This window comes from Hyperoodon ampullatus (genome assembly GCF_949752795.1).
Source record: "Hyperoodon ampullatus genome assembly, chromosome: 3".
In the NCBI taxonomy this organism is placed as follows: domain Eukaryota; kingdom Metazoa; phylum Chordata; class Mammalia; order Artiodactyla; family Ziphiidae; genus Hyperoodon; species Hyperoodon ampullatus.
In genome coordinates this window covers 132348662-132492840 of record NC_136916.1, presented here as the reverse complement: position 1 = coordinate 132492840, position 144179 = coordinate 132348662, and the positions used below count along the sequence as shown (strand labels likewise).

At 39.2% G+C, this 144179-nt stretch overlaps 1 protein-coding gene across 1 annotated transcript; it reads left to right on the top strand.

The window, feature by feature from the left end:
- Positions 1 to 31459: 31459 nt before the first annotated feature.
- Positions 31460 to 99821, top strand: FERMT2 (FERM domain containing kindlin 2; the record flags this gene model as incomplete). The annotated part of the gene is made up of 17 exons (XM_079700818.1): positions 31460 to 31571; positions 31984 to 32149; positions 52658 to 52891; positions 69772 to 69906; positions 78733 to 78765; positions 79099 to 79324; positions 79863 to 79965; positions 81328 to 81435; positions 85450 to 85584; positions 86298 to 86347; positions 87528 to 87652; positions 94293 to 94399; positions 94536 to 94757; positions 97372 to 97392; positions 98046 to 98170; positions 98500 to 98641; positions 99648 to 99821. The coding sequence occupies exons 2-17, from the start codon at positions 31993 to 31995 to the stop codon at positions 99819 to 99821; spliced, it is 2097 nt and encodes a 698-aa protein (XP_079556944.1). The 5' UTR covers positions 31460 to 31571; positions 31984 to 31992.
- Positions 99822 to 144179: the final 44358 nt, after the last annotated feature.

Here is a 144179-nt window from a genome sequence, read left to right as displayed (position 1 = left end):
GTACTGAAGTCCGCACACCTAGAGCCCGTGCTCTGCAACAAGAGAAGCCACCGCAATGAGAAGCCCACGCACCGCAACGAAGAGTAGACCCCGCTCACTGCAACTAGAGAAAGCCCGTGCACAGCAAAGAAGACCCAACGCAGCCAAAAATAAAAATAAATAAATAGATAAGTTTATTAAAAAAAAAGAACTAGGCATTTCCCCAAACTTGGGTAGCTGGGAAAGGGTAGCTTTTACAGGTTTCCAGGAAGTGAGAGGGATGGGACTCCATTTGCACAGTGTCTCAGGTAAGGGATTGAGGGAATGCCTGTGTCTCTGGGAGTGAGTTTACCCATCAGCAGAGTGGACAACTCTGAAGAGCTATCAGGTTGGCTCAGATAAAATTGTCTTAATGAGTGACCCTGGAGGCCCAACACTCAACAGCTGCCTCAGTGAGCAGAAAGGACAACCTCAACAATATCAAGAAAATCTTGTTTCCACTCATGGTTTGTGCATTTAAGAAGTCCTTTCCCACACATAGGTCACAAGTATATATATATTTTTTTCTATTAGCTTCATGATAGCTTTGAAAATAAGTCTTTAACCCTTTTGGAGCCAACATTTGTTTATGTAATTGATAGGGATTTGGTTTAATTTTTCTCAATATAGTGAGCCAGTTTTCCTATCTAGTAAACAGTCCATCCTTTCCCAGACTTATATGTGGGGACCAAGTTCCAATATAAACACAGTTCTATCTTGGAGTTCTGTCATTCTGCTCCAGTTGTCCATTTTGTCTCTTCTTGAACCAGTACCATAATGTTTGAATCATATAGCTTAGTAGTATTCTTAAATACTCTTTGCCTTTCTTTCTCAAGGTAGACTTAGATAAATCATGGACTTGTGTTTCCAAATAAATTTTAGGATAAATTTTCAGTGTTTCTCAAAAAACAAACAAGCCAACCCTGCCATTTTGACAGAGATTGAATTTAATTTATAGATTAATTTGGAGAGAATCTGCATTTTCATATTATGCCATTCTGTTCATGAGTGTGGAATACCTCTTCATTTATTCAGATCTTCTTTTATGTCCTTTAATAGAGTTTAAAATTTTTTCTTATAGAGCTCTAGTGTATTCTTTGTTAATTCCTAGATATTCTAATAGTCTGTTGCTACTGTGAAATATGTCTTATTTTTCTACTATATATTTTCTAGTTTATTATTGCTAGTGTAAAGGAGTGCTATTGATTTTTGTCTCGTCAATTATTTATACCTTACTGGGGACAGGTTCCATAGATTTTTCCCTGGGAGAGATTTTAGTAGGTAAAAGGGGAAAGGAAAAAGAACATGAAGATACATGTGAGGACAAGAGGCTCTGCAAGAAGCCAAAAGGACAGGCTGCCAGATGCTTTGGAAACCAATTGTATTACTTCATCTTTTTCCCTAAACTTTCATAAAATTACCCTAATTCTAGCAAAGAGAGCAGCCTCTTCAGAAATGTTTCCGCCATTCTTTTCTCCATGACTGGTTCCACCATCAGAATCTATCTGGAGTCCAGTCCCCCTCAGCACTGTCACCACTACCTCTATAACCCAGGTCCTCTCCTCTAATCCAAGCTGTCACCTATGACAGTAGCCTTCCAGTTGGTCTCCCACATTCTACACTCCCCCGTACAATCTGTCCCGTCAAGCCTGTCCTTTCCTCATGTCACTCAGCTACTCAAAACTCTGCACTCTGGATACTTACCTCATTCGGCTTAGAAGCCAGAGTGTTACTGTTGCTCTCCATGGCTCCCCGTTTGCTCTCTGACCTCATCACCTACCATGCTCCCTCCTGTTCACTTTGTTCCAGCCACATTCCAACTTGGCAAGCAAGCTGCAGCTTTGAGGCCTTAATGAATTATACTTTTCTGCATAACAAATTATCCCAACACTTAGCATCTTGAAATAACAAAGCTTTATTATTTCTCAGTTCTTGAGGGTCAGAAAGCCGGGGGGTGGGGGCGGTTCTGAATCAAGGTCTCTGATAAGGTTGCTGTCAAGCTTTTGTCTGTGACTACAGTGTCATCTGAAGGCTCAACTGGGGGAGGGGCTACTTCTAAGCTCATTCACGAGGTTGTTGGCAAGCCTCAGGTCCTCGTGGATTTGGGGACTGAAGGCTTCCTTTCCTCCCTGACTGCTGGCCAGACACAGCCCTCAATTTCTTGCTGCGTGAGCCTCTCTGTAGAGCAGAGGGCAGCTCTCCTGGCAGCTTGCTTCCCAAGGCAGAGTGATCTGAGAGTAAATGAGCACCCAGAGTGGAAGCTGTAATCTTTTTAAAACCTAATCTCAGAAGTAACATATCATCAGTTTTGCCATATTCTATTTATTTCAAATTCAGCATACACTCCAGGAGAGGGGAGTCAAGCTCCACCTCTTAAAGAGCACCAAGCATTCATGGACATATTTTTTGTAACCATCACAAGAACTTTGCAGCCATTACATCTGCTGGGGGTGGGCAGTCACTGAAATGCTGACTCCTTCTCTTATACAGGTCTCTGCTCATCATAGAGGCTTCCTGTGACCTTCCTGTCTAAAACAGCATCATTCCCTGTTCCCTTCCTCTGTTTTTTTTTTTCATAGCCCTTATCATCTGACACGTTAGGTTTTATTTGTTTATAATTTGTCTTCCCACTAGAATATTAGCTTGATAAGTGTAGGAACTTTGCTTTGCTTGCTGTTAAATCCCCAGTACCCTAGAATTATGACTGGCATATGGTAAGCATTCAGTAAATACTTGTAGGGAGAGAGGAGAAAGGGGAGAAGGGAATCCCAGAAAGGGGGTCCGTGTCTTTAGTGTCTTCCAGATGGAGACCTTGTTCATGTCTTGAGTCAACTATCCATCCAACCCAGCCCCTTGGGTCTGGGATCCCAGAGGAATCCCAGGTGCTGGATGGCAGGTCAGAAAGGAACCGGTGGCTTATCTACACATGGGAATTTGTAATAGGTTAAATTATGTCACCAAATAAGATATGTCCAAGTCCTAATCCCTACTACCTGTGAATGTGACCTTATTTGAAAAGAAGGTCTCTCCAGATGCAATTAAGTTAAAGATCTCAAGATGAAATCATCCTGGAGTTAGGGTGGGCCCTAAATTCAATGGCTGGTGTCCTTATAAGAGGAATGGGAGATCTGAAGCACAAAGACACAGGGAGAAGAAGGCCAAGTGAAGACGGAGGCAGAGATTGTATTTATGCTGCTGTAAGCCAAGGAACGCCTGAAGCCACCAGAAGCCAGAAGGAGAAAGGCAGGATTTTCCCTTTGGTCCTTCAGATGGAGCGCAGCCCTGCCAACACCTTGACTGCAGACTTCTCGAGCCTCCACAACCATGGGAGAATACATTTCTATTGGTTAATGCCACCCAGTTTGTGGTCATTTGTTAGGGCAGCCCTAGGAAACCAATACAGGATTTAAGCACTTCTCTGAGACCCTCTTCCTTGGGCCTCTGATTATAAGTGATTAAGAAGAATCATCTCCAAGACTTACATAAAAATGTATGACTCAGATCATTTTTCATAACTTACATGCCAAATAAAAACCCTTTAAAATCATATTGCTAACTACATATATAACTTTTTAAAAACAACTCGCTTATTATATATGCTTAGGATTCTAACTTCAGGATATATAAGATATGGTATCATTTGATGCCTCTACTGAAGGGGGAAAGGGCAGGAGGGAGACATTTTGAAGTATATACCCCTTTGTGCTACTTGAGGTTTTATCTTGCACCTTCCTTTCCTTAACATACAAACGCACAGTTAAGAAAAAAATAGCATAGTATTCCTATTGCTTCTATAAACTAGGATGTAGTTTTCACAGAGTTATGTAAGAGGACCTTTTAGCCAACAATTGCTTAATCAAAAACAAACAACTATCAAACTATTCATTTGTTTACATAAAAAACAGCGATAGAAGCAGGGTGGTTATGGGGGGCGGTGGAGAGGAGGGAGAATCGGGAGGTGTTGGCCGAAGGGTACATAGTTTCAGTTATGCAAGATGAGTAAGTTCTAGAAAATCTGCTCTACACTATAGTGCATATAGTTAATAATACTGTTCTGCATATTCCAAAACTTGTTAAGAATGTAGATCTTATATTAAATGTTCTTATCACAAAAAAGAGGGGAGGAGGAGATGTTTAGAGGTGATAGTTCTGTTTATGGCAGTGTTTATTGTGGTGACAGTTTCATGGCTGTATACTTACTTTCAAACTCCTCCAGGTAAATATGTACAGCTTTTTTGTATATCAAGCATACTCAATTTAAAAATATTTTTTAAAAGGACACTGATACTACTAATAACAGTTTGGCACACAGTTGTGAGATTTTGGGGCTTTGTTACATTGCTGCTGCCTGAAATCTGTTGGCAAATCAAATGTCTTCCTCCACTTATTTAATTTCTTTGTTGTAGCTTTGGACTGTTCGGGTATGTTTACACCTTCCACAATATGGTTAGATAAAAGTGAGGGCACGCTGGATGATTGTTACCACTGGATTCTCTTTAAAAAAAAAAGTAACCCCAGAACATAGGCCATTTTTTGTTTTTGGGTTTTTTTTTTTTCCATACAGAGAGCTGAGACAAGCTTACATGTGAATGTTAAATTTAAGGACAATGATCATTGTGTCTGTCAGTAAGTAAGCATTTTGGGAGATCCAAAATAAAACTGCACTCATTGATACTCATTTCTTCTTTCTTTCATTCAAATGTGTTGCCTTCATGTGCCTTGTAATGTGTTAGAGGCTAAGGACAAAAGCAATGAGGCAGGGAATCTGCTCTCAAGATGGTGACAGACTTGTAGCTGAGTATGCATGATTCACTACGATGGGTACAGTAATAGCACACAGCAGCCCACATGAAAGGAGTGAATTGCCATGCCAGGGACCAGCGAGGAGCTTAAAGAGGAGACCTCAGACAGTAAAAGTCATAGAGATGATTAATTTTGTTAATGGCTCCAGGATGGACTATATTACTATACTATAACTGTAATACCAGGCCATCTGAACAGAATTGTTTATTTGTCTTATATTATGAATGTCTGTGATTCTTTTTTTTTTTTTTAATGCTTCACAAATTTGTGTGTCATCCTTGCGCAGGGGCCATGCTAATCTTCTCTGTATCGTTTCAATTCTAGTATATGTGCTGCCGAAGTGAGCACTGAATGTCTGTGATTCTTGGCAGTGTATATTCCTGATGTGCTCTTAGCGAATTTCAAAGACTTCACTGGGCTCAATCACATATGTCATGGGAGGATGATGACCATCAAACAAGAGGTATAAATTGGAAGCAGAGAGAGATTTCTCTGTAAGGAAAGTAAAATGAAGGAGCTATACATTTTGCAATTAAAATTTGACATTATTGGCTAATTCAGAGCTGTAGTGATTTGGTCCATGCACTGCACTACACTTTACAATTCTCACTGTTAGGAGCTAGACAGAAACTTTATAAAACTGTTTTGAATAGTGTGGTTCTATCAAAAGTTTACTCGATTTTAGAATTTAAAAAATTGTTTTAACTTTTTTCAATTAAAAAATATTTTAGTGCAAACCTAGTACAAACCAGTTTTGCAAAAGGACATCATTTCCATTCTATGGCAGAGAAGCTAACTGCTTCTCCTCTTCTTCTTGGGTACGTGGCTAGACCACATGGCCCAGCTCCCCTCTTGCTGACAGGAGTAGCCCTGTGACTGAGTCCCAGCAAGTGGGAAGAGTTAAACTGGTGTGTGCCACTGCCAGGCCTGACCCATGAAAACCCCGTGCTGACCCTTCTTGCTCTTTGCCCCTTGCAGCTGGCTGGAAGGCAGATGACCCCCAGGACCACCTTGGAAGCCACCAGTTAAAGACAGCAGAGCCTCTATCAGTTCGGCTGCCCAAATGATACACAAGGAGGAGCCTCACTGACCCATGCAGTTTACCCAGTCCTGTTCTGTGAACAAGAAATAACTCTATAGTATTTCAGCCATGATATATTTTAGGGTCAGTCTGTTGCAGTAGTTAGCCTTTTCTAAGTCATACACTTGCCTAGTAAAATTCTTCCCTCTTACTTTTTTGGGGGAGGGAGGAGACACACAAGAAGGGACAAGTTGAGGGAAATTTAATTATAGTGTTTGTGCTGAGCCTCTGTCATTTGCCCCTTTAAACCCATGCTCCATCCTTCTGTACCCTGCTTTCAGTGCCTGAAGACTGACTTCAATCTCTGGGCCTCTCTGCCCTCTGAGTGCCTGGGAGATGAGTGGGAGGGAGGGTAGGGAGGTCAGGATATTTCTGGCCCTGGTTTGCTCCCTGTGAGGTCCTAACCGAAGTTCACTACTCCTCTCAATCTGGCTGTTTCACATGGCTGTCTCACTGCTTCCGGATTCAAGTAGCAGTTCCCTGCCCTTGTCCACGTGGGCTTTGTGTTGGTCATCCCAGCTTAGTCAGCTTCGGCTGCCGTAACAACGTACCATAGACTGGGTGGCTTCAACAACAGACATTTATTTCTCATAGTCTAGAAGCTGGGAAGTCTGAGATCAGGGTGCCAGCATGGTGAGCTTCTGGTGAAAGCCAACTTCCTGGCTTGCAGACAGCTGCCTCCTTGCCTTGTCCTCACATGGTTGGGAAAGAGAGAGAGAGAGAGAGAGAGAGAGAGAAACTCTGGTCCCTTCTCATAAAAGCAGTAATCCCACCACGGGGACCCCACCTGCATAACCTCCTCTAAACCTAATTACCTCCCAAAGGCCTAATTACCTCTTTGATGCCATCACACTGGGAGGTTGGGGCTGCAGAAGGGTAGGGGGGTCACAAACATTTAGTCCATGACAGGCCTAGGCATGTGTTGTCAGTCAGGCTGCTATGAGACCCGGGTCACCATAGCATCCCTTGCCCACACCTAGCCTACGCCCACACCTGTGTGTTGTCCCTCTGTAAATAAACCCTCCTAGAATCATTCTCCTTTGAATGTGCCATCTGTTTCCTGTTAGCACTCTGACTGAGACCATATTGCTTTGTTTTAACTCTCAAAAATGATAGTAGCATATACTGTGCGTATTACCAGAACCTAGTAAGGCAATTGTACATTTTAGGACAATAACCATCACAAGCAGTAATTCACAGGCAAAGTATTCCATCTCCGTCTTTAGTGGCAGCGGAACTCTCTCCACAACCCAAAAGTAATATGTCAGTCCCCTTAGCCTTTACGCCAGAATCTGAACCTTAGCCCAGCATTCAAAGCCCTTCATAATCTGGTCTCTGTCTCCTCTCCAGCATTATCATCACCATTTCCTTCCCTCTCACCCGCTGCCCCCATACCATGAGCTGGGAGAATGGTTACTCTATGATTCTGCACATCACAAGCCCTCTCTCTGAATCCCCTCCCATCTTCCTCTTCACTTAACTCCTGGTAGTCTTTTAGAACTCAGCTCACCTCTCTCCTGCTGGGGCAATCCTGACACCTACACCCACACCTTTCCCCATCTGCACACGTGCGTGCCTTCCTAGGCTGGAGGACGCGCCTCTCACGCTGTTTCACACCACTTTACTTTCCTGCCCCCTGACTCCTGGATCATGATTCTTTTTTTTTTTTTTTTTTTGCGGTACGCGGGCCTCTCACTGCTGTGGCCTCTCCCGTCGCGGAGCACAGGCTCCGGACGCGCAGGCCCAGCGGCCACGGCTCACGGGCCCAGCCGCTCCGCGGCACGTGGGATCCTCCCGGACCAGGGCACGACCCCGCGCCCCCTGCATCGGCAGGCGGACTCTCAAGCACTGCGCCACCAGGGAAGCCCCTGGATCATGATTCTTTTAAGGACTAGAGTTGACTGTTATTAATGGCTATATGCCCATAGTAGGTACTTCACATTTGTTGAATGCATGTCTCCAATGGTTTTAGGCTTTTGTTAAAAACTTGCATGTGCACTGGACTTCCCATAGGGAACTTGGATAAAGCTAGGACCAAGATAGAGGCATGTTCCTCTTCTCTCCCCATTCATCCACTACAAGAGCTGGAGACTTGGGAGAAAAGTCTGTTTCTCTTCCAGCATCTCTGAACTTCCCTCCTCCCCATGGAATGAAGACAAAACTCACCACCCCCCCTGCCTTTAACATGTTCAACTCACCGCAAATTCCCTATGAGTAGGACCTGAGTTACTCAAGTTTTGCTGTTACATACTTTTAGGGTTTCTTTTTTTTTTAAATTTAACTTTCTGAATAGGTAATACGTCCTCATGAGTCAAAACCAAAACGTATAAAAAGTTATATAGTGAAATGTCTCCCCTCATCCAACCAATGTTTCCATTAACCCAGTTCCTACCCTCCATATGTAACCACTTTTCTTAATTTCTTACATATACTTAGTTCCAGAATTGTTTAGTGCAAATACAAGCAAATTTCAAATATACATTCTTATATTTCTCACTTCTTTAACCAAAGCATGCCATACTTTTTTGAACTGTGTTTTGTTTTGTTTTGTTTTGTTTTTTACTTAACAGGTTTTGGAAACCTTTCCTTACCTGTTCATAACTTGTTTCCTCATTCTTTTGTACAGCTGAACAATATTCCAGTATGTGAATGCATCATAATTTACTTAACTAAACCTTTATTGATAGACGTTTGAGTTGCTTCTAGTCTTTTTTTGTAACACCTATAATGATGCACATTACAAATTTTTTTAATTTATTTTTTTGTATTGAAGTATAGTTGATTTATAATCCTGTATTTGTTTCAGGTGTACAGCAAAGTGATTCGGTTATACATATATCTATCTATATATATATATATATATATACTCTTTTTCATTTTTTTCCATTATAGTTTATTATAAGATAATGAATATAGTTCCCTGTGCTATACAGTAAATCCTTGTTTATCTGTTTTATTTATAGTAGTATGCACCTGTTAATCCCATACTCCCAATTTATCCCTCCCCTGCTTTCCCTTTGGTAAACATAAGTTTGTTTTCTACAATAATGATGCACATTTAATCTAGATGTGATGCTATACTATTCAATGTATAATTCTTTTAACATTTTGACTTTGTACTTTATTTCAAGAAACTTTTTATCTGTGGGCCCATCAATACATGACATTTGCTAAAGAATACATTAAGGTTAAACCACAAATCAATGACCTGAAAAAGTTATTTAACTTTATGAGTTCATTTCTGGGCATTTATCCATAAGAATGTTGGATGACATAGCAGAGTATGAGTTCATTTCAATGGAGCAGGCAGTGCGTGTGTAAGCTTTGCAGTTTCTGCCAAGGTCATTTGGACAAAGGAGCATTCCGGGATTCCCCTTGGGAAAAATCTTAATCATTCTTGTACTTTTGATGATCAGTAATATTTTAATATTACTTGGGATGCTAATGTGTTGTATTCAGCAGAAGTTACAAAAAGAGGAAGGACTCAGTGTGTCCATCCAGAGCACCATAAGCCTTTGAAGGAAGGCATAATGCATCAGTGTCAAACTATGCTCATTCCAAAGGCTGAGAGGTCAGTTGTGGGTTCCCTGTCTACTGCCCAGTACAGAATAGACATGTGTGGGATTCTGTATGTTTATCCTGTACATACCTGCTGCTGTACAGACTGGTGTCCCACTTGGCCACAGGGCATTCCATCCAGCGGCTCCCTCTTATATGGCTGGTTGGCAGGATTGATTAATGAGGCGAGCCCTCAGGCATGGCACATGCTACATCTGCTGGAGGGCAGTGATGGGCTGGAAAGGGCCAATTGAGTATTACTAGAATTTACCAAAGGCTTGTAGCCGCTCATTTCCTCAAAGAGAAGGACCGTGGGTCTTATGAAGCTACTCAGCCTAAACAATGTCTGAGCTTTAGACCCAACCTCAATACGAGACGCATCTCCCTTCAAGAAGGCTGGACCTCCAGGACCTCTGAGACAGAACCAACTGAGGACACTCAGTGGGGCCACACCACCCTCTGCCAAACCTTGCTTTGGGGCCTAGAGACCTAAACTCATCTAAAGCAGTGAGGTGCTCCATCTCCTTTATCTCTGTACATGTATATTTTATACTTTCCAAAGTGAAGGTCTTTTTCTGATTTAAGAAAATGAAACAAAAGAAAAAGATGAAGGTAAAATCAGAGGTCTAAATTAGAGAGAACTACTGCTGAAAAATATAGGTTTAAAGACTTTTTATGAATAGTTTTCACAAACCTTGGCTTTATTTTGACTGTGACCCTTCTGAACTCTTCTGAGCCTCTGGTAATGGAATTATATCTCTTTTATAGGTTTCTGGAACTCTCTCCAAGTAACTCATTCCGCCTCTTCCCACCTCACCAGTCATCAGGTTGGAAACCCTAAATTGGATGAACTACTCTATTCCATTTCTGATATTTATTAGGTAAGAATTTTTAATTATATTATGGTTTCCATGTGTGTTTATTTCCTGCCACAAGTCCTCAGTGAGCACTTATGAGTTCCCCTTCCAGTCACCTGGGGATGCATCAGTGAGCAAAACCAGTGAAATCATGTCTCTACCAATCTCTCCACTGAAGGGTGGGGTGGTACATAAATGGTTTTTTATGATCAATAGTTGAACACAAGTCAGTTTAATAAACTGGTTTCCAGTGCTTCTCAAGTTAAAATATGGTCCTGAAAGGTGAGCCCTTCTGTTAACTGCTTTCCCTTTTCTTCTTCCTCCTCCTTCAATTTTCCTAGACATCTCCTTGACCTTCCCCCAACACACACACACACACACACACACACACACACACACACCTGTCTTTGTAAACTTCCTGACTGAACCCTCATGCAATTGATTAATTAAAATTTTGTATTGTGACAATATTTGTATGTTTCAGTTATCTATTGCTGTGTAACAAACAGCCCCATGATGAAGAGGCTTAACATAACAGCCATTTTATTTGCTCAGGAGTCTGTGGATCAGGAATTTGGGCTGGAGTCAGCTGGTGGTACTGCTTTATATAACTTTGGCTGGGCTCACTCATGGGACTGTGTTCAGCTGGGAGTTTGGTTGGTGCTGGAGTGTTCAAGGTGTCTTCAGGCCTCTCTCCACTGGTCTCCAGCAGAGCAAGGAAACTTCTTACATGACAGCTGACTTCCAAGATGGAAGACCAGCCTTGGGAATTGCACATCACTTCTGTCACATTTCATTGGTCAAAATAGCTCACAGAACCAGCACAGATTCAAAGACAGAGGTAACATACACCACTTCTTGTTGAGGGAATGGCAAGGTCACGATGCAGAAGAGCATGTGGGAGGGGTGATAGCATTGCAGCCATCTTTGGAACCATGAGCTACTGTACAGACCTGTTTTATGTTAGCTGTTAATCCACTATAAACCATAGTTGTGGGCAGTAGTAATGAATCTAGTATTAGTTTATTTGTTTTCTCTCTGTGTCTGTCTGCTTTTTACTAATCAGTACCTCAGCTCTAAGGAGGTTTTGAACTATAATCCTGAATTTCATGAGTGTCCATCAGTATTTTCAGCTCCAAGGCACAGGAGGTGATTCTGGCTAGCTTTAGCAGAAGGGAATTTTTGTTGGTTTACCAGTTAGTTCATAGAAGATAGGAAGGTTGGAGAACTAGACTTAGAACATGGACAGAACCTAAGGAAGACTGGGTGGAAGGCATATCCACGGTGACTCCACCATGACACTCTGGGCGGGGCACTGCTGCTGGCACTGCACACACTGCACAGTGGACACAGCTGCCATGGGGCTCTTACTGCCACTATGCCTGTGCCAAAGGCTTTGATTCTTTCTCTTATGGCTCCAAGTCCTAAGAACAATCAATTGCCCAGTCTATTTGCTCCCTCATTGACCGGGAAGTGGGGAGAGGGTCCTTTCCACTTCAAACGTTGGGGCTGAGGGTCAATAAATTGTCCTGATCTGACCTCTGCTACCTCTCTGACCTCAACCCCTATTCACTCTGCTGTAGCCTCAATGCAAAACACCAAGCATGCTCCTGCCTCAGGGCATTTGTACATGCTATTTTCACATCTAAAGTGCTCTTTCCCAAATGTCTGCATGACTATCTCTCACCTTATTCAAATCTTTATACAAACATCATTTTCTCATAAGGCCTTCCAATAGCTATTCTATCTAAAATTGTAAGGCTTTACTCCACACTTCCTATCCCCTATCCCTGCTTTTTTTTTTCTTTTTAACTCTTAACTTTATCTAACATAGAGTCTGTATATATTTTCTTTCCCCCTAGGATATAAGCTCCACGGGGGCAATAATTTTAGTCTGCTTTGTTCAATATTGTGTCCCCAGCATCTAGAACAGAGGCTGGAAAATAGTAAGTGTTCAATAAATATGTCTTCCTTAAAATGAATGTAGAGCCAGTATCTACATGATCCCTTTGAAATCCCTTTGGAACACATTTGTTGTAAGGTTGACAATGATTCTTCTTAGAGTTTAATCCTCTTACCAGTATATCTGCCTAGAATATATTTTTCTCATTTTAATTTGTTATACAAGACAAAATGAAATTTTTTGATAGGTTAAAAATTGTTTAATTTATTGTTTCTTTTCCTTCAACCAGGCTTATCCCTCTGCCTAGAAGGAAATTAAATGAGTTAGACAAGGATCATTTATTATAAAACCATACCTTATGCTTTGTTCTCTTCTCAGCATTTCTAAATTGATATTTGGCTGATTTATTGCACTACTTTTCAGGGATTGCCACAAGCTTAATAGTTTTCAAGGTCATCCCTTTCATCCCTCATTCAGAAAGACATGAAGTTGGCCTTTTTCCAGTTTTCAGGAATGTATTAGTCCTCAGGAGCGGCTGCAAGCAAAGCAGCACCACTGTGACCTTAACTAATTCATGATGTGTCCCAGGAGGCAAACCATCAGGCCCTTCCCAGAGACTCAAATACATTGATAGTGTCCAAATAGTCATCAGTGAGTCAAAAACACGTACTGAGTATCTACTGAGTGCAAAGCTGTGCTAGCTGTTCCCTTTCTGTGGTTTGATGTCCGGCCTTCTCATCAGTGGAGGAGTTCATCAAGCTCTGCCATGTGCACACTGGGCAAACAGGAAGCAGAAGGGAGAGGATCCAGCCGGCTTTAACAAGCGCTTCATGACATTTCACATTTGTGTCACTGGCAGGGCGCCCAATTTCAGTGGCCCTGTATCTGATGATAGGGTATTTCCCTCTTTGGATAATAATTGATGAACTCTCATTCATTCATTCATTCATTCACCGAATACATTCAAATAAATGAAATGTTTCAGTAAGTAGGATGATCTCTATATCCACAAGAAGAAATCACTTTAAACAGATGAGTTTTGGTGTTAGAAATTTTAATTTTTAAAACTACAGAAAATTACAACCGCTACAACAAAACCCATATTCCTACCAACCAGAATTAGTAACCATTACTATTTTGTCTTATTTTGTTTCCAGCCTTAAAAAAAAAAGTCATACAGTGCATGACAGAAATTGGAATAATATCAAAGGGCTTACAGTAAAAAGTAAGTCACCTGCCCCCAGACCCCTGATCTTCTCCTCCGAGGCAACCTCTATTACAGGTTTCTTGTATTTTCTTACAAAGATATTCTATGCACATATAAGCCTATATGTAAATGTATTCTCCCTTTTTTGTATTCTCTCTTTTGTTCACAAATGGAAGCTCATAACATACAACACTCTGTATCTTAATTTTTTTCAATTAGTATATCTTGGAGACTGTTGAAACAGGAGAGTTTTAAGTCTAACATGAGAAAGTACTTTTTAGCTGCCATAATGATAAAATTCTGGAATGAGTCACTAAAACTGATAATATTAGTTTCAGCTCTCTCAAGCCACTTCCAGCACCACTCTGGTTGACATTCCTGAGAAGCTGACTCTGAAACAGAGACTAATGTGCAGGAATTTCACTGGGAAGTGCTCTTGGAATCAACACCTATGGAAGAGAAAGGAAGAGGGAAAAAAGCAGAAATGAACAAAGAGAAAGTTTGGGTTGCAATGCAGTCTCAGCTAAGGCCTCATGTCCCCTTGGGGGGCTGAAGCTGGAATGGCCTTTCCAAGTTGTCCTAATTCAGGAAGGAGTCCAGGCCTTTATAATTCACATCAATCATTCATGGAATTCAGATGGCCCTGGGCAGGGTGTGACCATGGTTTACATGGTCTCCCCAGCTAAGACAATTTCCAGGGAAGGTCGACAGCTAAGGGCTATCTGCCAGTGGCACTCCCAAAATAGGGAGGAATAATTTCTTCATCCCTGAAGGGGCATCTGGGGAAAGCATCATAATATCTACTATTTAAAAAAAGCAGTTCTTATTTCTAAGACTATATGCCACAGTATTTAGGAGTGAAATTTCATAATATGTAGAGTTAGCTTTCAAATGGTTCCAGAAAATATATTTGTGGGAGTGTGAGAAAGAGAAAGAGATAAAGCAAATTTACAAGATGCTAACAATTAGTGAATCTAAGCAAAAGATATATGCGTATTCATAGTACTGTTCTTGCAATTTTTCTATGGCATAAGTGACATAGTATAAGAGCTTGTACCTGGAACCCAAATGCTAGAACTAGGTGACATGACTTGTTAAAGGCAGATTTTATAACTATCTAAGGTAATTATGCTAGAGTTTCATGGTGACATGACTGGGGAGTACGAAAAACTTGGTGAGCGCCCCCTCAGGTCTTCTCCCAACTTTCAGACCTCATTCTGGATAGGAAGGATTTTCCACCAACACAGACATGCCTTTAGTAAAAGGATAGTGGGGAAATTTGAGAAGACTTGCTCTCTGCACATCATTGTAAAGAAAAATACCCAAAACTTAACAAGTAAAACAGAAAGTACTGGGTGCCCTTTCAATATTCTACTAGAGCGTTATCTCTAACAAGACTGCCTAACAAGGCTGATTGTGTAGGAAATGTAATTTTGTTTGGTTGACCATTTACTGTTGATCAGAGCCTAGGCTCTGTAAAGTTAGATATTAACATAGAAAATTGATAATGATTTTTGCCCAGTCAATAAGATAACCTCAAAGATTATGGTTTTACTGCCCTTAGGACATCTACCAGTTTTGTATCTAATTTTGCCATCTTATTCCAGCATTCTTTTTTTCACCAATCCTATATATCAGCTTCCTAGATCCCCTCTGGATCAATTTCACCATCGTACTGTTTCCTTCATTAATAAGTTAAATAAATTTTTAACATATGCTTATTATACATTTATATAAAAGTCAAGTTTTTGAAAATTATACTGTGACCTCCCACAGACTGCCATCTCCTAGTATCCTTTGTAAAAAATGCATTCCTTTTGCTTATCACCATAAATTCTCTTATTAGAATTTATAGATCAGAATGCTCTTTTACACCAAGGCTTCAACCCTGTCCTCCATGGGATGACTCTGAGGGAGTTTTCTGTGCCTTACCACTGACAGCATTCTCCTTGAGACATGTAGTTTATTCCTCTCCCCCAAGTACTTTAGGGGACCTAAAACTCCACTAGGCCTGCAAAACAAAAACAAAAACAAAAACAAAAAACAAAAAAAACTCTAGACAGTCAATAAAATCAGCTGCACAACTATATTACATAAAAATAAAATAATACAATACAAACAGCAACATTAGCATGAGTTATATGAGAGAAAAAGAGTTACTGTGCAGGTGTAGGAACTGGCCAGGCTGTGCTGTTCTTTACATCCGTCATCCACTCTGCCTGGGCTGAGCTTTGTTCTCATTGCCCAGGGCCCCTCCCATGCCAGTTGTTAAATATTTTGAATGTCACTCTTGAATTAATACAGCTGTAATAAGGTTATTGTTATTTTTGTCATCACTTAAAAGCATAGTTGTTAGAGTTTAGAGGTGTTACTTCCTTTAAAAAATAAGAATAATCTTATATGAAGTGCCTACAGTAGTCAAATTCATAGAGTCAGAAAGCAAAACAGTTACTAGGGACTGGGGTTGGGGGGAATGGCAAGTTAATGCTTAATAGTACAGAGTTTCACTTTGGGAAGATGAAAAAGTTCTGGAGACAGATGTGGTGATAGTTGCACAACAATGTGTATGTACTTAATGCTACTAAACTGTATGCTGGAAATTGGCTAAAATGGTAAATTTTATCTTATGTATATTTTACCACCAAGAAGTCACTACTAAAAAGAGTTAATTTTAAAAAAAGAATGAGACTACCAGTAGAAAATAAGTTCATATAGATAAGGATAGAAAAAATGATAGGTGTTCATAAAATAAATGGTTAGAGGTATTAATTTCATTGAAGAGACTAAAGGAATAGATTGCCTACTGGGAAATTGTTGGTATACTTACACCATATTTGAAAATTTTATCTTCTCACAGAGGGGAAATAATCTCCATGAGAACAAGATGAAATTTTAAAATTTGGGTTGATTACTGGAAACACTCCCTGTCTAGGAGATAAATATTGAATTATGAAATGGTCTCCTCAGGGAAATTGTGAAAGTCATCATCCAAAATATTAAAAATTAAATCAGATAAAACATTAGATAGGCCTAATGTAGGAAATGATCCTGTTCTGGTTTTGGGGAGACAGACTGGAAGACTTGTTGGGGCTTTTCTATTATTTATTTGAAAGGTTCTGCCAAGAAGCAAACCCCACGTGCTCAGTTTCAGGCATAAGCTCTGAAATTGCTCTTCAGAGTTCCTGAAAAAAACAAGTATTTTCATAGAGGTTGGAGGTAGGGTTTGAGTCCTTTTTTGAGTGTATTTGTCTAGAGACCTAGGCATGCCCAGATCCTGCACTGCCAAGCATCCTTCATGCTCAGTTGGCTCGACCACATGAAAACAAAGAACCAAGTGCAAAGTGAAGTTCTCCTTCATTAATATCTGAGCAAGCACTTCATACTCCCACAGAGAGGGAGGGAGTCTCTGGCTGGATTGGAGAATGTAGCTTCTGCTTAAGGTCTAAGTGAGGTCTCATTTCTTTCTCCCAAATAGGAGGAGCCTGAGTCTCTGGAAGCCATATAGAATGGAAGAGAGGAGGCACGGAGCCTGCCCCAGGAGGAGGATACCTACCGTGCAAAAGATGCTGGATAGAGGTTCCAACTTTAACATACAGTAAACTTGCCTGTTAACAAAACTGCCCCAACTCATAATCTAAACTACAAATTAACAACTCCTCCCTTGGGGCATGCAGGCAACAGAGATGGGCAAAGACCTAAAGCTGTGGGGAGAAGGGGGATGTGTCCTTTCCCATTTTTCTCACACACAAATGTAAATTATTTATGAAGGCTGATTCTCAGGAATGCAAAATTATTTAATATGTATTCATATGTTCACCTCCTGTAGAAGTGTGAAAGCCAATGGAAGCCTTCAATGAAAAGCCTTTATAGGCTTTGAGGATGGATGCCTGGGAATATTGTGATTTGAAATTGAAAGTCTTATTACAGAAGGAGTCGTTTCTATAGTTAGAATAGGAGGACAAATGTTTTGGTTGGAAAGGAAATACTTTAAAAGATAAACTTGGACCAAACTAAGGGAGAGTCATAGTATTATGTGGAGAACGTCATTGTCCTAAACATGAAATGAAAAATATTGAATTTTATGAAAGGAGAGAGAAGGAGACTAGAAGGAATGTAAATGAAAAATATGTTGAAATGTAGGTGACAGAAAACCTGAGAATTTCTCAGCTAGCCCTTCAGCAAGTTATGAATGAAAGGGTACTATCCATTCATTATCATTCATTCGACAGACATTTACTGGGTGTCTATTTTTGTGCCTGGCACTGGCAGGTGTTGAGGATAAAACAGGGTGGGATAGACAGTGTTCCTTCAAGGTGGGGATGCATACATTAACCAAAGAATCACACAAATATCTAATTATAAACTGTGGAAAGTGCTATGATGCAAAAGAAGAGGGCTTAAAAAGAGCATGTGGCAGAGTGAACTGATTTAGTTTGGGAGTAAAGGAAAGCTTCCCTTACATGGGGTATCTGCACTGTGTATCCTAGTTTGCATTTCCCCAAAAGCAGCCCCTAAGACAAAGATTTGGGCACAGGTGACTTATTTAAGAGTTGATTCTGGAAAGCTCTGTGAATGAGTAAGGAAAGGAAGGAAAACCATTAATGAGCAAGTTGCCACTATGAGTAACCAGGGTTCAGTTCTCCCAGGGACCCTCTGGGAGACTTTGTGGAACATCCTTAAGAACGCCTCATGAAGGGGTATGAGGCTGGGATAGTTATCCACCCACTCCCGTTCCTCACTAGTTAAGGGTCACTCCAGGGGTGTTCAATTCTCAGCGCTCACAGCCACCCCCTTAAGCAGAGGGACATAGGAAGCTTATACAGACACTACAAGCCAGTGGTTCTCAAATCATCCGAATCACCTCGAGGACTGAATAAAACACAGATTGCAGGGCCATACCGCAGAGCTTCTGATTCAGTAGGTGTGGGGTGGGGCTGGAGAACGTGCATTTCTAACAAATTCCCAGACGATGCTGATGCTGCTTGTTCAGGGATTACACGTTGAGAACCACTGCTCCAGACCAGCTATAGGGCAGAGCATCAGCAGTATCCGCCACATACTAAGAACTAAGGGATCATAGGCGCTAAGTAGACAAAGGGTGAGAGGGAAGCTAGGGTTATTCAGGTAGAGAAAACCCTCTACAAAGACCCTGAGGCTGGAGGGAGTCTGTGTGGCTAGACCACTGGAAGGTAGTGCCAAAAGGGAGAGAGCAGAATGAAATGAGGCTGGCAAAGTGTGTGGGGGTCAGATGAGTCAGGGCCTGGGGCGTGGGAAGGATGTTGTTCTTCCTAAGAGAAAGGCAAATGCTTCAAGTGGTTTTAAACAGGGGAGGGAGCCCATCAGATTTGCATTCTGGCTACAGCGCTGAGAACATTAGAAGGAGCAAAGGCGGGTGTGAGGACCCCTGTAAGCTTCTATTGCAAATCCAGATGGGACACGATGGTGGCTTGGATTAATGTGGTGGCAGTGAAGATGGAGAGAGGTAGGTGCATCTAATAAATACATAGGAGAAAAAAGTCAACAGGACTTGGTGATGGATTAAGAAGAGGAAAGAGAAAAGGAATGAAACTGGGTCATTTGTAGAGACGTGGATGGACTTAGAGACTGTTGTACAGAGTGAAGTAAATCAGAAAGAGAAAAACAAATATCGTATATTAACGCATATATGTGGAATCTAGAAAGATGGTACAGATGAACTTATTTACAAAGCAGAAATAGAGACACAGGCTTAGAGAACAAATGTATGGACACCAACGGGGGAAGGTCGGGGGTGGGATGAATTGGGATACTGGGATTGACATATATACACTACTGATACTATGTATAAAATAGATAACTAATGAGAAACTACTATATAGCTCAGGGAACTCTACTCAATGCTCTGGGGTGACCTAAATGTGAAGGAAATCCAAAAAAAGAGGGGATATACATATATGTATAGCTGATTCACTTTGCTGTACAGTAGAAACTAACACAACATTGTAAAGCAACTATACTCCAATGAAAATTAATTTTAAAAATTAAAAAAAAAAGAAGAGGAAAGAGGGGAAGAAGGCATAAAAGATGATTCCAAAGTGTCTGGTCTGTACAGTTGAATTGATGAATCTCACTGGCAAGAGAAGACCCAGGTTTCACTTGTGTGCATGTTCAGTTTGAGGTCCTTGTGGCACATCCAAGTAGAGATCTGGAATGAGCAATTAGGTATAGAACACTGGTGCTCAGAGAGTACTCTGGGCTGGTGATTTAATTTGGGAGTTATTAACATGGAGCTGGTGTTTGAAGCCATGGGTCAGGGTGAGACCCCAGAAAGAGATCCTTGCATGAGAAGAGAAAGGGGTTCAGAAAGAACCTCAAGGACTCCAACAAATCATGAACATGATGAGGAACGTAAGCCAGCCAAGGGGTCTGAGAAGAAGCAAGGAAGGGCCAGGAAAACATGGTGTGACAGGAGGCAAAGGAAGTGTTGCAAGGCAGAGGTGATTGCCAGTGTTAAGAGTGGCCAAGAGGGCTTCCCTGGTGGCACAGTGGTTAAGAATCTGCCTGCCAATGCAGGGGACATGGGTTCGAGCCCTGGTCCAGGAAGATCCCACATGCTGTGGAGCAACTAAGCCCGTGTGCCACAACCACCAAGCCTGAGCTCTAGAGCCCGTGAGCCACAACTACTGAGCCTGCGTGCCACAACTACTGAAGCCCACGCGCCTAGATCCCGTGCTCCACAACAAGAGAAGCCACTGCAATGAGAAGCCCGCACACCACCACGAAGACCCAATGCAGCCAAAATAAATAAATAAATAAGATAAAATAAATAAATTTATTTAAAAAAAAAAGAATGGCCAAGAAATCAAGTAAGATGAGGGTTAAGAATGCCTTTGAGGGCTTCCCTGGTGGTGCAGTGGTTGGGAGTCTGCCTGCCAGTTCAGGGGACATGGGTTCAAGCCCTGGTCTGGGAGGATCCCACATGCCGCGGAGCAACTGGGCCCGTGAGCCACAACTGCTGAGCCTGCACTTCTGCAGCCTGTGCTCCACAAGAGAGGCCGCGATAGTGAGAGGCCCATGCACCGCGATGAAGAGTGGCCCCCGCTCACCGCAACTAGAGAAAGCCCTCACACAGAAACGAAGACCCAACACAGCCATAAATAAATAAATAAATAAATAAATAAATTTATTTTTAAAAACTGCCTTTGAGTTTAATGACCTGGAGGTAATTGTGCCCCCAACATGAGCCACTTCATTGGAGGTAGAAACAAGGATGAAGTGGGTTCCATAGTAAGAGAGTAGTAAGGAAAGGAAGACAGTGAGTATATAGACAATGTTCAACATGCTTTTGAGAAGTTTTGCTCTCTGTGAAGGGGAGGAGAGCAGCTAGGGAGACTGTGAGGTCCAGGAAGGCTTCCTGACCTGTTCTCTACCGGCCTTTCAAATGTTGGGAAAGACTTGAGTGTATTAAAATGCTGATGAGAAGTCTCTGGTTTAAGGAGAGAGTTTGAAGACCCTGGAGAGGCATAATTGAGAATTGATGAATTAAGAATAGGAGGAAGTGGGATGTGGGACACAGGTGGATTAGCTTTTGATAAGAACATGGATGTCTCTTCTGCCTAATGGCAACAAAAGAGGAGAGGGCACCTTGTGCTGCTGCAGGCAGGAGGGAAGATTTGTAATGTAAGTCAAGGCAGTTCTACCCTGATGGCTTCAACATTCACTCTGAGATAGGAGATGAAGACGTGGGAGAGTGAGGAGGGAGGCTGGGATGGAAGGGGCCAGTGTTGACTCTTCAAGGACAGTGGAGAAGATTGGAGAATGACTTTTTTTAAACACTGGATACAAAAATTATTGCTTGAATTCAAACTGATTTTCTCAAGTGGACTCTCCTTGTGTGAGGATGAGGACAGCATCTATCTACATTGATACACTTGTTTATAGCTCAAAGACCAGAGGCACCATGCTACTAAATATTCATGTGGCTCCAAGAAACCCATCAGTATTTATATGTGATGTTTATACTTTTGGTTCTAATGGTCTTCTAGAGTGTACGTTTCTTAGAGGCTTGGATCTGAGATGTACATCTGGGATCGTCTGGTTCACTACATTTCACTCTTTCATTGTTTCCACAACCTTTTATTGAGCACTTGCCATGTGCCAGGCACTGTGCTAGATGCTGGGGGGCTATGGCAGTACACAAGGCAGAGGAGGGCAGGTGGCCACAGGGACCTCTATTCCCATGGACTACAACACGAATGGTGCCCACGTGCATCGCGATGCAGTTGGAAGTTTCCTCCCTTCAAGGAGGTTACATTCTAATGGCAGAGGGGAAGGCTGGGTGGGAAGGAGACAAATAAGCAAACAAACAAGATAATTTCAAATTTTTGATAAATTTTATTGAAGAAAAAAAGCAGATGAGGAATTAGAAAGTAACTGGGCAGTAGAGGGCGGGGGCAAAGGCTACTTTAATTGTGTGTCCAGGGAAAGCTTTTCTGAGTTGATGACATTGAGGCTGAGAAAGACAGAGTCCTGGAAAGAGCCAGGGAAAAGCCTGGGGGCAGGGGAGTGGCAAACGCTAAGACAGAAGAGCCAGGAGGCCTGTCTGACTGGAGACAGTGAGTGGAAGGTCAGCAAGGTAGGTTGGTCTTGGCCTGGTGAAGCCTTTTAAGACACCGTAAGGAGTTTCGATTTTATTCTAAGCACAGTGGAAAGCTGTTGATATTTCTAAGAGAAGAGTAGGGGCTTCCCTGGTGGCGCAGTGGTTAAGAATCTGCCTGCCAATGCAGGGGACGCGGGTTGGAGCCCTTGTCCAGGAATGCCGCAGAGCAACTAAGCCCATGCGCCACAACTACTGAGCCTGCACTCCAGAGCCCGCGAGCCACAACTACTGAAGCCTGCGTGCCGCAACTACTGAAGCCCGGGCGCCTAGAGCCGGTGCTCCGCAACAAGAGAAGCCACTGCAATGAGAAGCCCACGCACCGCAACGAAGAGTAGCCCCCGCTCGCCACAACTAGAGAAAGCCCGCACACAGCAACAAAGACCCAATGCAGCCAAAAATAAATTAATTTTTAAAAAAAAGTAAATGTTGTGATTTACATATTTAAAGGATCACTGTAGGTACTGTGTAGGAAATGGACTGGAGAGGGGAAGAGCAGAGAGACAATTTAGGACGCTATTGAATAAATAATACAAGTGAGAAGACAGTGGCCAGGACCAGGTGGGTGATGATGGAGATGTAAAGAAGTGGGTGAATTTGGGATATATTGTAGAGACAGACTTAGCATGAACTGAGTCACTGGAGGAGGGGTGGTGAAGGAATGTGGGAAACCAAGGCTGACTCCGAGTTTTTTAGGCTGAGCCAGTGGATGCATGATGGTGTCATTTACTGAGATGGTGAACACTGGAGTGGGAATAGATACTGTAGGAAAGTCAGTCTCATGTTGCACAGGTTAGTTTGAAATATCTATTACACATGGATCTCCAGGTCTAGAGCTCCAAGAACAGGTCTGGGCTAGAGACTTGGAATCGTCAGCAGAGACAGTATTTAAAGTCTCGAGGCAGAAGGAGGCAGGCTAGAGAGAGAATGCATATAGAGGAGGAAAGAGGTCCCAAGCTGGGTCCCCTACCTACCATGCTGAATTTAGAGATTGGCTAGGGGCAAAGGATCCAGCAAGGGAGACTGGAAAAAGAAGACAGAGAGGTAGAAGAAAGAGTCCAAGAGGAGCGAGCATTCAGAAAGAGCAGACGAGCATTTAGGAAGAGCAGACAGCATCAAATGCTGCTGAGAGGTCGAGTGAGAAGAGGCTGGAAAAAGCACTGTGAGTTTTGCAACAGAGAGGCCATTAGTTTCAGTGGAGTGGTGGAAACAGAGACCAATTTGGGGGTGAGTTAAAAAGTAATTTAGACTTGAGGAAGTAGAGATGTTGCATATAGGTATTTCATTTGAGTGGTTTTAAGTTCAAAGGGACCATAGCAGTAACGGGTAGTGCAGGGATGTATGTCATCAAGAAAGACATTTTTCTTTCTTTCTTTAAATGGGAGATGGTAGAGTCTGTTTATATGGTGATGGCAATGATCTAGAAAGCAAGGCGAGAATTATATGAAGCAGGAAAAACTGCTGATGCAGGAATAGGTGGATACCTCCAAGAGTGCTGTCCTAAAGAAAGGATGGGATCCCAAGATGAAGAGTTTAGCTTTTAATAGATGCATTTTTTTCCATTTGCTCCTTAAGTTCACATTGAAATTTATGTTGAATTTGGTTCAAGGGAGAGAAAAGATTTGCAGTGACACCTCCCAGGCACCAGGTGGTGATGTTCAGCTGAGGTCAATCCTCTGTCACCTGAGTACCTGCCTAGGAGCAAGCTGATAAAAGGCACTTTTGTCCTTCCAGGTTGAACTGAGTTGGCCTTAGGGCAACTGGAATTGTAGGTGACTTTCTGGTTTGGCTCTTTTAGTGGAATTGCAACTCCTGGTCTGGGAAGAATAGAGGGTTTATGCATTTGAAGAGGACATTGTGATACAAGCACAAAGGATAGGGAGCCTTTCTCAGAATGAGGGCTGGGAGTAAGCAGTTTACCTGCCAGGAAAAACAGGGAGGAACTTGCTAGACTGTAAACAACACTGAATATCTGGGAGGAGTCTAGTGTGTTCATTAACAAGGAAACACTAATCTAGTGGGAGTTTCTGCTGTGTTGCAGGAATTGACTGCATGAAGGCAGCTCTGGGGGTTGGCCTCGTTGGCCTGTGGCCTTCCAGTGACTTACACGTGATGACTGTACTGTCCCCAGGCCAGCTGATCCCCAGCAGCACCTATGGGCCAGGCAAGTTGGCATCTGTGCTGTTAACACTGGTTTTCCCTTGTGAGCCTCTGAATCTCTGTCTTCGTTGTACTGAAATAATCTCTTAATCACATCCTTCCTTTCTTACATCCTGGCCCTAATCTGACCTCCTGGGAGGGTGTCCATCCGAGCAGCACAATAACTCAGCCAGCCCCACCCTCTTACTGCCTAAGATAAACATTATTTATTTAAATATGTTTATGCGCTGATTTGTTGTATCCTGTGGTGTGTTTCCACACTTATAAGATGGTTCCAGGGCTTCCCTGGTGGCGCAGTGGTTGAGAGTCCGCCTGCCGATGCAGGGGTCACGGGTTCATGCCCCGGTCCGGGAGGATCCCACATGCCGCGGAGCGGCTGGGCCCGTGAGCCATGGCCGCTGAGTCTGCGCGTCCGGAGGCTGTGCTCCGCGACGGGAGAGGCCACAGCGGTGAGAGGCCTGCGTACCGCAAAAAGCCTTCCAATAACCCAATTCTATCCTTGCAACCTGGTGTGTCTTTCTTCTGTCTTGGCAAGGGCTGCTCCTCTTCCCCCTGAATCTTTGGCATGATCCCAGATAATCCTGGAGGGAATCCTGGTTTCAATGTTAAGCAACAATTTCCCCCTTATATCTTCCATAGTCTTTACGAATGCTTAAGTCTCCTTTGTTTCAAAAAAGCATCTTTGCTCCTGTGGCACCTCCAAGTCACCATCCTATTTCTTGCTTTCCTTTCATTGATAAACTTCCCTTTTCTTTAGCTCTTTGAACTCTGTCTTTGGTCGGTCAGCTATAAAGTGGTCTCTGCAAGGTGAACAATGATTTTCACCAGCCTCGTGTTCTTAAGCACGTCTATTCTCCTGGACTTCTCGGCATCATTTGATACTACTGACCACCTTTCCTTCTTGAAATGGTTTCTTTCTTTCTTTGTTTTGGCTTGTCTGACACTGTACTTACCTGATTGTTTTCCCGCCCCTGATCCTTTCTTCTCTGTTGCCTTAGATGCCTCTTCTTCCAGCTTCTGCCTTTGGGGAGCAGTTCCCCAAGGGTCAGTCTCATTTTGGGGGGTTGAGCCATCCATGAAGGCTCACCTCTTTGTTAATGATTTTTCTCTGTGTGATCTGATCCTCTCACAAGATTGCCAGGCTTATTTATCTAAAATGTTTCCACTGCGATATACAGCTTTCACCGCAAGTTCAATATTTCTTTTTTTAAAAGCCTCATCTTTCCCTTGGTCCCTGAAATCAGCTCCTCCCAATTTCCCTTTCCCAGTTCAGTAACTCCACTGTTTTTCCTGGTCACCCAAACGTGAAAACCTTGAAGGATTTATGACCTTCTGTTTTCAGACCTCGGTTTTAATTCCACTTCTTCCATGTACCAACTGTGTGGCTTAGAACAAGTTATACAACCAGATAATCACTCTGGCTATCAGTTAACTCACATTAAATAAAGATAATAATAAAAACTCAAGGTTGTTGTGAGGAACAAGTAAAGTGTCCTGCATAGCACTTAGAATGTCAAAAATGCACAAAAGCTTTTGATAATAGTAACTTTTTTGAAATTTCCTCCATCTCCCACACCCTATTACTTACCTCATCAGCCAAAGGCTTTTTCTTACATCTAAGTTATGAACAGATTCCAAGCCTACCTTCTGAATTCTAGTCCCTTGCTCTTCCAATCCATCATGCATATTTTTCTTGGATTAATCTTATTTGAACATTGCTTTCATGATGCTTCTACTATGTGCCAACTTTTTAATGGCTCCCCATTTTCTATCTCAGACTCTAAATTCTTGTCCTCCCTAGTCAGCCTCACTCCCTGCTCACTCTTCCTCAGAGCACCTCCTTGACATGTCTTCCTTTCTTCTCCCTGGCTGGTGATCATGCCATGCTCACTTCTGCCTCATGATTTCACATATCACTCCCCTGGAAAGGCCAAACTCCATCAACTCCTTCATATCTGCTTAGATTTATCTTCTTCATAAAACGTTCCATGACTGCATTGATGACTTTCTTTCAGAGGCTAGGTTATCACAATCTTCAAAGTGGGTCTGTACTTCACAATTTAGTCCTTAGAGTAATAGAGTTTTTCTCCCTTCTGATTTTTTAATGAATCGCTAAAAAATACCTCTATATGAATATTAATAATAGTCAAAAGATGGAAATAACCCAAATGTCTTTCATTCATCACTTGAAATACACTTGGGTTGTTTCCACCTTTTGGCTATTATTAATATTTGCATATAAGTATTTGTGTGGACATATGTTTCCAATTCTCCTGGGTATATACCTAGGAGTAGGATTGCTAGGTTACATGGTAACTCTATGTTTAATGTTCTAAGGAACTGCCAAATTGTTTTTTGAAAACAGCTGACCATTTTGCATTCCCATCAGCAATGTATGAGGGTTGTAATTTCTCTACATCCTAGCCAATTTGTTACTGTCATCTTTTTTTTTTTTATCATATCATTTTAGTGGGTGTGAAGTGTTAGCTCATTGCAGTGTTGATTTGCATTCCCCGATGCCTAATGATGTTGAGCATCTTATTATGTGCTTATTGGCCATTTGCACATCTTCTTTAGAGAACTGCCTATTCAGATCATTTGCCCATTTTTAATCGGCTTGTTTTTCTTCTTATTGTTGAGTTGTAATAGCTCTTTATATAGTCTAGATATAAGTCCCTTAAAAGATAAATGATTTGCAAATATTTTTTCCTATTCTGTGGGTCTTTTCACTTTTTTTGGCTGCACTACTTGGCTTATGGGATCTTAGTTCCCCGACCAGGGAATCAAACCTGGGGCCCCCTGAAGTGGAAGTGTGGAGTCCTAATCACTGGACTGCTAGGGAATTCCCTCCTTTTCACATTTTTGATGCTGTCCTTTGAAATACAGGCATTTTTGACTTTGATAAAATCCAACTTAGTTTTTCTTTCATCATTTTGGCTTTGATGTCCTATCTAAGAAGCCATTGTTGAATCCAAGGTCACAAAGATTTACTTTTATGTTTTCTTCTAAGAATTTTATAGTTTAGATCTTACATTTAGGTCTACAATCCGTTTTGAGTTGATTTTTGTGTATGGTGTAAGGCAGCGGTCTAATTTAACTCTTTTTGCATATGGACACCCTTTCTGGTGTTTTAAATATGTCTCCTGTATTAGATACATGTATTCCTTAAGCGCTTGTGGCGTGTGCTATACATCGACACATGTGTCTCAGCGCCCTGCACTGTGCTACGCACACAGTGAGCTGCCTTGTTTGTGTGTTTGTGTGAATCGTTCATATTTTTGTCAGAGGCAGAACATTTCACAAGATGACGTGGTGCTCAAAAATTGTTTTCTAAGTATCACCCAGCATGGTTTTCTACGAAAAGCTTTCTATAATCTAGACCAGTAAATGCAAGCAGTGCATTTCTTTCCCCTTGAAGTAGAGATTTCATTGTTATCTGAGAGGCTTTCTTTAGATCTGTGTCAAAACAGCCCCACTCCGAAGCAAGTCTTCCTTGCTGCTCAGTTTGCCAGGCCTTTTCTTTTTGTTTACCGTGAGTATCCACTTCTATCAAAAAAGTGGCCCCTGCAACCTTCCTTCCTATTCTTAGTTCACACTCCATGCTCCTTGATTTCTACCTCCTTAGTAGCTTTACCAGTGGGCTCCATTTTTGGTAATCCCTGAGACAAACAGGAATTCTGCTCACCTGGTATTTGACAGGAATAATTCATTACATTTCATCTTGCTGGCCTCATATGGCATTTTAACGTGCATTTTAAACTACCCTTACACATTCACACTCACACAAACCTTCCCTTATGTTCTCCTCTCCCCCAACCTCTCTTTCTTTCAAACTCAGTGGTTATATTTTGTATTAACCTTTTAAGAATATAAAGCACAGTTTAAGTAGGCTCAGAGAAAAAGCTGAAGTCAACCTGCGGATAACCAAGCCGGAGGGAGGGCTGCATTAGACGGCTGATCTGTGAGGTATCATTTGGTCTAAACCTAAGCCCAGTGCTTGGTACCTTATTTGGATATTGCTGCTTTCAATGCTTGAGCTGTTCTTCCAAACACTGGAGTTCTCGGCTACTTTTCAGTATGATGTAAGTACCAGAAGTATTGCATTGTCTTAGAGGTTCTAGTGGGGGATTTCAGATAAGATTCCACATCTGAACACACTGGGAAACGTTAGGTGGAAGTAAACATCTAAGAAATGCACTTGAAGGTCTCACTCGATAATCTACAAAAAAATCCCGTTTCAGAGATTCAAGTCTGACTCTTCTTTAATCTTCAAAGCAATCAACAGCTTGAAATACTCAAAAAGAAGGCCTAAAGGGACCAGCTGCACCCATCTCAGCCTAACTATTCCTCCAGTGGTTCCTTCAGAGGGTCACTGCCTTCCTGTGCTTTATACTGCTCAAACACAAACTGCTGACTTTCTAAAGCTAGTAAAGTCTCTTATAAAGATATAATTAAGCTGTTTCCAATGCTAAGAAATGGGGCTGGTATTTGCAATATTAACATCTCCCCTTCCCGCTCCCCGTCCCTTATGTAGGGATCATTCACAGAAGTGGGCAGCAGTCAGAGTAGTGGGCACTGTGGAGGGAGGTTGTAGAAAGTAACTCACTGGAGAGTCAGAAAACAAGAACTAGAATGTGGAAACTGAGCATTAAAAGGGTTTCTGAGACACGACAGTTGGCTTCGATAAATTTGTCTGAAGAAAAGGGAATATTCAGAAAGGACATGGATATTTTAGGTCCTATAAAGGCATGTTTGAGAAGCCATAGTCATTCAGAGCTTACTGGAGCACTTGTAAAGGTTGTTAAGGTACAGTTCTTAGGCTCATTCCTGGCTCTATTTGAAATTTCTAACCCTCCACTTCCCACCTTTTTTTCCTGTTGTTTTTTGCCTTTTATAATGTATGCTATCTCACAGTTTATGCATCTTATACATTGCCATAAGTCTTTGGGGGATAAGGTGTGGAAATAAACCGCACAGATTTAAAAGCCAGGATTTTCCCCAAAGTAAAATCTCTCTCTGGGGCAGACCTAGTGTTTCCTTGACATTTGTGTTGATTTGGTACCAGCATGTTTTCCGTTTTCTTTGTGCCAAGCTATTTGTGAATCTGTGGGCAACGCAAAGAATTTGAAGTCCCTGCTCTCAAAGTACTCACGTTTTATTTGGGGATATTAAAAAACACAAAAGGAAACCTCTGAAAGTCCTGTCCAGGTGTCCAGCAGCTGCTCTATCAGTTGTGTCTATCATTGTGAAGGTAATGGCATGCCCAGAGAAATCGAGATGCTGGATGCAATTAAAGCCGGCGACAGACAAGTCCTGAATGCAAAGCTTTGGAGTTTTCAGAAAATAAAGAATAGAGGAAAAAAAAAAATCTCCTGATCTCAACACCCAGAGAGCTTCTTAACATTTTGGTGTATTTCCTTTCAGTATTTTTTCTCTGAATATTTAGGACTAGATATGCTTGTGATTTTACAGCTGCATGTACAGTTCTGTACAGTTTTTTTTACCCGAACAAGCTATTCTCTATTTTATTAAAAACATTTTCCTATATATTTCCAACACCATAATTTACATAAACATTCCCTCCTCTCAGGAAGTTCATACTGCTTCCAAGTGCACTATTTAGACCCTCTATGAGTAGAAATGATTGGAGAGTGGAGAGACTACAGACTCGAGGCATCAATTTCTCCATGATGACGAGCTGAAAATACTGTAGTGGTTTTCCCTATTTTTGGTGCCAAACCTCTGGCATCTGACTAAATTTCGTTGCTTTTCTTTCACTCCTTTATGGGTCCCACCCCTTACTTGAGGCCTCTAACCTCGTTTCCCAACTGTGTTGCTTGAACACAGGGTTATTTGCGGGGGGGGGGGGAGGTCCGTCTTTTTGACACAGTTCAAGAAGACTTCGAGACTTTTAAAACTGGGGTCTTTTGTGGGATCTGGGATATCTTATCTGCATCTTCCTGACCTAAATTCGTCGAGCCATGCATTTGCCAGCGAGGCAATTTCCCCGGCTGGCTGTTTCTGACCGGAGCCCTCGCCACAGAGTGCGCCAGTAAAAGGGGGAAGTGGAAGTAAAGTGGGAAGCAGGAGGACCGTTCTCCATCACTGGTCAGTCTCCACAGGTAACATTCTTTAGTTCTTCCCGTACCTGCTGGCACCGGTCCAGAGCTATTAAAATTCCTTCAAGGTGTGGCCCAGGGTGCGGGTGAGGATGTATATCCATCTAAATGCCTTAGTAGGCTGTTAGTGCTAAATTGCATATAAAAATACACAAATACGTACGACGAGTTGAAAAGGCTGGAAAAAACAGTTTCCGAGTAAAACTCACTGCCCTGATTTTTTTCCCCCTCTAACAAGCGCATCGTAGGACCTAAATGACTCACTTCTGGTTGGAGCTTCCGAATGGGTTAAGAGCGCAAGCAAACTCTTGGGAGTCCAGTAGGAGTTGCTGATTGTGCCGGACATTGCTTGCAAAGCAATTTTTGTGGTTCATCTCCCTCCGGGTTTTCTCATTCTTTTATTGGAGGTTCACGGAGCTGGCCTGGGCATTTACTTTTTAAAGTTTTTACGTCCCCAACCCTCTGTCTCCAGCTCCCAGAGTGCGGCCCCTCTCACCGCCCTGAGACTTTTGGGCTCGCTCCAGGCAAGGGAAGGGGGCGGGGAGACTTTGTTCCCTGCAAACGACATTGCCCTGGGAATTTCCTGTGGCCGTTTCTCACGGACGAGCCCCCTCCGCCGGCTGGAAGTGCCGACACCCACCGTCGCGAGCCCTCGCTGAGCCAGAGACGCGAGCGCGGAACCCAGCGCCCGGCGCCCATCCGCGCCCCGGTGCAAGGCAGCTGCGCTCCCGTGGCTCCCCCTCCTCAGGTCCCGCCGCCGAGAGCCCGGATGTTGGATTCAATCCCTACGCCGGGTCCTTCATTTCCATAAAAGGGCAGCCGCACGGCGGGGCAGAGATTGCTGCCGCCGAGGGCGCCCCCGCCTCCCCCGCACTGCTCGCTCCCCCGCCGCGCGCCGCCCCGCCCCCAGCCCGGGAGTCCGCGCGGCCTCGGCCCCGAGTGCGGCCGCAGGGGACGCGGGGGGAGGGGCGAGGCGGCTGGACCCGCTGCGTGCGCCTTGGCGGGGCGAGGGGGAGGGAGCCGGACTCGGACTGAGGGGGCGGGGAGAGGGGTGGAGCGCGGAGGGAGAGGCGAGGGGCCGCGACGACCGGACTCCATTAGTCTCTCCGGCTGGGACGCAGCGTTTCGCCCGCAGAGAAGGGGACCCACCGCCGCCGCCGCCGCCGGGCGAGCCTTCGCCCCGCGCCTGTTGCCGCGCGAGCCCCGGGCCGGGAGCGCGAGGAGCGCGCGGTGAGGGGCCGGGCTCGGCGGGGACTGAGGGGGAGCGCGGGCGGGGAGGAGGACTGTGGAGCCCGCAGGCGGCGTCTCCCGAGCCTGGGTGCGGCCAGCAGGCGGGCAGGTGAAGCCCGCCGCGGTCCGCTAGGCGAGGGCCGCTAGGCTGGGGCCGCGCGGGGCGGGCGGCGCCGTGTCCGCCGAGGGCCACCGTGGGGCGGGAGCGCGGGGCAGTCGCTGGGAAGGGGCGCGGGGCGCAGGATCCTGCCTGCAGCTGGTCTCGCCGCCTTCTCTCCCGAACTTGGGTTCGTGCGGAAACCCTCGCGTTCTCCGCCTTCTCTCACCTCGCGGCCGACTCTGCGAGTTCGGTGGGATTTGCCTGCCTTTGGGGGAGTGACGCTGACGAGAGCCATTTCCTCCGTGCTTGCAGGAAGGAGCCATGGCTCTAGACGGGATAAGGATGCCAGATGGCTGCTATGCGGATGGGACGTGGGAACTTAGCGTTCATGTGACGGACCTGAACCGCGATGTCACCCTAAGAGTGACCGGGGAGGTGCACATTGGAGGGGTGATGCTCAAGTTGGTGGAAAAACTCGGTGAGTAGCATCCCGGCCGCGTCAAAGTAACGACTACCCAGACTGGGCGCGGGGTTGGGGGGGTGACTTAAGGCGGGAGGACGGGTGGATTTTGGAAATCTTGCTTGGCATCCCGTAAATACTTTTTAAAAAAATGTAAGCTCTTTCAGTATTTAAGCAAATAGACCTTTTTCCCTTTGAATCTTGTTTTGTATCGTTACTCTGAAATTTTCGTAATGTGGTGATTCCAGCCTCCCGATTAATACGCTCAACTGCGTAGTAAAGGGAGAAGATTCCTTAATTCTTTACACTTGCGATTTCACATTAAAAGAAATGAGAAGAGTGCGCAAGTGAATGTTGAGAGGGTTATATTACAGGGTTTGTGGTTATCAATTACTTATCTTCAGTGTACCTGGATGTTGGTGACGTTTGGTATTGAGGATGATGCAAAATCTATTTAAGAATAAATTCTACTGGAAATTGTTCAACTTTGGCGCTGATATGAAGGTCTTGTAGCTGTACTACTACGTGATGGAGTATATTAAAATGTTGCAGTCATCCACTCTTACAAGGGGTAGGGCAGTGTTTGACTACCTATAGTAGTCCGTGCTTTAAGTTATTTCCCGCGTTCGATTTTATATAAATAACAAGCTGGTGCAAGAAATTTGTTTTAAAAAGCAGACATTATTGAACTTATTCGAGATTGACATATTTGCTTAGGTACAAATATATTGATTTAAAGCTGTTGGTTGACTTAAAACTGACTCAGTCTTAAATAATAGGGTATCCAACAATGTGAAGTGTAAGAAAATTTTTCAGTACACATTTGTGATGGATGAAACCATTTTCAGCTGGAAGAATCAACTAAAATGATTCAATAGATGCTTTTATCACAAGAGAAATGCTTGGAGGACTGTTCCTGAGCTTTAATGGGCCATTTGTTTGTAATACAGGTTCTGAAAAGTGGAAATGCATGGCATTATCTTTTTAGGCTTTGTGTGTTTGTCTCTTTAAAACACAGCATTCCTTCTTCTGGCCATTCTGGAAAAGTAGAGAAGTAGTTAGTTATCAGGAAATGTATTTCTTACCAAGGGATTAGTGTATACCTACCACATAAACTTACCGAAATAGTGCTCCAATGTAATTTGCAGTGTAAGACAGCATTCATTTAGGTGGGCCTTCTTTGGATTCCTGCAGGAAGTTTAATTATTGAAGGACCATAAAGAAGCTCCTTGCAGGGTAGCGTCCTCCTTAGGACTGTGCATTGTTTGGTTCTCTGAGACATAACCCAGGACAGAGCCCCCCTGGGTGGCCCTTTGAAAACGAGATTTTGCTGTGTGTTTATCCACTTAACTGTTGGTTAGCATTGTTCTTATCTGATTAATCAATCACTGTGCAGAATATTTCTGAACCTTTTTTGTTCAGCACTAGTGAGGGATTATGTTTAAGGAAGAAAATTTCAAATATAATTGTTTGTATTTCCTTTGTTTTCAACGGAAGCAAGCATTTTCTTCAGAGATTGCTTTATATATGATAAATGGACCTTATTAATACTCCGGTTTCAATAAGAGATATTTCTTATTGTGAAAAAGGACCTGTTGAAGGTGACTGAGATAACTTGTAGTTCTTGAAAGCCAGGCTTTATCTAATGAATAAATAATGACTTCTATATTTATATTGCATTGATTAGAGCTGTTTATTACAGAATCACAGGCATAAATAGAAATACAGAGAAGAAACTTTTTAGACAGAACTGATGTTAATTTGCAGTGACTATAATTTTAATCTTTTAATGTTGATGCATTTTAAATATTTTATGCAGTGAAAAGAAGCCCAACAAGGTAGGAGATGTTGTATACGTGAAAGCCTTACATCTTTCTTGAACTGAGCCAATACTTATCCTCTTAGATTTTGACTTTCAAATAGAAAGTGTTTTTCAGCATAATTCTAACTCTCCTGTTTGGTAAAAAGTAAGGCTAAATGATTTTTTGCTCCTGGTTTTAGGATTAGATACTTTGAATGGCAAGCTGTTTTGTTACCTATTGGCAAATAAATAGAGGAGAAATTCAGGACAGCATTTAAAATTTACAAACCAGGCTACTCAGATTAGAAGAGAACTTTATAATGCTTCAGAGCTGCCTAAAACTGGAATGGCCTGCCTTGTGAAGCCCTAAGTTGTGTTACTGAAGGTACTAAAGGGCAGACTGGATGGTTACTTGTCAAGGAAGTAGATCAGAGCAGCTTGCCGAGTGTAGATAAGAGGTGGAGGTCATGGTAGGGATGAGACAGGGTGTCATGTTGGAGGGGATTGCAGAGCAGGGATGGACAGTTAGCAGGACCAGGGTGCTCTGGCCTCAGAACACTTACGGTGCCGCAAGAACAGCCTTCACCTACGTTTTCAAACTCTGGATGCGTGTTTGATACCCTTCTCATTCTCATCAGAGTGTGTATGAATACCAAAGCATTATGTTTTAAGGCTGTCTTCCATATAATCAGCGGTAGCAATTACTTCTCTGGGATGGATAGAGTCCACGATGACTCCTTCCCTCAACATTGTGTTAAAATTTTGTGTGTATGTGCACATGTGAAATTTTCTGGTTAGAGGCTTCTTAGCTTTCATTAGATTCACAAAGAGGTCTGTGATCAAAAAAAGGGTTATGATACAACACTAAGGTTTGGCCCTTGAAGGTCAGCCTTATTTTGAAAGTACAGTGTTCATCCCAGACTTAGGCACTTTAATTAAGCAAGCTGTAAAAGTAAATAATTGTTCCTTAGAATGTCAACAACATCTTTGTATTTAGTTAGAATTTTATAAAGAACTTGTGTGCTTCTTCAGCTAAGATCATTCAACCATGATTCTTAGATTTATGACTTTCATTCAAAGATCTGAACGATCCCTTTTAAATTTTAGTACACAACACATTTGTCATTCTGCACTAACCTTTTACAAGAAAATAAAGAGTGTATACCATGAAAAGGTGGGCTTTAGGGAATTATATCCTGATGTCACAGAAACTTTTTGCATCTGTGACTTTAGGTTGCTACTAGACAAATAATTTCGACCTCATTCTGAAAATGAAAAGTTACTTCACTTTATTTTGTAAAAAAATCCAGATTAGAAGCTTTAAATAGAATTTTTAAAACTTATTGTACTTTTTGTTAAAAACAGTTTTGAAAGCTTATAGTTGTTTTTTTTCTTTGGGCCGCACCAGGCAGCATGTGGGATCTAGTTCCCTGACCAGGGATGGAACCCACGCCCCCTACAGTGGAAGCACGGCATCTTAACCACTGGATCTCCAGGAAAGTCCTTAGTTTTTTTTGTTTGTTTTTTTTAAGAAAAGAGTTAAAATATAAGACACCAGCGTTAAGGATTATAAAAATAAGACATCAGAGGAAAAAATGATAAAATAATTGTATTCAAAAGTAAATGTTGTAAGGAAGAGGCCCAATTTTATGGGATTCCCTGACGTTCCTCTGGAGATCATTGAGAATTATTAAAACTGTTCTACTCAATAGGATTCAGAGGTTAATAAGTGTTGAGGATTCCAAATGCCAGAGAGATACTTTGTTTCACTGCATTTTATTAGTATCACTTTATAAAAATTGTCTTTTTAGGACTGTGTACAATTAGATCTTTAATTTTCTGGAAAAATTTGTGGTAGTTAGAGAGTAAGGAATTTATTATAACATGGAACTTAGTGAATGGAAATCTCCAGCCAACAGCTCTATGAGGTTGGAGGGAATAGGCTGTGTGATTTCTAAGTTTCTTCTAACTCTGATTCTATGAGTAGGAAGAATGTAGAAGTTGGGTTAAATCAGATTAAATGATAATCCAGAGGAAAAAATGTAAATTGGCAGACTCAGGAGCACCTAAAAAAATATATGGAGTTGACTTAGAAAATTTGAGGAGTATGTTTCTGGATGTAGCCTTTGGAAAGAAGTCATCCTTGCTTTAAAGTGTGTCATGTTCTTGCTATAATAATGAAATAGAGTACATTTGCGTTGGAGTTGCATGTTAGGATTGAGTTAAACTGTGAATTTAGCACACGTGATGACCCTCCCCCCCCAAAAAAGATTTTGGTTCAAATTACCTTAAAAATTCCTTAAAGTCATCATGAAGTATGGTTTCCATACATTCATTCCATCTCACAGAAGTGCAAAATAGCTAGTTTTTCCTTCAGAAACTCCAAAAATAAATTTCTTTAGTTGAGCACCAGATGAAGAAATTGGCTTGCATTAGGGGCTTTGTTACACAAAAATACTTTGAATACTAGGATCAGAGCTTGGCAAGATGCACACAGGGAGAGACACATATGTTACTGGACAGCTCCCTTATACTCCTGCTTAGTGCTCCTTGGGGAAGGTATGCTTATTTCGTGGAATGGTGCTGTGCTGTTGAAATCCTCAGTTTTTCCCCCTGAGAGCTTATGGTTGAATTCACGGAAGTGAAATGTCTACATGATGCAGCTTCACTGCATTCGTAGTGAAATATATTAAGATAAAAATAAATTTGAAAATCTTTTGAAGTGGGGTGGGAGAAACACCTAATGGTGAAATCATATATATTAGAGTGAGTAAAATTTTAGTTAAATATGTACTGTCTTATAAGTGTTTAGAGTACTGTTAATGATCCACAGGAGCTGGACATTGAATTTTATGTTTCTCAGCACATCTTAAGCTCCTTAAAATAAAGGGCAGTATGTAAATTTTACTGAAATTCTCATAGCACCTAATAAAGTATAAGCTATTCCTTGGATACATTATGTGTGGTTTGCTCCCGTGTTTTATACCCAGTTTTTAAAAGATCAACAAATACTGTTTGATTCCAACTAGAGTTAACTTATTTATAGAGGCACTAGAAAGAATATATCTTTTTTATTCAATTTCTTAGAAAAGATCTTGTCAGAAATGTCTATTAGCTATTGAAGAAGATTGAAAGAAAATTTAAAGTTTTGTTTTTTACCTTCAACTACTTATTTTTTGAAATTTCAAACTTACAAGTTCAAGAATAATAACTGTGAACACTATAATCTTCATCTAGACCATCAGTTAACATTTTGTCATTTGGTTTCTCTGTACACGTAAACACATACACATTTTTTGGGAACCATTTGAGGTAGTTGCACACATCATAACCCTTCATCCATAAATACTTAAAATATGTATCACCTAAGAACAAGGACTTTCTCTTAGGTATTACGTTACAGTTATCAAATTCAGGAAATGTAATATTGATTCAGTACTAACAGGTCTAACATGTTCAATACTAATTGTCTGGCATGCATCCGTATTTCAGATTTGCCAGTTGTTCCAGTACTGGCCTTTGTCTTTTCCATCCAGGATTTCATTCTACATTTAACTGTCACTAAATTGACCTCTTTACTTAGTTTCCTTTAATATACACAATGGCTACCAAGTTCGGAACCATAGGAGAGTATGTAATATGTGGCCTATTAATATTACATTAAGATACGTGTAAAGCAATTGTACCTGTTTTCAGACTTCATAGCCATCCTGTGGAACAGTTCCTTAGCCTTTGTCTTTTCAAGACATTGTTTTACCTTTTTTCAATGATAAGATTCTTTATCAGTGTGAATTTCACTTAGAATGATATTTTTATAGGTTCTTTTTCATACACTTTTATCTTTAAAGTTCAGTTTTCTTCTTAGCTTTCTATTGGATAAGGTACAGATAATAGTTTTAGACATCATTGGGTATAGATTTCCCATAGTGTTGGTTGTCTTTAGACTGTAGTAAATGTTAATGCATCCATAGAATAATAAATGATATTCTGGCTCTGCCACATATTGGTTTGTGTGATCACTGGACAACTAATCCAATCTGCTGAGTGGGTTTTGACATCTGTAAAATGCAAATTTAAGAAAACTTTCTCATAGGTCTTGGTGGGAAAAGAGATACTACATGTGAAGATGCATTACATGGACTCTTTGTGCTATACAAATGAGAGTGGCATTGAAAGTCCCTGAATACCCTGAACTGGGGGTGGGGGTCCGGGAGGGACTCCTTTTGAAAGGAGTTAAGATATAATCTAGACTGTTTAATAGTGGAGAATTGTACTCCTCAGAAGGAGTCTAGTTCGGGACTGCTTTGTGCTCTCACCGCCTAAACAGCAAGGAAAATAGCTATCATTCCGCTCTTTCGTTCACTTCCAAACACACCTGCCCCTGTAATGTAGCAAAGAGCTATTTAACTACTGTTTTCATGAGATTTCTGAAATGGAATGGACCAACAAGTGGACGATGGTATTCCAGAGATTTGAAAAATTTATAACCACGAAGGCCTCAGTAGTATGTTTTTTATTCACTTAAAACAAAGGAATGATATAAAATTGTGTCTTGGCATATGAAAACATTAAGCCCATTTAGAAACTAATGAAAGTGGTTTAAGAAAAAAGCTAACATATTCAGTATTTTTTTTTTTTTTTTTTTTTTTTTGCGGTACGCGGGCCTCTCACTGTTGTGGCCTCTCCCGTTGCGGAGCACAGGCTCCAGATGCGCAGGCTCAGCGGCCAATGGCTCACGGGCCCAGCCGCTCCGTGGCATGTGGGATCTTCCCGGACCGGGGCACGAACCTGTGTCCCTTGCATTGGCAAGTGGACTCTCAACCACTGCACCACCAGGGAAGCCCCATATTCAGTATTTTTATTTGAATAATTATATTACTGAAATAAAAATTAATAATGCTGATGCCACTGTACATTACAAAATGGTATATATGCCCAGTGTGAGGTAAACAGATATTCTAAAAGAATATTATAAAATAATTTTTTAAATGAGATGTGACATTCTATACTGGGGTTTGTGGTTACAAATTCATATCCAGTATAATTCATTTGTAACAAATTTTTGCATAATTGCATTTTTTGCTTGTTAATTTTTTCTTAATGTCAAGCTTACTGAGGTATAATTTACATATAGTAAAATTCATACTTTTTAGTATAATGTGCTGAGTTTTGACAAACCCATGCAGTCATGTAAAACAATCACAATCAAGATATAGAGCTTTTCCAGCACTACAAAAAATGTCTTTGTGTTGCTTTTTAATCAGCCCATCCCCTCAACCCCAGCTTCTGAAAACCACTGAATGCCTTTTCTAGAATGTCATATAAATGGAACCATGTAGCTTTGAGGGTGGTTTCTTTTGCTTAGTATAATACATTTTATTTTATTTAAAAAATATTTTTAGCATAATACATTTTAGATTTGTGTGTATCAGTATTTTGTTGTTGTTGTTGTTGAGTTATAGTTCATTGTATGGATGTGTACCACAGTTTATCCATCTACCACTTGTTTCCAGTGTTTCCAGTCTACCAGTGTTGTTTCCAGTTTGGGGAGATTATGAATTGGACTGTTGTAAACATTTCCATGAATGTGTATTTTCATTTCTCTTGAATAACTACCAAGGAGAGGGATTGCTGGGTAGTATCCTAAGTATATGCTTAAATTTATTTTTTGAATTTTATTTTATTTTATTTTTTATGCAGCAGGTTCTCATTAGTTGTCTATTTTATGCATGTTAGTGTATACATGTCAATCCCAATCTCCCAGTTCATCCCACCACCACCACCACCCCCACCCCCACCCCCACCGTCCCCCTATGCTTAGATTTTTTAGGAAACTGCCAAGCTTTTCCGAAGTGACCACATCATTTTGCATGCCTATCAGCATGGTATAAGAATTGGAAAAAAATTTTGTGAGAGTTCCAATTGCTGTCAGTCCTCCCTTAGCACTTGGTATTGTCAGGTGTTTTTGTTTTTGTTTAGTCTAATAAAGTATGTAGTGGTATCTCATTATGATTTTAATTCACATTTCCCTAATGACTAATGATGGGAAGCTTTTCACATGCTTATATGTCATCTGTATATCTTAGTGAACAGTCTTCATATCTTTTGCCTATTTTTTTAAATTGTGTTGTTTGTTTTCTTACTGAGTTTTAAGAGTTCTTTATTCTAGATACAAGTACTTTATCAGATACGTGTTTTGCAGTATTTCCTCCCAGTCTATGGCTTGTCTTTTTATTTTAACAGTATCTTTCAGAGAGCAAAATTTAAAAATTTTGAGGAAGTCCATTTTATCAAGTTTTTTCTTTCCTGGATTGAACTTTTAAAAAATTGTCTCATGCAAGGAAATTGGCCTAGTCAAGGCCTCAAAGATTTTGTCCTGTAAGTTGCATAGCTTCTGTCTATTTGTATGTTAATAAGGAGGAATATGTGAGGTACAGTAGTGAAAATGTATTAGAAATAATTGCATCATATCAATTTAAAATAATTACAACTTTAATTTGGTAGAATCTGGGGTGTAAAATAATAGTCCAATGAAAACTGGTTTATCATCAATCTACTAGAAAAGTTAGATTTTTTAGAACTTTAGTCATAAAAATAAATCTATAGTAAAGCATCATTGAATAATAAACGTTTTAGGGTTTAATATTATAGAAAGAATTAAGTCTGGATTCCAATCCTGACCATCCCACTTAATAGCTATGTGATTTTTTTAAAGTTTTTAAGTCAGGGTTTTCACATTAAGGATCTCAGTTTCCTTATTTATACAATATAGATAAACACAGAATAAGCCTTCATTTATGTTTGTTCCCTTACCTTTGTAATGTTATTAGAGTTCTTTGAAAATTATTTTTCAAGTATGATCTTTCTCTAAACTGGAAGATAAACTAAAACAGTACTGTTGTGTATAAAAGGTCATTATTTGAATCCTGGTCTACCTTCCTTCATTGAGAATACTACACTGTTTATTCATAGTGACTCAGAGTTACGTGGTAAAATGTTTTGAACATTTTATTTTCTGATATTTTCTCTCAGTTTCAATAATTTTGCTTCTAAGTGAATCAGTGTTCTTAAGAGAAGAAGATAAGCAATAAATCATTGAAATGTGGAGTTTACATTTCAATTTCCTTTCCTTTCACGATTCAGTTTTCAGACTTGATTATCTACTATTTAGTTGTATAAGGACGATCCAGTTTCAGTGTATCCTTGGGCAACCCTTATACAGTTTTCAAGGTTATGGAGCTGATAACTTTCGGCCCAGAGGAGGTGACATTTGCTTTGGAATCTGTAGTGAATCTTTTCTGAGATATTTACCTATCTTATATTATGCTGTAACTAAAAACTACATTAAGTATTTTAAAGATCAATTGTGATGTTAAAGCATCAGTGTATTGATGGTTTTGATATCTTTTCTTAATGGAACACTCAAGGTTATGAATAAAACACCAATAAAGTGCCAGCATTATTTATTGTAGATGAAGATGTCTGTTGGATAAGTGCCTCCCAGCTTATTGTTCCTTAATGCAGTTCCTGAATTTCATAACCTTTGAAATTAAAAATAACTTGAAGAAAGCAAACAATTGCTGTATCATTTTGAGGTTTTATGCAAGGTGTTGATGAAATCTGTTGCTGTGATAGAATGCCCTTGTTGTGGACCACAGACTGTGGGAGGGCCTCCTGACTGTGTCACAGTCCTGACTTTACCATATTCTAGCTGTGCAGCTCTGTGACCTACCTGTCTGTGCCTCTGCTTGCTCATCTGTAAAATGGGAATAATAATAGTATCTTTATCCTAGGATTATTATAAGGATTCAGTTAGTTAATATATATGAAGTGTTTTAGAATAGCCTTTGTAAATGTAGCTATGTTGATGATGAAATGTAGCTGTGTAAAATGTTCCCTTTTACTGAGCTAGAGAAATAATATTTTATAAAAGATTGAGAAAGTGTCATTTATAAAGGTAAGCCAAATAGTACTGATTTATCCTCTACCATATTAGGAATGCATTTTAACTTTATTATGCTAACTTGCATCACTATGGGTAATATTTTTAAAAAGTATAACATGTTTTAAACACAGTAGATTTTATGCTTCAATATGTACAAAATTATAGATGAACTATGCTTAAATGGAGGGTATTTCCAATAAATTTAATATTCTGGTTTAGGCAAGTGCCTTCTTTAAAAGGTGAACTTTGTTAGTGTTTAAGAACTTAAGTCTAAGACATGCCACTTAGAGTTATATATGACCTTGGCATGTTATTTTAACCTCTCCTGATTATTAGTCTCATTTAACCTTAACCTTAGTTTACTTCCCTGTTTCTTGGAGTTACTCAGTTAACCAGCTGAGTATGGTGTTAAAAGTATTAACAGAATCCCTGGTAATAAGTAGACTGCCTATATTAAGAGCTCAAAAAATGTTATCCTCAGTTGTCCTTCAAATACTGTGTAAACCTAAAACATAAATTTGAACTGTGGATTGAGGTAGGCTAATTCATTTTCATTGTATTTATGTAGTACTTAACCAGAAACCCCTTCTTATTTTCTTGCTTTTGTAAGTTTTGTTTAATGGTTCTGAACTCCGAATGTATTCCCCGAAGCCACACTGCCTTGGGTTTAAATACTGGCTTCACTCCCTATAAGCTTCGTGACCTCATGTCAAGTTATTTAGCATTGCTGTGACTTAGTTTCCTTACAAGTAAAATGGAGATAGTGGTATACTTACCTCATAGGGTTGTTGTGAGGATTAAATGAATACATATGTGTAAAGCACACAGTGGCACATAGTAAGTTCTGTTAGAGTAACTGGTGTTATTTTATTGAGGGTCCTAATGGACCTCTGGGATATCTCACTATTAAATATCTTACCTTATGAGTTTGGGGAATAAATGCCTTAAAGAACTTAGACTAGGAAAGAGGGGCTTTAGAGCAAGAGGAGACATTCGCATGTAAATATTCCTACCTAAAGTCTGTACACTCATATTCTGTTTTCAATAGGTTAGAGAAGTTTATAACATGAGACTTTTTTGGGGATTAAAGAGGTACATGAACTTGACCTCATCAGTAGTAGCAGCAAGCAAAACGTTTATGGAGGGCCAACCATTATATTAGGTAATGGGACATAGTCCCCACTCAAAATGTGAGCAGCTTTCTAGTACCAAAATGAAAACAGAAGATTGCTTTGAGTTGACAGTCTGGTTGTGAAGTGCCAAATAAGTGGTACAGGAAGGTGGTGGAGATTTAGAAGCATGAACAGAGACTGACTTTATTTAAAGAGGGCCAGGGTGAAAAGTTAGGAAGAAAGGCATTCTGGATTGAGGATTGCGGTGTTTATGGTGTTCTGGAGACCAGCTTAGAGAAGTAGAAGATAATAATTATAGAGAGGAAAGATATAGTTAAGTAAGTGAGGAAATGATATTCTGTTCTATTATTCCTTCACTCACCCACTTAATGTTTTAAATGAGAACCTGCTGAATGCTGGATACCATACTATGAATGGGAGAGACAAGAAGTGAACAAAATTAGCTTATTCCTTACACTCATTCAACTTATAGTCTTAGGGGCAAGGCAGTCTTTAAATAAGTAATTGCTATAATGTGATGAGTGTTAGGATAATTGAAATAGTTATGAGAGTATGTACTGGGGAACCTGACCTAGTCAATGGGGAAGGGTTTCTGGAGGAAATTACTTTTAAAACGAGGGCTGACGGTAGAGTAGGAATTAGCCAGAAGAGTGACAGAGGATCTTCGCATGGGGGCATGGGATAAAAGAACAACAGGTTGGGAGAAGATGAGAAGTCCCAGCATGAGAGCATGGGAACAAGGGAAGGCTGCCATTTGAGGAACTGAAAGAAGTCTAATGATGATATAGGCATGGTCCTGGGGAGCCCATGACTTGACAGGCTTAAGAAATAAGCAAGTGCTTGAAGTGCATTGTAAACCAGGTTTAAAAGACTTAGTGTTGTACTAAGAGCTGTGAGATACCAACAATAGATTTTAAATTGGAAGAGACATTGGATCTTTACAATTTGGAGTTCATCATGTACATATGTGTCAGTAACATAAGATACAAGCAGTAATAAACCTCTTGGATTCCAAGAAATATTTTTTCAGTAGTCTGCACTCCAGTCCTGTATTAGAATTTGTTTCTGAGATAAATTTTAAATGTCAAAGCCAATAAAATATTCTTAAGTTACTTCTTTTTTGAACTATAGAATAGCTAGTGCCTTTGACCAACTTGAAAAGACAAATCCAGTTATTACCTCTGTGAGTCAAATACTAACTGATACATTCAGCCTTGATGTTAACTCCCTTAAAATTTGTTACATGTTGACATTGCATGGACTCTGAGTCCAGTCTTCTAGGAACTAAGTCAAGTTGAACCAAATTAGTAGTAAGCCATTGGATTGGATAGAAAGCTACCCACCCTCTGGAAATGAATAAGTGACATGACTTCTATTTGTGCGCACTCTGTAATTGCATGCATGTATGTCATCTGGTAAAGCTTCTTAACTACTTTGAGTTAGTATATTTTGTAATAGGAAATAATTGATATTGAAATTGATAAACATTATTTTGGGTTTGTGAGTAACTTCAGAAGGCCATTTGTAAACTTAGTTGATTTTGTTTTGTTTTGATGAGTGAATTCCTACTTTTCAATCAAGTTAGCTATGTCAAAGAAACATCAGTTAGTCACTTTTTAATCAGGAGTTTAGTTTCTAAATGTTTTTGAAAACTGGGTGATGCATCTGCTTTAGTCAGTCATTGAAGTCTTAATGTAAACCAATAATTTTCTTAAGCTAAAATTGAATGGGGTACTTTAATTGAAATAATTTGGCAATTTGAATGATATGTAAAGTTTGAAGCAGTTTACTGCTTATGCTAACAGATGAAAAACATCTTTTTTAAGAAAAGGACATATCAGATTTTTGGAAACCATCAGTATTTTGCACAGTTTCAGTATGCACATATTTCAGTTATCATGGTTTAGTTAACATCAGTTATCCAACAACATGGTTCACATTTTAGTTACCACCATACTTTGAGTAATTGCATAAAGTACCAGCTTTGCTTCTAGCTCTTCAGTCTACAATTCACTGTGTCAATAACATGTGTATCATGATCAGTGACCAGTCATACCACATATTTCAGTCTGTCCATGATTGGTTACTGTATATTTGTGTTCATGCATAGACAGCATATGTAGTTGTGTTGCTTCTTTTTCTCCCACTGATAAACTCATGAGATTTTTTTTTAATGGATAACTGAAAGAGGGAGTTGGTCAACAAAGATAAATGTGCAGCAGAAAAATCCAAAAAGTGGTGATGCCAGAACTGAAATTTGAATCAAGCATAAATGGAGTTATAGAAGAAACAGCTCACCATGGGAATGTGGGTGCTGTTGCCATTTGAGAGACTCTAGATATACAGCCAGAGGAATTTAGTGAAGGCAAACTTATTGACATAAATGAGATAAGTGGTATGACAAAAAAGACAAAGATGTCTCAGAGGAAGTGACACCAGCAAAAAATTGCATATTAAAGGAACTCTCGGAGATATAGCATGGCATTGAAAGTATGCAGGATAAAATGTTGGAAATTGCTCCAAACCTAGAAAGGAGTGTGATAATTTGCCAGGGCATAGACAAGTAGTATTTAAACTATTCTTGGGGACTTCCCTGGTGGTCCAGTGGGTAAGACTCCACGCTCCCAATGCAGGGGGCCCGGGTTTGGTCCCTGGTCGGGGAACTAGATCCCACATGCATGCCTCAACTAAGAGTCCACATGCTGCAACTAAGAAGTCTGCATGCTGCAGCTAGAGATCCCTCATGCAGCAAGACCTGGTGCAGTGAAAATAAATAAATAAATGAATAAAACTACTCTTGGTAAGTTTTTACAAAGAAGTGTAACACTTCTCAGTATTTCTAATGTTTTAAATTACAGTACAGTAAATAACCAGTTTTATTATTTTTTCATTTGCCTGTATACACTTAAGAGTTTACATGTTGCCTGCATATTACAAATATTTATTGGTTTAATTCTATGTGCCAGGCCCTGGGCTCTGCCTTTTTAAAAATTTATTTATTATTTATTTTCAGCTATTTTGGGTCTTCATTGCTGCACGCGGGCTTTCTCTAGTTGCGGCGAACGGGGGCTACTCTTCCTTGCGGTGCACGTGTTTCTCATTGTGGTGGCTTCTCTTGTTGTGGAGCACGGGCTCTCGGCACACGTGGGCTTCAGTAGTTGTGGCATGAGGGCTCAGTAGTTGTGGCTTGCGAGCTCTAGAGTGCAGGCTCAGTAGTTGTGACGCATGGGCTTAGTTGCTCTGCGGCATGTGGGATCTTCCTGGACCAGGGATCGAACCCGTGTCTCCTGCATTGGCAGGTGGATTCTTAACCGCTGCACCACCAGGAAAGTCCCTGGGCTCTGCCTTTGAGGTACAAGATAAATAAGATCAAAGACCCTTAATCGAGTGGAAGAAGGTAGTTACATAAAATCAATTATAATGAAGTGTGGTATATTATTCAGAGTGCTAAGATGTACGTAACTGCTTTAACAGGAGGGTCAGTGAAGGCTTGGAGATGGTAATATTTGGTTTTTGTGTAGGATTTTGTCAGCTTGATGAGGGGGGAAGAGAAAGGTATCCAATCAAGGACGCACAAAACATCAAGTTGTTTCACAAACTGGGCCAGAGCATGAGCTGTACCTGGGGATAGCCAAGCAGTGTGGGGCACAGATAGTTAAGGTTTGTGTAGCCTGCTAAGAGGTGATAAAACACTTCAGCAACAGAAGGACCTGTAAAGTTACGTAGAGAAGTAAAATGATCAAATTTGCATTTTAAAAGATAACTCAGATAGTTTTGTAAAAAATGGGATTATAGTAGTTCAGACAAGAGATGCTGAGGGCTTAAGCTAAAGCAGTGTAATAAAAAGAAAGGAAGGGACAAATTTAACAGCTGTTTGAGAGGTAAATTCCATAGTACTTGGATAGAAAGAAGAGCTGAGGAAGAAACTAGACCTTGGAGAGAGAGATTCAATTTTAAAGATTTAAAGATTAGGTTAATATAATTACTATATGTATGATCTTGGTGTAGTCTCCCTTAATTTGTTGAATGGACGGGGTGAGTGGGGGACAGTTACTGAATTATGGAATATTTACATGCTTCATTGCTAGTGTTTCCTTTTTTCATTTTATTGATTAACAAACAAAAGTATATGTCAGCTGAGTTAGCTCTGGGACTTTTTTTAAAGCAGTCTGTTTCTGCTTTTCATAGCTGTGGAAAATCAGGAATATACTTCTTTCTAGTATACTAATAATCCTATTATAGTAACTGATTCAGTCATAGATAACGTTGTAGTAATGTAGTATAGAATACACTGCTGAGAGTCTGTTGGGGATTATTCCTCTAGAATGAAGCGTAGTCTGGAAGGGAGGGTTACTCTTCTAGAATAAGATTAAAAATAATTGAGGAATTTACTTCTGGTCTCTGTAGAACAGTCTTAAAGAAGAGAGGAATGACTTGGAAGTTATTTCAATTATTTTTAGATGATAGAGTATTCATTTTATATAATTCTAGTTTCTAATGTAAAATCAAAAGTGGTTAATTACATTATTTTTCTAAATTGCGTCTTTGCAGTTGATACCTGTTTGTGTTCTTCACTTATTTTGAACTCAGTTTAATTTTGCATAGTACTATACGCATTCTTCAAATAGTAAAATAGCTACTAACCATAACCTTTTTGAGTTTTATGGTCTGTAGCTGCCATTGTTAAATCAGTTAAAGACATGCATAATATAAATATTCCTTCACACTTGGTGTTTCGAGAGTGAACCGATGAGTGACTTTGTAGTGTTGGCCGGTTCTAGGAAGGACCTCCTGAAACCAACCCTCACTTGAATCACAGTTTCCATGGTGTAGTCCTTAATTATCTGGTGTAATCCTTATCTTTCTTAGGATATATCTTGAATTGATTAGCTTCTTGGTGTATGGTGGGGACTGGAGTCCATTATATATAAATAAATTGACATTCCAAAGTATGGATAGTATTGGAACAGAGAAATGGAGTGGTTTGAGTGACTATTTCCCCGTAGTTCTTTGAGACCCTAATGAACTAGCAGTCTTATAGGAAATAGGTATTTAGGAGTGAGGAAGAGGGTAGATTGGACATCTGTAGGGAGGTAAAGAAATTATTAAATAAAGTGGAAATACCAGGTCTCTGTGTGCCTGGGAGACAGAGTTTGTTTACCTTGGGCAGAGCTGAGTGAACATAAATTTAGTCTGTGAGCCCATTTTTTCATGCTGACTCTTCAGTTGAGATATCAGTTAGATACCTATTAGAACTGGATTCTGATCTTTCTGCCACTGTCTGCGTCCCTCACTTGGACTGTAAGTGACTCTTTGATGGGAATTCTTACGTAACTAATTATATATTCCCATGGCCTAGTTTAGTGTCTGGCATATGGTAGGTCCTTGGAAAATGTTTATTGATTCATTTATTGGTTGTGTACCTGAAGAGCAACACTTCGTCCATTTTGCCTGTTTCCTTTTTTGAAGGTCTGAGTGATTAAAAACAAGAACAAGAGGGCACATCCTAAAAACAAGGGAGCAGTATCCTCAGCTGCCTCACCTCTGAAATTAAAAGGAGTTTGGGAGGAGAGAGACCTAAAAGAGTGAGAGTGAGGAGTTCTTAAGAACAAAAGATTATGTGATCGAAAAGCAAAATTAATATATAATGTCCTTTACATTTCAATAAACATTAGGGATAACATTATAGAGATAATTTTTTAAACTTACTTAAGCATTAATTTTACTTGTAGACCTTGTCTTTACACATTATTGGCAATAACATTTCATTAGAAACATCAGAATAGTTGTATGTTTCAGGAATTAGAGAGGAAAGCAGAAGGTAAAGCTCTTCTGTTTTTAGGAGCTTTAGTAGAGGAAAGAAACCTTGGCCTAAGACAACAAATTGTAGCTGGGAATGAGGAAGGAGGCCAGTTAATTCTTGGAGTTTATGGAAGGATGAGGAGGGAGTAGCCAAGTGCCCTACTTTAGCCGGAAGCCCTTGTCTCCCTCACAGCTTACCAGCAACATTGTCTTTCTTCCTCTCCATCCAACCCACAGTCTGCAGGTGCCACTTAGCAGTTTTCCTTACATCTCTAGTTGAACATCAACCATATATTCTGCAAAAGCCTTATATCAGTTTAGTGTAATATTGCTAGTAGTATACTTTGGGCTATTTTAGATTTGAGTAACAGTCTGGAACCTATTTATAATGTTTCTTTGTGGCAAATCTAAATTCTAAGACTTAAAAGAACTTTTGGAACATAATCATTTCATATAGGAGGGATTGTCTTGAGCGAAAGAAGAGGAAAAATTCACTCCCCTGCTTAAAATCAATTTCTAGACCCACACCCAGAGTGGTTTGGGCTGAGTCCAGGCATTACTCTATTTGAAAAGTTGCTCAGATAATTCTAATGCCAAACAAGCTGAAAAACACTGCTCTAGTGGCTTCTCTCACACACATAATAAAAGCTAAACAACTTTATGATATACAAGGCTTCTGCCGAGCTCTCTGATGCTTCACCTCCTCAATTCTAGTCATATTGACCTTGGAAAGATGCTGGAACTTTGTTCTTCTCATCACTGTATCTCTAGCCTAGAATAGTGCCTTCTGGCACATAGTAAATGTTCAGTAGATATTTGTGGAATTAATGAATATTTTATAGATGCTGTTTGTTCTTCTTCTGTAGTAGTGATTATCTTATAATTAATGCTGATTAGGTTGCTGGTATTTTGAGTCTTCAAGAATGCTACCAAAAATTATACAATTTGAACATATGTTACAGGCTCCCATAGTCCAACCATTCTATCTTCTAACACTGACTACTTCTTTTGCTGTCAGAATGCCTGCTTTTCTCTGTTTTTGTCTCTTGGCATGTGCCCTATCGACACTTAAGATCTTTTCTGGTGTCCTGTTTCTGCTTTTATTTGGGGTAATTTTTCTTACCTATATTGTTACTTATCTACTATTTTCTGTGGGTAAAAAAGACTGATTTTACCAGTGTTGCCAGTCAGTAAAAGATTTTCTCTCTTTCTGTGGGTAAACAAACTATTCATAGGTTTCTAGTACACAATCTTTGGATTATATGTCCTTCTTGTCAATGTTTATTCTTATTGGATGCAGGGGTGCTGTTCCTTTGGTGTAAAAAACCAAGGTGGAATTGACGGGGAGGGTTAAATTTTTAAAGAGGAAGATCACGGGAAGTACCTGTTTCTGAAGTCAGCGTTTGAAGCCTAATTGATGCAAAGTTGAGATTTTATTGCATCTGGGCCTACAAAGTCTTTCTGTAAAAGTCCATGTAGTAAATATTTCAGCCTTGGTGAGTTAACTGCTTGAGTGTAGGGTGGCCAGCCCGTGCGTGGCAGCTGGGGAAATGCTGGGAATTTAATGGCCCTAGGAGCAACCCTCAACCAAGGAATTGGATAGATGCCCCAGCTTTCTCCTTCCTTAGGGGGATAATTCTAAGTCATAGTCTATGTAATTCCCCGGAGGGTATCTCACAGGACTGAACTCCAGTTATCCACAGAAGTTAATGAATCCTTCATAGACTTTTCTCCCTCTGTTTCTCTTTTCCTAATCCCCCAGGTATGCTTCCTGGGGTTCCCCCCCACCCCCCCCGACCCCAAATAAGCTACTTGTGCCAAAGTTCTTATTTCAGGATTGTCTTTTGATTTAAGTCAAAGGGAACCCAAATGACTTAAGTCAGTATTTACAAAACTATTATTATTATTAGCGGTGTACAGCTTTTTCCTCTCTTCTCCCCCCACTGGGAATATATGTTGTAGCTTCCTTAATGGTTGATATTGGCAGCAGAAGTGAATGGATTGAGACATGGGGAAGAAAGTACAATCAATTAATTCAGCTCAGCTCAGCCTTGCTCTGCTTGGTTACTATCATTCTTTACAAATCATCTTTTTCTGCCTTGGGTTCTTTATTCCTGAAGAAAAAAGTAAACCATCTGTAACGTGTGTGACATTTACCTCATAGTATATGAAAAGGTCCCAACCTTGGTTGTGTTCTTGTGAGCTAGATCAGATTTGCTGTTTCTAAAATTTAGTTGATAAATTCTGTGCTGGATGGGACTTCCCTGGTGGTCCAGTGGTTAAGACTCCATGCTCCCAAGGCAGGGGGCCTGGGTTCGATACCTGGTCAGGGAGCTGGATCCCACATGCCACAACTAAGACCCGGCACAACCAAATAAATAAATAAATATTTTAAAAAAATTCTGTGCTGGAAAATAATTTAAGATGCAGGGTACTATATACATTGTGTCACAACTAAGTAAGTAGTAGTAAAATATGTGTTTCTGCAGCCAAACTTCAAGTAACATAATTGACTGGGCTTTCCCAAAACAAATATTGAAATTTCAAAATGGCAGTATAATCACAAGTAATTACAGTTATCCCATTAAAGTACTTACTAATTAAAATATTTTTTTAAAATGTCTGGGGGAATTGAAAGTCTTTTTCCCACCTGTGATGTGTTTCTTCCATAATGAGGAGAAGTTAATTATATCAAGTAAATTTCACCATTATAGAAAGTGTTTCTAGGCTCATAATCAGTGTGGTGGTTTGATTTTTTACTCTGAAGCTTTCTGGTAGACAGGTGTTAAAAAACCATTTCAGGTTAGTGTATACTTTTAAATTTATCTTCTTAAAATTGACCAATTCTTTTTAAAACTGTATTAAAATGAACATGATAATCATGATAATACTTCTCATTTTTTTTTTCTTCCCCTGCAAAGCTTTGTTTGGCTAATACTGTTTTTTTTTTTTTTAATATCCTCTCCCCCTTTTTTGGTTCTTAGTTTATCATATAATTGATCCAAAAAGTCTTTACTTTTATTGCTACTTTAAGAACTAGCTAAAGTTGGCTTTTATTTGCAAGTTTATTGTTATGATCTGCTGTATCTGGGGGTAGCCAAGTCTTGTGTAAATTATACTCTTTATTTGTTATAAATTTATTTTCATTTAATTTAATTGCATGAGGATGTTAAAGAGTATAACAGATACTAATGTTTTCTCTTGTACCAAAATATATTGGACAGTGTGACTTATAAGTTACTTTTCTTGGAATGTATTTGGGTGTGTGGTTGGGAGTGTAGTTTTTTTGTTTTTGTTTTCTCTTAATAAGTTATTAAGTGTTACTCGTGGATGTTTTCTTTTCCAGTCTCTTCTTTACCTAGGATATTGGGTTTTTGTTCACTTTGGTTCCATCTTACTTTTCACCACTCATTAACCTCAGCATGCCTCTGCAGCCTCATATACCTCACACCTATTTTATCATCAGAATATTGTCCATTCCTCGAGGCTGGGCTCAGAATCCACCAACTCCACCTCATCATGAATCCTTCTGATTCTAGTCCCCAGGGTTCTCTTTGTTCTCGGAATGCCTACAGAGAGTACTTACTCTCTTCGTCATTTGTGTGTCCCCCTTAAGCATTACTAGTTACCCTGTGTATTCTGCCTCAGCTCCCTTCTATACTAGCTTTCAAGGGCAGAATGTTTTCTCAGCTATTTAGTATTTCTTTTGTACCTATCACAAAACAGGCACTTAGTATTTAATTAGTTGATCATATTAAATACCCAGTTATTTAGTTTTCTGCTTATGATTTCTCTCAAGGTGATCTTGATGATTTTTAGAAGTGTTTTGTTTGTTTGTTTAACAGATGTAAAAAAAGATTGGTCTGACCATGCTCTGTGGTGGGAAAAGAAGAGAACTTGGCTCCTCAAGACACATTGGACCTTGGACAAGTATGGCGTTCAGGCAGATGCTAAGCTTCAGTTCACCCCCCAGCACAAGCTGCTCCGTCTGCAACTTCCCAACATGAAGTATGTGAAGGTGAAAGTGAATTTCTCTGACAGAGTCTTCAAAGCTGTTTCTGACATCTGTAAGACTTTTAGTAAGTATTAGATAAATTCATGAAATTATGAGTTGCATGATATGTATATGACTGATGACTGACATTGAGTTTATCTCAAGGAGTAGGGATTGGGGTGAGCTACCTGTGTTTGTGTATTTGTGAAATTATTACTTTATTCTTTAAAGTTTTTATATTACTTTAAGGTAAAGAAATGTTGAGTTATGGTAGAACAGGAGGTGTCTAGTATTTCCTTATTAGAAATACATATTATTTAATGCCTCATTCTGATGACTTTATTTTTATGGGAAGGAGAAGGGAACAGGCAATTATTTTCAGAGTGATGTAGCTTTTGTAGTATTTCCGTTAACGTAAGTCAGTATTCGATTTTAGTGATTCAGGCAGATTGTGTTCTTTCATTGAAGGCCTGACATAGCTCCTAAGGAAATGACCATGAGTGTTGTCGTCCTTAACCAGTCTACAATTTGAAAACTCTTGTAGCAGTTCTGTTTATGTTTTCTGAAATGAGATGTAGATTACTTTTGGCTGACCCAGTTCTGTCATATGACAGGAAATATTCAACCATCAGAGAAAATGTGAACCATTGTCATTATCATTAGTACGTAACTCCATTGTACCATAGATTTGGGGGAGATACAGGACGTTACTGTTTTGTTCTAATGACTCAAATTATAAGGTTTTTTTTAATGTTTAATGGAATTTCTAAGACAAAAATTAAAATACAGAAAAATACAAAGAATTATGTAACATTTACCTAAATCCTATTATCTAGAATTAATAGCTGATATTTTATCATTTTGCTAAACTATTTTTTAAGTCAAAATAATATAGGTAAAGTTCTTGATTCATATTCTCCTCTAATCTCTTCACAAAGCAACTACTGCATAAGGTTAATATGTATCTTCCAGTACTTTTGGAAATACGTAAACATACATACATGTATCCACATCTGTGAGTGTATATATCCAAAAACAAAACTTTCCTGCAGTTGCTGTGCAGGTATCTTCTTAATGCCGTTTTGCACGAGTGTGGAGGAATTTCTCTTTTGTGTTTGTGTGGAAGTAGAAAGTAGAATTGCTGTGTTTTAAGTGTACACATAATTCATTTCAGATACCGTCAAATTGCTCTCCCAAGTGGTTATACCAGTTTACATTCCAACCGTCAATGTGTGAAAACCCATTGCCTCAAGTTGTCACTAACACTTGAATGTTGTCAGTTTTTAGTGTTTGCTTCTCTGAGTGAAAAAATACAGTATTTCATTTTAGTTTATAAAGATAACTATTTTTTTATGTCTTTACTGGCCATTTCAGTTTCTTTTTTGAATTGCCTGTTTATATCATTTATCAGTTTTTTTAATAAACTTTTTTTACAGCAGTTTTAGGTTCACAGCAAAATTAAGCAGAAAGTACAGAGTGTTCCCATTTACCCTCATTCCCACACATACAACCTCCCCACTATCAAGACCCCACACCAGACTGGGACATTTGTTGTAATGATAAACCTTCATTGATACATCATTATCATCCAGACTCCATGGTTTACATTAGCATTTACTCTTGGTGTTGTACAGTCTACGGCTTTGGACAAATGTATAATGACATATCCATCATTGTAATATCATACAGAATAGTTTCACTGCCCTGAAAATCTGTACTCTGCCTTTTCATCCCTCCCCTAACAGCCCCGGGCAATGGTTAATCTGTTTACTGTCTCCATAGTTTTGCCTTTTACGGAATGTCATACAATTGGAATCATACAATATGTAGCTTTTCAGATTGGTGTCTTTTGCTTAGTAATGTACATTTAAGTTTCCTTCATGTCTTTTCGTAGCTTGGTAACTCATTTTTTTAAGCGCTGAATAATATCCCATTGTCTGGATGTGCCACAGTTTATTTTCCACACCTACTGACAGATATCTTAGTTATTTCCAAGTTTTGCAATTATAAATAAAGCTGCTGTAAACATTCATGTACAGGTTTTTTGTGTGTGTGTGAACATGTGTTTTTTACTCCTTTGGGTAAATACTAAGGAGTATGATTGTTGGATCATATGGTAAGAATATGCTTAGTTTTGTAGGAAACCTCTAAATTGTCTTCCAAAGTAGCTATACCATTTTGCATTCACATTCAGCAGTGAATGAGAATTCCTGTTGCTCTTGAATTCTCACCAGCATTTGGTGTTGTCAGTGTTCTGGATTGTGGCCATTCTTATAGATGTATAGTGGTATATCATTGTTTTAATTTTGCATTTCCGTGATGACATGTGTTGTGGAACATCTTTTCATATGCTTATTTGCCATCTGTACATCTTCTTTGGTGAGGTATCTGTTAAAGTCTGTGGCCTATTTTTCAGGCAAGTTTTTTGTTTTTTGTTGAGTTTTAATAGTTCTTTGTATATTTTGGGTAACAGTCCTTTATCAGATATGTCTTGCAAATGTTTTATCCCAGTCAGTGGCTTATCTTTTCATTATCTTTGGCAGTTTCTTTCACAGAGCAGAAATTTTTAATTTTTATAAAGTCTGGCTTATCAGTTATTTCTTTCATGGATCATGCCTTTGTTATCATATCTAAAAAGTCATCACGAAACCCAGGGTCATTAGATTTTTTTTTATGTCATCTTTTAAGGCTTTCACAGTTTACATTTAGGTCTGTGATCCATTTTGGGTTCATTTTTGTGAAGGGTGTGTGGTTTGGGTCTAGATTCATTTTTTTTTGCATGTGGATGTCCATTTGTTATAGCACTGTTTATTGAAAAATTATCTTTTCTCCATTGTGTTGCCTTTGCTGCTTTGTCAAAGACCAGTTGACTGTATTTATGTAGGTCTCTTGCTGGGCTCTATATTCTTTTCCGTTGATCTGTTTGCTGTTCTTTTGCCAATACCACCTTGTCTTGATTACTGTAGCTTTTTACAGTAAGAATTGAAGTCAGGTAGCATCAATCCTCCAAATTTGCTCTTCTCCTTCAATATTGTGTTGGGTATCCTGGGTCTTTTGCCTTTCCATATAAACTTTAGAATTAGTTTGTCAGTATCCATAAAATAACTTGCTGAGATTTTGTTTGGGATTGCATTGAATCTATAGATCAAGATGAGAAGAACTGACATCTTGACAGATCAAGTCTTCCTAACCATGAACATGGAATGTCTCTCCCCTTATTTCTTACTTTAATTTCTTTCATCACAGTTTTGTAGTTCTCCTTATATAGATCCTGTGCATATTTTGTCATATTTATATCTAAATATTTTATTTTTTGGTGCTAATGTAAATAGTATTAGGTTTTACATTTCAAATTCCACATGCTCACTGCTGGAAAGCAATTTACTTTTTTTTTTGCAATTTACTTCTGTATATTAACCTTGTGTCCTTTACCTTGCTATAATTGTTTGTTTCTGGAGTTTTTGTCAGTTCTTTTAGATTTTCTGTAGAGATGATCATGTTATCTGTGAACAAAGACAGATTTCTTCCTTCCCAATCTGTACACTTTTTATTTCCTTTTCTTGTCTTATTGCATAAGCTAGGGCTTCCAGTACAATATTGAAAAGCAGTGATAAGAGAGGACATCCTTGCCTTGTTCCTGATTTTAGTGGGAAAGCTTCTAGTTTCTCATCATTACGTATGCTGTTAGCTGAAGGGTTTTTGTAGATACTCTTTCAAGTATCTCTATCAAGTTGAGGAAATGTTCCCCAACCACGGATTGAACTCGGACTGCAGCAGTGAAAGTGCTGAATCCTAACCACTAGACCACCAGGGAGATCATACAAGCCACACAGCACAGCCAAAAAAAAAAAAAGTTGAGGAAGTGTTCCCCTCTATTTTAGTTTACTGTGTTTTATCATGAATAAGTGTTGGATTTTGTCATGCTTTTTTCTTTTTAACGTCTATTGATATGGTCATGTGATTTTTCCTCTTCAGCCTTGTGATGTGATGGGTTATATTGATTTTTGGATGTTGAACCAGCCTTGCATACTTGGCATAAATCCCACTTGGTCATGGTGTATAATTCTATTTATACATTGTTGGATTTGATTTGCTAATAGTTTAGTAAAGATTTTTGCATTTATGTTCATTAGAGATATTGGTCTGTAGTTTTCTTTTCTTGCAGTGTCTTTGTTTGATTTTAGTATTAGAGTAATGCTGGCTTCATAGAATGAATTAGGAAGTATTTCCTCTGCTTCTGTCTTCTGAAAGAGATTATAGAGAATTAGTATAATTTCTTCCTCAGATGTCAAGAAAAAAGCTCCTTGACATGGGTTTTGGCAATGACTTTTTGGATATAACACCTAAAGTACAAGCAAAAATAAACAAGTAGAATTACATCAAACAAAAAAATTTTCTGCATGGCCAAAGAAATGACCAACAAAATGAAAAACAACCTGTGGAATGGGAAAAATTATCTGCAATCCATATATCTGATGAGTTAATACCCAAAATATATAAAGAGCTCATACAGCTTAATAGCAAAAAACCCCCAAATAATCCACTTTTAAAAATAGGCAAAGGGCCTGAATGGACCTTTTTCCAAACAAGTTATACACATGGTCAACAGGCATATGGAAATGTGCTCAACATCACTAAATCATTAGGGAAATACAAATTGAAACCACAATGAGATATATCTCACACTTGTTAGAATGGTTATCAAAAAGACAAGTGATAAATGCTGGCAAGGATGTAGAGAAAAGGGAACCCTTATGCACTGTTGGTGGGACTGTAAATTGATGTAGCCACTATGGAAAACTGTATGGAGGTTCCTCAAAAAGCTAAAAGTAGAACTACCATATGATCCAGCAGTTCTAGTTCTGGGAATATATCCGAAGGAAAGCACTGTGTCGGAGAGATAGCTGCACCCCCATGTTTATAGCAGCATTATTTATAACAGCCAAGATATGGAAACAACCTAAGGGGAGGAATTGGATTAAGGTAGTCAAAAGGTACAAACCCCCAGTTACAAGATAAGTAAGTACTGGGGATGTGGTATATAGCACAATGACTAGAGTTAACACTACTCTATGGTTTATTTGGAAGTTGTTAAGAGAGTAGATCATAAGAGTTCTTACCATAAGGAAAATAAACTTTTTTTTCGGTATCTGTATGAGATAATGGATGTTAACTAAACTTACTGTGGTAATATTATGTAAATCAAGTCATTATGCTGTGCACCTTAAACTTACACAGTGTTGTATGTCAGTTATACCTCAGTAAAACTAGAAAAAATGTTTGGTAGAATTCACCAGTGAACCTGTCTGGCCCTAGTGCTTTCTGTTTTGGAAGGTTATTAATTATTGATTCAGTTTCTTTAATAGGTGTAGACTTATTCAGATTGTCTATTGTGTGAGTCTTGGCAGACTGCTCTTCTAAGCTTTCTATTTGGTAAAAATTATCTTGATTTTTTTATAACATAACTCTTAAGAAGATGCTTCTGTGTAATGATTAAGTGAGGATTTTAGTTACATTTTCCTTTCCTTTTTGAAAGAAACACTGCTGGCAAAGCATGCTAAGTTCTTTTATGTAAGGTGGGTTCTGACATGCAGGCTTTACAAATGACGAGCCTTTTTAAGAGTAAATGGAAAGTTCATTTGTATCATTTTTTTAGATTCCACATATAAATGATATCATATGATATTTATCTTTCTCTGTCTACTTCATTTCCTATGATAATCTCTAGGTCCATCTGTTACTGCTAGTGGCATTATTTCATTCTTTTTTATGGCTGAGTAATATTCCATTACATGCACACATGTACACTCACACACCTCACATCTTCTTTATCCATTCATCTGTCAATGGACATTTAGGTTGCTTCCATTAGATTGTTTATTTTTTTCCAGTGGTTTAGATGTAGGAATAGAAATTCACTATTTTTATTACATTTCAAAACAAAATTGAATATGTTGAAGCCATAGGACTTCATAGACATTGCCTTTTAAAGGAAACTTCATCCAGGACAGTTAATTTAAATACTTCAGAGAGGAAATGCTAGGAAGTTGGAAAAAAGATATCAGAGAATTCAGTGATTATGGGAAAACAGGTTTCTAAGTGTAATATTGCTTTATAGTGATAATATCAAATTGGCATGCAACACAGTTGATAGACCATTTACTTTTAATGTGATTATCAGTGTCGTTGAGTTTAAATCTATCACCTTGGTATTTGTTTTTTATGTGGTATTTATTTTAAGGTTTCTGTGTGCTCTATTTTTTTTCTTTTCCCTCTTTTCTTTCTTTTTTTTTTTGCGGTACGTGGGCCTCTCACCGTTGTGGCCTCTCCTGCCGCGGAGCACAGGCTCCGGACGCGCAGGCTCAGCGGCCATGGCTCACAGGCCCAGTCGCTCCGCGGCATGTGGGATCTTCCCGGACCGGGGCACGAACCCGTGTACCCTGCATCGGCAGGCGAACTCTCAACCACTGCGCAACCAGGGAAGCCCCAAAGTCATGTTTTTTAGTGTTTATGATCCTTGGCACTTTCTATCATATACCAGAATAATTTATAACTCTACAAATGAGAGTCAGTGTTTCTGAAACTTATATGATAGTGAAATTTTCAGAATACTTTGGAAAACTCTGTGCTAGATCCTCTCTTTTACATAAAGGGAGGGTATTCTACATTAAAAATAGTTCATATGTTAAATTCCATAGTTGTGAGAACCTCCCTTTAAAGCAATTTGCTTTTTCCTTTAGGGCGGATTTTATATCTGTATTTTAAAAAATTAATTAATTTTAAAAAGTAGCATTGGCTTTTTTTCTGTCAAATTTTTCAGTCAAATTACTTGAAATCAGTTGGATCCTTTTGACACTTGCTTTTAAGCTCTGTTAGGGCAGGTCCAGAGCCACCATTAGTCCAGGGCTAATTTCCTTCTGGGGATTCTTCTCAATATCCTGTGTATTAGGAAGACTTTCCCCTCACAACTGCACAGATCAGTATTCACCCAGATCCCAGCGGATAACTACAGATCTCCAGATCTCTCTGTGGAGCTCTCTTCTCTCTGGTACTCTGACCCACAAATTTTAGCCATCTTGGCCTCCCTGGATTCAGATCTCTGAGAGATCTCAGATCTCAACTCAGCAAGACCTGACTCTGTTTGCCCCCTCCTCACCCCGAACTACTTCTAGGCAGTGAGCTGGTACAGTCAAAGAGCTCATTCTGGTTTTTTTCTCTTCTCTCCTGTGCTCCTTGTTGTCTAATACCTGAAAAAGTTTCTTTTCCTTTCTTATTGTTTAACTAAAGCAGGAGGGTAAATCAAATTCTTGCTACTCCGTCTTAGCTGAGACCATTCTTAACTCATCCTTGATTTTCTTCTAGCCATGTACCTTTTTTAGGAAGCCATCATTTGCTCATTGAAGCATTATTTATAATAACAAAACCGTTTCTTTCACAGAAGTTTCAAATTGAACATGTTCAAAACTGAGCTCGTGGTATTCCTTTCCAAATCTCTGTGTTCCGCCCTTCCCACTCTGCCCCTCAGAAGTCCCCATAGCAGTAAAAGCACCATCCCAGATATACGTCAGAAACTTGGGAGTGATCCTTAGCACCACTCTCTTCCTTATACACATTTCATCCATCACCCAGAAGTGTTAATTTTGCCTCCACGATATATCTTGAATCTTTCCACATCTTTCCATCTCTACCATCCTTACTGTTCTCATAGGCCACACCACCACCATGTCTCTTCTGGACTGTTCCAGCAGCCTCCTAAGTGGTCTACTTTATCCATCCTTGTTCCTTCCAATTCATTCTTTACAAAATAAGCAGAAAGATTTTGAAATTATTTTTTTAATCAAAGCCATAGATAACAGAGTTAAAGCTAAAAAAGCATATAACATAAAATGACTTTTCTGTCCTATATCGTCCCAACCCCAAGCACATTCCCTACCACTTTCTACTTTTTTACTGTTTCTTTTAGCTCCGCAATTTAAATAATGTGCTTATGCTGTTATTTCTTGATTTATCCATTTTAGATATCTGTTCACTTCTTTTTTCTCAACTTTTTCTTTCTCACTTTATTATAACTATTATAATTTTTTATTAAATCAGTATCATTGTTTGCATTATTTTAACAAGGCAAATATTTTTACTTGCTGAACCAAAGTGTATACTTTTACCTTTTCTATCTTATATGCCTTTTTGTTTATCATTTACTTAGTTTTGAAACTGCTCTGTTGTTGATTCTTCTACATTCTAGATTCTCTATAATTTTCATGATCAACTACATTATCTGATAATAATCTCCTCCCTCCCTCCTTTTTTTTTTCTTCCTAAACACACTGTGAAGTCCCTCCATCCTCCTGCTCCAATCTGGAGTAGATGGCTTCTAGGTCAAGTGGTACAGTCATAGCCCCAGAACTTCCCTCCACCATTGTCCAGGGAAAGTGTCTTCTCTCTCATACTTGATCCTTGCATTTTCCTCAGTGTTGATTTGCTCTTTTATTTTGATGGACTATATCCTCCATCATCAAAGGTGGATGGGATGTAAATTTTTGAGATGTTATATTTGAAAATGTCTTTATTTTGTCCTTTGATAGGAATTGTTGGGTTGAAAATTAATTTCCCTCAGAATTGGGAATTCATTGTTCAGTTGTTTTAGCTTCCAGTATTGCTATTTATAGTCCTGATAGTGTTCTTAATTTTTATTTTCATCCTTTCTTTGTAGACTGCTTTTTCTCTCTGGAACGTTTTAGGATTTTTTTCCCTGCCATTTTGAAATTTCATAGTAATGTGCCCTAATTCCTCCCCTGTGTTTTTTTTTCTTCTTTTTGTTGCTAGTAATTAGTCCGATATTGTTCTTGGATTGATCCTCTTACCTGACTTTATATTTTGTCTGTTGCTTTCTTATTGTGGCTCTCAAATTTTATTTTTCAGTGTTTTATGTTTCTATCTGGATCTTTGTTACCCAGGTATTCATGAATATATTTAAGAGTTGTAGACTTTATATAAGGTAAACCTTATCAAAATCGTTCTTTTTAAAAATGGGAAGGACTCTTCTTCCCCCTTGTTAATATCCAAGAGCCCCTTATTATCTCTTTCTTTTTAATTAAAAAAATTTTTTTTATTTTTATTTTTTTTATTTTTGGCCGCGTTGGGTCTTTGTTGCTGCGTGTGCAGGCTTTAGTTGCGGCGAGCGGGGGCTACTCTTCATTGCAGTATGTGGGCTTCTCACTGTGGTGGCTTCTCTTGTTGAGGAGCACGGGCTCTAGAGCACAGGCTCTGTAGTTGTGGCTCAAAGGCTTAGTTGCTTCGCGGCATGTGGAATCTTCCCGGACCAGGGCTCAAACCCGTGTCCCCTGTATTGGCAGGTGGGTACTTAATCACTGCACCACTAGGGAAGTCCCTCTGGTTATTTTTTAACATCCTATTCATCTCTCACGGATGCCATTGTCTTACCTTTCTGAGATTTGTAATTAAGAGGTTTATGTTTTATTTTATTCTGTTCTTCGCATTATTTCTGTTTCTGTAAGTTGTTCTTTTTCATTTCATTTGCTCTCTTTCACATTGGAAGGTCTGTGAGTTTTCCATTGCTGCAATACACTTAGCAGCCTAAAACACACATTTATTATCTCACAGTTTCTGTGTGAAAAGTCTGGGCACAGCATGGCTCAGCTGGATCCTCTGCTTAGAATTTTATAAGGCCAAAATTAAGGTGTCTGGCAGGGCTCTGTTCCTTCCTGAAGGCCCTGAGAAAGAATTCTGCATGGTAGAATTGGGTTCCCTGTGGCTATAGGACTGACGTTCCCCTTGGCTTGTCTGCTAGCTTCCACAGGCCTTCCGAATTCCTTGACTTGTGGTCTCTTCGTTTGTCAAAGCCAGCAACAGCAAGTCCAGCTCTTCTTAACTCCTCAAATCTATATGACCCCTCCTCTGCTTCCCTCTTCTGCCTTTCTCTTCTGTTAGGCAGGCTTCCTGTGATTGCATTGGACCCACTGAGAGAATTCAGGATAATCTCCCTAAAATCAGTTGATCAGTAACCTAAATTCCATTTGCAAAGTCTCTTCACGGCAGTCCCTAAATTAGCGTATGATTGTATAACCAGGGACAGGAATTTTAAGGAGATATCTGTAGAATTCTGCCTACCACAGAGTCCTTTCTGTAATGTCTGTCAGTCATTGATTGTCCATTCTAATTGTCCATTCATACATATACCTAATAGGAAACTCTGGTTGAACGGGGTTTAGCTTGTCACTCTTTTGCAGGGTATTTAGACATTAAGCACACTTTTTCAAATGTCAGTATCTAAAAGATCTTTTCCCTAGGGCTTTTCAGATTTTCCTGTAAGGAATTCTAAAGGGTGCGTATCTAAGGGTAGATGTAATCCGATGTGGGGCAGGATTCATTTTTCTTGTCTCTCTGTTTTCAGTACATGATCATGCTTGATGTTTGGCACAGTGAGTCGGTGTGTTTCCCATTGGTACTTCCGGCCAACACCTTGATTCTCTATTAGTCCACTTTGCTAAGTCATTTGCTTCTTTCCCATCTGGCTTTTGTCTCAGCATTCTTCTGATGTTGCTTATCTGATGTTTTTCCCCTATTATTTTTGTCCTTTTAGGTTCATGTTTTATTTCTTTACATTTTGGCATGATTTTTGGAAAGGAGTGAAAGTAAATGCACAAACTCAACATACATGTGTAACTGGAAACGCTCCAGAAATTTTTATTTTTAAACTAAAATGATTATTATTTCACCTGAGAACCCTTCTCTGCTCCTTAGTTTCCCACTTCCTCAGCCCCATAGTTTTGGAGATATATATATGTACTATATATAATTATATAAGATATATATATGTACTATATATAATTACATAATTATATAGATAATTTATGTAGTCTGTCTTCCACTAGATTTGTATTCTACTTGATAACAGTATATTGATTTTGAACGTTAAATTTTATTGCTATGTAGTTTATCCTTTTGTTATAAATAGATCCTGGATCATTGCTTTGTGTAGTGATTCATAATGCTAGTATATCTTTATTATTGAACTATAATTTAGCATAAAAGAAAGATAGCATTGTATTTTGGTGTGCCCATTTTAAAGTTTTTATAACTCATAGTCCTCTAGGTGTATTTTATTTTAGTATAAGCCTTGTTTAATTACTTATGCTCCTCACCAAGTCCAGTCTTATACATGTAATTCAGATTCCTAAAGTCACTAGTTTAACTTCTTCTTGACACAGTAAATAATAAGTCCTAAATTCCTGTATCAATGAAATAGTATTTTATATGGATTTACTTCACTTTTTCTGTTATTGTTGTAATGAAATGAAAACCACTTATTCACAGACTTCATGTGTAGCCAATGGCTACGTTGCTCCAATTAGAGAAATAAGATGTCGTTCTTCTCCCTCCTCCCCTTTCCCTAAGCTACTAGCTCTCAAGGAAAAGTTGGAATCAAAATTACCAATAGTGCTTTCTTTAAAATAGAGATGTAATTGACATATAACATTATATTAGTTTCAGGTGTACAAAATAATGATTCAGTATTTGTATATATTGTGACATGATCACCACAGTAAGTTTAGTTAACATCCATCACTAGAACTTTCATAAAACAAGCTGTTGGAACCCCTGAGTCACTAAGAGTATTATCTGGGGGTGTGGCCTAAGCATATATTTTTAATATAATTGTTTTTACATCACAGGCAATTCTCATGGGCACATACAAGTTAGGAGTTGCTTCATCTGCCTATGACTGACCAAAAAGCTAGTTAACAGTACTGATTTTTCTAATAATAGTTGGCTTGTGAGCTGACAGGAAATGACCTAGGAACAAAAATCTCAAAAGGATGAATCATGTAGTGCAGTGTTTCTCAAGCAGAAAGGACATACCAGAAACATTTAGGAGGCTTTTTCCAATTACACATGCTTGCTTTCCCCTCTCCCGCTAAACTTGTTCATGGTAAATTGTGATAGGAGCGTGTCATATCTCTCAGGCGTGATTAGTTTTATGTCCCTATATACTTTTTAGATTTTTCAACCTGTACCAGTTTATGATTTACTTTGGGGAAATGAATGGGTGGAGAGAGCGATTACCACCCTGCCCACACTTAATACCGAAGCAGAGGGGACAAGTGATTATTCAGAAGCTAGGAATTTTCTAAAGCCTTTATTTTCTCCCAACATGGCAGTGATAGCAAAGCTGAGGGTACACTGAGAATTGAAAGTACAGCCTGTAAATCATTAGGTCTCTTATTAGCATGTTGAATCTTGTTTCTTTTAAAAGTAGTCTAGGAAATGATGATTCACTTCTGCTAATTAGATAAATATGGCTCAAAAGACATACTTGAAATATCTTCTGAGTTTCTGAATCTACATAATCATAGCAATTAGCGCTACTGATTCAAACCCCAAAAGTTACTTTTGAGGGTAAATGGGTTAACTTTGTTACCGACTTGTGCCCTTGGACTCTTTAATCAATAGAAATCAATAAAAGGCCAGACAAGGAATTCAGCAAGGCTTTACTGAGACTTGTGCTGCAGCACAAGAGAGCAGAAACAAGCAACAGTTTCCCTTGCTGGCTCTCTGAGGAGGGCGGTCTGGTCCCTTAAATAGGGTGAGGGTGGGGGCAGGTTGGTGGGCTGGGCTGGAGCGGTGGCTTAGATGGTCTGCCCACCCCTTGGTGCTGTGTGTAGGGATCATGCTCAGTACCCTAGTTTTGCTTCCCAACACCTCCAGAATGGCGGTTGGTTTGTGGCCTTTTTGTATCTTATTGTTCATAATTGCCCTAACTGCACATGCATGCAGCTATTTTTAGTCCCTTATAGTTTCTGTGTATTCTGTTGCTTCAGGAGACATTTGTCCAGGTGCAAGCACTCTGGTAAAGGGTCCCAGGTCCCAGCCTATCTCAACTTGAATATACAAGACTGAAGAAAATCTCTGATTTTTAATTTTGTAACTTTATTTATTTATTCATGCATGCATGCAGTGCTGAGTCTTAGTTGCAGCATGAGGGATCTTTAGTTGCGACATGCAGACTTCTTAGTTGCGGCATGCATGCAGGATCTAGTTCCTGGATCAGGGATCGAACCCGGGCCCCCTGCATTGGGAGCGGGGAGTCTTACCTACTGGACCACCAGGGAAGTCCCAAAATTTTGTAACTTTAGCTAAAGAATATTTTTAACTTGAAAAAGACATGCCAGGAAGCTTTTAAGAAAATGACAGAATTTAAGAATTTATTTTTCACGTGATTTCTGCTGTTTAGTACCTAAGATATACTTGGCCCAAATTTATTAATTTATTAATAAGTAAGGAGCAGTTACGTTCACCTACTCTCTGGTAAAGTATTTGTTCAGGACAGTTTTACTGCTGATTCCATTTTCATGTTTCAGGATAATATTCCCCCCCAAAATAGCATGTAAAATACAGAACAAGGGACTTGCCTGGTGGTCCAGTGAGTAAGACTCTGTGGTCCCAATGCACAGGGCCCGGGTTTGATCCCTGGTCGGGGAACTAGATCCCACATGCATGCTGCAACTAAGAGTCCACATGCTGCAACTAAAGATCCTTCGTGCTGAAACGAAGATCCCATGTGCCACAACTAAGACCCAGTGCAGCCTAAATAAATAAATCAATATTAAAAAAATAAGACTTAACTTATTAAAAAATATATACAGAACAAAACAAAAACCTAATGTGTACTGGAGTGTTCCTAATAGTAAAATTCAAATAACCAACAGAGAAACAAAAAATCCATATAGTTATTAAAAGATTTATTTGAATTTCTTTTTTAAACATGGTATAATATATATATTAAATTAAATTAAGAAGAAAGTTCAGTGTGGTTTGCAGTGATTGCTACCATGTTAATCTTTATATGCAATTTAACTTTGATTTGAAGAAATCTAACAGAAAAATGAGTGAAGGAAGGAAATAATATAAATGGCTAAAAACCTATGAGGAAGTGTACAACATCAGTATTAATCAAAGAAATGTAAATTAAAACAAGGAGATAAACATACCGTTTTAAAAATAAAGCTTTAAAAAAATAACACAGGTGCCCATCTTCCTCCATTTTTGCCTTAAAATTATTATAACCTTTGATCCAGTAATTCTGTTCCAATGAATTTCTAAAGAAATAAAATGTGGAAAAACATGTATATAGATAGATGTTTGTAGAACCATTATTTATAATGGGCACAGTATTAGAAGAATTGTTAAATTATGTTATATTAATACAATTTTATACATCTATTAAAATGATCACTGATTCACATAGTCATAGTCCATTTTTCAAGAACAGATTTTAAATGTCTTATACTTTTTCATAATTTCCAAATTTATACCATAATTGTATACTTTTTAAAATTAGGAAAAAAACATTAATACTTAATACTTACAAAGTACTTGTCAGGCCCTGTGCAAGAAACTTTACCCATATTAATCACTGAATTTTCACAAAAACCTCCTGCGGTAGTATTAGTAGTATTAGTCTCATTTTACAGCTGAGGAAACTTGGATGCTGGCAGGCTGATAAGTAGCTTGCCCAAGTCATACAGCTCATAAATAGTGGAGCTGAGATCCAGGTAGTTTGGCCGTGTGCTTCTGCCTCAAATTGTGCCTCATCAGCTCTGCAGCAGTTCCCCTACTGATAAAAAGCTTCCTGAACTTGTAACGCTGGATTGAATCCAGTGAATACTGTGGGTTCCTGAAGGTACAAACTACCCCCTGTCAAATTCTGATCCAGTGACTTAGCAGTCTGCATCATCACAAGTTATGCATCGACTTGGATTTTGTTGTCTGTGACGTATGGGGTAGTGCCACCAAACACTGTGAGATACGACCTAGTGCTTCTTTTTTTTCCTGCTTTTTTCTTTTATTGTTTTTCTTTGCTCTCCCTCTCCTTACCCTCTTTATTTTTTAATTAACTTTATTTTGGTATAATTGATGTACAATAAACTGCACCCATTTAAAGTGTACAGTTGGATGAGTTTTGACAGATGCTTACATCTCTGAAACTACCACAGTCAGGATATAGAACATTTCCATTAGCTCTCAAACTCCAGCCTAACAGTCATTGCTCTGCTCTGTCACTCTGGATTTGTTATCATTTTCTGGAATATTGTGAATGGAATCATGCAGTGTATACCCTTTTCTAATTGGCTTCTTCCACTTAGATAATGATTTTGAGATACATTCAGGTTATTGCATGTATTAATAGTTTGTTTCTTTTTACTGATGAGTTGTGTTACATTGTAAGAGTAGTATTCCACTGATATGAAAGGATCACATTTTGTTATCCAGCGGGGTTATTTCCAGTTTTGGCTTTTGTGAGTAAAGCTTACAAATATGCTTTTCATTGTCTTAAGTAAATAACTAGGAGTGGAGTGTCTGAGTTGTATATGTTTAACTTTATGAGGAACTGCCAAAGTGTTTTCAAAAATTCTCATTTCACATTCCCAACAGCTGGTTATGAGAGTTCCAGTTCTTCCACATCCTCACCAACACTGGGTATTATCAATTTTATTAATGTTGGCCACTCTGATGGGTGTATATGTGTGTTGTGGTTTTAATTTGCACTTCCCTGACCAGTAATGTTGAGCATCTTTGCATATGCTTCTTGGTTATTCTTATGTATTCTTTGGTGAAGTGCTTGTCCAAATCTTTAGCCCATTGGTCTGCTTATTATTGAGTTGTATGGGTTCTATATGTATTTTGGATACAACTCCTTTGTCAGATATGCATAATATATTTTGTGAAAATTTTGTCCCAATATACAGCTTGCCTTTTGTTTTCTTAACAGTCTTTCAAGAAGCAGGGTGGTGGTGGGTGGCGGTGGTGTTGTTTTCTTGTAGTAAAGGCCAGTTTTTTTATGGGGGGTGTGGGTATCTAAGAAATCTTTGTCTACTTAAATTTTCTTTTAGGTCTCTGATACATTTAGAATTAATTTTTGCATATTGTGTTAGGTGAGGGCTAATGTTCTTTTAGAAAAATACATGAATCTCTTGTTTCCTTTTTCCCTTGAATTGCCATGACGCCTTTGTCCAAAATAATTGACCACCTGTATCTGGGTTTGTTTCTGGGTCCTCTCTTCTATTCCATTCATTTATACATCTTATCATTTAGCCAGTAATTGCACTGTTTTAATTGCTGTAGTTTTATGATGTCTTAAAATCAGGTGGTATAAGTCTTCCAACTTTATTTTAAATTGCTTTGACTCATAAAATTTATAAGGAAATGAGAACAATTCTACAATCAACTTGTTCAAAAGAGTAAGCTGGAATTTTGATTAGAATTCCATTGAATCTTTAGCTCAGTTTGGGGGGAACTGACTTCTTAACCATTCTTGCAATTTATAAACATGGTATATAATATATAATATGTAATGTGATATTTATACTTATTTGGGTCATTTTAATTCTTTTTGTTCCTTTCCTGTAACCATTTTGCTTCTCATCAGGTTCTTCACATGAAAATGAATAGAATAAACACAAAAACTTGTAGCCATTCGATATCAAGGTAGAAAAGTTTGAGTCGACTAAAATTTTGAGATTTGTTAATGATGGGAAAATATTTTCTTTACATTTGCTTCACATATCTTGTGTTAACTTACGGCATGCAGAATGAATGAGGGCTACCATATAATATAAACCTTAATTTCTTACAGTTTGGGATTTAAAAATATATAAATAAGAGTTCTAATATTTTCTTTCTGTACCCTGGTAGATTATTATCTTTCCACTTTGAGGTAACTACATTTATTGGATAGTTACGAATTTAGAGTGCTTTGGTATATTGTTTTTAAAAGTGTCATACTCCAGTCTTTTGCATGGCATTAGTATCTGGCAAAACACAAACACACACATACACAGAAGGAAATTACAAATTCTTTTCTTGAATGGATTAATAGATTTACCAAGTGTAATGTGTTTAAATTTTCTGTTATGCTAGTAAAATAATGTTTTTTTATTTTAACAGATATCAGACACCCTGAAGAGCTTTCTTTATTGAAAAAACCCAGAGATCCAACAAAGAAAAAAAAGAAAAAGCTAGATGACCAGTCTGAAGATGAGGCACTTGAATTAGAGGGGCCTCTTATCACTCCTGGATCTGGTGAGGCTTTGACTAAACATGGGCTCAGTGTGAGAACCATGGACTGTATGCCTCTGTGTGTGTGTATGTGTTTAATTGAAGTATAGTTGATTTACAATATAGTGTTAGTTTCAGGTGTACAGCACAGTGATTCATTTATACACACATACACGTGTGTGTGTGTGTAAATCAGAAAAAGAATATGTATATTCTTTTTCAGATTCTTTTCCCTTATACGTTATTAAACAATATTGAGTATAGTTCCCTGTGCTATACAGTAGGTCTCCCTCTGTGTTTTTGATATCGGGATAAATGGACTGTGTAGGTCAGGAGAGTGGTCAAGTTAAAGAACACTCTCCCTCAGCATCTTTTCCCTCAATCTTGAAATCATCACCAGAGTCTGTTATGTGCAGATCATCATGTCAGGTGTTAGCAGTTGTGTCAATAAAAAGAAAAGCTGGTTCTCTGCTCAGGAAGAGTCAAAAGGAGACAGTACCTTAACTGGCCTCGGTTCTTTGCTTTGTGGAAATTGGACAGGTTTCTTTTTAGCATTTAGTTCCATTTTTTGGGTATTTTGTGAAAGCCACTAGTATTTAGTTAAGACATTATTGTTTTTATCAGGTTACTTAAAACTGTCTCAATGCTTTGCATATGCTGGTCTCTTAGTGCCTCTCTTTTTCCTTTAAGGTGTTGCTCCTTTAAGAAGCTTTCTCAGACTTCCTTCTATTACCTCCCCGACCTGAATTAGGTTATCCTTCTGTCATAAGGAGAAGGTTATCTTTCTGTCATATCCTTCTGTCATTTTCTGTGTTTGGTATTATACTACATGTTCTCCCCTAATAATCGTGAGCCCCTGCATGAAGAGACTGTTTCTTACCTTTTTGTTACCAGGACCCAACTCAGCATATGGCATGCAATAGGAACGTAGGCAGTGTCTTTTGAGAAGCTAAATGACTAATTAATTAGATTACATGGTTCTTTAGTCCCGGGAAGTTAGTTTCCCATGTTTCCATTGGCCACACATTTACAAATCCATTTCTTAGGATAGATCCCAGCAGCAAATAAGTAAACTAATTTTACTATTCATTTCATTCCTGGTTTTTTAAATTCTGGGGTGATGATGATGGTAATGAAAGTACACAGTGAACATACAGGTTATGTATGCCCAGACCTATTTCATACACTTTACTCGTGGAAACTCATCTAATTCTCACTACAACCCATTGAGGTGGATTATGTTATTACTCACATATAAGGATGAAGATATTATGCCACAGTAAGTTTAGGAATGTCTAAGGTCACATACCTTGTAACTTTTATGTCACTACCCATGTACTGATTACATTTGGGAGATACCAAGAAATAAGACAATCCTTACTCTTAAGTAGTTTATAGGCTCGTTGAAAAGCACAATTACAGGTACTGTATTTAAGGAGGTAATACATCAATGTTAAATGAGTGTTGCAGAAAATAATGTTATAAGAATTCAGAAGACAAAGCAGTTCCAAATAGGGTATGTTCAGTTTTGGGATTGGGGAGGTAAGTTTGTGAATTAGCTAGGATTCCAGTGGCTAGGATTTTGATGGGAAGAAAAGGCAATCCTAGTAGAAAGAATGATTAACAAAGAACATCCTGGCAAAAGAAGAGTACAAGATGCGTAAATAAACCATTTGAGCCAATTCATGGGAGAGAGACCTCCAAGGAACTTCTGGATCACACTGGAGGGTATTTAATGTCAGGCTGAGGAATATAGGCTAGTTCATTGTAGAGTCATTGGTTTCTGAATATGTTACAAAATGAACAAATCATTATTTTAGAAAGAATATCAAATTTAATTCCAGTAAAATATGGAGGAGGGAATGAGGGGAAAGAGTGGTAGAAGCCTACAGATTAGGAGGTGAAAGAGAATAAAAGAATGTGTCTGTCATTAGAATAAGGTAAAAAATCTGATTTAGACTTGACTATGTAGATGAAGGCATCTGACAGTAGACACAATTCCTGCTTTAAGTTATTTTTTAGTTTAAATGGAAACTCATTTAATTCTTAAGACAAAGAACTACATAGAAAAGTATATTTATGGGATGATTTTGGAGTGGTTGAAATCAGGATTGGTCTTAGAATTGCAAGTGAGAGCTTTTATATAGTGCTTTAAGAAAATACAATTTGAAGACAAAAGATAATTAAGACAAGGGAAATCTCCAAACCTTTTAAGAGCAAGTAACTATGGGTTTCTTTTCTTTCTTGTTTTAAATTGAGGTGTTACATACAGTAAAATGAACAGATTTTAAATTACAGATGAATATTTGAAGATGTATATACCTTGTAACCACCCAGAACTTGATGTAGCATATAGCATGATACCAACACCCCAGAAGGCCTCTCTCATGCCTTTTCCCAAATAGCCACTGTTTGCCTCTCTCAGCACAGAATAGTGTTACCAGTTCTTAAACCTCATGTGAATGGAATCATACACTATGTGTGCTGTCTTGTGTCTGTGAAGTGACTGTGTTCTCAGTGAAAGAATTAAAAAAAAAAAAGTTTTATTTGTCTACACCCAAGCAGTTTAATTAAAAACAGTTCTACACTCAAGCAGTTTAATTAAAAACATTTGGGCTTCCCTGGTGGTGCAGTGGTTAAGAATCTGCCTGCCAATGCAGGAGACCCAGGTTCAAGCCCTGGTCCGGGAAGATCCCACATGCCGCGGAGCAGCTAAACTCATACGCCACAACTACTGAACCTGTGCTCTAGAGCCTGCAAGCCACAACTACTGAGTCCACATTCTACAACTACTGAAGCCCACGTGCCTAGAGCCCATGCTCCACAACAAGAGAAGCCACTGCAATGAGAAGCTCGCGCACGTTAACTAAGAGTAGCCCCCACTTGCTGCAACTAGAGAAAGCCTGCATGCAGCAGTGAAGACCCAATGCAGCCAAAAAAAAACAAAAAAAAAGTTAAATAAATAAATTAATTAGAAAGAAAACATTTGAGGAGTTGATGTGAAATCCTAAGAAAGTACACAAAGATAGTGACATGTAGAGGACTGATTATCTATAGAGAAGTCCCATATACACATGAAAAGTAACGTGATTAATTTTTTTTTAATTTATTTAATTTATTTTATTTTTGGCTGCATTGGGTCTTTGTTGCTGCGTGCGAGCTTTCTCTCGTTGTGGCAAGTGTGGGCTACTCTTCGTTGCTGTGCGTGGGCTTCTCATTGCGGTGGCTTCTCTTGTTGCAGGGCACGGGCTCTAGGCGCACGGGCTTCAGTAATTGTGGCATGCGGGCTCAGTAGTTATGGGTCTCGGGCTCTAGAGCACAGGCTCAGCAGTTGTGGCCCACGGGCTTAGTTGCTCTGTGACATGTGGGATCTTCCCGGACCAGGGCTCAAACCCATGTCCCCTGCATTGGCAGGCGGATTCTTAACCACTGCGCCACCAGGGAAGCCCCAACATGTGATTAATTTTTAAAACAAATATTAAATATCTAGTTTGCATGACTTTATGATTTATCAGTCATGTTAGTCAATTATTGGACCAAATACTGAGAAATATGATCACTCGCATGTTGTGCCCATAATAACTAGCAACAGGTCCATATGTCTCAGTTTATGATATCTTTGGGGTGTCAGATACTGTGCTCAGTGCTTCACAGATGTCCCTGTAGTGCAGGGTGTGGTAAGGAGTAGGTGTAACTTTCATTTTACTGAGGAGGAAACAGGCTCAGTTTCCCTTAGTGCCCATGTGCTTCTTGAATTGTGAGCCATCTCTGTGAGCATGGTTAACAATTATATATATGTGTATATATATTCAATAAGTGATGATTATTATTTATTACATACATTATCTTTCATTTTATCCTCATAGAACACCTATGATTCTGGTGGCATTATCCCCATTTTACTTATAAGGAAAGAACATTACAAGGGTTAAGTAATTTGCCCAAGGTCACAAAGCTATTTAGGGACACAGCTAGGATTCAAATCCAGGTTGCTCTGGCTCTAGCACTCATGTTTCTAACCATTATGTAACATCATCTCTCCAGTTATAATATTTAAAGTAAATATTTTATGAATTCTAATACGAACATTTGATAAAATATTGGTGTGTAAATTATACCTCAACAAAGCTTTTTTTTAAAAGTAATGTTTTAAAAGGTAAAGGATCATGAGTGAATTAATGATTCACAGACTTTAGTGAAACTCTTATACAGAATTATGATAAAATTCTCAGTTTTTAAATACCTTGCTTACAGACTGAGCTCAAGTGATACACTCTTGAGTGCTTTGCCACTTTGTAGCTGTAACTAGGTAATTATCTAATCTCCAAATACCTGTGAAGAGAGAACCATTTAAGTAGCCCGATCCGTGTCTGCAGGAAACAGTTTTTCCAAGTAAGAATTAACTTTACTGTATAGTACTGACTTACTACCAATTTCAGGATTTATTATGTAAATAGAAATAGAAAATTACTTCATTAGAAACTTTCCTAAGAAATCTTAAAAGCAGCTAGACAAAGGAAAAGTCTGGGTCCTAAAGTAATAGAGAAAGTAATCAGTACTTAACTTGCTTGGCACTGTCAGGAAAATCACCATGCACGATGCCATTTTTCCTAACTGGAATTTGCCATTTTAAACATCAAAAAAATTTTTTAAAAACTATTCTTTAATTATAAAAGCAATGGGAGTTCCCTGGTGGCCTAGTGGTTAGGATTCTGGGCTTTAACTGCTGTGGCTTGGGTTCAATCCCTGGTTGGAGAATTGAGATCTTGCAAGCTGTGCGACATGGCCAAAATAAAATATTATAAAAGTAATGCATGCTCATAGTAAAAATTCAAATATTACAGAATTATGTTTTTGTTTTTAATGATTAAAGTGGGACTGTGTTATACATGCATTTGTTTTTTTTCACTCAGTGATACATACTAATGGACTTTATATCATTTTTTAATTACAAAAGTTATACATTAGTACAGCCTCATTATAAAAAATAAAAGTACCATAGTATAGAAAATGTACTAAACCAAAGCTGAAAATTTGACTTCAGTTTATTCCCTTGGTACTCCGTATCAAGAAGTAGCCATTTCTTAATCACTGTGTATAACTATATTGTAAACAGTTGGAGTACAAGTTGCCAGTACCTTTTCTATATGTTTTATATCTATTTGCATGTCTAGTTTTGTTTTTATAACATTAATGAGATACATATATATTATATATTTGTTCTGCAGTATGAGTTTTTTCATTGAACAGTATGTTTTGGTGATCTTTCTGTGTGTCAGAGTAGAGGTCTCCCTGCTTCTATGTATATATAGTGTCAAATTTTTCCATGTAGAAGAACTACATCTAACTGTTTCTCTAGCTAACTAGTATCTAATTTTTCTGTCAAATATACTCCAGAAAGTTTCTCCAAGATTCAGACATACAGTTGACCCTTGAACAATGTGGGGTTGGGAGGTCAACCTTCTTTGAAATCGAAAATCTGTGTATGACCTGTGGTTACCCCTCCATACCCGAAGTTCCACATCCACAGACTCAACCAACCACAGATCTTGTAGTACTGTAGTATTTAGGATTGAAAAAAATCCACATGTAAGTGGACGCACGCAGTTCAAACGTGGTTGCACGTTCTTCAAGGGTTGACTGTACTCCCAGAAAGAGTTTTGAAGGCGACGGTTTTGCACTCCCATCAACAGTATATGAAAGTGCCCCTTTTCCTACATTCTGCCCAATACTGAATGTTGTAAATCTTTACAAAATGTTTGCCAGTGTGACAGGTATCTCAGAATTACTTTTTTATTTCCCTGATAAACACTGAGTGTGAACAGTAGTTGAATAATATTTCATATATTTATTAGCCATTCCTGTTTCTTCTCTTAATTTTCAGTTATGGACTTTGTCCATTTTCTTTTATCTGTGTTTTTGTTTTAGTGATATTAATCTTTTGATGTGATAAACATTTTCCCTATACTGGCATTCTGTATTTAAGTTTGTGCTCTTTTTTACTATACTGTAAAGTCTTACATTTTTATGTAGTCAAATCTGGCATTTATTTTGTAGTTCTCTGTTTTCACTGTTAACAAAATCTTCACAAATATTACAGAAAATTTTCTATATTTCCTTTTAATACCTTTATAATTACTTCATATTTATATATTTTAATTTATCTGTAATATCAATATTCGTATTTTTAATTCACCTGTAATGTGTTTTCTAAGTATGGTATGAGCCAGATACTTTGGAAAAATTTCTGAAGTGTATTAAATACTTTAGTACTTTTTTAAAAAGGATAATGTGTATATAATAACTAAGTTATGAGGCAGATTCTACTGTATTAAAATATAGGGATACTCTCATGAGCTATTAGGTTACGTTGGGTTTTTAATATTTATAGTAGGGGTCCCAAGACTGTAGTGCTTGTTGAAGTCTTTGTTTCTCATCCTTATAGTTTTTAAGTTATCATTGCATGTTGTTCAGCAAACTCATATTTTATTGCTACTTCATCTTACCCTGTGTTAGTTTTCTGCTTCAAATACGGCTTAAATTGGGCAATCAGGAATACAGGCTGGTTGGGATTATCACTGAACTGGGACTTAAATACACATACCCTCTGACCCAGCAATGCTGCTAGAATTGGGGAAGAGGTACAAAACTGTTTATTGGAAGGCACTGTTTGCAACAGCAGTGGTGACATCAATAATAAAACTCTAAAATGAATAAATGCACACCAACTGGGAATGGTACCTGGGAGGCAGTGTATTTAGCTGCAGTCAGACTGCTGATTTACAGTTTGGCTCTGCAACTTAATAGCTCTTGACATTGGACATGTATATTAACTTCTCCTTGCCTCAGTTTGCTCCTCTGAAATGACAGTAATAGGTTTGTTGGGAACATTAAATGAGTTATTACTGTAGATTGCCTAACAAAAAAGAACAAATGGGAAAAATGAAGTGGTCAGATATGACGTGTAGATTACACAAAGTATAGGTAAATAAGAGGGAAGGGAATTGATTGGGTGGCTGATTCTGTTAAATGATGTGTAATGTAGGGGAATATATTTTCTGTTTTAGAAACTTCATAAAGAAGTTTCTAAATCAATTCTAACTTTACTCAGTTCTTAGTAGTAATTATAGTTCATACCAGGAATGAATTTTCAGTATTCTGACATGTTTAGTAAAAGATTTGTTTGCTAGATCTTTGAAATAAACAATGAGAAGATTCTGCCTAGAAGGTAATGTTTTTTTTCCACACCGTATTTACATGTATACTCCCTATAGCAGAATTATTCTTTGCCCAGATGAGCTGGAGTAATGTTTTCAGCCCTTTTAATAAGTAACTCTTTCACAAAATGCCCTTGTAGTTTAAGGTTCTTGCTTTTAAAGGTACAACTAAATATCCCAGTGTTCTTCCTTGAAGGCTGAAAAGGAGCATTCACAGCTTTCTTTGTTGCTTATTTAACAATGTTTCACATTCTACAAGTTGTTTAAGTATCCATTGGGAGAATACATTTAGGGGTATCAAATCAGATACCCTGAGGCTAGTAAGAGATTTTTTTTTTTTTCCACTTTGTGTTCTCTTCCTAGACTCCGTCTTGACAACTTCAAAAATCTCTAGCATTACCACCACTTTTTCATAGGTAATTGTTTCTGTCATTGTGTGTTTGGGGGTGGTATGTCATTAGAGATGAAAGGAGAGAAATTCCTAAGCATATTCCTAAATTAGGTAAGGAAAACAGCCATTCCATTAACATCATCCATTAACAGTGTGACACCCATTTACACATTTTCTTTTTAAATATTATGACTACAGGATAAAATATATTAACAGAGTTAGAACTTTGAAGGGGTGGTTTTACTTAATGTCATTCTGAATTTTCTTAGTCTTAATTTAATTTAATCTCCTTAATTTTTGTAGTCTAAAAGACAGAGGACAGATCATCAGTGGACTAATTCAACAATTTTTTTTAATGTTGCCTCTACTACATACCTAGCCCTTTAACACTGAGAAAGCAGAAGATTAAAAAGACAGTATCTCTACAGCTTCAGGGGTTTAATTATAAAATACACCTTGTTAGCCTCTTTCTAGGGCAATATTTATATATCTCTTTGCTCGAATACTTTATTTGTAAATCTGTTGGAGCCAGTTTAGGTATTCGCTGAGAAAATTATTCCCTTAATTTATGTGAATTTATTCAGTTACATTGAGCTGTCTTAAAACAGGGTACAGTGATTTCAAAGGGTGAGAAATGTATACATGTTTGTCACTAACACATGACTAGAGCACAACCTCTTTTTTTTAATGCCTTTTTAAAAAAATTATTTTTATTTATTTATTTATTGGGCTGCATTGGGTCTTCGTTGCTGCACAGGCTTTCTCTAGCTGTGGTGAGCGGGGGCCACTCATTGCGGTGCACGGGCTTCTCATTGCGGTGGCCTCTTGTGGAGCACAGGCTCCAGGTGCGTGGGCTTCAGTAGTTGCAGCATGTGGGCTCCAGAGCGCAGGCTTAGTAGCTGTGGCACACGAGCCCAGTTGCTCTGCGGCATGTGGGATCTTCCCAAACCAGGGCTCGAGCCCATGTTCCCTGCATTGGCAGGCGGACTCTTAACCACTGTGCCACCAGGGAAGCCCAACCTCATTGTTCTGAATTGGACAAAACTTGTTTTACTTAGATTATAGCTTCTAAGGTTCTTTACTCTTAAATACACTTGGAATATTTACTTCAGTTTATGATTCACAATTAGGAAAAAATCTGTATTTTCTTCTTCCCATTTTCTTTTCATTTTCATTCTTTGTTTCTGTCTTCTATTATTGCCTTTCTTTACCTTCTGAATTCCTTTCTTTCCTTTTCTATAGGCACTGATGTTCTTTACATTGGCCCTCTGAAAGGTGAGCCTTGGCACAATTAAAAAACAAAAGTGTTGGTCTATCTGCTTCAGCAATATCCTTAACTTATATTCTAACTCTCTGGAACTGATTTTTTCCCTAGAGTTTCCAACTTAGTTATATTTTTTTACCTTGTTGTTATACATGTTCTTAATGTTATACAAGTAAAGTTAATTTCACTTGTTTTTAAGAGAAGTAAAATAATGTACTAAAGCTTTTCCTTCCAGAATGAAGCTTGTGTTTCACAGTATGCTTTATATCATTATAGCATGTATTACTGAAAACTAAGATAACTAAACTTCATACTTACTACCTGTTTTTCATGTTATTTATTAGGAAGTATATATTCAAGCCCAGGACTTTATAGTAAAACAATGACCCCCACTTACGATGCTCATGATGGAAGCCCCTTGTCACCAACTTCTGCTTGGTTCGGTGACAGTGCTTTGTCAGAAGGCAACCCTGGTATACTTGCTGTCAGTCAGCCAATAACATCACCGGAAATCTTGGCCAAAATGTTCAAGCCTCAAGCCCTTCTTGACAAAGCAAAAATCAACCAAGGGTAAGTTTTTTGTTTTGTTTTGTTTTTCTGCTGTTTACCAATTACTTTACAAGTTTTTTTTGGTTTTGTTTTTGTTTCTTTTTACTGAAGTTATAGTTAATTTACACTATTGTGTTAGTTTCCATTGTATGGCACAGTGGTTCACTTATATATATGTGTGTGTGTATATATATATATATATATATATACACACACACACACATATACAGTGGTTCAGCTATATATACATACAGCATATGTGTGTGTATATATGTGTGTGTGTGTGTATGTATATATGTACATATAGTCTTCTTCAGTTTCTCTTCCCTTATAGCTTACTACAAAATATTGAATGTAGTTCCCTGTGCTATATAGTAGGTCCTTGTTGGTTATCTATTTTATAAATAGTAGTGTGTATATGTTGATCCCAGCCTCCTAATTTATCCCGCCCAACCAAGAGTAAGTTTTAAAGTATAGATACAATTTAAGAATTTCTTTTTCCACATAGACGTAGAATTAATTTTGTCTTGCTCTGTTCCACTATTGTTAATTTGTCCAGGTGGCTTGATTCCTCAAGATCTCTCATGGAACAAGATGTGAAGGAAAATGAGGCCTTGCTGCTCCGATTCAAGTATTACAGCTTTTTTGATTTGAATCCAAAGGTACCGAGGGTTTAGAGGGATCTCTTTTGTTCCTTTTTGTTTGCTTTTTGGAAGTTGGTGGGGTAAGGAATTGTTTGGATATATATAGCAAGTCTTGAATAATATTAAAAACTCAAAGCTTTGGACAAAGGCATCTGTATTTTAAAGTAGTCTATTGTTTTAGTAAGTTGGAAGCATAACTAAACCCTTTTCTTTTTGTTAAAGAATTGAATTTTTGGTTGATTTGTGTTTTAAAGGAACTAGTTAGGTACTACGGAATTGGTAAAGTTAGTTCATGTGTTTTTTTTAACATCTCTCTTCAACTGTACATAATTATATATCCCAGAAGATGTTGCTTCAAAAAAAAAATTCTTTTTAAGTCTATATTTCTCTCAATTTAATAGCCAAACATTGTAATGTGTTTTTACTGTCAGATGGTTGGCATCATCTGTGCTATTGAAGTACTTTGCTTTTCTGATAAGATTTAAATTTGCTGTAGAGATCTGGAGTGTTTTCCCCCAGAAAACACATGGCACAGAGATTTGGGTCTTTTGCTTTCATGTCATCCTTGCGGGTGAGGGGACCTCTCTTGTCTGCTTCTCATCCTTTTCATGTCCAGATTATAGCCTAGATTTTAATGTATATATTTATCATTTTAAATTATGTGCTTAAATAATTCTTCATACAACAGTAAAATGTATATAGTAGAATTACAAAAAATCATTTTAATCCCTTTTTAGGCTATATCATACCTAATTTTGGTAAAGCCAAAGCTGTTCTGGGAACATAGTTATATTTGCATGGGGTGGGAAGGGGCTATGTATTTTGTTACCATTCTAAGATAGTATTGTTACAGTATTGATTTTTATTAATGTAACTAAATGGATAATTCAGTAACATTTAAGTAAATCTTTTCTACAAATGTGTGTGTGTGCTTATGTATGTTTGTGTATGCCCTCTATTTTGGATTCTTAAAATAATTACTGTTTCCAAGGACCTGCCACTTTGTCTGGTATGCTTTTCCACAGTGAGCAAGATGTTCCCCGAAATAATTAATTTACTGTCTGATTATGACATGTTAGTGTGGTAAATTGCAACAACAATACTGAAAAACAGTCAGTTCTACCTTACTTTAATGTCTTCAAGTTAATTCCTTTTATTACGGGCTGTAATACCTAATGGTTATTTCCCTGGAAAATAACTTACAGAATCTACTTCTATTACTGAATATGTAAAAATCTTATGGCATATTTTAATGCCATTTTTAATGAAAAATTAGATGTGGATATATTTAGGTATACGTAACCCTATAGGTAGCTTTTTTCCTTACTGTTAATGTAAAAGGTAATATATTACAAAAGAATTGTGTCTCTTTTGCTGCAGTATGATGCAATCAGAATTAATCAGCTTTATGAGCAGGCCAAATGGGCTATTCTCTTGGAAGAAATTGAATGCACCGAAGAAGAAATGATGATGTTTGCAGCCTTGCAGGTAGTGGCGAATATTGGTAAATGGGAGTTTTCTGGGGAAAGGGTAGGGTATTATTTAAATGGTAAAGTGGCATAGGAATTCCAGTAGCATTTTGATAGGTAGTGTTTTACTTTTTGCTATGTAGAAAGTGAATAGACACTTAGAAGGCAAAATATGTGTGAATTTAATTTAATTTTTGTCTTATATAAGAGATTAGTGGTATACTTAATAGTTACTTTTCTATATCCTGTAGGAGAAAAATATCCTTCCACCCCTAGTGGTATATAAGCTTAAAACTGTCCAATTTTCCCCTGGAAATAAAATCTATATTAAGAATCAGATTTCTGAAATGAAGCTTTGCATAACTTCATAAATAACTGGGGATGGTAATATTTGTAAAATGGGCTATGGCAGAAATTAATACCTTTTAAGATGATAAAATTTTAAGAGACTAGTGAAACTAAACATAGATAAGTTTTTAGAATGGTAATCCTTAGGAAGTAGGTAGCTGGGCTTCCCTGGTGGCGCAGTGGTTGAGAGTCCGCCTGCCTATGCAGGGGACACGGGTTCGTGCCCCGGTCTAGGAGGATCCCACATGCCGTGGAGCGGCTGGGCCTGTGAGCCGTGGTCGCTGAGCCTGCGCATCCGGAGCCTGTGCTTCGCAACGGGAGAGGCCACAACAGTGAGAGGCCCGTGTACCACAAAAAAAAAAAAAAAAAAAAAAAAGTAGGTAGCTAATGTTAAACTAGTATTTTTCCAAATGTGGTTCTTGCTTACAACCTGTTTCAGAATTACAGTAGGGCTTATTAAAAAATTAATTGCCCACTTCATTACTGCTGTTCCCACTGGTAAAGTAATATTAAGGTGGCATCCACAAATCATTCTTGGAGACACTGAGGTCTGATTGACCACTAGATTAATTTTTCTAGATTAATAATTTCAGATATCTGAGTGAGGCTTTGGTGAGTGTTCTCAGATTATGGTGGAATTCTATTTAAGTACTGGAAGCAAGGTTGACATTCAGTTATGAATATCTTTCACTATCATAATATTTAATTTTTTCCTTAGAACACAAATAAAAATGCTCTCAGTCTTCCAAATGTTTTTATGTACCCAGAAGAGTTTCTCAGTTGAGACTCAAGAAAGTTGTCGTTTAGAGGGGAAGAGCAGCTCACTTCTCCTTAGTTTACACACTGAAAGAAGGGAATCAAAATGAAGCTCAGACAGGGAAAATTGGTAATGACAGATGAATTCGTTTAGTTATTTTCTAGAGACTTGCTTAATCAGTTAAGACTCTTACATTGTGTTTGTGGGTGATTCAGACTACCTGAAGAATTTCTTTAATTAAATTCTGGAGCAATTTTGTTCAAAGTTATCTCACTTGGTTATATAGTGTTCTCTCTATGTCTTTAATTTTCTAGTGAAAGTTTTGCTAATGACAGAATAATAATACATGTAAAATGTATGTGGGGAAAACCACAGGTTTTCTTATATAGTATTTCTTATCTTTTTATTATAAAAATAATGCATTTTTTTAAAAAGCCAACAGATATATCCCAGCACATAGTTGTTCAAAAAATATTTGTTGGGCTTCCCTGGTGGCGCAGTGGTTGAGAGTCCGCCTGCCGATGCAGGGGACGCGGGTTCGTGCCCCGGTCTGGGAGGATCCCACATGCTGCGGAGCGGCTGGGCCCGTGGGCCGTGGCCGCTGAGCCTGTGCTCCGGAGCCTGTGCTCCGCAAGGGGAGAGGCCACAACAGTGAGAGGCCCGCCTACCGCAAAAAAAAAAAAAAAAAAAAAAAAATATTTGTTGAATGAGTATACACACAGTCGTACTGTCATAGAAATGGGATTATTCTTCAGCTTTGCCCAACTCCCACCCCAACCCAATAAACATTAGATATTCCATTTCGATTCAGTGAAAAACACCTCAGAACCGTGGATTTTAATTCATGGAGACTGAATGCCCCAAAGCATAGCTTTCCTGGACTATTTTAGAATATAGATTCATTGAGAGAATTTTGGACTACAAATCCCCTGAGTTGTTGGAAGCCTTCCAAGAGACTGACCCAAAGCCTCTTGGAAGCCGTCCAGTACAAGAAGGGGGAAACTGAAAGTATGGCAAGGAGATGCCTAGGGTTTCTTATTTTAGACATACGTTACAATCTGAACTATTCTCTCATTAGAGCTTCTGGTTCCTTGTGTAAAATAAGTCTACAATAGTAAAAAGAAACAAAATAATTCAAAGTAAGAAGCTGTGGATAAAAAAAATTAAATTAGGTAAGTTAGTAACACTGTTTTTCAAGTATTTAGGTCCAATCATGTATTGTAACATTTAATAGATACCCCATGCCCCTTTGAAATCAAAACTGGATTTTATGACCAGTCCCATTCACATCCAGGATTTCTCCAGTATAACTCAGAAGGACCTTTTGCATGAGAATCATCTAAGGTACTTAGTAAAAATGCAGACTCCAGGCTGGACCCCATATTTGCTGAATCAGAATCTCTGGGGGTAAAATGAACCTAAGCATCTATATTTTTAACCAGCTCTCCATATGCTTCTTAATATGCTCTGATATTTGCGGCCACTGCCTGGGGGCCTCACCCTGCCTTTTTGTTCATGATTTGTGAAAATGAAAATTTCTACCACTATAAGGATCTCATTTCAGCACAACTGAAGATATAGCCAGAGAGTAGTCATTACTAATTCACTAAATCTTAAAATACAGAGGAATGTTGATATTTGGCCTCAGGATTAGTTCACTAAATGTTCCCATGAATAGATTGTATTCAGTGAATGAATCCTTCAGAAATATGGATTGCTACTTAGTGCTTTGAAAGGTAACTGATTAAGTGATTTAAAAGTTCTGCTTCACTTTGTATAAAACCTCTCTAAAGTTTAGCATCAAAATCTAATCATTAATATTTGTTCTAAACCACTTACCTAAGTGTATTTAAAATCATAACTAGTTCTATACCCAAAGATCTTTCTATCTACATATAGGAGGAGTTATCACTACTCATTATATATATACACATATGTATATGGGAGTATTCATGTGTGTCAGTGCTGGTATATGTATTCACATATAAACGTATTCTACCTTATTCTAATGTATGATGAGAAGGTAAATGTCATCTCTCTCTGATCAGGTTTTCAGCATTGAATTGAAGATGGGGGAGAGTGGAACTTTAGTTTTCAACATAATAGTGATAACTAAATTTCCTCTGCTGGATAATAATAGTAATATAAGGTAACCAGTGTTAATCCATTTCTACAGAAGACCTTATGCATATTCTGTTCATTCATCCAATACTTGTTGGTTCTAGCATGCGTTTTAGACGTGGAATACTGCAGTGGGAAAAAAAGACAGTTAAAAGTCTCTGCTCGTGGACTTCCCTGGTGGCGCAGTGGTTATGAATCCACCTGCCGGTGCAGGGGACACAGGTTTGAGCCCTAGTCCGGGAAGATCCCACATGCCACAGAGCAACTAAGCCTGTGTGCCACAACTACTGAGCCTGCGCTCTAGAGCCCGTGAGCCACAACTACTGAAGCCCGTGTGCCTAGAGCCCGTGCTCCGCAACAAGAAAAGCTACTGCAATGAGAAGCCCGCGCACCACAACAAAGAGTAGCCCCCGCTCGCCACAGCTAGAGAAAGCCCGTGCACAGCAACGAAGACCCAGTGCAGCCAAAAATAAATAAATAAATTTATTACCAAAAAAAAAAAAAAGTCTCTGCTCATGTAGAGTTCAGTGGGAGAGGTGTTAACTCTCTAAATCCTACGGACACCCAAACTGAATTCATTTGTATTTGTCCAGGGACCCTACTTTTTTGAGTAAACATTTATTAGCAGGTTTAGGACATTGATTTCAGGTGCCATGCCCATTATTTTCCTATCCTTCTAATTCTTAGAGACGTTTAGGTTTTCAGATTAGGTGATGAAAGACATTCAGTGTAGATACAGATAATAATCTCATTTTAAAATTTATAGTTAGAACAATCATTTAAATAAAATATCACTTCTGGTTTCAGTATCATATCAATAAGCTGTCGATCATGACATCAGAGAATCATTTGAACAACAGTGACAAAGAAGTGGATGAAGTTGATGCTGCCCTTTCAGACCTGGAGATTACTTTGGAAGGGGGTAAAACATCAACAATTTTGGTAGGGTGAATCTTTTACCTACTAATGTAGTTTGAACTGACGTTTATACCTTTCTGTGGAATTAGGTTTTCATGCAGTGTTTGGGGGATACAGAGAAATATTTAGTGCTTTAGAAAATACAGACATCAATTTTCCAGAAAACTTCCAGGGAAATTTTTTAACATTAATATTGTTCTAGTGTCTAGTGCTTCCAACACAGTAAAGATAGATCTTGACAGTGTGCACACTCTCTTACAAGTAGTGGGAGAATATTTCTTCAGTGGAAAAACTAATCTCAAGTCATGGTAAAATCCATTTAGTGATCTCCAAATTTGAAATATTACAAAAAGAAGAGAAAAATAGATCTCAGGAAAATTTTTAAATGCTTAGGTGTTAGTTATTACAGAAGAAACACTATTTTAAGGACTGTTACGAGTTACAAAAGTTCCATATGCAGGTATATGCAGTTTTAGCTATATTAAAATCAACAGTATATTCTTGTGGGTTGTATAACTTGCTATTTTGATCAAATTTTTAATAGCTTTTTATGCCATTTGAAAATACCATTGTACTATGTGACCATATAATATGATTGTACCTTTAAAATCTTTATAATCTGTATTTTATGTAATTTTCCTTGTTTACTGAAGAAGCTGGTTCTTGATATCAGATACTAAACAGTAGAGTTTCAAATTTTTTTTCATGAGAAAAAAATGATTTACTTCTTTTCCTAGGGGGACATCACTTCCATTCCTGAACTTGCTGACTATATTAAAGTTTTCAAGTAAGTACAAAAGGGGAGGAATTCCAAATATTAATGAATAAATGTCAGTTTTATAGCCATGTTTACGTTTTTGAAATTTACTCTGAGTGGCAAATGAGGGAAAATAACCATCTTTACCAAATTAAAATTGCAGTACTTATTAAGTTGTTTTATCTGATAAACATTTTCCTTAAGGTGGGGGAGGAGATTGTGTAAACCTAGATGGATTGCATCATGCAGATTCTGAAACAGACAGTGGCATATCAGTATAAAGCATCCCGTCTGGGTGAAAGCAGTACATAATGAACTGCTATTGTCAGTGGCTGCTTCTTTGTTTAGAGCCCCAGAATCTATTGAATTCTATTCATTTGTTGATGGGACATTTTATAACAAGGTTCCAGTGTATCTTATCTAGACTTTTAAACGGTCGATCTAGTCATACTCCACAGAATCAAGAGCGCTAGGCATTAAGGCAGAAAGAGGAAAGGAGGTGATGTGGAATATAAGATACAAAGCCATTTTGGAATAAACCACTTACTGTAGGTGAACATGTAACAGCTCCACATATGTAACATTTCTGAGCTAATGGCACAATTTCAAATGCTGCTCTCTACCCTACTTTGTTCTCCCTTTACACACCTTTTTTACCTACCTGCACTTTTCCTTATCCTCTCTTCCTCATGCTTCATGTTTGACATTGGAGTGACAAGTTAAAGTCACCACTGAAATACATGCCTGAGAGATAAGCACTTCCCTCACTTTAGTCTTGCCAGGTAAACTTGCTTGTTTAGAGAGGCTCCAAAGGCAGCCCTATGGACGTCATGAGCTTGCAGGTAATTACAGGACCTAGGAACCTTCCAATTATTAACATTTACTTCACCTTTATTTTCCTATGCTTTCCATGTGACCTGCTAGTGATAGGGACAGCTACAACTGACAGAAATACTGGAATGTTTGCCTTAGCGTCTTCCTCTGCCCACTCACTGTAAGATCTTCCTGAGTAGATTGAGAAAGGAGGGGCAAATCCAGTAACAGCAACATTGAATATAACACACTGGCCAAAAGGGAACTGAATTCAGCATATGTAAAACTTGGTCTCAGACTTTTAACATTGTGAAACTTTGCTGCTAAAACATAGCATTGATAAAGTTATTTCAAAAGTGGTTTTTTTTTTTTTCTTCTAATTCTCTTTGACACATAGGCCAAAAAAGCTGACTCTCAAAGGTTACAAGCAGTATTGGTGCACCTTTAAAGACACATCTATTTCTTGCTATAAGAGCAAAGAAGAATCCAGTGGCACACCAGCTCATCAGATGAACCTAAGAGGTAAGGAAAGCCTTGGAATGACCAATATTGATGGTGGAATATCTGTTAGCTAACATTCAATATACTTTGTTTTGCTGGGGGATAAAGTTGTTTAGTTTTTTAGTTTCTTAACTCCTTTAGGTACTTTTTTATGTTTAGTATTCAATTTCACATGAATATTTTGTTGTAATCTCTGTGCAGTACTCACTTGAAGTGTGTGATTCTACTTTTATCCCAAGTAAGTTTATGATGGCTCTTTTCTGTTCTTCAGTATTAGGACATTTAGGTTTTCCTCATTCTGCAGGAGCAGCCCACTTAATTTTCAGATTCTGCCTCATTCTCATCTGTGCTGTAGTCACCTCCTCCCAGTTTTTGCTGGTTTCTCCCTTCCTCATCAGCATCCTGCTCCTCTTGCTGACCTTCACTGGTAACAAGCTGGTCCAGCTCAGGTCCCTGGCCTCCTGGTTTTCTGGCTCACCAGTGGGTTAGCCACCTGCAGGGTTTGGCTGAGTGCTTCCCCTTTCCCAACACCTCTTCCCTGCACGTTTTCGTCATCTTCCACACTGCTCGCGTCCTGGCCCCTGGGGCAGCCCCAGGATACCCCTCGGAGGCTCCTGCTAGCTGACAACCTGAATCTCATTGGTTTCCTCTTATTTCTTCAGATCCAAAGCTGTCTCAGAACAGGGGCTGGTATTTGAGGCACACATTGCTGGACCTGTTTCCGCGGTCCTGTGGCAGCTGTGGCGGGCTTGCTTCCTGTGGCCCAGACTGAGCCTGGCTGAGGGTCAGAGCTGCTGGTTTTGGTCTTTTTTTTTTTTTTTTTTTTTCTGTTCAGGTCTGTGGAGTTACAGCTTCATTTGGTTTTAGTGAGTTCTGTTGGTTCTTCACACTGCTCCTTCACCACTCTCATCTGTTGGATGCACTGGTTCAGGTGGTAGGAGAGTTCCCGCTCCAGGTTGGTCTGGTTCTTCTGTGGCTGGAGGACATCCTGCTGCCTCTTTCTGTGATTCTCTGCAGCCTTTATCTGGTCTTGCAGATTGTTCATGAGCCTCTCACTTGCGGTGATGTTACTTAAAACTGCCAGCTCACTTCCGGTGTAGACACCACTTCCTCCAGGAAGCCTGCTCTCCCCAGGCTCCCCGGCACTCGCTGCCCCAGGCACCCAGCATGCTTGGTGGGGGACGCGGCAGGTTGGCTCCTTGCTGCTCCACACTCCTTTTACTGTGCCTTCCCTTACAGCAAAGCTGCAAGACTAAAATACATCTTCCAGACTCATTTCCAGTGGGATTTAGATTCCAGTCAGATGCATTCTTGTGAGACTTGAATTCCCGAGTTAAGAAGGGGTTGGAGAGGCAGTTAAGAAAGGAGTTAGGTGCTTCCGGGCCCTGGAGTTACATCTGTAGATCTGTATTCTTAATTTTTCTTAGTAAATTGTGCATTAGTATATTTTTAGTATATTTCAACACGATGTCCAAATCTCTACCCTATCTCTATTCTGCCCAGTAGTCATCCGAACTATTGCTGTATAGTTACACACATTTTAATAAATAGAAAGACCTCTGCCCTGGGTAGATGATTGCTATGCCCATGTGTTGAAATTCTGTAATTTTCCTAAAACTTCTAGGTAGACTTGCTGTCTTTTTCTCTTAAGTCACGAGTTTAACTTTTAAGTCTTTACCATTATTTGTTACTCTCAAAATCTATTGCAGCTGTCCTCTTGCTTCCCTTCTAAGCTGCTCAGGACCAGCTGCAATTATCCACTCTTGATTTAGAGACTTAATCTGTCTTCTGGCCCCTGTCTTCTCTGTCCCTATTACATCCTTAATCTTCTTCTATAACTGAGAAGTTAAGTCCTGGTATGGAGAACAGTCTACAGGGTGTCCCAATCCCACTTCTCCCAAGTCCTCCCAAAGGAGCACTTTTCTAGCACATCACACTGGTGAAGGTAACACTAGACTAAGAATCAAACGGCCTAGATTCTGCTCTGCCACTAAACTAAATCAAATGGCCTAGATTCTGTTCTGCTCTGTGATTTTGGAAAAGTAGCCTATCTGGACCTTAGTATCTTCCTCTGAGTAATGAGAGTGTTGGACTGGATGTTCTCTGAGGCCCCTAAGATATCTAAAATGCACAGTTCTAAAAAGTGCAGTTCAGCAGATGCCGATTGATCTCCTGCCAGGAACTGTGCTAGGTACTAGAGACAGGAGCAAGAAGAGATTATAGTCGCATCCTTCAAGATGTTTAGAGCATGTCAGGAGATAAACAGCTACAATTCGGGCAATAAATAGTACTTTAAAAAGTAAGCAATAGGGCTTCCCTGGTGGCGCAGTGGTTGAGAGTCCGCCTGCCGATGCAGGGGACATGGGTTCGTGCCCCGGTCCGGGAAGATCCCACATGCCACAGAGCGGCTGGGCCCGTGAGCCATGGCCGCTGAGCCTGCGCGTCCGGAGCCTGTGCTCCGCAACAGGAGAGGCCACAGCAGTGAGAGGCCCGAGTACCGCAAAAAAAAAAAAAAAAAAAAAAAAAAAAAAGGTAAGCAATAGATCAGAGGAGCAAAGAGGTAAGGGTGCTGTACCAGTTAGTCTTCAGTGACGTTGGAGAGAATTAGGAGAGACTTCATGGAAAATAATGTCACAGTTAAGATCCAAAAGAGAAAATTGTGATCTGTGGAAGGAAGGAGGAGAGTTGGTAAAAGAGACTGGTGTGCAAATGCGTGGAGAGAAGCATCAGCAGTCACAGGGCGGGTTGTGCTTCCGGAATATGGAGTTTAAGTGGGGAGGATGAACCCTTCCTTAATAGCTGTTGAATCCATTCCTGCTAATTATGAGAGGTAATAGCAGAAGAAATCGGCAGGAATTAGAGGATAGAATGGTTAAGTTTTTTAAACTGGCAGCAATGAAGTGACACTGAAAGATTATTATGAAAATGATGGGATCCATCATATTTATATTGGCTACAGTATAGAGGAGTAATTTTAGAGCAGTGATAGTGATCCGAATTATGTTTATCAATATGGGTGGAGAAAAGGGCACAACTTCATTAGGTTCTGAGGAAGTTCAATCAACAGACTGGGTGATTGACCTGGGAGAGGCTTGGGGAGGGACTTGATTCTGGCTTATATAGCTGGGTGGATAGGGTGGTATTGAGATTGAGAATATAGAAGAGATGAGTTTGGGGAGGAAGATGAGCTTAATTTAATTGGGTTATTTTAAATTTGAGGTGCTGGTGGGATATCTGTTTGGAGCACGGGTGAGATCCATGCTGCAGATAGTGATGTGGTAGCAGTTAGTATTAATGGTAGATGTAGCCACTGGAATAGTTGTCTACAATATGAAAAGGCTAAGGGCAGAATCTTGCAGGACACCCATGTTTAAGGGACAGGGCAGATTAGAGGAGGAGGAACTTGCAAGGGAAATAAACCACAAAAAATAATATATAGGAAGACCATGGAAATGAGGCATGATGGAAGTTAAGGTAAAAGTTGTTTTGAAAAGGACAGTGTAGTCAATAGTGTCAAATGCTACAGAAAAGTAAGATTAAGGCTACATGGAGGTGGTTAGTAACCTTGATTACGAACAGATTCAGCAGATTTCAGTGGGCTTTTAAGTATGGGAGCCAAAGTACAGTCATTGAGAGGTAAATAGGAAACAAAGATAGCTTTTTTTTTTTTTTTTTGCGGTACGCGGGCCTCTCACTGTTGTGGCCTCTCGCATTGCAGAGCACAGGCTGTGGACATGCAGGCTCAGTGGTCATGGCTCACGGGCCCAGCCGCTCCGTAGCATGTGGGATCTTCCCGGACTGGGGCACGAACCCGTGTCCCCTGCATCGGCAGGCGGACTCTCAACCACTGCGCCACCAGGGGAGCCCCCAAAGATAGCTTTTTGATGAACCTTCTCTGTGACAGAGAAGGAGGAAAGAGGGCAGTAATAGAAGAGAGAGGTATAAGGTAGAGGAGAGAGGCATTTTATGGTTTAAGATGAGAGACTCAAGGAAGTTAAATGCTGATGGAAACGTCACAGTAGAAAGAAAGGAAGGGAGGTGGGAGGAGAAGATCTCTGTGATGGAGCAAGGCTCCTGACGGGTGGTAGAAAATTCAGCCCACTCGGACGTAAGAGCCTTGGGAGGAGAGACACCTCTTCCACTGTGTGGAAGCAAGGGCAGCCAGGTTTATCTGCTTTGGTGGCAGCAAGTTGGGGCACCTCATTTTTGATGGCTTTCGTCTTCTTGGGAAAGTAATGTGAGGTTGTCCCCTGAGAATGAGTGGCATAGGAGGCCTGAGAAGATGTGAAATAAACATTGTTGAGAAGGTCTGTTAACACAGAAGGCTTGCCAGCCTCGAGGGGCAGAGGCTAAGGGTGGGAACTGACGACTTTCTGGTGAAACTTCTCTGCTCAGTTTTGTGATTTTTGTTTCTCCCCCTTTCCCTCCTGGAGTGCTCAGCAGCCAGGGCAGAGGCAAGTAAGTGGTAGATGGCTGGGTTGAGCTAGGGTTAAGGTGTTGCTGAGTGTGTATAATGGAAAGACAGTGAGTCTGGGGAGTTGGAGGTGACAGCTGGTGCAGCGGGGTCCAGGCGGGACTGCAGAGAAGGAAGATGTGGAAACATGATGGGGAGAAAGTGATGGGGTCACAGGACTGGGTCTCTCAAAGAACTTGAGGAGATTTAGGATGGAAGATTGTGGTCAGAGTGGGCTGTTTGCATTTAATGCTTCAGAGGACTAGTATTAGGGTTACAGTGAGGTCCAGCATGTTACCATGGAAGCAGGTAGCCTGTGCTTGGAGCAGGCGTGGGGTGAATACTGTCTGAAAGGTGGCTACTGAGTGCCTCTGTGCTTACACTAGTGCCTGAGTTACCACTCGCTTGGTCTCTCACTTTTTAGGTTTTTTTGGTATTTTACTTTAAAAAGAGGTCTAATTACTATGGGCTTGGGTACTTTAAATCTACTTGCATGATTAATGAAATTTGTGGCAAAGACTGTGTATCTTCAAACATCTCTTTGTTTTAACTTTGCAGGTTAAACACATTGCCACACAACTTCCTAATTGTTTCTAATGATTGTATAGGAGTTAATGTGGTAGCTATTTATGTGGAGTAAATATTCTAAAAAGAAAGCAAAGAGGGGAGAAGGTCCATCAAATTAATGATTGAAGTTAATTCTGGAGAGGAGAGGATCTCTCCTTTATCTGACATGTTCTGTTTCTTTTATATGATACTTAAAACATTTATGTGATGGGGGAAAAATGACAATTTAAACATATGTTCTTTTTGTGTGATAGATACATAGAGGTTTATTATCTTGTTCCTTGTACTCTCTGTGCCGGGAGAAGTTGCTCCAGTACAAGGAGAAAGGCAACAGCAGGCCCTGCTAACAGTTTACATTCTTCCTCATAGAGCCTACTGGATGGTCTTAACACGTATTGAGGGTGCCATGAACTAAGTACTAACACTTGGAATACTCTTTAGGGAGCTTTGACATGTTCATTATCTTATTGATCCTTACAGCATCCCTGTGAGGTAGAGTTTAAGGTCAGGGTATTTGGGCATAAATAAATTGGACATGATTATGAAGTGGTTGAGAAGGGTCTGGAACCCAAATCTGTCTGCTTGCAGAGCTCTTCTTCACTATATTATACTGGTTACTAATTTATTCTGACCATTGTCCCATTATCTAACTGGGTATATACATTCAATAAATCTGTGTTCTCTTCTGTAAAGCCACCAGCTAACGGTTAACAGAGTTGATTACATGGATTTTTATAATCCATAAATGTATGTATTCCTGAAAACCTGCCAGTAGAGTGAAATTCTGCATGCCACTTATTTTCATACTGACTTCCCATGTATATAAGTTTATGTTACCTTCTATACCAGATGGACTCCTAATATATTGTGCTTACAGTTAATTTTCCATATGTACAAAGAAATGATTAAGAAACTATTTTTGTTCAAATGATCACCCTCTGAATCGAACTACTTGTTAAGTATTCCAACACCCTGGAGTTTTGGAAGGAGGCCTGTGCCCAGGAGCATTCAGTTGAATCAGGAGATCCTGTGCCTCCCCTCCCCTGTGCCGTTAAGCTTCTTGCTTCCACACAGGAATAGGAGAGGAGAGCAGCTGAGTTAGGGAGCAGTGGGGTCCTAAGGAGGCCCTTACATAGGAATCTAGCTCAAACTGGGTAATCCACCCAAAACATGCCTTTTTTTAAAAGCATCATAAAAGTCATTTGTTCTGACCCAAACACAGTTAAGTTAGAATTTAATTAGAGAAAGATATTTAAAAATCCCTGTACATTTAGAATCTTAGGGAAAAAATCCCAAATAACTTAAGATTCAAAGAACTGAATGATACTAAAACAATACATATAAAACTTGTGGGATGGAGTGCAAGTGTTTTTGGTAAAACATCCTTTTAATAGGACTCTTTCCTTCTCTTAATCAAGGGCCACAAACTCTGTGCAGTTAAATCTCTTGTATATTATATAGATCTGATTCTTTGCTCCACCCCCGGACAAAATTACTGAGCATAAAGAATTTATTCCGTTTTATAGATTCCATGACACCAAATTTTCAACACGTTAAAATGCCATAAAATGAGGGCTGCCTGTATTGGCTTGGGATTTCTTAAGAGTAAATATGATCATTTTAATAATTTTTTTACTACAGGGTGTGAAGTTACCCCAGATGTGAACATTTCAGGCCAAAAATTTAACATTAAACTCCTCATTCCAGTTGCAGAGGGCATGAATGAAATCTGGCTTCGTTGTGACAATGTAAGTTTTCTGATTAAAAGTAAACCTCAATTTTCTTTGCTTCCTTACTTAGTGAGCTGACCATTCATTCTTATATTTTATACTCAAAGGACCCATCATGTGATAGATTTCAAACCTCAGTATTTCTTTTCAACAGGAGAAACAGTATGCACACTGGATGGCAGCCTGCAGATTGGCCTCCAAAGGCAAGACCATGGCGGACAGTTCTTATAACTTAGAAGTTCAAAATATCCTTTCCTTTCTGAAGATGCAGCATTTAAATCCAGATCCTCAGTTAATACCAGAGCAGATCACAACTGATATAAATCCTGAATGTTTGGTGTCCCCTCGCTATCTAAAAAAGTACAAGAATAAGCAGGTACTTGATTCATTTTACTTTATCTGCTATTTTCTGCTGATTTGTTTTATAATTTTCTACATATACTTTAGTTTCCCCCCTTAAACACAACTTTTTCATTTTAAGTGGTAGTCTTAATTTCATATCAGGTGGTTAAAATATAAAATAAGAAATAAATAGCTTTCAGTCAGTTTAAATTGGTCGTTTAAGAAAAGCCTTATTATTTTAATATGAAAGATAATGAGGTGGAATATTGGGAGCATATTTATTCTAAACAACCTGAGGAAATCACTCTGCTAACAGGATGTTCTTTCAGGAAATTGAATATGGTCTTACCGCATTGTGTTCCTTAATTCATGCAGCTTTATTCCTTATATAAAGTAAGTCTGATATAAAGCACAGCCAGCATTTCCCAACCAAATCTGTGATGACTCTTCTTGCTGTCAAAATTGACTTTTTCAGCTTTGGAAATAAACTTTACGAGGGTAGATATAGTCCTCGTTGAACATTGTCTTTTCTTAACATTAACAGTCAAAACCTAAGCAACATTGGCATAATGTGACAAAGTTTGGTAAATTTTCATTGAAATTCACTGCTTTTGTTCCCTCTGTTTAGAATTCCTTTCCTGGAAATTAATACCATAAGAGGATTGCTATTTAGGAAAAAGGTTCTTTGGTACAACATAAAAGGTTCTTTGCCAGGGGAGTTTCACTTGGGCTACCCCATAAAAGGTTCTTTGCCAGGGGAGTTTCACTTGGGATAGCCCCCAATATTCTCTACACCCAACATCATGCCATAAAAGGAAAAGGCTCCAGTTTAGGAGGGGAGTGAAGAAGAACTTTGAAATAAATATTTCATTTTTATCTAGTTTCATTTTTATTTTTGTTAAGGAGTAATTTTAAAACATTACTGGAAAGGCCCAATGATATATCCAGAACACTTACTAATTCTTAACTTTAAATACAGTCTTTATCATATGGATCTGAAATCACTTAGCTAGAAATGTTCAGAAGTTTTAATCACCAAGTATTCGTCTTTAAGTTACAGAGGTTGTGTAAACTGCATGGAAATGGTCTATCCCACGGTCATATGATGTGGGAGTAGTGAGGAATGGAGGAAATGCTGCCCTGGGGAGCTTTGTGGAATGTAGATTGTAAGTTAAAAAGGGAAAGTGAATCGAGTTCTAATTTCATTTTTTATTCTTAGTTAATTCATTTAAAAATTATTTATAAAGAGACTTGTTTCTAAAAGTGGATTCATTTGCCTTCAAAGTCACTGAATAGTTTCAGATCTTTAGCAATCTCATTTCACTATCAGGTATTAGGAATAAAAGATCTTAAAGTATAATTGTGAAGATTGCCAAATGTTGGTTTAGTTGTCAGACAGGTATTGTTTTCTCAGAAGCCTTTAAAATGATAGTTTTTGCTTTAAAAAGGTACTTTTCTGTTGGTGAGTTCTTGAATAGATGTCAGCTGAAAATTCTCTTGAGAACAGAGAATGTGTGACTGTCTTTAGCTGGCAGGATGGCAGTATGTGTGTGGTCTGAGATTAAGGATCTTTCTAGCCCTGTCTTCCACATTGGCATCTTATCAAATGCACATTCTTTTTGAGTTCTCCTTTCCCTAACTAGACTTGGAGGTTGAGTCATATTATTGCCCTGACACCTAGTAAGTACTAATAAGCAGGAGTTTAGTTTAGTTTAGTTGTGTCAGGTGTGTACCAGTCATTGGACATATTGCTCAGTAATTGTTTGTTAAACTGTATGATCCAGTGGCACTCCGGGGTCAGGTAGGTCTAAGATGTGCAGGCCATGGGGTCATTCAGCCCTACCAGGGCATAAAGTCTTTGGGTCCATCAATATAGCCTTTGTTATAGTTAATCTACTTTAATTCCTAAAAACTATATATTAATTAAATTTGCTATGGATATTTTTTACATAGATGTCTCCCAAACTGGATTTTAACATCTTAAGGGAAAGAATTTTTCTACATCTTATCCATGTTAATCCAAATTGAAATGGACCAATATGTTTATAGCCACCACTCCTACTGTAGTGTATGGCATATTTTTATTTTCCTTTCCAGGAAAAAGGATGCAAAAAACAGATGGTAATTGAGGGATTTGCTTTTCTTGTGTAAATAAAAAAACAGTATGGTCACTGCACTTATTTTATGCCTTCAACTTATTTCTGAAAAGCGGTGCATGGATATATTATCTGACTCAATATGAGACAACATTAAAGGCTTTTGAATATTAATTTTTATTTTGCTACTAAAATAATTAGCTTTACCCTAACCAGTAAGAACTGGTACATGAAGGGGGAAAGGTTATTTGCTCTTAATTTTCTCCCTACAAATTTCTACCCTTAATTTTAGTAACACTTAACAATCTAAAATAATGTGGAGTGTTTCTCAGTATTTTAAATGGAAAGTGAATCGCTGCTTTCTCATTTTCATTTTCATGCTTGCATTTACTTTGCTTGGTTTCCATCTAAAGTAATTTTTTGCATGGTTTTTGGCTGGAATTTTGGTTTGCAGGTGTTACCGCAACTTTTTCTTTGCTTCATTGCCATTTTTTCTGATTGCCTTTTTTTCTTTCTGCTTCCTTTTTCTTTTCCTCGCATTGCCATCTACAGCCAGGCTATATAAGAGATTTGGTAAGTTCTCCATATTTACAAAAAAAAAGAAAGAAAGAAAAAGAAAAGAAATAACTAAAAATATTTAAAGCCCTAGCTACAATCTCCCCTCATGGATTAATTTCTTTCTACTCTTTGAGGGAATAGTCATCCCAAAGTGAGTATAATTTAAATTAAAAAATTAACCTTTCTAATGATTCCTTTAGAAAAACTTTAAAGTTATTACAGTGATTTCAAGTACTTTAAAGCTGCTAAAATATATATTATTCCTGCTAGAAAGTTGTATGCCAGGTACTCATTCTGATCATATATCTGGGTGCTGAATTTAAAACCCATCATGTATATGAGGATTAGAAAATATAGTTTTATAATGCAGTATCATATGTATGTGTACTTGAATATGTCTCAAGAATGGCAGTTATGCAGTCCTAATAGTTCACTGTTTCTTGACATATGGAAACTAAAATTAAGAAAAAATATATATTGAGGTTTATTTTGGAAAGTCATTATTTTACTAAAATTCCCAAATGTAGCTTCAGATATTTTCTAATTCCAACTCTTGCAATACATAATTTTGGGTGGGGCACATAATTCAATGTTTTAATCTTTTTTGTCTTGATTCTACCATGAAAGAATAATATCTAATGGTAAAGATGATGTTTAACCATGTTTAGATAACAGCAAGAATCTTGGAGGCCCATCAGAATGTAGCTCAGATGAGTCTAATTGAAGCCAAGATGAGATTTATTCAAGCTTGGCAGTCATTACCAGAATTCGGCATCACACACTTTATTGCAAGGTCAGTGGTTCTACTAAGCACCTATGTGTAAACCTTAATCTGTGCCTTTTTACTTAATCTACTTCATATAATTAGAAATTAAACATTTAAAGCTACCTCCTGAGACCCATTAACCTGTTACACAGTAAAATTTAAAGAATGTTGGAATGTATTTTCTATACTTAAAATTGTTTCATCAAAAATTCAAAATGATTGCATTTCTGTTTTGTGCAAGAATAGCACTTTTTTTAGAATTAAAACACACGTGTCTTGAAGAAAAACAGACCAACATGTCCCCCTCCCACCCCCAACATGTTTTAAAACATTTATTTATGTTTTTAATGCTGTAGATTCCAAGGGGGCAAAAAAGAAGAACTTATTGGAATTGCATACAACAGACTGATTAGGATGGACGCCAGCACAGGAGATGCAATTAAAACCTGGCGTTTCAGTAACATGAAACAGTGGAATGTAAACTGGGAAATAAAAATGGTAAGCTGTAACTATGCTACTTGAATGCGTATGTAGTCTGTCTGCTAAAAATGAATGAATTAAGAAGAAAAAGGCCTATAAATTCTATTCATTTCCTACTTAAACTTGCCTATTTCATAACTAGCCTAGATATTAAATTCTAAGAACATAAGATGTTACAATATTGCCTCATCTTTAAGGTTATCTTTCTATAATGGATAGATAAATATTTCTATTTAGAGAAATATTTGTGAGTGGAAATAAATATTTCCACTCACAAATAGCAGCCACTCTTTATTGAATGCCTGTGCCAGGCATGATACTAGATGTTTTATATGTGCACCATATTTCTAAACCTCACCTCAGCCCTGTAAGGTTGATGGATTATCCCCACTTTACAAATGAGGACACTAGAATTTAGAGGACTGAGGCCCGTCACTGTCCATGACCACACACTTAGTAACAGAATCAGGATTCAAACTGGGATACTTAGGGCTCTAAAGCCTGGCACATCATGCTGCCCCTAGCCTTGGAGTACATGATTATCATTTAAAATAAACAGAATGTTTTACTAGTAAGTCATCTGTTTTAGGGTCGCTGGGTTTGTTTTATCGATTTCAGTTACTTCATAGAATCTTGTATTTCTGAAATACTCAAACATGAAACCTAAAGGTTAAATATCTAAAGCAGATATTAAACACAGGAAGTAGGTTTTCTCCCAGGACTTCAAGAGAGACATTCTCATTAATTGAATCACCAGAGACCATTTGGGAACCTAATGACCTAAAGCCCCCTTGCATTCAGTCTTCCTTTTCAGAACAAGAAAACTAAAAAAGAGAGGGGAGGGGCTAGTAAACTTGAGTTATGCTTTTGGACTTAAAGGCATTATTAGTTTAGGATTAAAAAATATTTGAGGACCAGCAAGTATTTTGTGATAAGGACAGACCTTAATTAAGCACAGTAGCTTCACTTGGACCCAACCATCTGGAGTTTTGCAGGGACTGATCGTTCTCTGTCTTTGTTCTAGGTCACTGTAGAGTTTGCAGATGAAGTACGATTGTCCTTCATTTGTACTGAAGTAGATTGCAAAGTGGTTCATGAATTCATTGGTGGCTACATATTTCTCTCAACACGTGCAAAAGACCAAAATGAGAGTTTAGATGAAGAGATGTTCTACAAACTTACCAGTGGTTGGGTGTGAACAGAAACGCTGTGTAATGAAGCTCCATGGCCATAACAGTTATTTAAGTTTAAAAGCTGTTGTTTGTTATATGCTGCTTAATAAAGTAAGCTTGAAATTTATTATTTTATCATGAAAACATTTTTGCCTTACCAGACCAGTTAATATGTGCACTAACAAGCACGACTATTAATCGCTATCATGATACAATATATGGACTTGAATATGGCACACGTTCCTTAGGGCCATGAATTGAAAACTGAAGTAGTGGGCAAGTCAGAAACAAAACATCACTGATTCAAGCTAGCCAAACTGTATGTAAGAAACTCAAGCCATCTACTTTAAAGCTATCCAGGGCTTAAACTATATGAAGTCTATTTATCATGTTTAATGCATGTGTTTTGATGTATGTTTAATTTGACCTCGTATTTTTCAAACAGCCTACTTCTGGTCGCCATTTGTCGTCCGTCTGCCCCCAACCCCCCCCCACCCAAGATAAATCAGGCCTGCAGAAGGTGCCTGATATTTAATACTGTCGTTGTTTGATCTTGAAGGAAATAGCTGTTAGTCCTCATGCCTGGTTTGTTGTTGTCCTTGAATAAGCATGTATGTATATTGTCTTATGTTTTTATTTTTACACCATATTGTATTACAACACTTTTAGTATTCACCAGCATATTCACTGTCTGCCTAAAATATGCAACCTTTGCATTACAATATGAAGTAAAGGTCTATGAAGTATGCATTTTGTGTAACTAATGTACAAACACAAATTTTATAAAATTGTACAGTTTTTTAAAAAACTACTCACAACTAGCAAGTGGCTTGGATGTTGCATCTTTGCATTAATTAAATGCTCTTTAACATATAATTAATGTGCAGTTTTAATATCTGCTAAATTAAGGATGACTTCATTATAGTCATGATTTGCCACAATGTCCTTAACTCGAATGCCTGGACTGGCTGTGTTCTAGTCTGTTGCGCTGTTACAATCTGCATTGGTGCTAGTCAGAAAATTCCTAGCTCACGTAGCCCAGAAGGGTGCCAGGGAGGGGTAGATTACCAGTATTGTTCAATAATCCATGGTTTAAAGACTGTATAAATGCATTTTATTTTAAATAAAAGCAAACTCTTTTATTTACTGTTTCTTTCGTACTTCTTGTTTTGACTGTTCACATGGCGTTAACTTTGCAGAAATGACCTTTTGCCTTTGGAAGTGCTCTACCTGCAGCTTGTGAGCACAGCTTGCTTAGTGTTCTGGAGTGTCACCAGACAGACAGGCTTAATCTCTAAGATGGAGCCTTCCACTTAAATAGAAACCCCTCATTTTTCCTACTACTTAGGAATGAACTGTAAAATATTTATATGTTAGACATGCAGCTATAAACAGAAATATGAAAGATGAACCGCACTGTTGACTTGGGCAGAACTGGTTTTAAACAGCAAAATGACTCAGTTTCAAAAAATACAATTTTTATGAATTTACTCCGTATTGTTACTGCTATCCCATCATCATTTAGACTCAGAACTTCAGTTCTGGACTTTCTCCTTTACCCCGTGTGCAGTTCATCAGGCCAAGCCCTGTTGATATTTCCCTCATGCAGCCCAGCATCTTTCATTTGTCATTGCTCTCACCATCCCCTGAATTCAGGTCTTTGGTCTGTGTCACATTCTCCATGGCTTTTCTTCGTACTCTAAGGCCAGGTTATAACATAAATTTAAGAACTCCTTCTCATTAAAAAAAAAAAAGTAATAATATGTTCCCTTAAGTACAGATCACCAACTTGTACAGTCACTTGCTAAAAGCCCTAAAATATATTTAGTCTGTGGCGTGCCCGAGTCGTTGATGGCCCCACGGCCTCCCCACAAGGGAGAGAGTAGCCTCTGTGCTGACTTCCCTGCCTCTGGTTGCCCCACTGCCCTCCCAGTGATTTCAAGAATCATTTAGCCCCAGCACAGCAACAGCCTATGCTCTAATAACTCTTGGTTGCTTACAGCATAAAAGCAAAAAGTCCCCAGTTAAGTGCTCAGAGGTCTTCTGTGGCCTGTTTCCCAGGTCACATTTTTTCACCCTATCTCCCAACAGTCTTCTGCGTACTTCACTCAAACTGGGCGGCTGCAGACACACTTTGCACTTGCCCATCTCCAATGTCATCCCCCAAACCTGGGATGTCTTCATCCCCAAACCTTCTAGTCTCCACCTGTCCAAATCTCAGCTTTCTACAGCATTTTAGAAATTTTAGAAAGAGCTCAAGTGTTCTTTCTTCCATGAATACTTCCAAGTTTCCTTGTAGCCAAAAATTTTCTCTGAACTGCCATTGAATTTGGTCCTTTTTGGAACTTAAGAGCAATCATCTTTATTGAGTATATCCTATTGCCCCTAATAAATTACTACTTCCTTGAGGACTGGATCTGAGCCTCATGGTTTCTACCTAGGATCAGTTAACATACATTTGTTTACTGAATATAGTGATGGCCATCTTGGATATCAAGGAATTATTACAACTTAGAATTTTTCAGCCTCAGCATAGTTTAATACGGAGGAAACAAACATTTTTGGCACACCAACTGTGTGCACTGAGAGGCATGCTAAGTGCTTTCACATTATCTAAAGATTTGTGCAATTCAACCTCATTTTATAGGTGAAGCTCAGAGAGGCCAAGTGACCTGTTTGAAGTCACACAGCTATAACTGACAAGTGCCAAGGCAGAGCTAGAAGTAGAACCCTGGTTTCCATCTCCCTGTCCAGTGGTATTAAAAACAAAGCCTTCATGAATCCTGGGGAACCCTATTGGTGGTGATCTCTCTACAGAGACGATACCAGTCCATGAAAAGAACACTGGCAGGGCCTGCAGCAACATAGTTTCTGGTTTCTGCTCAGTGACTCAGCTTTAAGTGGATGTGAAGGCTCAGGGGATGGGAGACTAAGCTCCCTCCTGACTCTTTCTCTTAAATCAGGAGGTTATAGACCAGCTGGAAGCCCCTGATGTAGTTAATCAGTAATCTTCACTTTGTACAAATTATTTTTTACAAAACCTTGAACTTCAAGTCAGGTACCTAGAGACGTGAACTTATTTTTCCCCAGTATTACTGAGGTATAATTGACAAAATGGTAAGATATTTAAAGTGTACATTGTGAGTTGAGGTAGGTACACACTATGAAAGGATTCCCACCACCTAGCTAATTAACACATCTGTAACCCCAGAGACATGAACTTTGTAGAAGGAAAGCCACTTGGCAGTCCTTGACTTGCTCTTACACAGGCCAAAAGGCAACAGTGTAGCAGATAGTGCTTATTTCATTTTGTATTCCATAGTTGTTTTTTTTTTTTTTTATGTTAAAAGTCTTATTAAGGTGCTTTAGTTATCAGTGATGTAGTGGGATCAGACCAACCTAGGTTCCTGACCCTTAATTTATGTAGGAAAAACCACAGAGTTAACTGTACCTACACTGAACGTAGTAGTTTCTGAGTAAAATGTTAGGTTGTTTTAAACTCAAAACTTTTTTGATTCTCTGGAATGCATCCTTATCCTATACCTTTCATAATTCTTTCTACCCCCTATAATTAAGTTTGACAAGGGCTGCTGCTGTTCTTAGACCATCAATCAAAACATGGTAATGTCTTCACCACTTTGATAATTCAGAAAATAAGAACAGGGCTTTCTGAAATCCATCCCTCTGTGACAGAGTATCATCACTGATACTTCCTGAATGCCTCTCCTCCACACATGATCCTGCACAGCTGCCGTCTATGCTCTGCTTTATTCTAAAAATGCAGACACTGATTCCAAAAAATCCTGCCACCCCCTCCCAAAACGTTTTTGTGGCTACTGTAGCCATTCCCTCTTTTTGCAGCTATATAATTGCAAAGAAAGGCAGAGGTGAGCTGACTTGCTATCTGGGTGTAGATCTAATAGACATGTACAGTAAGAAGTTGATCCAGTTATTCTGCTGATAAAGCTCCTGTCATCTCTACAGTCTTATGCAGGAAGAAGGTGTTTACTGAAAGCTCTGTGCTCTTCAACAAATTAACTGTGCCTTCATCTGTGTGAACTGCTTTGGTTTGGCAGCTCAAGAATGGGGGAGGTGACAGAGAGAGTGACAGGAAATGGGAAATTGTCAAGCTGGGTAAGAGGAATGAAGCTCCGAGTGGACAGGCAGAGCCATCCAGAACAGGAAACAGGGTAGCAAAGAAGCCTTATCTGGTGACCTTATTTCCCGCTGTGCTGACTCCTCTCTTGCTTTCTCTGCTTTATTTAATAAACAGTACAAAGTTTCCCAGGCTGAATGTGTACATTAAAATTCTCTATTTATTCCCTTAGTGAACAGTTACCAGAGTGTGCGTGCACACACACACACACACACACACACACACCCCTAGTTGAGTTTCCCTTTTGATATCTGTGCCTGGGCCTGCATATTACTAAAAATTTCAAGCACTTAAAATAATTTGAGACCATTATTTCATGAGCTCTAGTTATAGTCTCATGTGGCTTCATTGGCCAAGCACTATCTATATTACTGCTCGTCCAAGTTCAATGTTAATTAAATTTGTGATAAAAACAGCACGACCAACCAGACAGGTTTAACATATCTGTATTAATATGGTTTGTAGATATTGGACAATTTTTTTAAAAAACACCCTCTGAGCATAAATTCTCATCTCAAATCTAAATTTCATGAACTTAATTTTTATGACGCAGTAAAATTCAAGTAAACACATTTACTCTGATATTTACTGTTCAGAACATCTAAACCTTGTTTCTATCTTCCTTGCCTAACTGCAAATTCAGTTAGCTCTTAGAAGGAACATTTAGAAAACAGCATTTCTTCTATTCCAGGAGCACAAAGGGCCAAGAATAGCTAAGATGCTCCTAGAGAACACCAGGTGAGGCCTTACCAGACAGCGAGAAGTCAAATAACACTAGACGGAAAGTGTGGTGTTGGCACAGAGATAAACACAATAATCGAAGATCCCAAACAGACCCCAGAAGCAAACATGCCCACGTAGGGAAACTTGATTTCCAAAAGCCAGCCTTGCAGATCAGCATGAAACACAAGGACTTCCCACCAAACGGTGCTGGTGGTTATCTTTATGGAAGGAATTTAGACCACTAACCTCATCTATGAATGTAGTAGTCCAAGTCAACTCCAGATGGATTAAATACTTAAATAGGGAAAGAATAAAACTTTTAAAAGATAACATAAGAGAGCATTTATATGACAGTGGGGAAAGAGCTTGTGTATTAATAAGACAAAAAGTACAAACCAGTTACATCAAAATGAGAACTATAAAGATATTAAAGTGTAAAAAGGCAAATCAAACTGGGAGAGATATTTGCAACACATAATTGACAGAGCATTACCATCTGGAATGTAAGTACACATGCTCACTGATGAAGCCAAAAGAAAAATGGACAGAAGACTGGAATGGGTACTTCACAAAAGAGGAAGGCTGAATGGCCAGTAAATCTACAAAAAACTGTACAACTCTACTAGTATTCTAGAAAATGGAGGAAAAAACCAATTTTAAATAAAATTAAAATACGGCTTCACACTTGCCACATTGGTAAAATGTTTAAAGTCTGACAATATCAAGTATTGGCCAGGATGTGTAATCACTGGAATACTTACAAAGTGGAGCGGAGCCCTGCACAAACACTTTGATATCAAGTGGTAAAAGTAAAGATGTATCCTATAGGCCAGCAATTCCACTCCTAGGTATGTATAGAACCTGGAGAAACTCTTGCACGTGCAATCCAGAAGACACAAACGTGAATATGCACAGCAGAACTACTTATAATAGCAAAAAACCAGAAATCAAGTGTCCATTACGGTAGAACAGATCAAATATAATAGTCATAAAATGCAATCAAAATAGTGAATAAATTCCAATACACAAAACAACATAGATGAATCTCAACCTAATGATGAATCAAAAATCTAGCTTGCAGAACACACAGTATGATTCAAGTTTTAAAATGTACAAGATTTTTTTAACATTAAAAATGGAAGTAAGCGAATCTTGCTCTTGACAGCTGCCACTCTATTCTTCTGATAGCCTTTCCTGGATCTGGACTGGATCAGCACATGGGTCTGGCCCATCCTGCCAAGTGAATCACTAATTGGCTGACTGTTGGGCTGCCCTGGTTTACGAATGGAGGTAATGAGCCCAGGGTCAGGGGTTCATTCCCCTTGCGGTCCAGTTAGTTTTGCTCTGTTTCATGCTCACGGGTGGCACCACTATTCTGTGAACATGCAGGCTTAGTCACATGAGGGACTGGATAAGAAAAGATCTATCAGCTCAATCAGAAAATCAACTTAAAGCTCAAGGCTCAGGGCTTCCCTGGTGGCGCAGTGGTTAAGAATCTGCCTGCCAATGCACGGGACATGGGTTTGAGCCCTGGACCGGGAAGATCCCACATGCCGCGGGGACAACTAAGCCTGTGCACCACAACTACTGAGCCCGCACACCTAGAGTCTGTGCTCTGCAACAAGAGAAACCACCACAACGAAGAGTAGCCCCTGCTCACCACAACTAGAGAAAGTCTGCGTGCAGCAACGAAGACCCAACACAGACAAAAATAAATTAATTAAATAAAAATTTTTTAAAAAGCTCAAGGCTCTGGTCAATATACAAATCACAGCATTGTTACTTATAAGCCTTTGTGAGGATGTCAACTCAGATCTTATTAAACCATCCAGGTCATAGCAGAGGAGTCAGGGAACTTACTGGACACCTTCCCTTGCTGCCCACCTTAGTATTAAGGTGTGTCCTTCAGATCCAGCCTTCTACAGATGCTGACTTTATAAGAGAGGAATTCTGAACAAAATATTGACTCTCAAGAAATTAGGCTTTCATGATTTGAAAGTGCTTTATAAATATATGAACAGAAAGTCAACAGGATAGGAATGATAGACAAAAGCCACTGCTTACATAGCAGGGCAATCTGGAAAACAGCTGGAATCTATTTTGATTTGTTTGTTTTAAAAATGTCCCTGTTCATACAGAAAGTACCAGAATAAGGAGTGATGCAAGTAAGTAAAACTGTCAGAAGGTTAAAAATAATGGATTAGTAAGACTAGTTCAGCATGGCTTCAGTGAGAATGGAAAAAGACACATAGAATCATGAACTAAACAAGATACATATCAAGTGTTCTTACAAGGGTATATTTTGAAAAGCCATCATTTGTACCAGGGGGTGATGATACCAGTTGTTCTGTACAGAAGATGGGGAAAAAGAAGCTTCAAAAGTAGCTTTAACAGGGAAGAAACTTACTTAACAAGAGCAAAGAACAGACAGCAAATAGACTGTTTTGAGGTCATCTTTGTCACTCAGGTTTGACTTTTATTTCTAAATGTTATATTCAAGAAATAACTTTGTATATAATCAGCCTATATGTCTTTACAGAAGGTCTGGAAATGCTTCAGTTTCAAAAGAGGCCTGGATGTCTTGTCCTAAATAGGTTATGCTTTTTTCTGACTGGGTTTTAGTCTCATTTCAGTGCCCCAAGTACTTGCCATATGGCAGTAGTTTAGAAACTTCCTTTTGCTTTCTCATAAATTTTGTTGAAAGCAACCACATAATGAAGAGTAAATGCCTTCTACTGATCCTTAGCAGGAAGCCAGAACTGAGTTCCTTGCAACGCCCCATCCAGACCTGGCTGTACTGTAGATGGAAGCCTATACTGTGACCTTGACTCCTTTCACATGCCCAAAATTCCTCCTATGAAGATCTTTAAAGAGGGGACTGGACAGATGTTTCCTTTCATCTTCACTGGTTAAGACAAATCTGTGGAATGTAGAAATTCTAAAGGGTTTTTGTCTTTTGATTTTTGTTTTTTAGGCAAACAAAATGAATTTAAAATATTTCCGCTAGTCCCAAGAACTGTTTGAGATCAAATTATGTTGATTTCTAAGCAAAAATGATTCTTAAACCTATGAGATTTGATTATAAACCTTGCCCTTGATTTATATTCTGAGAAAGTGCACTAAGAAGCTGTGCTCCATAAAAGCCTGGGGCACAGTCTTTTGCAATCTGTTAGGCAACTATTTAAAGGGGGGTTGTTGGTGGTGTAATACCTAATTGAGTTCTGTCTCTAAGTAAGAGGTCACAAATCACTGGAGGCCAGTCAGCTCATTTTGTTCCAACACATCTATAAATTCAGATGAGTTCCTCAGTGATGCAGTAAAGCTGCCTGGTTGACTATTCTTTTGAGAAAGGGAGAAACTTTTCTTGGTCATCTGAAAACCAAAGTAGGTGCCTGAAGCTAAAGTTGGGGAAGTAGAAGGCAAGGAGCTATTAATCTTTTTAAAAAAATCAAATATTTTGAACACTCAGGAGGAAGAGAGTGATGTAGGACCCAGAGATGAAAAGACTCTAGCAATCGTGGAAGACAGTACAGGAGAAGTTTGGTACATGTCACATGGCTGTTTATGACTAACTGCCAGGCCAGTGATGGAGGTGATAAGCGCTCACGAGGCAGAGAAGGCCGCAGGCCAGAGCAGCCCAGGAGCACCGCCTGACCGCGGGGACACCGGAGTGGCGAGGCCTGGAAGGACACGGAGAGAAGTGTGTGTGTGTGTGTGTGTGTGTGTGTGTGTGTGTGTGTGCGTGCATGTTGGGGGGGTGCCTGAAGGCAGGAGGGTGAGAAGCAAGGGTCCAGGTTACTGAGAAAATCCCGATCCTGACATGAGGAAATGGTAGGTGCTCAATAAATATTTGTGAAAACCTAAAAGAGGGATTAAAAAAAAAAACAACTGATTAAAATACTCAGAGAAATCATGTGGAGTAATGTGATATGTGTTTGAGTTATGCAAATGAAGCTAAATTTAGCCAATTATTTCAGAAGTACAGTTGGGGAAACCAGACTGTGAGGGAGACAAACCCTTCAAAATCATCCTGAAGAAACGTGGAAAATAATACACACACGTAAAGCAGCAGCTATAACCTTAATTAGCATAAATGCCTCTATTTTTAAAAAGCGGAGGAAAAAGATGAAAAAGCAACAACAAAAGAGGTTTTATAAAAATGCAAGATAAAGGGGGATAACACACTGAAGCTTCCAAAACAAGATGTCCTGGAGAAGACTCCTGGGAAGGCCAACTTCCATCTGAAAAGACGCTCCTTACATTTCAGGATGAGGAGGGAGATGGCGGAAACAGATCGGAGCGTGTGAGCATCCTCAGGGGCCGAGGGAAGGAGGGAATCACAGGCCGGCGCCCAGAGCCCAAGCGTGGGAACCTCTCTGCTACACGTGAGGGTGTGTGGAGAACTTTGACCCTGAGCAGATGGGCCGAAATCTGCTTTTCTACAATGAAATATGTGTGGTGCTCAGAGAAACTAATGTGAAGTGGAAAGACTGTCACCACACATCAGTCTTCAAAGCCAGCTTTGTCTAGCAAATTCCATTTAGGTCCTTTAAAGAAAAATGACACCAAAACCCAACAGTATGTAAAGCAAGAAAAAGAGACCAACGGAGCCCTTCTCATCCGACAGGACGTGCACCCATGAATCTTGGAGACACCTTCCCTGACAACCCTTCCTGTGTCCCCATGAGATCATCCTTATTTACTGAGTGTGTCCCAGCCTTAGAGCCAAGGGCTGTGCTCGGCCTCGCCTCCCCAGCGCCTGACAGCCGGGATAAACAAGGTGCTCAAAACGTTTTCCCTGAATGAATGAGGTTACTAATTCCAGCCATAAAGGAAAAGATGTTCTATAACAAGGTGAAGGCTTGGAGTTAGAAGCTGCTAACAAAAGACGCTGAGTCAAGTGTTCTCCAGGCCTGAGAGTGAATATGGTTGTATACTTGGTTTTTTATCAGCCAGCTGGGGATTATTTATTTTGCTATTTTTAGGTCCCAACATCTTAGCCTTCTCTCCCTACCACTAGCTGTTTTGAAGTTACAAAACAGCCAATTTAAATATTGGCCCAAGCAAAACATCCCAGAGACAGGTGCTATCAAAAGAAAAGAAAAAAAATTTCAAATTCGAAAAGCGAACAAATAAGAAAAAAAGATTTTGGGATTGTCTACGTCATTGTTTCATGTTAGGAATTTGAAGACAACCTCATGGAGATAAAGTTTAGGTGTTAATTTCCAAGTTCACTGCAAGGGCAGGAGTGCTTTTCTAATTTCTTCTCAGCCAAACCTTCCCCAGCGGGATCCTATCATATCGATTCCTCAAATATCAGAAACAGTCACACTCAAATTACACAGAAAAGGATTTTTTCAAAGCCAAGTAAAAATAAATTTTTAAAGTGATCTCTGCCACATCTTCCCTCTGCTAATTGTAATAGCTAATAACATTTATTGAGCAAGAACTTGGCAAAGCACTTTACACATATTTTGTCTCATTTAAACCTCACAAAGCCCTATGACAGACCTGAACTATGGAGAAATCAAGGAGTTTTCTCAAAGCCATGGAGCTAGTAAATGGTTCCAAAGCTTGTAATCTTCAACCACTGTTCTCCCCCATTAATATGGATAATTGAACATCGCCCAGAAAAGTATGGCAACCAGAGCAACCCATGATCCATCCATCAATTCACTTTTTAATTTCATACACACTTTCAAAACGTTTTCTTATGGAAAAATTCAAACACATATAAAGAGAACCGTATAATGAACCTCCACATATCCATCACACATGTTTAACAATTACCAATATCCTGACATTCTTGCATCACCTTTATGTCTTTCTACTCCTCCCTCAATTATTATGTTTTTGCAGTTTTTTTGAGGTAAAAATTACATCCATGACATGCACAAGTCTCAGTTGTACAACTTGACAAATGGATACACACCTGTAATCCACACTCCTCATTCGATTCAGAACATTCCATCTCCCCAGAAAGTGCCTCTATGTCTTCCCAGTTCCTCCCCATCCTCAGAGGCAACCACTGCTTTGTTGTTGTTGTTTTTCCCACCTTAGTTTGCCTCTTCTAGAATTTCTATAAATGGAATCACACAGCATGTCCTCTTGTGTCTGGCTTCCTTTGCTCCGTGTGTTTTTGAGGTTTATCCAATGTTGTTGGATGTATCAGTAGTTCACTCTTTCTATGAATACACCACAATTTGTCTATCCGTTCTACTGAGGCATATGTGGGATGTTTCCATTCTCGAGCTATTATGAATAAAGCTCCTGTGAACATTCTTGTACAAGCCTTTTTGTGAACATGTGTTTCATTTCTCTCTGGGAGTGGAATTTCCAAGTCAAAGCGTAGTGAATGTTTGATTTTTATCTGAAACTGCTAAACCTTTTCCCAAAGTGGATATACTCTTATATTTCTACTAGCATTGCACAGGAGTTGCTTACAGCCTCACCAACATTTGATGTTGTCAGTCTTCTTAATTTTAGCCATTTTAATGGGTGTGTAGTCCTAGTTCATTGTGGTTTGAACTTGCATTTCTCTGATGACTAATTATGTTGAGCATCTTTCCATGTGTTTGCTGACCATTCATGTATCTTCCTTTGTGAAGTGTGAGTTTAAGATTTCTGTCCATCTTTTAAAAAGTGGGCTGTCTTTCGCTTCATGACAGGAATGACTGAAATGTCTCATGGATGCCTGGTCCTTCCCGGATGTCCTCACGGCCACCGGGTGGGGCAGAGGTGGACACCCCTGGTCTTTGCCTGTGTGTGTGTGTGTGTGTGTGTGTGTGTGCGCGCGCGCGCGCGTGTCCCAGGAGGCTAACCATGCATGCTGGTCCTGCTCCTTCCTTCCTCTTCCCCCTATGTCCCATCCCCCTGCATTCCCCCATGTCTCCCTTCTACCCTCTGGTGTTTGGGGTGGTCCTTCTCTAGGCTTCCTTTTCAAGCGGAAACTGAGAGAGGGATTGGAGTGAGTGAGTCTGAGATTTCAGCAGTATTTGCAATGGTTCACAATTCAATACATGTTGATGAGGTTAAAAGAAGAAGTGGGTTGTCTTTATTATTGAATTGTGGAGTTCCTTATATCTTCTGGATACAACTCCTTTATTAGATATACATTTGCCACTGTCTTCTTCCAGGCCATGGATTGCTTATTTTCTTAATAGTGTTTCTAACAAACAAATATTTAATTTGGAAGAAATCGGATTTATAAATTTTTTCTTTCATGGTTATTGCTTTCTGAGTCCTGTCTGAATAGCTGCCTACCCCCACTTCATGAATGTTTTCTCTTATGTTCTCTTTCTAGCGCTTTATAGTTTTAGCTTTTATATTTATGTCTAGGATCCGTCTTAAGTTTTGTATATGCTGTGAGGTACTGGTTGAGGTTCATTTTTATACATGCGGTTGTCCAGTTATTCCTGCACCATTTGTTGAAAACATTATTGTTTCCTGGATTGAATTACCTTGACCCTTTGACAAAAATCAGCTGACCACGTAAGTGAGGATCTATTTCTGGGCTTTCTGTCCTGTCCTTACTCCATACTTTCCTCTTTATTTCCTAGCTTTATTCTTCTTAAAGATTGTTTTGACAAGTCTAGGTCCTTTGCATTTCCATATAGATTTTACAATTATCTTGTTAATTTCTAACACATTAAAAAGCCTGCTGAGATTACACTGAATCTTTACACTACTTTGGAGAGAACTGACATTTTAACAATATTGAGTCTTCCAATCAATGAATATGGTATCTCTTTCCATTTATTGGAAACTTTTTCTTTTTTTGACAAGACTGAGTCTCTATTTACCTGACAGAAACAAAGCTATTTTTTTTAAAGCAGCTTAATTGAGACATAACTGAATCACAAAAAACCCTGCACATATTTAATGTTGCAATTTGATGAGTTTGGACATACGCATACACCCATGATACCACACTGGAATCTTTATTTTTATTTATGTATTTTAAAAAATATTTATTTATCTAACTATCTATTTATTTATTTATTTTTGGCTGCATTGGGTCTTTGTTGTTGTGTGCGGGCTTTCTCTAGTTGCGACAAGAGAGGGCTACTCTTCATTGCAGCGCGTGGGCTTCTCATTGAGGTGGCTTCTCTTGTTGCGGAGCATGGGCTCCAGGTGCGCAGGCTTCAGTAGTTGTGGCTTGTGGGCTCTAGAGCACAGGCTCAGTAGTTGTGGCGCACGGGCTTAGTTGCTCCGCGGCATGTGGGATCTTCCTGGACCAGGGCTCAAACCCGTGTCCCCTGCATTGGCAGGCAGGCTCTTAACCACTGTGCCACCAGGGAAGTCCCCACACTGGAATCTTTAAAAGAAAAAGTCTTATTCCAAGGTTAAAGGTGCTTTCTATTCTATTCTACCCTATTCAAAAACTTTCTAGGGGCTTCCCTGGTGACGCAGTGGTTGAGAGTCTGCCTGCCGATGCAGGGGATATGGGTTCGTGCCCCGGTCCAGGAAGATCCCAAATGCCGTGGAGCAGCTGGGCCCATGAGCCATGGCTGCTGAGCATGTGCATCCGGAGCCTGTGCACTCCACAACTGGAGAGGCCACAACAGTGAGAGGCCCGCATACCACAAAAAAAAACAAAAAAAATCCTCCAAAAAACCCAAAAAAATCTTTCTAGCTATTTTAGTCAGATTACCTCAAATAATAGTAATAATTCCAAATAGGAAAAAAAATGTGTTCCCCAAAATGTAAATAAAGGAAATATATAAGAGCTAATCAAGCAAGATGTCTACTACTGTGTTAAAATATATTTTTCTTTGTTTGTTGTATATATATATATTTGCAGCTAAGGGGATCGTCACATAGTCTACCTGAAAGTAGGGGAAATTAGTCACACAATTTGAGGGCCTGAAGTGTTGGACAACGTAAGTGGAAAAAAAAAAAGAAAGAAAGTAGATGCTGATGGAAAGATAATGGAAAGTGGAAGCCCCAGCTTCCTAATGATAGCACAAGATAGCCTCTCTTGTAACGGTCAAGTGTGATTTGTTAAAGAGAAAAAGCATTGGCTGGAGTGCTTTGTGATATCCTGCACTCTAGTGTCACAAGTCAACTCTCTTGTAACAGTACAAAGATCGAGAAGTGAGAGATAAGTAGTTCTGTAATAGAAAAGGGAAAACCCTTAGCTCCTGGCTAAGGGTATGGCCTATGTGATACTTTTCTATGGGACTAACACCCAGCAATGGTCAAGTCTTATGTGGTCAAATTAATTAGATCAATGAGGCATTAGTGAAATTTTGAATGTGATCTAGATACATCTTTCCCTTTGTGAATAAAAGATGCTTTAAAGATAACCAAACCAAATTGTAAAACTACTTTTCTCTACTGTGTAGCAGGGACGATTTTGGCTACAAACAGGAGCTTACAGGACAAAGGACAAATTGTCGATCTTTAATAATTTACCAATCATCCTAATTCTCGAAACGTACTAATAGAACTTTTAAAATAACCAGTGGGCTTCCCTGGTGGCGCAGTGGTTGAGAATCTGCCTGCCAATGCAGGGGACACGGGTTCGAGCCCTGGTCTGGGAAGATCCCACATGCTGCGGAGCAACTAGGCCCGTGAGCCACAACTACTGAGCCTGTGCGTCTGGAGCCTGTGCTCCGCAACAAGAGAGGCCGCGACACTGAGACGCCCGCGCACCACGATGAAGAGTGGCTCCCACTCCTCGCCGCAACTGGAGAAAGCCCTCGCACAGAAACGAATACCCAACACAGCCATAAATAAATAAATAAATAAATAAATAAATAAATAAATTTTTAAAAGTAAATAAATAAATAAAATAAAATACCCAGTACTCACCAGAGGTACACCAGCATCAACAATATAGTCTACATTTTAAATATCTGTTATGTAAATATGTGCAATCAACTCAAATTAGAATCATTACAAAATGAGGACAAATTCCCGAGAGGGGTGTGTGTGTGTGTGTGTGTGTATGTGTGTGTGCGCGCGTGCGCTTTGGAGGTGGAAGCGAGGGTCACAGAAACATTAGCTGTCTGAGAGCTCCCACTCCCCCAGTAAGATGTTCTTCAGCACTGCGCTCTTTTCATGTTTTCCTTAAAAGAAGGATTAGACAGACAATACCTAAAAGAAATGTCTCCAGGCCTAGAGAAATATGGGCTATTGCTTTAAAAGAACCATGAAAGAGCCGGGCCTTGGCTCTGCACATCTCTGGGTTACTCATGCTCACTTCCACAGCCCCTCCCTGGCACAGCTGTGTAGTGTGCAAAATTTATCTTTAGATTCTCCTACTTCCCTGTCTGGGCCATGGTCCTCTCTGTGGGTCCATCCACAGTGCTCGATGCCTCATGTGTCTGGGGTAGCACCACACCTGGGCCTGCCCTTCTTGAAATGTTGCCTTGTCCTTAAAATAGTGTTTCTTCCTCTCCCTCTACTTCGCCCCAACCCTCTAATCAAGTTAAAGTTAAAATTGCCTTCTTCTCAGTAATCAACTGGGGGGCAAGTAATGTAAATGAATTCACACTTGTATGTGAGTGACTAATATTTTTTATTCCTCCCATGTGCACTGGCATTCCATTAGTTTGTTAATATGTTCCTTAGGATGAGAGCTCAATCTGTAGGATACCCAACAGAGAAAATGTGGAGCAGTCCGGATTCCCCAAACCATCCAAGTACCATCAGACTGGCAGAGTTTTGTCATCCCTAATAGAGAAAAAGTCACTACCCCCATTGACTCTCGAGCAAAGGTCTGGTAAAAAGCTGTGGCAGATGGATAGATTTTGAAAACCTATCAAAAAGTGAAATGTAAATCTAAAAGATGAAATGTAATTCTAACAGTTTCCTCTTCTCAATGTAAAATAAAAGTGAATGATCGAGGGTGCCAAAACCATTCAATAGGGAAAGGACAGTCTTTTCAACAAATGGTGCTTGCAAACTGAATAACCACATGCAAAAGAATGAAACTGGACCCATGCCTTACACCATACATAAAAATTAACTCCAAATAGGTCAAAGACCTAATGTGAGAGCCAAAAACTATAAAACTCTTAGAAGAAAACATAGGAGAAAAGCTTCATGACACTGGATTTGGCAATGAATTCTTAGGTATGACACCAAAACACAGACCACAAAAGAAAAATAAATAAATTGGACCTTATCAAAATTCAAAACTTGTCTTTATCAAAGGACGCTATTAACAGAGTGAAAAGGCAACCTACAGAATGGGAGAAAATACTTACAAATCATATATCTGATAAGCGATTAATATCCAGAATATATAAGGAACTCTTAACAACTCAACAACAAAAAAACAAATGACCCAATTTAAAAATAGGCAAAGGATTTGAATACACATTTCTCCAAAGAAGATATACAAATGGCCATAGTCACATGAAAAGATGCTTTATATCATCAATTATGAGGGAAATGCAAATCAAAACTACAATGAAATACCAGTTCATACCCATTAGGAAGGCTACTATAAAAGAAAACAGAAGATAAATGTTGGCGAGGATATGGAGAATTCGGAATTCTTGTGCATTGCTGGTGGGAATGTAAAATGGTATAGCCACTGTGGAAAACAGTATGATGGTTCCTCAAAAAATTAAAAATGGAATTACCAAATGATCTAGTATATACCCAAAAGAATTGGAAGCAGGGACTCAAACAGATATTTGTACACCCATGCTCATAGCAGCATTATTCACAGTAGCCAAAAGTTGGAAGCAACCCAACTGTCCATTGACAGATAAATGGATAAACAAAATGTGGTACACATACAATGGAATATTAGTCAGCCTTAAAAAGGAAGGAAATTCTGACATATGCTACAACATGGAGGAAACTTGAAGACATTATGCTAAGTGAAATAAGAAATAAGCTAGTCACAAAAGGACAAATATTGTAGGATTTCACTTACATGAGGTACCTAGAGGCACTCACAGAGGACAGAAACTTATAGACACAAAAAGTAGAACAATGTTTGCCCAGGACTAAGGGGAGGGAGGGGACGGGGAATTAGTGTTTAATGGGGATAGAGTTTCAGTTTGGGATAATGGAAAACTTCTGGAAATGGAGAGCGATGAATGTGAACATACTTTAATGCCACTAACTTGTATACTCCAAAAGGGTTAAAATGGTAAATTTTATTCTATGTCTATTTTAACCCAACTTTAAAAAACTGAATAAACTGTACTGGACAAGGTCAAGTTTATAATCTAAAATTGTGTTTCCAGGACTTCCCTGGTGGCACAGTGGCTAAGAATCTGCCTGCCAATGCAGGGGACATGGGTTCAAGCCCTGGTCTGGAAAGATCCCACATGCCGCGGAGCAACTAAGCCCGCGAGCCACAACTACTGAGCCTGCGCTCTAGAGCCCACAAGCCACAACTACTGAGCCCGTGTGCCCCAACTACTGAAGCCTGCGTACCAAGAGCCCATGCTCCGCAACAAGAGAAGCCACCGCAATGAGAAGCCCACGCACCGCCACGAAGAGTAGCCCTGCTTGCCACAACTAGAGAAAGCCCGCGCGCAGCAATGAAGACCCAACGCAGCCAAAAATAAAAATAAATTAATTAAAAATAAATAAATAAATAAAATTGTGTTTCCAATATTTTTAATACATAAAACTAATAAAAGGTGATCTGATTCTTCCATTTTGACTCTGGAACATAGCACAATAAAAACTTCCAAGTCTCCCTGGACCCAGTTTAACAGTAGATTGCTTGACTGGACTGGGTGGGGATGTGGCATAGGCGGCAGCGGCCTGGAAGCTCTGTCTGGCCCTGAGAACCAACAGCCCAACTGGTGACCCTGCTGGCCCAGAAGGGAAGTCCTAGGCAGAGCAACCCTGTGTGTATTACCTGCCAAGCACAAGTCTGAGAAGGGCCTTTCCCCTCTCAGGTCAACTGCACCAGAGCCCCTCCTCCCCTCTCTGCAGTAGAAACCCTGATTCAGTACACATCACAAAGACACTCTCCTTGACCAAACTTGAGTCAGACTCTGGTCTACCAGGCCTCGACCTCGGCCCTCATCCTTGCTGGGATCAAGTTCCTCATCCCTCACATTTGACGTACGTGTCCTTGACCTGCCTTCAGCAAGAATCCTGTTCAGTAGGTTTAGCAAATCTCCCTACCCTTGATCCTCTTAGTAGTTTTCCATCCACTGACCCCGCTCCCTCTGCTCTTTGGCTGTAATCCCCAGCTGTCTATTGTATTTGGAGTTGAGCCTCATCTCTCTCCCTTACTGCAATGCTCTGACTTAGAAGAGTCCTGGAAAAGTTTTCCTTACTGTTTTAACAAGTATCAGAATAATTTTTTCTTTAACACATATCAGCAGGAGTCTTGGAAGTTTAAAAAAATTTTAGCATTTCAAAAGCAATAATCCCATGGGGGTCATAGTTACTGGCAAAGTAACCAATAATTTATTCAATCATCTAATTGTGTTCTGGTAAATAAAACCCAACAGTGGTTGAGCCCAGAGGTTCATAATCTTCTAAAAGCGAGAAAATTTAATGCTCACATCTGAGCTCTCTTGGGAGAATGGAAAAAAAATTATTCATGGTGATTTAAAAAGCAGTGCCTAGGGCTTGAAATACTGTTGCAGGCACTCCAAAGTCTGGACCCATTTACTATGTCCACCAGTCCACCTCAGCCCAGACCCAACACGCTTCTACCCATCCCCCAACATATACCCTTGCTGCTCCTGTGAAATGGGCATCAGTTACCTCCTTTCCCTCCCACTCCCTAGGATCCTTAGACCCAGGCCTTGGTTTCTCAGGGCGGTGGCATTAGGCAGAGTTGGCAGTCTTCTGGGAAACAGCTGACGCTGTAGGCAACGCGGGATGCTGGTGCGACGCAAGCCAGTCTGCTTAGAGAGAAAACGCCCAGGATGCGGGAGCATGTCTGTCTGCATGACTCACTGGAGGAGCTGTCTCCCTGGGAGGGAGTAGGGAGCAACCTCTCTGTATTCCATTTAGGTACATTAAGGAGTGGAAAACCACTTGAAGAAGCTGGAAGGCAAAGGCCAGAACTCATCCCTGGGCACAGGACTGCTTCTGCATTGAGCCAAATGGGTACAGACCCATTCAGAGCAAAACAATTTATTCCCTTTACATGATGAGAAAGCAGTGTCTTTGTCCTTTGTCAAGGTGTCCCAGGGAAGCGTGGGTGGCTCTCACAAACAGAAAATAACTACCTTTCATTTGCATCACACCTAACTTCCTGTGTGGTAAATAATGGAAAATGTTGTAGAAATGTGTCTGGAAACCTTTGCTTCATCAGAGATGCTTTACACTTAGTATGGGAAGATCTTCCTTAGGCCCAAGGCCATTCTGGTTTCCAGAGCAAGGGGTGTTGACTAAATTAGGTAACTGAGCCATCTGTCTTAAACTTTATTACTAACTTCCTGACCTTGGTTATAGGTCCCACAATTAGTTGGTCTCTAAATGAGAATGGTATTCGTTTTTTTTTTTTTAATGGCCATCATCTTATTCATCAAGTTTGATAAGTAAAACAAACAAAAAAGCTTTCTTCACAAAAGTAATGTCTACTCTGGGGGGGATTTCTGACTGATAGTCAGCTAGCTGTTAACCACCTAAACATGCACGACCCTCTCCACTCTGACCCACTCCCCCCATCAAATTCTAATTTAATATTTTTCCTGTTTAAAAACAATCGTTTGGGCTTCCCTGGTGGTGCAGTGGTTGAGAGTCCGCCTGCCGATGCAGGGGACACGGGTTCGTGCCCCGGTCCGGGAAGATCCCACATGCCGTGGAGCGGCTGGCCCCGTGAGCCATGGCCACTGAACCTGTGCGTCCAGAGCCTGTGCTCCGCAACGGGAGAGGCCACAGCAGTGAGAGACCCGTGTACCGCAAACCCCCCCCCCAAAAAACCCCCAAAAACAATAGTTTTCACTGGTCAAAAGAATATATCTTTAAATTCTCTATTTTAAAATATCTACTAATTCAGACGTTTACTCACTTGTGTTTCTATTCTATTAAACAATGACATTTTTCTAAAGTATGACAAGAACCGTCTCTATACTCATCTGCAGCAAAAACCATGCCAAGACAGCAAGTCAGCCAGAATGAGGATGTTACATGATGCACTATATGACTTCCATTTTTGGAGCAGAAGGTAGCATGACAGTGATTTTAACTATATGACATTGCATAAAAATGTACTTCAAAATCAAGAACTCTTTTTTCTCAGTCATCTATGTTACATCATGGGATTCTTTATTCACAATTAACTGTTTAATGTTATCTGTCTTTATACATCTAATGGGTTTTTTCCCATCGAATAATATTTTCAGATGAATAGTAATTTAATCAAATGTTCCCCTCTGTTTAAAAAGAAAGAAAGAAAGAAGCCAGAGCTTGTTATGGGCTAAATCCAGCTTAATTATATTAGTTTGTTTATAAAATATATTAAATAAAGCTGAAGGGAGCATATTTTGGAAAAACCTATTCCCGGTGACTTCAATGTTTTCTCATTAAGTTTTTTTTTTAATCTCAAGCCCTTAGTTTTCTCTTATGAATTAATTAACTGAAAACCAGATCTGGTTCTAATTTCCAAACCCAGATCTAATTCAGAATAAGCTTTTAGTCATAGGACTTCAGGCACAAAGTCTGCCTTACCCACTGACTGTGCCCAGGGCAGAGGAAAACCTAGGTTAGGAAAGTGTAATAGAGAGCAATGGGACATCAAGTGATTTAGTCAGGCATCACTAGAGTATGTGGTTCATATCCAGAATTCTGTGTGTTCCTTACGAACTCCTACGAGGAAAATTACATCTTAAATTCATTTATCTCTGACTCTGAGTTTTGCTAAAACTAGCATTAGCTAAACAATCAATTTCCCTGGAAATTTTGCATCAAAATTGATGGCTCCTATGTCATACGAGACAAAGAAAGGCTGTGGAAATGTTCCAGATTAGAGAGACTTGATCCTATAGTAAAGAAAAAAAATGCTTTAAGCTTTTGCACAGCAAAGGAAACCATAAACAAAACAAAAAGACAACCCACAGAATGGGAGAAAATATTTGCAAACAATGCAACTGGCAAGGGCTTAATTTCCAAAATATACAAACAGCTAATACAACTCAATATCAAACAAACAAAAAAACAACCCAATCAAAAATGGGCAGAAGAACTAAATAGACATTCTCCAAAGAAGACCTACAGAGGGCAAAGAAGACCTACAGAGGGCAAAGAAGCACATGAAAAGATGTTCAACTTTGCTAATTATTAGAGAAATGCAAATCAAAACTACAATGGGGTATCACCTCACACCAGTCAGAATGGCCATCATTAAAAAGTCTACAAATAATAAATGCTGCAGAGGGTGTGGAGAAAAGGGAACCCTCCTACACTGTAAGTGGGAATGTAAATTGGTGCAGCCACTATGGAAAACAGTATGGAGGTTCCTTAAAAGACTAGAGTTACGATATGATCTAACAATCCCACTTCTGGGCATATATCTGGACGAAACTCTTATTTGAAAAGATACATGCACCTCAATGTTCACAGCAGTGCTATTTACAATAGCCAAGACATGGAAGCAACCTAAGTGTCCTTCGACGGATGAATGGATAAAGAAGATGCAGTGTGTGTGTGTGTGTGTGTGTATAATGGAATATTACTCAGCCATAAAAAAGAATGAAATAATGCCATTTGCAGCAACATGGACAGACCTAGAGATTATCATACTACATGAAGTTAAGTCAGACAGAGGAAGACAACTATCATACGGTATCACTTGTATGTGGAGTCTAAAATATGATACAAATGAACCTATTTACAACATGAAAACAGACTCATGGACATAGAAAGCAAACTTATGGATACCAAAGCAGAACGTTGGGGGAGAGGCGGGATATATGAGGAGTTTGGGATTGGAGGATGCAAGCTACTCTATATAAAATAGATAAACAACAAGATCCTACTGTATAACACAAGGAATTATATTCAATATCTTATAATACTCTATAATGGGAAAGAATTTAAAAATGCTTTAAAGGACAATGTCAGACCAATGGATACAACTGGAATACAGATAATGGAATAGATATAAGTATTATATTAGTAATAAATTTCTCTTAGTTGATAACTGTACTGGGTTAGTAAGAGTGTCCCTCTTCTTAGGAAACACACACTGAAGCATTTAGAAGTAAAGAGTTATGTTATATATAACTTACACTCAAATGTGTGTGCGTGCACGCGCATACGGGGAAAGACAGTGTATGCACAGTGATAAAGTAAATGGGTAAACTAGATGAAGTCAGGGAGAGTATATATGAGTTTTCTTTGCACTATTCCTACTCTTGCAACACTTCTGTAAATCTGAAATTATTTCCAAATAAAAAGTTAAAAAACATCAATGAGGCATGAGTGTAGCATGATTTGGGGACAAGGACAATGTTGACTGGCTAAGTTTTTAAGGCTCCTTCAAGACGTATCACTTTTGCAAACTGATAGCCAGAAGGTACTTTCTTCAGAGGATTACTATAAAACTGATACAGCCCACTGAAATCTCTTATAATTATATCTATTGTTTAATGTAGGTTTTTAATTCTTGTGTCAGTCAGGGTTCTCCAGAGAAGCGGAACCACTAGCAGAGAATGAGATTTTAAGGAACTGGCTCATGTGACTGCAGGGGCTGGCAAGTCTGAAGTCTAAATTCAGGGGAGAGCAGATATTGCATCTGGAGTGTGATCCATAGGGCAGTGGGCTGGAAATTCAGGCAGTGTTTCTATGCTGCAGTCTTGAGGAGAATGCGTTCTATTTCAGGGAGCTTCAGTCTTTGCCCTTAAGGCCTTCAACTAATTAGATGAGGCCCATTCACACTGTGGAGAGCAATCTGCTTTACTCAATGTCCACTGATTTAAGAGTTAATCACGTCTAAAAAAATTTTCTTCACAGAAACATCTTGACCAGTGTTTGACCAAACAACTGGCCACCACAGCCTAGCCAAGTTGACATGAAATTAACCATCACAGTTCTGGAAACAGAGAGTTCAGTGATCAGCATAGGTTAAACTCCTGTGGGAAAATGGAGACAAAGCATAGAGTAGACCCTGTCTTCAAGAAGAGTAAACTAGGGCTTCCGTGGTGGCGCGGTGGTTGGGAGTCCGCCTGCCGATGCAGGGGACGCGGGTTCGTGCCCCGGTCTGGGAGGATCCCACATGCCGCGGAGCGGCTGGGCCCGTGGGCCGTGGCCGCTGGGCCTGCGCGTCCGGAGCCTGTGCTCCGCAACGGGAGAGGCCACAGCGGTGGGAGGCCCGCGTACTGCAAAAAAAAAAAAAGAAGAGTAAACTGTAGGGACAAACCTGTACTAAGTACCCCAGAAATCACTGTAGAATAATTAAAAAATGATAGAATGAAAGGCTCCATGCCAAGGTACAGAGCACAGGGATTCAAAGCAGGTGAGAAGGGCCTGGAAAGGGGCAGGGCTCAGAGTCAAAGGAGGCCGGATTTAAGGGTGAGAAGGTTTTGATTGGGGGATGGGAAGGGAGGTTCTTCCAGATGAACTCAATTAACTCTTTTCTCTTCCCAGTCTTTTTACTTTGGGGAAGTGTTTAAACAAAGGAACAAAACAAGCCCTCAGTAGGTAGCATTATGTGATATGGCTTATGCCCTACTCAATGAGCACCCCAAGTTAATAAATCCAGCAGATTTACAACTGAGCTTTCATACTCTGAAGGGCTATAGAATTCAAAGTTTGGTTTACAGTTTTCTAATTGTCTTAATCATTTAAAGATGTGGGAAACTTCTGCTTGCCTTTAATATGAAAGCCACAGAATTCAATTTTGAAAATTCAGTATCTTTTAGTCCATAAAAGTTTTCAGACCTTTGAAACTTTATTATGGATCTATTATTTTATGACTTTGCCATGGTTTTCCTAATAGAAGATCCAAGCATAATTTTAAAAGAGAATCTAATCACTATATCTAATTACTAAAAGAGTTTTATTTCAGTTACCTTAAATATGACTTTTAAAAATAATGACTCTCGGACAGGAAGCTGCCATTTAGAACAGCTGGAGTTGAAAGAAGCTTATGTCATTAAAGAAACCCTTTTTAAAATTTCAGCTTAATAAGCCACGTTAACTTTCCAGAATACCTTCGTAAATGCAGTCGTAAAATATCAGGAAAAATTTCAGAGTGGCTTTTGACTCCTTTTTCTGTTGTTATTAACACAAATAGCTCTTCCACAACAGAAATAAAATTTTGTGACTCTATAGGAGACATCAAACCCTCATTAAAATCTGCAGCTACTTAATAAGTCAATGGACTCATGGAGAAGTCTTCTTGTATTACTTTTGCATGTGCAAAGAGAGTCAAGCCTTGACCTACCCAGTGCCTTGCACATATTATTAATAAGTATTTAGTCATCCGATAATCATTTATTACGTGCCTACTAGGTGCTAAAGTTTACATAAATGTTTGTTGAACTGAAATGAGTTAAGTAGATCCGCCGAGACCAGGTGAGCATACGAAGCTCTGCGGGGAACCTTCAGGGATGCCTCAGAGGGTGGAGTGGAAAGATTCCCATGATGGGGTGCTCTTTCAAGGGGTCGGCCTAGAAGTCACAGTGGCCAAGTTTCACAGACTCAGAAAGTGGCACCTGCCAGATACTGAGGCTGGATTTGCCACTGTAAAATACTCTCTTTTCCAAAATTCTCTCTCCCTAAGTTTTCTGATGCCATTTTCCCTGGTTCTCTTTTCTCTGGCTCCTCTCTCTGCCCACCCTCTGTCAAGGTTAGGCCAGGCCTCCTTGTAGAGACTCTCCTCCTCTCATTCCACACATTCTCCCAGGGTGCAGTCACCCGTGCCATCACTGCAGCATCCTCTAGAGGCGGGCTGATGACTTCCAAGTCCCCACTGCAGCTCAGACCTCTCCTCAGCAACTCCAGTCCAGTGGTGCTGGGATCCCACCTCTCAGGTATTTCTCTCTCTTTTTTTTAAATTTTATTGAAGTATGGTTGATTTACATAGCCACTGGTTTTTAAATTTATTTAGTCTTTGGCCACACCGTGCGGCATACGGAGATTTTAGTTCCCCAACCAGGGATTGTACCTGTGCCCCCTGCACTGGGAGTGCAGAGTCTTAACCACTGGACCACCAGGGAAGTCCCTCAGGTATCTCTTAAATGTCTCAAATGCACCATGGCCAAAGCAGAACTCATCACGACCCTCCCCTACTCTTCTACCAGCTGCCAACATCCCCTTCCCACCCACCCACCCACCTACCATGGCACCAGATCTACCCGGTGACTCTTCTCGCCCTCTCACAGCCCAGCACTACAAATACCTAGTCAGCCATGTAAGGGTCCTTCAAGTCTACCCACTAAATACTTCTTGAACCTGTCTAATCCTTTCTATCCCATGCCTTAGTTCAGGACCTCACATTCCCTGTCTGGATTACTTCCATTACCTGAAACTGTTCTTCCTAATTCTGGTTAGAGCCTCTTACAATCAAGCCTCTATGCCAAAGGATCTTTCCAACATGTAACTGCTTTCAGTGGTTCCCTATAACTATCAAGATTAAGTCCTAAAAAAATAGAGAGGGAGGGAAAGAGGGAGAGTGTATGTGTATGTCTGTGTGTGTGTAAGTGTAATATAAGCACTGGCTCTCCAGAGATAGGCCCCACCTACTTTTCAAGGCAGAATAGTACAGCTGAGGTGAATAGAGTCTGGAGTTTGAATGCCTGAGTTCAAATTTCAAATTCATAATTATGAGTTATGTGACCTTGGAAAAGTTACTTAATATGTGATGCCTCAGTGTCTGTATTAGTTATCTAGTGCTGCGTAAAAAATTACCTCAAGACTTAGTAGCTTAAAACAACAAACACTTATTATCCCAGAGGCGTTGCGGGGTGGGGGTGGGTCAGGAGTTTGGGACCAGCTGGGCTAGGTGGTTCTGGCTCAGGCTTTCTCATAAGGTTGTGGTCAAGGCTGGGGCTGCAGTCATTTGAAGGCTTGACTGAGGCTAGATCTTCTTTCCAAAACAGCTCCCTCACATGGCAGATGGCAGGAGGCTCTTGGCCGGAGGGCTCTGTTTCTTGCCATGTGGGCCTCTCCGTAAGGCTGCTTAAGTGGCCTCATCTTATGGCAGCTGGCTTCCTCCAGAGTGAATGAGAAAGCAAGAAGGAGGCCATAATGCCTTTTATGACCTAGTTTCGGAAGCCACCAATCATCACTTTTGCTATATTTTATTAGTTGGAAGCAGGTCATTAGCCAGCCCACACCCAAGGGGGTAAGAATTAGGGTATGCTTACAGGGAAGCCTATCAAAGAATTTGTAGACATATTTTAATACCATCACAACATCCTCTTCTGCAAAATGGAGATAATAATAGTAACTTCATCGAGTTACATGAGGATTAAATGAGCTAAGACATGTCAGGGTTTAGAATGGTGCATGGCACATGGTAAGAACTCAGTAAGTACTAGCTACTGCTACCTTTCCCAGGTCTATATGCCACCACCCACTCCCCCATCAACTCCCCTCACAAATCCTGTCTCCTGGCCTTTCTGAGCTGTTTGAATAAGTTAGCAAACACCTTCATGCCCTGGCCCTCCGCTCTGCCTTACTGGAAGACTCCCCTATTCCATATTTTTCCTCCAACCCTTAGTGGGTCCTTCTCCAGGCGCCTCCCCAGAACCTCTCAGGTGGGGCGAGGTGCACGCGGCAAGCCCCCCAGGGCTCCCTCAGCCAAGCGTGCACCCCATACACCTGCCTCTTCCTGCTCTAGCTCGTGATGGCGGATGTGTGTTCCTCAGGTAGCTGTTCCCTCAGGTAGGTCTCCCCTGACATTCCCAGCGGGACCAGGAGCTCCTTCCCAGGAGACCTCTTGGAACTTCAAACCTATTTCTGTTTGTGTATCATCACATTGTCATTGTCTTTGTCACCCACTCACACTGAGAGGGACACTGTCTTATCTTTTTAGCTTCAGGCACAAGCATAGTGCCCAGAACACAGTGGGTGAATAAGAGAGAATTTGTTGAACCAATGGTTAGGTGTCTAAAGCTTCAGAGAATATTTTTAATGTACAGGAGGAAGAAGAATCACAGAAAAGTCAACAAAATGGGTCAAGCACATCATAAATCTCACAGGCAAGCTCTGGCCAAACAAGGTCACACTATACTATTCATCTGGGATGCTCACAATTTGTTTTCTCGGAATCTACTTTTGTCTTCATCACTAATTAATATAAGCTAAGTTTAAAAGTATAAATTTATGTTATAAGCTTATATAACATCACTATGTTTATAAACTATAAATAACTCTAAGAACTTTGACAGAAAATAAAGCTGTTCATTGTTTACAATTTACAACGCCAAGGCATAAAAATTTCCCCTATATTTAATATATTTTCACAATCTCTTGTTTAAACGTTTATTTCATTATCAATGCCTTTAAAGGTAGTTAAAACAAAGCACCCAGTAATAAGTGTAAGAAGTTTGCCTATAAACACATTGATGGCCAAAAATGGAATATGACTCAGATCAAATAAATACTTCTAAAAACAGGCACAAAGTAAGTCTTAACCTGAAATCTATTTTTCAACAGCAACTCACACACAAACAGGCAACCTGAGAGAAGACTTTGTGACCTAGCATTAAAGCATGGAACACTTGATAAACGAGAGACGAAGAGCAAGAAATGTGAAATATGAAGATGCTGATGTACTTGTTTGTGGGGTTAGAAGTAGATGCCCTTGGCCTCCTGTCAGAGGATATATACACTGAAATATCTTTCTTAATGTTTCACTGAAGCCTCACCAAAGTTTTAGTTTGAACTTGACCTACTGTATTCTATGAATGTTCCTGTTTTTCTAAGATTAGATTTCTAGCCATTCTTTGAAAGATGTGTTTTTAAAGCATTTGTGGTAGCTTTCAAGAGCCAAAGTTAATAAGCTATTTAATAATGTTGGACTAACAGGCAGTAGAGTATTTCTGAATGAAGCACCCTGTCTGGTGTCCCCTCAAATCATGCCAGCTATGTATTCTGTCCACTTTAAGGCAGTCCCTGGATAGAGAGAATTAGGGAATTGTTACACGTTAAGAGTTTCTGCTAACACATCCCTGTAAAAATAAAGGAACATTTGTGCATATGCTGCTGTACCCTTCCAGATGTATTCATGGCTGCAGCTGATACATTATTTTAGGAGTTCAGTAGCAGCTCCTATGCCACCAGCTCCAATGCTGAAGTACTTCCTTCTCTGAATAACTAAGAAAATAGAAGCAGTGGCCTCTAAACTATGGGATCTGGGAGCAAACTTGAAAGACAAGGACCCAGGAGGCTCCTGCTGTAGATACTGTTATGAAAGTGAAACAGGAGGGAAGAGGGCAGGGCACAACCTTTAAAAGAATGAAATAGCTGTTGAGAGTACAACATAAACTGGTTAGAACCAATTAGGTCCAAGACAGCGGAAGATTCGACTTCCAGTAGACCTTGAGCCTCATTATACGCACATTGTAATACATTAGCATATGCTAAATGACACATCCACAGGCGCCATGACAGTTCCAAGAGGCTGACCATAAAAGGCCAAAAAGTGGGCAATGGCCCAATTCCTGGAAATCCCCATCCCTTCCCCCAAAATAGCTGGAATAATCTTCCCACTCATTAGCCTATGAAATTACCCAGCCCATAAAAACGAACCACCCCGTATTTCAGGGCCTTTTGCCTTCTGAGATGGCCCACACTTTGTCTATGGAGTGTGTCTCTCTCTCAATAAATTTACTTCTTACCTATCACCATGCCTCTCACTGAATTCCTTCTGCGCTGAGACTTCAGCAAGTCCTGAGGCCAGGTGTGCAATCAATGAAAAGACAGTGGGTTCAAGTCTGTCTGAGTTTTGGCTGGGTTTGAGTCCCAACCAGTGGGTTCAAGTCCCAATCTGAGTTGTGTGTTTTCAAAGGGACACTGTGACCAGAAAAGCATTTCAGAATCAGAAGGAATCTTAAACCTATAGGAGACTTGTGGCCCAGATTTTTCACTGCAAGCACAATTTCAAATATTCTGCTCCTCTGTCAGATCATGAGTCATAGGTCATCTGGGCCACCACCTTAATTTTATAGGCAAAGAAACTGAGGATAAATAATTTGCAAAAGATCACACAAGTAATTAGTGCCAGATGGAAATGCTCGACTGTTCATTCCTCACTGTCCTTCTAAGCAATCCCCAGGACAAAAGTCAAGGTCTCTTGCAATTTAGTTCTAGCCTTTCCTCACTATATAACACTGAATATGTTTTTTATGAGTTGCATCATTACGAGACAATCTGAATTTAAAAAGGAAAGTTCAGATGAGCCAACATTTCCTCCTATGACAAGAATGAAGGGTTTTAAGTTGGGGATTGGGAATTTGACAAGCTTAAGTTTCAATTAAACTGAGAACCTTTCAGTAACCAGTTCAAGTATGAACTAAGGAACAGCTAGCAACATATCTAAATGTGTGAACTTTATATTAGTTAGAAAACTTAACATGCATTTTAAGGCACAAAAACGATCCCTCAAATTGAGTCAGTAAAAACCACAGAATAAAATGAAGACGGGAGAAGGAAAATCTTGAAGAAGAAAAGTGGACAGCATATATTGAGGGAGGTTTGTTTAGGCGTGGTGATTGTTTATCACTGTCCAAAAAGAACTTCAGACTTTGGGGTTTAGAATTCTGTCACTCTTAATCAAAGAGGTAAAAGAGAAAGTCAGATACAGTAATTCTGGCTCTGGGAAATAATGCAGTAGGTTTTCCTCCCTCTGACAATAAGTACAAGGGGACAAAATAGGAAGGCAGAAAAGCTGCCGGCCTCAGATGATCCACAGAGTGACAGGTTTCAAAATCACTTAAAATGCTACTTCTTTCTTTGAAAAAATAACATTTTTTCTGTCTATAAGCATACTTCTTATACTTCTGTAGAAAGTATACTTTGTAGAAAACTTGAAAAACAGAGAGAAAATAAAAAGAAGAAAAGCACTCATTCTTCTCCAGGCACATCCAGGTAACCTCTATTAATGCTTGCCTATGTTTTTCATTATTTTTCTCCAAATGCAGTAATATTTTATATCAGATAACCCATGTTTATAGATTTTTAACCTCTTTAATTCAGTAAAGTACTATGAACATTTACTTTTGTCATTTAAAATTATTTTGCAAGTAGTTTGTAAACGGCTGCCTTATATCATAAGCCCACCCTAACTTAAATAATGATTTTCTTATTTATAAATACTACACATAATGCTGTTATCAATATCTTTGTATGTAAATCCTTGTCCACATTCCTGATTATTCCTACAGAGAGGAGCCTAGAATCTGAACTACTAGGTCAGTTTGAACAATTTAAGTTTCCTTTTAGCATTTGTCAAATTAACTTCTAGAAAAGTTGTACCGATTTACACTCCCTCTGCCAGCGATGAGGTGCCTGTCTTATCACTGCCTTCGTATCTCTGAGGATGAGCATTACAAACTTTAGAGGCACTACACTGCTCTTCAGTTTTGATTTGATTGTTAGTGAGTTGTAATATATTTTCACATAATTACTAGCAATCTATAGTCCTCTTTGGGTCCTTCAACCATTGAGAGTTCTTCTTTGGTAAAGTAATTTAGACATATATATATATATATATATATATATATAATGATATCCCATTATCTTTCCTTACAATCTATTTTCACATTAATTGGGCAACTTATTTTCTTTTAGAACTTCCTAAAGAAAACTTCATGAATCAATAAAGTGAAATAAACTCTTAAACCTGTCACAACAGTATACATAATACTGTATGAAATAATTATGGAATGACTAATTTTTCCTCAAATAAATCATACGTTAAACATTTTGCAAAAAAAGAGGCTTTAGTCCTGGCTCTGCCTCAAGCCAGAATTTTTATCTTAAACAGGCCAAATTTCAATGAGTCTCATGTGTTCATCTGTAAAACAAGATGCATAATCTTTGAGAATCTTTCCATTTCAAAAGTAGGCAGTCTTGTGCCTAACATAAAACAATACACAGCACCACCTAGAGGTGAAAAGAAATACTTTTATACATTTTCCCTAGGTTAACAAGCAATCTTTAGTCTTCAGCAAAATATCAAGTTGGTAAACTTTATATTAGCAAAAGTTGCCTGAGTAAATGTATTAGAATTTTAATAGTCTCTATAATACAGGATCAAACTTTTAAAATGAATCTGTCACAGCATCTGCAAGAGTTCTTAGCTCCTGTGTAAATCTAGCTCATTTTTCCCTACCATCACTTTTTTTCTTTTCTTTTTTTTTTTTTTTGGCCGTGTTCGGTCTTTGTGGCTGCGCGAGGGCCTTCTTTAGTTGTGGCGAGCGGGGGCTAGTCTTCGTTGTGGTGCATGGGCTTCTCATTGTGGTGGCTTCTCTTGTTGAGGAGCACGGGCTCTAGGCACACAGGCTTCAGTAGTTGTGGCAGGTGGGCTCAGCAGTTGTGGCTCATGGGCTCTAGAGCACAGGCTCAGTAGTTGCGGTGCACAGGCTTAGTTGCTCCGTGGCATGTAGGATCTTCCCACCAGAGCTCGAACCTGTGTCCCCTGCATTGGCAGGCGGATGCTTAACCACTGCACCACCAGGGAAGCCCTCCTACCATCACTTTTTAAGGGGATCAACCTTGAGAAAATTGGCATTGCTTGAGAAAATCCATGACACTATCTGAAGTCTGACTCTAAGGACCATAGATGTCATGATAACTTAATGTGATGTATCGTAGTGTACAATAGATATTTGGTATACTGGAGGTATTCTTTACCCTTTGAGGCTTTGTGGACTTGATGAAAACCATGGTCAAAAAACAATTTCTCAGGACTTCCTTGGTGGTCCAGTGGTTAAGAATCTGCCTTCCAATGCAGGTGACACAGGTTCCATCCCTGGTAGGGGAACTAAGATCGCACATGCCACGGGGCAACTAAGCCCGTGCACCACAACTACTGAGCCCGCGTGCCACAACTAGAGAGCCTGTGTGCCGCAACTACTGAGCCTACATGCTCTGGAGCCTGCACACCACAACTATATAGAAGCCCGCACACCACAACGAAGAGCCCGCGTGCCACAACAAAAGATCCCACATGCTGCAACAAAGATCCTGCATGCCACAACTAAGACCTGATGAAGCCAAATGAATGAATAAATGAACGAATAAAACCACAATTTCTCCATGATTAAAACACAATGTCACTCCCTGGCTTCAACTTCAGAGAAAATAATGCCTGGGTTGAAAACGCAGGCAGCATCAAAAAATTCCAGTGGTGGTGCCCTGAATCTACTTAGACTTGAGGAAAATTTTAATCTATGGAAAGATAAGTCTATGGATGTCCAATTGCTGTTAACATCTAGAATATTACAACACTTTGCTTCCATGCTGATATTAAGAACAACTTCTGTAACACCCTCTGGAACTGCACTGTTTTCATTTGTACTTTCTAAATTGTTCTGTGTTCTTCAGCTTCATCATGCTTAACTTTCCAACTAAACTGTAAGCTCGCCATGTGAAGTTGCATCTTCTGATGGCCTTGGGGCCAGCCCCCCACCTTCCAGGCCTATCATAATGGGAACGTTTCTGTGGAATAAGTGACAAGTACCTTGCCAGTGGCTATGCAGACACAATTCCTCTGGCAAATGTGAATGTACAAGGTAAAAGGGAGCTTGGACAACTAAAGGTTAAGTAACTGTTGTGACAACGTTCAGAAAGAGTGTTGCCTAAGACCTGAGTTTACCCTTGACTGATGTAACTTAGACTCAAAAGAAAAACAACAAAATCCTTTCTGAAACTGCCTTAAATTTGTATGATCTCCAATTTCTAACTCATATTTCGGGGAATAGATTCCCTTTGGGGAAATGCATAATCATACATTGTTCTTAACAGGGAAGAGAAAAAGGGACTGAATGCTTTTCCCAACTTTTTATCCTGAAAGTTTTCAAACATCCAGAAAAGTTGCAAGAATAGTATGATAAGCACCCACACACCTACCGCCTGCCTTTAACCATTGTTAACATTCTTCTTTATGTAACTATATTTATTTCTGAAACTTTGAAACTGAGTTACAGATATCATGACACTTCACCCCCAAATACTTCAAGCATCATTTAACAACAAGGATATTCTCCTTCATAACCCCAGTGTCACTGTCACACTCAAGAAAATCGACAAGAATGCCCTAATATCTAATATCCAGTTGAAATCCAAATGTCCCTAATTGTCCCAAGGACGTCCTTTATAGCTGTTTAAAAAAACAACCAAGGACTACAAATTACATGTAGTTTATGTTGTTTTTGAAGCATTCATTTATTGGGTGCTTACTCTGTCCCAGGTTACACAGATCTTCCTATTTAATTTTCACAAGAAAATTTGAGATAGTTTTTTGTTATGTCAAATGGTGATAAAGTCCCTACCTCCGAATATTCTGATGTATTTTAGTTATTCACCATTATATTCAGAGAATTTAGCACAGAGCCTCGAACATACGAGGTACTAATATACAGCTGTGGAATAAATGAAACATGGTGTACTTGTCCATTCTGATGGAAAAACTATAATGAAAATGTGATGGTAGAGTACCTAATCCGTTGTGACAATACACCGAGGTAGAGGCACCCCTTCAACCACACTCCCCTGCTTTTCCAGGCACTTTGGTGGAAATATTTGAGCAGTCCACCATTAGCTGCCTCAAGCGACCTGCTACAGGATAACAATTACAATTCATGCCAATTTTGCATCTATTCAATAGATCCATCTCTTTTGTTTTAATATTAAAAATGGTTTTCAATTTAGCATCAAGGAGGAAAAGAGTTTCCCATTTGTTTTGTCAGGCTATAGGGTATATCAAATTTGGACACTAATGAAAAGGAAGCCAATAACAAATATAAGTTTAGCATTCAGGCAATCTCTTTTTTTTTTTGAATCACAGGATTTTGAGAACCTAGATTCACATAAACATAGAGATATAAATAGCAAACAATTTTTTAATCTTTGTGAGTTATGGCAGGCTAATCCCTGACAAGATATACACAGACCATCGCAAAAGAGGTGATAGAATGCAACACTGCAGCCTAATTTTGGTTAACATTTTGATAAGTATTACCTGGCAAGAAGGTAAGACATTTATGTCATTCATTAGGCTAAAATATTCTCTGATACTTTGTCAGTCTCTTTTAGAATCTAAGAGACGTATCTGTCAGAGAACCATTTAGAAAAGAAAGATGACTAAAGATGATGATTTTTACCATGAATACTACAATTTCTATGACATATGAGTGAAGAATCTGAAATAACTCATAGTTTCCATGATAAATGTTAATTACAGCTATCTTGTACAGAAATGTATAATTCTGCCTTCCAGTTGTTAGCTGAATCTACTAAATAAAGCCAACTTTGTAAGATGAACAATGGAGTCATTCATCTTATTTATTTACTTTAAATTTATTTATTTATTTATTTTTGGCTGCATTGGGTCTTCGTTGCTGCATGCGGGCTTCCTCTGGTTGCGGCGAGCGGGGGCTACTCTTCGTTGCGGTGCGCGGGCTTCTCATTGCGGTGGCTTCTCTTGTGTGGAGCACGGGCTCTAGGCGCACGGGCTTCAGTAGTTGTGGCATGTGGGATCAGGAGTTGTGGCTCACAGGCTTAGCTGCTCCATGCCATGTCGGATCTTCCTGGACCAGGGCTCGAACCCATGTCTCCTGAATTGGCAGGCGGATTCTTAACTACTGAGCCACCAGGGAAGTCCCCATTCATCTTATTTAGATTTTAACAGTTTGTTGTGATATCTTTTTGGTTCTCTATGAAGGGAAATAACTTAAACCTGGTCAAAGAAATTCCTGCCAGTACTTTCCCCTGAGCCAGCATATATCTATCCAAAAGAGCAATTTTTCAGTTACTTCTTTGTGTGACTGACTAGTTTGCATTAAAAGGCTAGTATTAGTAAAACTGTATGCAAAATTTACTTTTGTTTTTAAACCACCCCACTTCACAGACTGAGAAAGTAAAAAGGCACATTCTCTGGGGTAAGGTACCTTCAGGAAGGATGCAGGCGGGTAGGTGTGTTCAGAGTGTGCCGAGGTTTTGGTGGCAGCCTTGCCCACTCCTGCAGGGGTTTTTTTTTTTTGCTGTCATAAATTTGGCCTCAATTATGCAAATGTCTGTAAATTTTTGCCCAGTGAATGCTATGCTCTTTAAAACACTGATCTTTGTTCACCAGCAATCAAGCAGTTTTCAAATCAACATGTCTTCATATCCTCAGAAATATGTGAAATATAGAGAACAAAGACCAGTAGGCCCAAATTTCATTAATAATCATGTAGAAGACCCTTAGCATTTTTTAGTAAAGCACTGAACCCAACAAAAAAATAACTACTTCCCTTTTAATAAACTAGAATAGTTTACATAAATGTCATGAGAACAGAGACTTCATTTGCTTGGATTGTTACTACACCCACAGTGCTACCATATGGTAGGCATTCAATAAATATTTACTCAATGGATATGTTGAATGTTTTAACTCCTGAGGCAGCTATTAGGCTCTGAAAAGACAGTGGACCCTGGCAGACCACTGAGTCTAAGCAGTGCCATGAGGTGGGTGTTTTCTGCTCCACTTAGCTATAACCTGAGCCATTTCCAGAAGTCAGGTCGAAACAATATATCTGAACTGAACCCAATAGGACCTGAATGCACAAGCAGAGTGACAATGCAGGTGGTTTACACTCGGCCCACACACAGTACCACATTCCTGCTCTTCTCTCAACCCTCAACTATAGGCCTATGAGGGCAGCTCCCTATGAGCTGAGCTGAGGCTTGGTAACCCCAGACCTACTAGATGGAGGGATATGCCTTACCATATATTAAAAATTATTTTCAAGCCTTAATAACTTATACTGTTTTCTGGTATAAGAATAGATAAATAGACCAACTGAGCAAAACATATATCTCAGAAATAGGCTTATATTTATATGAATATTTGATATATGACAGAAGTGACATTACAAATCAATGTGAAAAGGATGCAATAATCAATGAATGGTATTGAGACAACAGGATATCAATATTGGAGTGAATTTAGATCTGCACCTCACAGCTCATCAAAAATTAATCCTAGGTTAATTAAGGACCTAACTATGAAAGAAATCATTTAAAAACTCTTAGAAGGATAACTGCTACAACACAGATGAAATTTGAAAATATCTGAAATAAGCCAATCCCAAAGGAAAAATGCCATATTATTCCACTCATATGAGGTACCTAGAGTAGTCAAATTCACAGAGACAGAAAGTAGACATAATAGTCAGGAGCTGGTGGAGAGGAAAGGGCAGTTACTTCCATGGGTACAGAGTTGCAATTCTGCAAGATGATAAAAATTCTGGAGATAGATGGTGGTGGTGGTTTCACACCAATGTGAAGGTACTTAAAGCCACTGAACCATGCATGTAAAAATGGTGAAAATGGTAAAATTTATGTTATGTATATTTTACCACAATTTTAAAAACTCAGAAGAAAATGTAGACAATGTCTTCCATTTCAATATGGCATACTCATTTATACAGACAGTCCCTCCCACAGATAAATAAAAATGCTTAATAAACATTTTAAATACTCTTTAAAACACCACCTGATGATTTCTGACACCTCAAGCTACAGTTTTAAAGTGGTCCTGGATTGGGAGAACTCTAAAAACCTGGTAGAAGTGGGTACAACACTCTTTGAGGGAATTCACCCTCATCCAAGGCCTCACAGAATCACCACAAATAATTCTCAGGGAAATGAGCAGCTTACAGTAAGAAAAATAACCAAGCACACAAGAAACAAAGACTCATGAGTAAGAACCAACAGAAACAACAGATAGCAGAAGAGAACTCATGAAGATTGTTATTAACCAAAGGAGTTGTCTATATGGTCTGGGATGCAAAAAGAAGTGGCAAATTTATTGGTAAATACTGTATAGATATAAAATAATAATAATGGCTATGGAGTAAAGAGAGAATTAAAATACACATTCACAATAACATAAATAAGGAGGAAGATAAATGAAGTTAAAAGTGTTCTAAAATTCTTATGTTATACCAAAGGCAGAAGTATTGCTTTTTAGGAGTTTGGTAAGTTAATATGCATGTTGAAATTTCTAGTCACCACTGAAGAAGAGAAAGAGTATAGTATACCTTCCAAATAAAGGGGAAAACATGGAGGGATTCAATCAACCCAAAAGAAATCAATAAAGAAGAGAAAAATAAATAAATTGTACAAATAGAAATCACAAAATGAAACGACAGATTTAAACCTAAATATATGAGAAATGATACTTAATGATAATGGACTAAATGCTCCAGTGAAAAGGTTAGATCATCAGACTAAGTAAAATTAAAAACCCAATGATACCCTCTGTAAAAGAAAGACATCTAAAACATAAGGCAGATAGAAAAGTTTAAAGTAAAAAGATGTTAAAATATATACATTGTGCAAATACCAACCAAAAGATAGCTAGTATGGCATATTAATATGAGACAAAATAAACTTTAAGGCAAGAAGCCTTGATAGAGATAAAGAGGTTAAAATTTTCACAAAACTTCAGTCTGAGATGGCTTACTGGACAAGTTCTATTAAATATTAAAGAAATAACTAACTACCAAATGTTTCAGGGCTAGTGTAACATATAAGTGAGAACCTATAGAAACAGTAAGAGAAAGGACAATTATAGGACAATCTCATTCACAAACACAAATGCAAAAATATTTAGCAAAATAATAGCAAAGCAAATCAAGCAAACTATAAAAAGGAAAATCTAACATGACCAAGTTGGTTTTATTTCGGAAGTACAAAGTTGGTTTCAAATTAGAATAAAAACCAGGGGCATCCCTTGTGGCGCAGTGGTTGAGAGTCCGCCTGCCGATGCAGGGGACACGGGTTCGTGCCCCAGTCCGGGAGGACCCCACATGCCGTGGAGCGGCTGGGCCCGTGAGCCATGGCCAATGAGCCTGTGCGTCCAGAGCCTGTGCTCCGCAACGGGAGAGGCCACAACAGTGAGAGGCCCGCGTCCCGCAAAAAAAAAAAAAAAAAAATTAGAATAAAAACCAAACAATGAAAACAAAAAACCAAACAATGTAATTTACTACATTAACAGATTAAAGTGAAAAATCATACAAATATCTCAATAGATGCAGAAAAAAGCATTTAATAAAATTCAACATTTGTGACTTTTAAAAATCTTAGCTAAGTAGGAATAGAAAGGAACAACTATTTGACACTGCATTGTAGCTCTAAAACAGTGAAGTAAAGCAAGAAACATATATGTATAAGGATTAGAATTAAAAAACCAAAACTGTCATTATTCATTATTTGAAAATGATATCTAAGTAATTCAAAATAATACTTCAATTAATTATTGTAGGAAAATCAACATACAAAGTTACTGGGTAGAAAAATCAATATGCAAAATTTATTTTTTTCCTTTATACTTGCAACTCATAGGTTAAAAAAAATACCATTTGCAATAGCATAAAAGTATGAAGGCTAAGGAATAAATCAAACTCTAAATATTAGATTCTATGCAGAGAATTTATGGAGAAAATTTTAAAAGTTTATTTAAAATCTCAAGAAGACCTGAATAAATATACAGGAATCGGAAGATTTAGCATCATAAAGATGCTAAGCTCCACTACTGATCACATAGTAAGTGGCACAGAACTTGCTCTTCCACAGTAAACAACCAGAAACCTGGACAAAAGATATGAGACAACTGTTTGCAAATGACAGGGAAAGACTGACATCTGAGAGAAGGAAAATAAAATGCTCCAGCTTCCTACCTGGTGGCAAATTTGAGACTACAGCACAGCAAAGAAAAACTCAAACAAAGCACAGTGGTCTCACTAAATTGAGGAGATAGAGACTGGCTTTTTGGGAGGGGAGGGAGCTGGAATTTGTGGGACAAAGTATCAGAGAGGAGGGAGCTATACAGAGAAAGAGCTTCCAAAATCTGCACAGGGGTCTTCTTGAGTCTTTGGCTGAATACCAATCTGCACAAGCACAGAATGAAACTCTACAAGGCTGGGCAAAGAACTACTACCAGAGGCTGTAAACTGAACATTTCTCAGCACACAGATTAGATGATGTTCAAATTCTAGCCAACCAGAGTAGAGAGACCTCACTGAGCCATAGGGCAATCAACAGAAACCCTGGAGGGGGTCACGACTTAGTATTAAAGGTAAACTAGCCCTTGAATAAAGGCTATTCTAGGCACACTCCAACAAAGCTTAAAATAATCCTCAATTATCAGGTTGATCCACAACTAACCTAAAGATTAACCTGTGCACCAAAACAAACTTCAAAACTCTTTGAAAAAAGACAATAAAAGGCAAACATTCAACAGCATAACATTTATAATCTATGACATCAAACAGAAAATCACTAGACATAGAAAAAAGCAACAAGTTCTGAACCAGAAAAATACCTGAAAATAATACATATAAAATATTATATATGTAATTTTCATATACACATAATATATACATGCATGTATTGTATACATACACATACACATTTTTTTGTTCCAGCCCTTTTCACTTTGACTTAACTTCAGTGCTAATACCATCAGATTTCCTGATAATGCAAAAGTGATCATTTCATGTACATAAAATTTAGTTCCCTCCATGTTTACAATCAAAAACAACATAAATATTAGTGAGTATGGAAAAGGACAATCAACTAATTTTGCTTATTTATGTGTGTTAAGCCCTTTAAGACTAGTTAAAAAAAAAAAAGATAAACTTTTTTCTCCCTATGTTTTCTTTGGCTTTACCTATTCCCAGTACATTGTCCTTATCCCAGGGGTATGCATCTAGTGGTGTGCTGGAACTGGCTCTCACCAGCTCCTGAGAGCCAACTGTTAAATATTCAGGAATTTCGCAATCCAATTGCTAAACTGTTGGAAGCTTGAAATCAGCTATTTCATTGGCAGCATTTAAACTCCCCAAATTGACAAACAGTACAGATCAGGGCTTTATTTCATCATGCTGATCTGCTGGTACACTACTGTGTTTTTCAGTTTAAGAAGTATCCCCTAGGGAGTTCCATGGTGGCATAGTGGTTGGATTCCAGGCTTTCACTGCTGTGGCCGCAAGCTGTGCGGCGCAGCCAAAAAAAAAGTACTGTATCCCCTAGAGAGTGAGTAAACTATGGCCTCCATGTCAAATCTGGCCCATCGCTTGTTTTTGTAAATAAAGTTTTATTGGAACCCAGCCATACCCATTTGCTTACATTCTGTCAATGGCTACTTTTGTGCTACAACAGCAGAGATGAGTGTCACGACAGAGACCACAAAGCCTAAAATATTTACTATCTGGCTCTTTACCAGAAAAGAGAGGGTAAACAAAACCTATATCGCGCAGAGGTAACAGTCGGACATGGTAAATAATAATAAATTATAGTTTGAACAGAATTCATCAAAAGCTGCCATCTTGGGGCTTCCCTGGTGGCGCAGTGGTTGAGAGTCCGCCCGCCGATGCAGGGGACACGGGTTCGTGCCCCGGTCCAGGAAGATCCCACATGCCGCGGAGCGGCTGGGCCCGTGGGCCGTGGCCGCTGAGCCTGCGCGTCTGGAGCCTGTGCTCCGCAACGGGAGAGGCCACGACAGTGAGAGGCCCGCATACCGCAAAAAAAAAAAAAAAAAAAAAAAAAAGCTGCCATCTTGGAAAAGTTCTTTTTACACATTCTGATATACAAAAAACCTAAAATCTCTAGCCATTCTTTTTAATAGTCTCAGATGTCTAACAGTAGTATACATTTGGTAGACTAATGCCAGGAAATACCATCATCAAATATAACTTTCATTTTTGGTTTACCTAAGCAGCTTTGTACAGATATGTAATATTCTCTAATAATGTATATCCAATGATGGTGCCATTCTCTGGTTTTCTTATCTCAAAGATCCTACCAAGCATGGTCATACACAGTTTTTGTTGTCTTTATAATTTGAATCAACATTTGTATAAGAAGAGATTTGGCATAAAAATAGAAACTCCCGATGTCTTTTGAAAAATCAAAATATCTGAAAACAGCAGGGCTACTTTCCTGTGACAAGGCACAGCTACCCACTTTGGAGGAGACATAATTTCCAAAGTACCCATCACTCCCTATTAATTTCTTTTTATTTATTTATTTTATTTTATTTATTTATTATTTTTGGCTGCATTGGGTCTTCGTTGCTGCACGTGGGCTTTCTCTAGTTGCTGAGAGTGTGGCACAAGGGCTTAGTTGCTCTGCAGCATGTGGGATCTTCCCGGACCAGGGCTCGAACCCGTGTCCCCTGCACTGGCAGGCAGATTCTTAACCACTGCGCCACCAGGGAAGCCCCCCTATTAATTTCTGACACCTAAAACCTTCCAGTTCACTCATTTATATTTCTTGCCTTTGCACCACCCTCTCCCATCCCCAAGGCAGCTGATTTCACCTGTTCTTCCTCTCTACTTCCCAGTTTCTTTTGCAAGTTCTTTTCCTTCATCCATCTCTTAAACATTACTGTTTCCTAGGGTCTGGTTTTTGGCTCTCTTCTCACCTTTTGTAACTCTCACTGGACAACTTCATCTATACCCGCCATCTGGACTTGAACTACCAGGCCCAGTGATCCCTTACACTGGTAGGGATCACCAAGAATTTTCAGTCTTTTTTCTCTAGTCCTGACCTCCTCTCTGAACACTTGTTCCACCTTTCTATCTATCGACATCTCGCAGCAACTAAGGCAACATGCCCAACACTAAACTATTAGCTCATTTCCCAAACCAGTTCCTCATTATTTCCTCGTATTGTTTAATCACACCGTAAACCACTCAGTTATCCAAGCCAGACTCCTGGGATTCACCTTTGACTCTTCGCTCATGTTCATACCCATATCCAATTTTTACTAAGTCCTAGCAATTCTATTCCACTAACATGTCTAAATATTGCCCCGTCTTGTTCATTCCTCTTTGAATTATTTAGTTCAGACCCTCCTTATCTTCATATAGAGCTATAACAATAACTTCTTAATTTGTCTCCAAGCTTCTTGTTTGGACCCCCTCCAATTCATTCTCCACATTGCTGGCAATGCACACTTTCTAACAGTGCAAATCTGATCATGGTGCCTCTGCTTAAGCTCCTCCAGTGGCTCCCCATCACTTATAGCATCAAGTCTAAGCTCCTCCGGATGAAATATCTAACTTCTAACAATCTTTACAGCTTCACTGCCCACCACTCCCCCACATGTGTCTTGCACTTCAAATATCCTGCACAATTTGCAGTTAGTAAATGAGTCATGGTCTTTTTCACCCCCATCTTTGCATATAATGGTTTTTGTTTGTTTGTCTGTTTGTTTTTTGCTGCCTGGGATGGATTTTTTTCATTCTTCCATCTGCTTTTTAAAGTCCTGCATAAACTCCAAACTCAGTTCAAATGTCACATCCTCCAGGAAGATTTCTGTCTTCTTCAGAGTTAAGTGTCTCCTATTCCCACCTCTTCTAGTGAACTTTCCACATTGTTCTAATGATTATTTATTTCAGTCGAGGAGACAAAGAAGCCTATGGAACTGTTCTTTCATCGGTGGTGCGGAGTAACTATGCCAGCTGCACTCTCTCAACTGGTACATAGTTCAAGATTTCTTAAACTAGGGTCCCCAGATTCCCGATTTTTTTTTTTTTCTTTAGAGTTTTTTTTTTTTTTTTGCGGTACGCGGGCCTCTCACCGCTGTGGCCCCTCCCGCCGCGGAGCACAGGCTCCGGATGAGCAGGCCCAGCGGCCATGGCTCACGGGCCCAGCCGCTCCACGGCATGTGGGATCTTTCTGGACCGGGGCACGAACCCATGTCCCCTGCATCGGCAGGTGGACTCTCAACCACTGCGCCACCAGGGAAGCCCCCGATTGTTTTTAAAACAGTTGTTTACCACTTATAAATTATTTTTCATCAGAATTCACAATTCAAAGGTGTTTTTATACAAAAAGCCTTTTTAGCTTATTAAGTCAATACTTCTCTGCTGACATATTCTTAGAGATTTACAAGGAGTATTTATGGGAGGGCTGTTCATTTCTCAAGTTTGAAAAACACTGTTCTGAATAATTGACTGAGGTATTTATAAACACGTCAGTTTTTCTCTATAAAACTCTAAGTGATCAGTGCAGAATAAACCCACACTAACCTCACTGTCACTACCTTATTTACGGTGTACTACTCACAACCACCTTTTGAGTACATTAGAAGTCAGCATTAACAAAATTGACACGTGAATGAAGTATGTCTTATAGGTTAGTACTTCTTAATTTAGAAATTCGAGATGTTTAGGAACAGAAGGAAGTAGATATGTTTAAGAAATCTGATTATCAGCATTGTAATCTAAATTAACCCTATCAACCACAAAATAGGATGCAGTAGCGCAAATGAGAATTATATCACTGTATTAAAAGAAAATCTGGGCGAGTGGGGAAAGACTGGAGATATCCTTTGGAGAGAGAGCAGAGCATTAGTTACAAATATAATTTTAACCATCTGAGTGCAAGCTCCACACAGGGTGGGACTCTGAGCACCCCCGTTACCTGCACTGAGGGCATCTTAGGTGGCCACTGTTGAAGTGGAAGCATATTTCCCTCCTTCTCTATCCTTGGTAGCCAACGATTTCAAATTCAAACCATTGAATTCAAACCATTCAGCTGACAAGGGGCTGGGAGTAGGTGATGAGTGCAGCACAAGTCAGGTGTTGCACCAAACTAAGGAGCTAGCTAACTCACTCACCAACCTGGCCCCGCTACCACACAGGAGAAGTGGGCTCAGCTGTCCCTTTGGAGTGTCCCCATGTGCATAATGCCTCAACCAACATAAATTTTCCCTTTACCTCCCTCCACCTTGTTTTTTGTTCTTATTTTTTTCTTGAACTCCCCGCTTCCTTCCTTTACCTCAGAATATACAGGCCCTATCTCCTCTGTGATCTTAAAAATCCTAGACTATTCCCCTCCTCCAATCCAATTTCCCCTTGCTCAGTAAAGACACAAGGGGTCATTCCTTCAGTAGATATTTCCTGAGTGCTTACTGGGTACCCGACACTGTGACCAAGAGAGGCTTACTCCCTTTATAAGGGTGGTGTTTGACCCACAAAGTCAACAGACAAATTAAATAATTATAAATTAGTACCATGAAGGAAATAAATAATAATGGGAAGTGGGGTACTAATTGGATGGCCAAGGTAAATTCTCTGAGGGAGCTGGGAGTTGAACGATGAGAAGGAGCTAGATGTTGCAATGGATGCTGGAGGAGAACGTTCCGGGCAGAAGGAACGACTTGTTTGAAGGCAAGAAAGATCTTCACCTGTGAGACAAACTGAGAAGTAAGGTTTGGCTGGAGCACAGTGAGGGAGAGGAACAAGACGCAGGACGAGGGTGGATTAGAGAGGAAGGGACCAGCTCATCTCAGGCCTTATGGGCCAAGATACCGAGTCTGACTTTCAAGAGCCATGGGACCCCATCAGAGGGGTTTTGTTGGAGGGGAACTGCCTGATCTAATTTGTTTTGA